The following is a 134,285-nucleotide window of genomic DNA, read 5'->3' on the forward strand; positions in this document are numbered from 1 at the left end:
CTGGCCTCACTCAGTGGGTTAGGGATCCAGCATTGCCGTGAGCTGTGGTGTAGGTCACAGACACAGCTCGGATCCCCAGTTGCTGTGGCTGTGGTGTAGGCCTAAAGCTCCGATGCGACCCCTAGCCCGAGAATCTCCATATGCCACAGGTGTGGCCCTAAAAGGCCAAACAGAACAAAAACAAAAGAACAGGGAGGCCCAGAGGGGGAAGTGAGGTTCCTGCATAGAGGACTTCTGACCACCCTGCAGACTGCCTTGTGACTCCAGAGGCCTGGCACGGCTACCCAGACACTAGCATGGAATATGGGTTTGAACCCAGTCCCTGACCCACCAGTTGTGTGCCTGTTGGCACCTGAGGGCTTCGCTGAGCCTCAGCGTCCTCATCTGCAGGTTTCAGGGCTTTAGAGAAAATGCTTGTGAAATGCCGGCACAGCAGCTGGCACCTGTTAGGTACTCAGTGAACTGTAGCTATTATTATCACTCTTGTTGGTTTCAAAGTTCAGTATGTTCGGCAACACTAAGTCTCTTAGGTGTCACTTTGATTCTATGGGTCTGGGGTCTGCTGGAATCATTCCTAGGACCAGAGAGGGAGCAATGCCCACAGTCATCTCTGAAGACTGGACTCCATTTCGGGGAGGGCTGGGGCCCAGCTCTGCACCTATTTGGGATTAGGGTCTGGAAGAATGACCATGGGCCGTCCCCGACGTGGCAGCTGTGAGGTCCCAACTCTTCCAGTGTGCCTGTGGTTTGAGACCCATGGCTCATTCTCTGTATCAGATTTCTCTGGGTCAAACGAGCATAGTAGGAGTTCCTGCTGTGGCACAGCGGAAACAAATCTGACTGGTATCCGTGAGGATGCGGGTTCAATCCCTGGCCTTGCTCAGTGGGTCAAGGATTCGGCGTTGCCATAAGTTCTGGTGTAAGTTGCAGACAAGGCTTAGATCTGGCGTGGCTGTGGCTGGCAGCTGTAGCTCTGTTCAGACCCCTAGCCTGGGAACCTCCGTATGCCATGACTGTGGCCCTAAAAAGCAAAAAAAGAAAAAGAAAAAGAAACCCATCAGTCTGATTTCCGTTTAGCAGGGTCCAGTTTCATCCCCCATGCCTAGGGGTGAGTTTGGAGCCTCTCACTAGGCGTTGATGTTATGCCTCTGGTACCACATCCTTTCACCTGGTTCTCTCAAGACCAAAAGCAACCAGACATGCAGACTGGGATGAGGGGAGCAGCCCATAGCAACCAAGGGTCATTCTCCAGGTCTTTCCACCTGGCTGAGCTGAGAGCTTGTCTGTAGGTGCGGATGCAAGGAGAGGGGTTCCCTTACATTTTCTCATTGTCTGCAGATACCTGTGGTGCCTGATTCCTAAGGACCAAGGTCTTTCTGGCTTTCCACAGAGGACAGAACCACTGGGTCTACTCCATGATTCCTGCAGAAACCAGGCAATGACTTGACCGCGGTTTTCTCCATCTATGGAAATGAACCCTGGCCCCTACTGCAGTCTGATTAAACTTCCCAAGCAAGGGAGACTGGGAGAGCAAGGCTGGCCAGCATCTCCGACTGTTCCTGATTGCCACACAGCTCATGCCTCAGAGTCCCAGCTCCTCTTGCAGACCTTTTTGTGAGTCTTTCTTCTGTGCCCCCTTCTTTCTAGGATCACATTCTTTTATTATTATTTTTTTAAATTTTATGGCCACACCCATGGTATGTGGAAGTTCCTGGGCTAGGGATTGAATCCAAGCCACATCTGCAGCAACCAGATCCTTTTAACCCACCATGCCCAGCTGAGACTCAAACCCCCACTTCTGCAGTGACCGTAGCCATTGCAGCCAGATTTTTTTTTTTTTTTTGCCTTTTCTGGGGCCGCTCCTGTGGCATATGGAGGTTCCCAGGCTAGGGGTCTAATTGGGGCTGTAGCTGCTGGCCTACGCCAGAGGCACAGCAACAAGGGATCAGAGCTGCATCTGCGACCTACACCACAGCTCACAGCAACATCGGATCCTTAACCCACTGAGCAAGGCCAGGGGTCAAACCCAAAACCTCATGGTTCCTAGTCAGATTCGTTAACCATTGAGCCACGATGGGAACTCCATTGCAGCCAGATTCTTAGCCCACTGCACCACAGCAGGGACTCCCAGGGTCACAGTCTTGGTGGGGTCATTTGGGGTGTCCTAGTGGTTAGTCTTCTGAGTAAGGAAAGGGTATTACAGTCACAACGATGACCTTTCTGCAGCAAAAAACCCATTAGGGTTTCCTTTCTTCATTTCACTTCCTTCTAACAGAAATGCATTGAGCATCTATTACATGCTTCAGTCCTGCGGGCTGGGGAACCAGGGAAATGAGTGATGCTGATGGGGCGGTCAGGGGAAAACATGAACTGTGATTTCACCATTTGCCTGATTCTCGAGGCAGCTTCATTTAGAGGCCAGGACCCACATGAACCAGTGTCCAGGGGCACCAGCAAGATGCAAACTCCCTGACAACCATGCTCCTCACCTTCAAAGTCCTCCTGAGTCCAGACTCGCCCAGACTGGCCAATCTCAATTCCCACCAAGAACTTCCCAGCACCCCAGGCCCCAGTAATGCCAGGTAGCTCTCTTCCTTGAAAACATCAAGTGCTTTCATCCTCTGGACCTTTGCTCAGGCTGTTCAGGCAGCTGACACCCTGCCCTGTCCTCGCCTTGCCAGCCTCTTAAGAATCTATTCAAAGGATTTATCCACCTTCTGTGAGAAGCCTTCCCCTAAGACACCCTTGCAATACATTATGTCTTCCTCTGTGACCCCTGCTTGGTTTATTTAACATCTGTTCACTGAGTATCTGCTCTGTGCCCGACCCTGTGCAGGTCTCCTGGAACAGGGGTAGTTCCGCCTGGGATGTCAGTAGTTAACATCAGATTCTCAATGCCACCAGGGATGGGACCGAATCTCAATGATTTCTGTGTTTGTGTCTCTCACTCCCGTGTTTTGCACTTTGTGGAAAGTGTCAGACAGAGAGGTGGCTTCTAGACTGGGCTCTGCCCACTAATTAGTCGTGTGATCTTGGGCGAATCTTCCGGCCCCTCTGGTCTCCCTTCTTCCTGATGATAAAACCCCAGCGTTGTTCAGGGGACAACGAGGCAGGGTACAGGGAGGCATCACGAAAGCTGGGAGCTCCCGGCCAGTGAAAGAGGTGGGGTGACGGTACCCTATTCTCCGTTCACTGGCTCTGAAGCAGCGCCGCTTCCCCTTCGCTCTCTTCGAATGTCAAGTGCACCAGCTTCCAATCCCTCCTCGGGGCGGGCCCTCTGGCAGCTCGGAATCCTAGGCTGCGGAGGATTCCAGTGCAAACTCTAGACTCTACTCCCGCCCAGCCGCCCCTTCCCAAGGACTCGCCGAACACACCTTAAACCTCGCTCCAGAGCGCAGTTCAGAGCGCAGTCCAGGACCGCGGCTCCGCGGCGCGGGCCCGGGCCGGGGTCGCGCATCTCCGGTCGGTGACTCAAGGCCGCTGGGTCCGGGGGTGGGTGAAGGTAGGCGGGACCGACCAGCGCCGCGCGGAGGCAGCCGCCGGGAGCTCGGCCGCCCAGCAGTGGAAGCCGAGACTGGCTCTGGCCCATCGCCATTCCGCCGCGGGCGTCTGCCTCGCCCGGCCTTCCTCCCGCGCGGCTTCGCACCCGCCGCACTCCTCTCCCTGGGCGCAGCAGCCCCGCGGCCGGCGGGGGCTGGAGTTCGGGGCGGGCTCTGCGCGCGAATGAATGGGCGCTCGGGGGACGCGCGCGCCTGGGGCTGAAGGGCATTAGGACCATGAGGATCGCTCCGCGCTCCTGTCTCTCCCTATCACCCCCCCACCCCCACCTCTCTCCTTTTTCTGCGCTGCAGGACTGAGCAGCCCGGCGCGAGCGAAAACAAACAGCTGGGGCTGCGAGTGCCCCCTTTCCGGCCCCAAGAGCACGCCGGCCCGGGCCCCTACTCGGGGCGCTCGCCCGCCCACCATGAGGAAGATCCGAGCCAATGCCATCGCCATCCTGACGGTAGCCTGGATCCTGGGCACTTTCTACTACTTATGGCAGGACAACCGAGCCCACGCAGCATCCTCCGGCGGCCGGGGCTTGCAGAGGGCCGGCAGGAGGCCGGAGCAGCTCCGCGAGGACCGCACCATCCCGCTCATTGTGAGTACGCGCTGTGCGCGGGGCGGCCGGCAACGGAGGCGCGCTTCCTAGCCCCGCGCGGCTGCAGAGGGCGCGGGGCCGGGCCAGGGGCTGCGTGCCCGCCGCGCCCCGCCAGCATTGTATATGTTGGAGCATTCCTGTCCGTTGTTATGGCAACCGCTCTCGGGCTAGCGGGGCCAGGGCGCAAGGATGGAGGGAGGGTGACAGCGAGTGGGGGCTGGGAGAAAGTGCTGCAAGTTTGGTGGGCCCGGCGTCCGCGCACGACTGGGAACGTGGCCGCTTTCTCAACACTGCGCCGCCTGGGCCGGGGGCTGCCGGTGCGTTCCCCCGCCCTGGAAGGCAGCTGAACCTTGAGCGCAGACAGCCGGCAGTGGAAACCGCTGGGTGCTGAGCGCGTAGGTGGCCACGCGCACCCCCTCTCTAGCCTCCTGGGGGCAAAAGATGTGTGGCGGGGACGCGGGGTGAGGCTGGGTCACTAGGGGCTGTGCTGGACTTTGAGCTCCCTTTTCAGCCCGGGTAAACTTGAGTTTGCTTCTTTGGCACGGAGGACTCCCCGCTATTGGGGATGTCAGGGTCGCGGAAAGCTGTTGTCCAGTACACGTCCCCCACCCCCACACCAGTCCATCACGACGAGTGAACCAGCAGCGTCTGCGCCCAGGTTCGGAGATAGCCTCTCACGAGATGGGCCCGCGACGTCAATGCGAGCCGGGAAACCAAGTCGGCAGGGCAAGCGGGGTGGGGGGCCTCCGCGGAGGGGCAAGGGCGGGAGCGCCCTCCAGGCGCTCTGGGGACCTGGGCCAGCGCGTACTTGTCTCGGCCTCCGCCCAGGTAGCAAGCAGCTCGTGTGGCTGGGGCACCTGTTGAGACGGGAGGCTCCGGGACCCGCAAGAGGCTCGCTCCAGGCGGGCCGCGTTCTTTCGCTGCAGGGCTGCAGGCGAGCGGTGGGCGAGACTCTTGGGCGACAGCCGGGACGAATTGCTGGGCGAGGGCAGTCTAGCCAGGAGGAAGGAGAGCAAAGGGGCTGAGAGTGGGAGAGTGGAGCCGGGTGGCCATTCTGGAAGATCTGGGCCTGGGGCGGGAGGGCGGTGGGAGCTCCTGGAGAGGCGCAGAGTCAGGAGGGCCGAAGGCTGGTGTGGAGCAGAATCTGAGCTATTTGTACCAAGGCAGCTGAGCTCCAGGAATATAGTGTGTCTGTCGGGGCGTTGTGTGTGTGGAAGTGCTCTCATATTCCCATCTTGCGGCAGCTTCCGTGTCTTGTTACCCACCCAGAAAGAAGTAAAAATCCTCTGCCAAAGAATCGTATTTCCAGGCTTTGCCTGAGGAGACCTTGGGGTTTGCAGGGGAGTTTTCCCCAGCTCGACACCCACCCCCACCCCCAGCTTCCCAGATCCCTGAGGTCTCTGGGGGCAGCCTTATTACGTGGAGTGTTTCCTTCTAGGCTGAGGGTTCCTGCCACTAGGGCACTGTTTCCAAAGCACTTGTGGATGTTTGGACAGAAAGGCTGATGAAGAAAAAGCCTCCTCTGTAAAGATCCTGGAGTGCTGGGTTAGAGACACATTAGACAGATTAGAGTCGGAACTGGGCACTAGGGCTGTGGCCTGGGACCCTAAGGGAGGGTCCACAGTGGGGACTCTTCCCAACTGAGCTGCCTGGTTCTTACTCTCTGAGAGGGGCAGCTCTGGGCCAGGGTAGGCGGGCTTGGAATGGCAGGGGAGAGGCAGGCTGGCCAGATGTTCTGTCCTTCTCTGTGGTGACGTGATGGAGGAGGGTCTGAGCTGGAAGAGGGGGAGGAGGGGAGGGAGGAGGGGGAATGGAAGGCAGGAGCACCGGGAAACTGCAGCTCAGGAGCCCGCGGCTGGTCTCCTCACAGGTGCTTCGGTTTCAGAATCCCGGAAGACCATTCAGACCTGCGAAATGATGAAAGCCTGGGATTGGGGGGGTGTGTGGGTGGTGGTGGGGGTGTTGGGGATACTGGTGGAGGCTGATGGCACTTGTTTTGAAGGGTAGAAAGTGGAGGTCATGGGGCCTCCAGTGAGCATCCTCTCACCCTCGCCTTTTTCCCATGGGGTTTCACTTGCTGCAGATTAGAGAGGGCTGTGAACTGGAAGCCAAGTTTGTTTGTTTGTTTGTTTTGTCTTTTTAGGGCCACACCTGCGGCATATGGAGGTTCCCAGGATAGGGGTCAAATCGGAGCTGTAGCCGCCAGCCTGCGCCACAGCCACAGCAATGCCAGATCCTTAACCCACCGAGCGAGGCCAGGGATCAAACCTGTGTCCTCACTAATGCTAGTAAGATGCGTTTCTGCTGAGCCATGGCGGCAACTCCTGGAAGCCCAGTTAAAAGTGTGAAGGGACGTTCCCGTTATGGTGCAGTGGGAACAAATCTGACTAGGAACCATGAGGTTTCGGGTTCGATCCCTGGCCTCGTTCAGTGGGTTAAGGATCCGGCGTTGCAGTGAGCTGTGGTGTAGGTTGCAGACATGGCTCAGATCCTGCATTACTGTGGCTCTGGTAAGGGCCGGGAGCCGTAGCCCTGATTTGACCCCTAGCCTGGGAACCTCCATGTGCCACGGGTGCGGCCCTTAAAAAAAAAAAAAAAAGTGTGAAGGACTCAGAGTTCCCATTGTGGCTCAGCATGTTAAGGACCTGATGTTGTCTCTGTGAGGATGAACGATTGATCCCTGGCCTTGCTCAGTGGGCTAAGGAGCCAGCATTGCCATGGCTATAGCATAGGGCCCAGCTGCAGCTCAGATTTGACCCCTGGCCAGGAAATTTCCATATGTCTTGGGTGTGGGGCCATAAAAAGAAAAAAGAAAAAAATAATAAAGTGGGAAGGACTATTGGGGAGCCAGGAATGGAGGTGTAGTAAGAGAAGGAGAGAGGCAGTTCCTGGGAGTGAGCCACAGAACCTTCTCTGGCCACTCAGGGACATAGCCAGCTCCCTTGCTGTTTTTAAGCTTTAGTCCGTCTGTTCTATAGGCATTGATCCCCAGTCACACCCCGCCTTTGACACAGCCTTGCATGTCTTCCGGGGTATTTCACTTCAGTGAGATTCTCTGTCATCAGCCTGCCTCCTCATTGAGTGGAAGCGATCACGCAGGGACTATGCAGGAAGCTTCTTGCGTGCCCACATTGATGAGCACAGCAAGACTTAATAAGCACTGTTAGATGAGTGAAGTAGGATTTCTGCCCATCTCTGGGAGCAGTCAATGGTCCAAGCTTCATATCCCGCTAATACTTTCTTCCAGCTCTAACTTGACTATAACTAGAGAGCCCGGGGAATGTCTATTCAGCGTTGCCAGGAGGTAAAGCCTTTGTTCAACTTAAAAGGGGCAGGTGCAGCTGAGGATTTGCCTTCTCCCTGAAATCCGTGGTTAACCTCTCCCTGGTCTTCTTGCCATCCCCAAACACATCTCTGTCCCCTTGGGCCAGGACACTGCATGTGGATTTTCAGATGCTTAGGGAATGATGTGGCCAGCCCTGCTGACAGAGGCTGAGAAAATTCAGACAAGCGTCATCATCACTCCCCTGGGGAATCAAGAGAGCTGAGCTGGAAAGGGAGGGTCTGCGTGACAGCCTGGGCCAGGAGGCAGCTCTGCCTTCACAATGTCTGGGTGATTCGAAGCCAGCCAAGTTGCTTCTGGACCTTGGAGGCACTTTGTTTGGCATTACAGGGTGTCGGCATGGCAACCGTATGGCCCAGATTTCTCGGGGAGGTCCTGATTTTTAATATTCTGTCCTGCTGTCAGCCCATGTGTCATAAATTTTGATGTGAAAAATTGGTTATGGAACCTGTAAAACGAAAGGGAGATACTGACTTCATCCCTAAATGGCTGCTCAGGATGTGGCAGGGTTTGTGATTTTTCCATGCTGGACTTTACGGGCAAGGCAGTGGATTTGGGGACAGCCAGTTGAATCTACCTTGATGCTCGCTGGCTCTGGACAGCAGCCAAAACAGGAGGGGGGACAGACACAGCTTGGTCTTGAGTCTTCAGGCCTCACAGTCGGGAAGAACATTTGCAATTGGTTTGGTTTTCCATATGCTAATTCTCTAATAGGCATGGGTGTGATGCGAAAGTGTTACACGGAATTTCACTTTACAGACATCGAAATTTTTTAATTTTATTGAAGGAGAGTTGATGTATAATGTTATGTTGATTTCTACTGTATAACAAAGTGATTCAGTTATACATATATACATTATTTGTCATATTCTTTTCCATTGTGGTTTAATCATAGGCTATTGGATATAGTTCCCTGTGCTGTACAGTAGGACCTTGTTTATCCATCCCACATATATCATAGTTTGGCATCTGCTAATCCCAAACTCTCACTCCATCCCTCCCCCTGCCCCCTTGGCAACCACAAGTCTGTTCTCTGTGACACTACCTTTTTTAGGCTACCCATTATGGGTATTTTCAGCCTAGATGTACTTATTTGCAATGTTTCCTATTTGAAACCATGAAAGTTTTAGGCAAGAGTTTTCCTAAATTGGAGATTTTTTTGGTTGTTGTTGTATTTCTTTCTTTCTTTCTTTCTTTTTTTTTTTTTTTGGCCGCATCTGCAGCATATGGAAATTCCCAGGTCAGGGAGTGAATCTGTGCCGCTGCTGTGACCTACACCACAGCCATGGCAATGCTGGATCCATAACCCATTGAACTGGGCTGGGGACTGAACCCACACCATCACAGAGGCAGTGCAGGATTCTTTACCTATTGCGCCACAGCAGGAGCTCCCACCCAACTAGAGTTTCTTATCCTGCGGTTGGGATACTGCTGAGTGACCATGGGCAAAAACTCACATCTCTGGACCTTGGTTATTTTATATTAAATTTGGATGAAATGATTTGTAAGGTTTGTTGATCCTTAGATAAGCTGGTGATAGAAGCTAATCGGTGGCTTTAAGGGAGCTCTTTTTGTTTGTTTGTTTTTTTAGGATGTCCCTGAGGCCTATGGCGGTTCCCAAGCTAGGGGTCCAATCCGAGCTGTAGCCGACGGCTTACACCACAGCCACAGCAACGTGGGATCCGAGCCACGTCTGCGATCTACACCACAGCTCACAGCAATGCTGGATCCTTAACCCACTGAGCAAGGCCAGGGATCGAACCCACGTCCTCATGGATGCTAGTTGGGTTCATTAACCACTGAGCCATGGTGGGAATGCCCAAGGGAGCTCTTTTGAAGAGTGTTTATTGCTGGAGGAGGAAACCCCTGTCCAGAGTAGGTCCTGTAGCAACCCCTGAGCCGCACAGGGCTCCCCACTTCTCTAGTGGAAGGGATCACAGATGATGGCTTCTCCAGCACTGTTTTCTGAGAGCAGAGGCTTCAATCTGATCTGGATGAGTTTATATTTTATTTATAATGTATGCGTTTCAGAGCTGTGGGAATATAATTTGCCTAAATGACAGAAAATGATTTGTATTTAACTTGCCTAGGTGCCACACACAAGAAAGGGGGGTGGGGAGTTCCCATCGTGGTGCGGTGGTTAAAGAATCTAACTAGGAACCATGAGGTTGTGGGTTCGATCCCTGGCCTTCCTCGGTGGGTTAAGGATCCGGCGTTGCCATGAGCTGTGGTGTAGGTCGCAGACACGGCTCAGATCACAAGTTGCTGTGGCTCTGGAGTAGGCCAGCGGCTGCAGCTCTGATTCGATCCCTAGCGTGGGAACCTCCATATGCTGTGGGTGCAGCCCTAGAAAAGGTAAAAAGACAAAAAATAAATAAAAAGAAAGAAAGGGGGTGGAGAGGGAGAAGCACAGACAATCCCAGACCCTTTGCCAAAATGTTCTGATCAGAAGGAGAAGGGCCTGACTTCCCAACACGGGGGTCCCTGGCCGGGTCCTGTTGAGACCTGCCCGTAGGACTTGGGGACAGCACAGAGGAAGAAGCCTGGTAAGGCCCCTGACAGCTCAAGAGTCCCCTCCCTGGGATACCCGAGGGGTAGTGGCACAGGCTCAGTTTTAGGGTTCTGCTCATTCTCCTGCTGGGCCCTCTCTTTCTGTGTTGTAACAGCAGTTCCCTCACCATGGCTGCTTCAAGGGTGTTGGGCCTGGCTTTCTTCTCTGGTGGCCCTGTTTGTCAGCTCCGTGGGCACAGGAAATCTGGAAGTGCCATTTAAGTAGATGGAGGGGCATAGATGGAAAGACTGGGCCCCAGGCCTGTCTTGCTGTGATGGAGGAGACTGCCCTGGGGTCCGAGGGGAGCCCGGGGCCCAGCAGTTCATCTCAGTTAGAAGATCTCAGGTGTATCCCCAGCTGCTTTTTGAGGAGACCTGAAATACCTTCCTAGGGCACAGGGTGCAGAGACACAAGAAGGCCAGACAGACAGGAGAAGGCTTTTGGAAGGGAGCGGGGAGTGGAGCTTTCAGACTCAAGTCCATGGTGATTACACCCGGGCAGCAATTCGGTTCACTCAATCAGACAGTGTGCTGGTACATGCCAGCCATAGACAGCGTACGGCCTGCTTCGGAAACAGTCTCAGGTGGTCAGGTGGCTGGGTCTCTCTCCCCTGAATGCTGTGGTCTTTGATATGTACCTGTTGAGCCTACATAATCACATATGTGTGTGTGTGTGTATTTTTTTTAAGGCCCACACCTGCGGCATATGGAGGTTCCCAGGCAAGGGGTCGAATCGGAGCTGCAGCTGCTGGCCTGTGCCAGAGCCATAGCAATGCCAGATCCGAGTCGTGTCTGCGACCTACACTACAGCTCACGGCCATGCCAGATCCTTAACCCACTGAGCAAGGCCAGGGATTGAACCTGCAACCTCATGGTTCCTAGTCGGATTTGTTTCCTCTGCGCCACCATGGGAACTCCCTATATATATGTATATATGTATTATTACAGCCACTGCACCGTGGCATATGGAGGTTCCCAGGCTAGGAGTCAAATCAGAGCTATCGCCACCAGCCTACACCACAGCCACAGCAACAGATCCAAGCTGCCTCTGTGACCTACATCACTGCTCATAGCAATGCTGGATCCTTAACCCACAGAGCAAATCCAGGGATTGAACCTGCGTCCTCATGGACACTTGTCAGCCTCATTTCCACTGAGCCACCACAGGAACTCCTGTGTTATATGTCTTATGGCTGCATTTTTTGCACATGTCAGTGCCGTGTGAGGTATTTTGCAGATTTTTACCTCTTTGAATTCCTTCAATATCCTAATGAGGTAGGTGCCACTATTGGGTCCAGTTAACAAATGAGTGAACTGAGGCTGAGAGGGCATCAGTCATTTACCCATGACCTTGAAACTAGTATTTCTGCCTCTGAAGCCCATTCTCTTGTCTTTTCCCTGAAGCATCTTCTGGGCAAGGTCCAACTCTGATGCATGAGTATGACTATCCTGGAGCACCTAGGTCAGCACCTTGCTTTGCCTTCATTCTGTAAACATTTCTTGGGGGTGGGGGAAGCAAAAACTATACAGAGGATTCGCATCATGGCTCAGCAGAAATGAATCTGACTAGCATCCATGAGGACCCAGGTTTGATCCCTGGCCTCACTCAGTGGATTAAGGATCTGGTATTGCCGTGAGCTGTGGTGTATGTAGGTCACAGACAAGATTGGATCCAGCATTGCTGTGACTGTGGCGTAGGCCAGTGGCTATAGCTGGATTCAACTGCTAGCCTGGGGGGAAGGAAAAAAAAAACTATACAGAACAAAATGTTAGCACTAGGAAAGTAGGATTATGGGTAATCCTTCCTTCCATCTCTTGGCTTTTTCCACATTTTCTATAAGAAATATCGATTGGGAGTTCCCATCGTGGCACAGTGGTTAACGAATCTGACTAGGAACCATGAGGTTGCGGGTTCGATCCCTAGTCTTGCTCAGTGGGTTAGGGATCCAGCATTGCCGTGAGTTGTGGTACAGGTTGCAGATGCGGCTTGGATCCCACGTGACTGTGGCTGTAGTGTAGGCCAGTGGCTACAGCTCCGATTCGACCCCTAGCCTGGGAACCTCCATATGTCACGGGAGTGGCCCTAGAAAAGGCAAAAAAAAAAAAAAAAAAAAGAAAAGGCAAAAAAAAAAAAGAAATATTGATTAATGTTATAAGGATAAAGCTAATCAAAATAATTACTTTAAAAATTTTAATGACTGAATAAAACCTCTCTTGACTGCTGGATTAAAGTGTAAACTTCCTAACCTTGCCTCACGCTTCTGAGTCCCCCATCAATGCTTAGCACTGAGCCAACAGAAGAGGCAAGAGACTTCTATGAATTATTCTATAGGGTTCCAAGGAATAGAACTGGCGCTAGTGGCTAAAAGTTCAGGGAGAGCGAGTTCTTTTCACTAGCAGGAGCCCTTTCTCACCGAGCCGTCCATCTATCATTGCAACAGCCCAGACCCTGCCCAGGGGTTTCTCTTCACACTCCCTGTCACCAAGGTCAGCACTTTCTTCCAACAGCAGTGGGAGGAGGAGAAAAAAGCTCAGAGTCTTGACTGTCTTGGATGATGTCAGGCCACTCTGTTACCGAGTTTGAAATGGGGTCCAATTATTAGACCGAAAGAAAACTGGTGCCCTGGGGAAGCAGGGATGGCTGAACACACCAAGGCCAGGAAGGAGGGTGATGAAATTAAACCCATAATGGCCACTGGGCTGTCGCTCCCTGTTCCTTTGGAGCTGCCAAGCAGGGCAGGAGAGGGGGCCAAGGCTGGTCAGAGGCAAAGCTTCCAAGTAGGAAGTGCTGTCTTCAGTATCTTTCCTGCTCCCCAGAGCAGGGCCCGCAGAGGTGGGCCTACCCACCTGGGTGCACGCTGACCTTCCCAGATGCCGCTCCGTTTCCCTCATCCAGCCTAGGGAGACTTTCTGGGTGACCTGTCCTGTCGCCCAGGGCCTTGCCCATTGCTTTCCAGGGCGGTACCAGCTGGCAGTGCCCCTGAGCTGTGTTTATAGAGGAGGCTAATGCCCAGGCCTGCTTGGCGCCCCACTGCTCTGAATTGCCACCACACCCCTTACCAGTATCTGGTTAGAGACAGTCAGGCCACCAGAAGACTTCTGGGAACATGACAGAGCAGGTAGAAGTGGCAGAGGGGGCCGTCATTATACCCTGTAGCCAAGAGAAGGCGCTTATCTGGAGACGCGGAGGCAGGTCTGCCCCAGGTATGGCCTTTCCACTTTTCTATACCCATTAGGAAGAGCTTCAGGTTTCGCTGAAGGCACCTGTGCTGCCCTCCTACCCATTCCATGAAGTGAGGAGCGGCTCCATGTCGCTCAGGGACCACACGGTCTCAGATCTCAGCGCTGCCTGACATCTCTTAACATGCTCAGAATTGTGAGCCCTGCTCTTGTGGGATTCCCTGGGCCCTAGCTGGGCCAGGGCCAGGGAGAATGGAGCAGCCCAGGATGGAAACTGATGTTGGCTGCCAGGGATGAGCAACCAAGTTGCCAGGAACGCAGGCCAAGTGACCCTCCCTTCTCTGCTCAGCCCTGCTCCCAGGGGGCTGTGTTTCCTTAGGTGAGTCACTTCCACTCTCTGAGCCTTAGTGACCCCATCAGGTAGATGAGGGTTGAACTCTGGGGTCTCCGAGGTCCCTCCCAGCTCAAACCATCCCTTGTTGACCCATTCCTGCAAGATGAGGTGGCCCGAAGCCACAGTTCATGGTCTGATGGTGACTGGGTTAGGGAGAATAAGGCCAGAGGGCGAGGTGTACAAAGACCAGACCACTTGAGTTCAGAAGAGCATGAAACCAGTTTTCATTAGGAATAAACTGGACCAAACCCACTCCATTCTCTTGTCTTGAAACATCGTCTGACAGAGGGACACAGCTTGCCTTCTACTGAGCGAGAAGCTGAGGGTCTTTGTGCGTGTCTGGTAGGCTCACAGACATATGCAGGAGTGTCTGCAGGTGGACTCCCGCTCTCAGTATTCTAGAAGACCAGAAGCAGACTCAGAAGGCCCTTGAGCCAAGAATGCAGTCTCCAAGCTCTTGGACTTTATTCAGAAGACAGGCATGGAATTCAGGCCACAGCCTAGAATGCCGCATTTTGTATAAAAATCAGTGTAAGGGGTCCAAAATGTTGTCGCTCCTCTGGTCACCTTCAGCTTTTTATAGGTTACATATACAGCAGATTAGAAGGAGCAAGATGAGGGAATTGCTAAGAGTTGCTGATACACTGAGGAGGGACCATTGATAGCAAAGGACCAATCAGGAGGGTCCCTGTGCGGGGGGGGGGGTCCCACAGCCACACCGTGGTCAGAATGCTGAAGACATTGTCTGTCCCTTCACTTGACAGTTATCTGCTGAGCACTACTGTGTGCCAGACTGTTACAGGTTCATGGGATCATCAAACAGGCAAAACCCCTGTTCTCAAGGAGCTCCCATCCTAGTGGGGGAGACAGACCATAAACAGATAAATATACAATGGGTTAGGTGGTGGCAAACACTATGAAAATAAAAAGCGGCAAAAGAGGACAGAAAGATGAGAGAAGGATGGCCAGGAAAGGCCTGCTGAATAAGATGGCGTTGGAGCTGCAGCACGAATGGAAAGAGTGAGCCGTGCAGGCATCTAGGGAGCAAATGTTCCAGACAGCCAAGGCCCAGGGCACCAGCCCTACAGCGAGTGTGTTCAGTGCATGAGGCTGGGGCAGCCTAAGCAAGGAGAAAAGTGGCCCAAGGTGGAAGTCCTAATAGACCACGGTAAAGACGGGCTCACAGACGTGTTCCTGAGTCACCAGGAAGTGATCAGTTACATTCAGGGTTCCAGCCTGGGATGTCAGGGAGCTTATGTCATTCAGTTCAGAAAAATTTCCAGCAATATGGTCAAGTGTATTAAGTGCTGGTTCTTTTTTTTTTTTTTTTTTTTTTTTTTTTTTGTCTTTTGTCTTTTCAGGGCCATACCAGCAGCATATGGAGAGTCCCAGGCTAGAGGTCTAATCAGAGCTGTTGCTGCCTGCTTATACCACAGCCACAGCAATGCCAGATCCGAGCCTTGCCTGTGACCGACACCACAGCTCATGGCAACGTCGGATCCTTAACCCACTGAGCAAGGCCGGGGATCGAACCCACAACCTCATAGTTCCCAGTCGAATTTGTTTCCGCTGCGCCACAACAGGGAACTCCCCAAGTACTGGTTCTTAAAGAGGTCAACCTAGGTTCCTTGAGAGATGTCCTATGGCTGCAACACTTCATTTCCCTACAATGAGAGATCAGTGAAGTACTTGTGTGTGTGTGTGTGTGTGTGTGTGTGTGTGTGTGTGTGTGGTGAGGCTGGTGAGGCAGAACAGAGGACACTAGTGCCTGAAGAGATGTAAAAGACAGAAGATAATGCAGCTCTTGTTGAAATATGGGAGTAGGGCAGGATGGGGAGGACTCTGTCCCGGGGGGAGAGTTTTGCGTGGGAAGGAGAATTCCTCCGGGTGGCGGTACCTGATCAAGCAGCCCTTTGTTTCTTCGGCTGGTTCCTTGTGTTCTCTTCAGATGCATTTGGGACTCTGGTGAGGATGATTTCTGGCAATGCAGGAACTTGGAATTCTTGCCCTTTCCTGCCCCCTTCTGTACAAACAGAAGCCTCCAGGTCTGCCCTCAGACACAGAGGTGGGCACCTGTGTCTGGTGGGCCCCCAAGGCCTGGCAGGATCAGTGACCCCACACAGCTTTTTTTTCAGACAGGAGGCGGATGCAGAGGGCTGCTCTCAGGCAGTCAGCTCTGCCTGGGCCTGTCTGAGGCTGTGTGCTTGGACCCTGAGTGGCTTCCCCAGTGCCCAGGCGACTGGTGGACTGGGGCTTCATGTGTCACCCACAAGCTGCGGGCATTCTGTTTTTGTGGTTCAAGTCCCACACACTCAGTCCCAGATCCCTGTCAGTTAGGCCCTTTTATTTTTTTTAATTAAAATTTTTTTTTATTTTTTGCCTTTTCTAGGGCGCTCCCATGGTATATGGAGGTTCCCAGGCTAGGGGTCTAATTGGAGTTGTGGCCACTGGCCTACACCAGAGACACAGCAACACAGGATCCGAGCTGCGTCTTCAACTCACACCACAGCTCACAGCAATGCCGGATGCTAACCCACTGAGCAAGGTCAGGGATCAAACCCGCAACCCCATGGTTCCTAGTCGGATTCGTTAACCACTGCGCCACGACAGGAACTCCTCTTTTTTTTTTTTTTTTTTGGTTCAGGCCTTTAGACACAGCTTTTCAGACTTCAGATTTCCTTCCCTTTATTTCCTCCCAGCAGTTCTGGCTTTTCGGTTCTTTAAGCCAATTGTTGGGGAGGGCTTCTGACATGTCAAGGGCTTTCATTTCCAAGGAGACTGGCCTTGGAAAGCCATGCTGCTTCCCAGTGTCGCCAAGTCAGTTCCACGGGGGGTTAGTTTCTGCCTCACAAGTCTGTACCCGGCTTCTTTGCTTGGAAGCTCTCTTTTCCCCTTCCTGTGAAATCCCTCACTGGCTGGTGGGGGGCAGCTGAGGGGAGTGTGGTGGGGGGCTGGGGCATCATCCCAGGGTTTGGGGTAGATCCTGGCCCGAGGCTCTGGAGAAAGAATCTGTGATCGATTAGTGATGTCTGCTGTGGTGTTGGACCCTTAAAGAGTGAACTGGTAGGACTGAGCAATAATCCCCAAACAGTTCACCAGCCCAAGGGGCCAGAGGAAGAAGGGGAACCAAGGGATAAAGCACACACACTGCAGGGAGCAGGGAAGGTGATGGCGGGCCTCCTGGAGCCACAAGCCAAAAGGTATTCCAGGTAGAGAGTGCAGAGCTGCCCATGGTAATATTTTAGTACAGCCTTTGTGCCACCTGGTGGGGCATGAAAACGGCAAGGGTCTTCTCCCCAAACACCAAAAGAAATGGCTTGCCCCTGGATGCACCCCCAAATCGCCCATCCCTGGCTTTTTGCAAAGCAGAGAATATAGCATCAGCTAGGCAGCCCTTCTCGTCGAGCAGTGTCCTAAACCGCACTTGGGCAGGGGCTCAGGGTCAGCCGGGGGTGGGCCAGCTGGAGAACCGCAGAGCATGAAGCCTGGGAGATCTGAAAGCCTGGGGCAAAGCTGAAGACAAGTCATGCAGAGAGAGTGAGAGAAGGCTTGATCAGAGAGTGAAAGCAGTTGTGAGCCCAAGTTGGAGCAAGAGTGTTGGGAAGAGTCAGGCCACAGGTTCCCGGAGGGTGGACACAGGGACCCTGATGGGAGAGGGCGTCTGCCCACAGGTAGGGAGAGTCCTGCACTGACCAATACAGTAGCCACCAACCACATGTGGCTATGGGGTGCTTGGAACGTGGCTGGTGCCACAGGAGGAACTGAATTTTTACTTTGATGTTAATTGATTTAAATGTAACAGCAAACACTTATTTCAGTTATTGGAAAACTTTTTGGAGTGTTTAAAAAAAATTCAGTGCAGAATTCCCACTGTGGTGCAGTGGGTTAAGGATCCAAGTGCAGCGGCTCGGGTCACAGCCATTGCTCAGATTCAGTCCCTGGCTTGGGACCTCTGTGTGTCGCGGGTATGGCCATTAAAAAAAAGAGAAAAGAAATTCAGTATGTGGAATCTACATTTTCAGCTGTAAATTTTAATGACATCTCAATACAGATCAAATATTTCTGGTAAAAATTTAGTATCTGAATTGAAATGTGCCGTAAGTGTAAAATATACACTGGATTTTAGAGGCAAAGTACGGAAAAAAGAATGAAAATTACTTACGAATAGTTTAAAATTATGTGCTGAAATAATACTTGGGTATTTGAGGCCAGATAAAATGTTATTTAAATGAATTTTACCTGTTTCTTTTTACTTTTTTTTTTTTTTTTGTCTTTTTGCTATTTCTTGGGCCGCACCAGCAGCATATGGAGGTTCCCAGGCTAGGGGTCCAATTGGAGCTGTAGCCACCGGCCTACACCAGAGCCACAGCAATGCGGGATCCCGAGCCACGTCTGCAACCTACACCACAGCTCACGGCAACGCCGGATTCTTAACCCACTGAGCAAGGGCAGGAACCGAACCTGCAACCTCATGGTTCCTAGTCAGATTCGTTAACCACTGCGCTATGACGGGAACTCCTCTTTTTACTTTTTTAATGTAGCCACCAGAAAGTTTCAAATTATATGTGTGGCTTATATTCTATTTCTTTGGATGGTTCTGGTCCCTCCACGTGTTCATGACCCCTTTCTAAAGTGCTAGAAAGTTGTCAACAGGTTATATGGAGTAAAGCATGTGGCTACTTTCCTAGTTTACCTTGACCTCAGGATGAGTCCTTTCTGGTCCAGTTGCTGCTGAGTCTTTGGTTGCTAATTCACCATCGTCTATGGGCACAAACACATCCCAACCTGGGCTCTCATCCTTATACCATCATTAAGACCAAGGTCAATGTTTTCTTGCAGTGTCCTCTCTTTTTAAAATCCCTTCTAAGCTTCACTGTGATGAAAATGGGTTTTGTAGGAGGGGTAAAAGCAGAGGAGGCAGGGAGCCTTTTACTCCCTGGGAAACTAGAGGGATTAGTTCCAGTCTGTTGCTTTTGGTGTTTCGTCTTTGTCCTGTTAGAGCCAGAATGACAGATAGGTCTCAGCTCTACTCCAAACTTCAAACCTGTGGAAGTGGCATCCTGGAGCACTGTGATGAGAAGGATTCTGAAGCTACATCAAAACTGAATGGGAAAGAGGTGATTGATTAGCCATGTCTGTAAAGGGCACAGAGCAGGGTGGGGGGGGTATAGACCATGTGTATTGTATTTACTGATCCTGCATTGATCAGTTGTCTTCTTTGAGCAACTTTTCTCCACTTGAAATACTTGATAAGTTTTAAGACAGTACTTTGAAGAAGCAGGGGCAAGGCTTGGATTGAGTCACATTTGCAGAGGAGAAACTGATCATCTCCGTGGATCAGAACCCTATCTAAGGAGATGTGACAAGAGCTGTAAAACATCGGGCAAAGTTTTAGTAACATTTTTCTTTCTTTTTTTTTTTTTTTTTTGTCTTTTTGCCATTTCTTGGGCCGCTCCCATGGCATATGGAGGTTCCCAGGCTAGGGGTCTAATCGGAGCCGTAGCCACCAGCGTGCGCCAGAGCCACAGCAACTCGGGATCCGAGCCGAGTCTGCAACCTACACCACAGCTCATGGCAACGCCGGATCCTTAACCCACTGAGCAAGGGCAGGGACCGAACCCGAAACCTCATGGTTCCTAGTCGGATTCGTTGATCACTGCGCCACGATGGGAACTCCCATTTTTCACTTTTTCAGTGGAGTTGAGTTGGCTCTGATCTCTGACCAGCGCACTGATAGCCTACGAGGGGGTTAGAGCTGAGACCCAAGGAGAAAGGTAAAACCTGGAAGGTCTAGGAGAAGAGAAGAAGGTTGACTCTTTTCCTTTTTCTCTCCTTCCTCTTCCCTCCCTTAAAAAAAGCAGGCTGTGTGAATTTGAGAACATGTCCCGCTTCTTGGTGCCGCATTTCTGGGTGTGGGTTTGTTCAAGATGCAGCATGAGGGAGTGGTTATAGGCACAGCTGCTGGAATCAGGGGCAGGGTGCTCTGGTGCAGGCTGGCAGCTACAGCTCTGATTAGACCCCTAGCCTGAGAACCTCCGTGAGCCGCGGGAAAAGCCCTAAAAAGACAAAAAAAAAGAAAGAAAGAAAAAATAATAATAATATGCAAGTTAACAAATAATGATAACCTGTTATTTTCAACTTGTATGCTAATGATACTATATCACTTCCTACGTGCTAGGCACTGTTCTAAACATTTTATGTCACTGAAATCCAGTGTATATTTTACACTTCTAGCACATTTCATAGCAACCATCGGAAATGGGAACTACTAGTAGCCCCATTTTACAAATAAGAAAACTAAGGCACAGCACATTTAAATAACTTGCTGGTAAACCGCAAGCTGGAACAGGCAGTGACAATGCCGGACCCTTAATCCACTGTGCCACAGGAGAACACCTAACTTGCGTATCATTTATTTAATGCTGCATGCTGCATAACAAATCACCCTAAAACATAATGGCTTAAAACAACCATAACCATCCATCATCTCTCATTGTTTCCGAAGTCAGGCATCTGAGAGTGGGTTGTCTGGGTGGCTGTGGCCCAGGTTTACCAGGTTGAGCTTAGATGTCAGCTGGGGTGCAGTCATTGAAAGGATGGAGAGTGGCGCTCTCATGTGGCTGGGGAGTTGGTGCTGGCTGTTGGTGGGAGGCCTTGGTTCTTCCCCACGTGGGCCTCTCCAGAGGCCTGCTCGAGTGAATGCATGGTGTGGAGGCTGGCTTCCCCCAGAGCAAGCAGTCTGGGAGCCCAAGATGCTTAATGCAAAGCCTCCTTGACCTAACCTGGGGATTGACATAAGCAGAGCACTAGTGAGGTCTGACTAACATTTTGAGAGACCCCTGTGGCTGCTGGTTGGAGAAGAGACAGAAGAAGGGCAAGGGCAGAAGCAGTTTTTGACTGTCTGCTCTGTGCCGGGAGCCTGCCAGTTGTTTCTTATATTTAGCCTTCATTAGCATAGCAGGCTTAGGAGCTGAGTGTTCCTCTCTCCACTTTTCAAATAAAGGGATAAGAACCTGACTCAGAGAGGGCAAGTTACCCGCCAGCTGAGCCAGGACTTGATCAGGTTAGCTTAGCACCAAAGACTGAGGAAACACCAACTTCTCAGGATGCCCGCTACCCTGATGGCATGGCTTACGGGAGGAAAGCAGACTTTGTGAACAATCTTCATTCCCCTATTTGTTGCAGTCAGGATGGGAAACCTAAGACGGCCAAGAGATACTCACAGGTCAGACAAAAGGGTGGGGTGGGGACCAGGTGATCTTAGCACCTGCCGCAGCCAGGGGAAAGATGAGGGCCAGTGTGGGATTTGGAAGGTTTTATGGACTAGAAGGATGAGGGCTGGGGAGAGTTCCTGCAATTGGCTAGGCGCTCCAAATTAGCAGAACCTCGGGAGTTCCTGTCATGGCTCAGTGGTTAACGAACCCGACTAGGAACCATGAGGTTGCGGGTTCCATCCCTGGCCTTGCTCAGTGGGTTGAGGATCCAGGGTTGCCGTGAGCTGTGGTGTAGGTGTAGGTTGCAGACGCAGCTTGGATCCTGCATTGCTGTGGCTCTGGCGTATCCTGGCGGCTACAGCTCTAATTAGACCCCTAGCCTGGGAACCTTCATATGCCGCGGGTACAGCCCTAGAAAAGGTAAAAAGACAAAAAAAAAAAAAAATTATCAGAACCTCTGAGGTCAGGGGAAGCCTTGGCATTACGTGTGTTCAGAGAGTACCCTGCCAAGCTTCAGGCCCGCCCACCTGGGATAGAATACTACTTGCCCTAGTAAAATAAATGAACTTACTTGACCAATACGATCAGTACGTATCAGCACGAATGGGGCTTAAAAACATGATGTTAGAGATGAAAAGAAAACCTGATTATAGATGATGTGGTACAATACATTTATGCAAATTAGAGTAATAATAAAACCATTGTGTCTCTTGTTCCTGTGTATGTATGCCTGTGTATCTCAAAGTGTAACAATGGACCAAAGAGGTGTGAGCATTGCGTTAAAGACAGTGAGTGTCCCTGGGGGAGATGGCGGAGGGGCCTGTACGGAGTTTTGACTGTAATGTGTTGTTTCGGTTGTTTTTTAATGAGAGAGAGAGAGGCTTGAGGCCAATCTGATAAAATGCTAAGGAGTTGTTACTTTGGAGGGCAATGCTGGTGATTCTTAGTCTTTGCACTTTTTGTAATTAAAGAAGAAAATCTTGGAGTTCCCGTTGTGGCTCAGTGGTAATGAATCCAACTAGTATCCATGAAGACGGGGGTTTGATCCCTGGCCTCGCTCAGTGGGTTAACGATCTGGCATTGCCGTGAGCTGTGGTATAGGTTGAAGACATGGCTTGGATCTGGCGTTGCTGTGGCTGTGGTGTCGGCTGGCAGCTGCAGCTCCGATTCGACCCCTAGTCTGGGAACCAGGCCATGGGTGCGGCCCTAAAAAAAAAAACAAAAAAAAAAAACAAAAAAAAAAACCACAAAGCAACTTAACTCTAAAAACATTTTATGGATACTAGTCATTTAGTATCTAAAACATTTTAGTTATGTTCTATCTAAAAACATTTTACGGAGTTCCTGTCATGGCGCAGTGGTTAACAAATCCGACTAGGAACCATGAGGTTGCGGGTTCGGTCCCTGCCCTTGCTCAGTGGGTTAATGATCCGGCGTTGCCGTGAGCTGTGGTGTAGGTTGCAGACACGGCTCGGATCCCTTGTTGCTGTGGCTCTGGCGTAGGCCAGTGGCTACAGCTCCGATTCAACCCCTAGCCTGGGAACCTCCATATGCCACGGGAGTGGCCCAAGAAATAGCTAAAAAGACAAAAATAAATAAATAAATAAATAAATAAAATAAAAACATTTTAAAAGGAAAAGAAAGAGCTGGTGCTCCAGGGGTTGCAGGGTCCCAAGTGCACCAAGATGGAGAAGGAGGTTAGTGGAAGACAGAAGGCAGGATTCCTGCTCCCCCAGGCCCCCTGCCCCTCGAAAAGCCTGTCACCCCATAGAACTGTGTTCATTTGCTTGGGAGACAGCAAAGCGATTCTGCATTCTCAGGGCGCCATGCTTAGGTGTGTGTTCCCTACTGAGGATCAAGCCCTGGGGCAGGGGTGGGGAGGTGGGGGAGGAAGGGGGGTCCTGGTGTTGGAGGCCATGGAGGTAGAGAAAGCACTTACTTCATCAGGCTCCAAGCGTTGCAGGGGACTGGAGGACAAGAGGGTCAGGCAAGCAGGAAGGGGTCAGGGGAAGAGGATTGAGAGCCAGCCCCACCTGCGAAAGGACATGAGTAATAAAAATGGGTGTCCCTGTACCCCTCTCAGGATGAGGATGTGACAGAGTCTTTGGATGAAAAGGTCTTCGATTAGTCAAGCAGGTTTTTATTTATTGCTCTTTTTTCTCCCTTTAGACATGGTGCATGTTTAATATACAAGACTCAGGAAATCAAAAAGGACATGAAAATCACCCCAAAACTCACCACTCAGGCTTACCACTGTTAACATTTTGGTGAACAATCAATTCAGATATTTTTGGTTGACACCATACATTTTTTTTTTTTTATCTTTTTGGCATTTCTTGGGCCGCTCCTACGGCATATGGAGGTTCCCAGGCTAGGGGTCTAATCGGAGCTGTAGCCGCCGGCCTACGCCAGAGCCATAGTAAGGCAGGATCCGAGCCTCGTCTACAACTTATACCACAGCTCACGGCAACGCTGGATCGTTAACCCACTGAGCAAGGGCAGGGATCGAACCCGCAACCTCAGGGTTCCTAGTTGGATTCGTTAACCACTGCGCCACGATGGGAACTCTGACACCATACATTTTATCCTGTTTGGTACCCGGTTCTTTTCATGTAACACTTTATCACGAACGCTTTCTATGTCTTTGTCATCTTTCAGATATTTTTTAATGCGTGCCTAGAATTTCAGTGGCTGCATGTTCTACAGATTATATATAATTGCAGTTCGTAAATGCTGGATATTTAGGAGAGATTGAACAACACCAAAATGTTCTTTTTAGGTCAACAATGGTCAAGTATCAGCAGTTTCATACAGGTCAAATGTTCTCCATTTTTCCTTTTCATAAACAACACAACAATGAACATCCTTGCGGGTAAATCTCTTTTTTTTTTTTTTTTTTGCGATGCAGCATTCCTTTATTTTTTTGTTTTGTTTTGTTTGTTTTGTTTTTCTAATTACTCAATGAATTTATTGCATTTCTAGTTGTACAATGATCATCACAATCCAGTTTTACAGGATTTCCATCCCACAACCCCAGCGCATCCCCCACCCCCCAAACTGTCCTCTTTGAAGACCATAAGTTTTTCAAAGTGTGTGAGTCAGTATCTGTCCTGCAAAGAAGTTCATTCTGTCCTCTTTTCAGATTCCACATGTCAGTGAAAGCATTTGATGTTGGTGTCTCATTGTATGGCTGACTTCACTTAGCATGATCGTTTCTAGGTCCATCCATGTTGCTAAAAATGCCGGTATTTCATTCCTTTTAATGGCTGAGTAATATTCCATTGTGTATATGTACCACTCCACTGTCAATGGACATTTAGGTCTTGCAGGTGAATCTTTACACAGAGCCTTGATTAATTCCTTAGAAAAATACCTGGAAATAAAGTTGTTGAACAAAATATCAAAAAATAAAGAAAGAATATGATAGGCCAGTGATTAGGGTGAGATGAGTGAGACGAATGGTATAAGTGCAGGGCTGGATCCTGTCTTTACCTAAAAGTTTAATATGTGATTAAAAAAAAATTTCATAGAAAATGAATTTATGGTTGCCCAAGGAGATGGGGATAGGGGGAGAGGGGTAAATTAGAGGTTTGGGATTAACATGTTCACACACTACTGTATATAAAATAGATAAGCAACAAGGACCTACTGTATAGCACAGGGAACGATATTCAATATCTTGTAATAACCTATAAGGGAAAATAATCTGAAAAAGTATATATAAATATGTATATGTAGCTATATATCTTATATAGCTGAATGGCTTTGCTGTATACCTGAAACTAGTACAATATTATAAATCAACGATACTTCAATTACATTTTTTTTAAATGATACAAAAATAATGAGACTCAGATACAGTTTTGGATTAGATAGACTGCTACTCTTCAGTTTGTTTTCTTTGTCTTTTGTCAGTTTTTTTTTTAGTGCCACACCCGCAGCATATGGGGTTCCCAAGCTAGGGGTGGAATTGGAGCTGTAGCTGCCAGCCTACACCACAGCCACAGCAACGCCAGATCTGAGCTGTGTCTTCGACCTACACCACAGCTCATGGCAACGCTGGACCCTTAACTCACTGAGCGAGGCCAGGGATCGGACCTGCATCCTTATGGATGCTAGTCGGGTTCGTTAATCACTGAGCCATGGCAGGAACTCCTATTTTTTTTTGTTTTTTGTTTTTTTTGTTCTGTTTTTGTTTTTCCAGTTCCTTATGGACTGCATTGCCTTTCAACCATCAGTTGTATTTATAAGGCTGAAATTTCACTATCTCTTAGTTCTGTTGCTCAATGTTACCTTTAACTGCCCCTTAATCCTGTGGCTCCTTTGAAGCTTTGCTGGACTTAATCTATCTCCTTTCCCCAAGGGTTGTTAGATTTTCATTCATTGTTGATGTTAATCAAATTACCTGGAGTTTAAATAATGACTGGATTCTTTTGATGCCCTACTGCGTATTAACTAAACATATATTCCTCATCATTGATCTGGTAAAAACTATTTTAAGACAGTTATGATTCACCCGTATGTGGTTGGCATTTGTTAGACACAGCATAAATCGCAGATAAATAGAAACATTCCTGGGGAAAAATATTTCATTAAAATATTATCAGAGTTCTCATCGTGGTAACGCTGACTAGTATCCATGGTAACGAACTGAGTAGTATCCATGAGGACTTGGGTTCAATCCCTGGCCTCCATCAGTGGGTTAAGGATCCAGCGTTGCCGTGAGCTGTGGTGTAGGTTGCAGACACGGCTGGGATCCCACGTTGCTACGGGTGTGATGTAGGCCAGCAGCTGTAGCTCGGATTTAACCCCTAGCCTGGAACCTCCATATGTTGAGGGTGCAGCCCTAAAAAGACAAAAGACAAAAAAAAAATTATCTATGTTGACGCCTGAGTTTTTTGGGTGCCCCTTTACATTTTGCACCTGTGCTGAGTGCCCCACTTCCCTGAGCCTAATCCCGCTCTGCGTAACAGTAGCGTGCACCTCTTTGACCTGTCATGATGAGTGACTGTACACTCCAACCTCTCAGAACAGCATCCACTTGAAGCGTGCTCAGTAAATGTTCGTGTCCGTTTCCACTCTGAAAGCATTTGTTTTCTAGTGTGTGACAAGCACTGAGCTCAAAGCTGGGGTTCAAGGGTGAACAAGTTGCTTGGACTTGGGAGGGAGCTGATGAGGGTGGGGAAGGCTGTGGGTGCATCACAGGGCAAACGCTGAGTAGAGCTAAATCTTTGCTGGCTTCCCTGGGGTGTGATGATGGAGCTGAGACTTTTTTTTTCTCTCTTTTTAGGGCCGCACTTATGGCCTATGGATGTTCCCAGGCTTAGGGCTGAATCGGAGCTGTAGCTGCTGGCCTATGTCACAGCCACAGGAATGCCAGACTGAGCCACATCTTCGACCTACATCACAGCTCACGGCAATGCCAGATCCTTAATCCACTAAGCGAGGCCAGGGATCGAACCTGCGTCCTCATGAATACTAGTCGGGTTCATTACCACTGAGCCATGTCTGGGGCTGAGACTTTAAAGATGAGCATGTGTTGGTTGGACAGGGAGAGAAAGGACCATCAGGCAGGAGGTGTGGCCTGAGCAAAGGCACAACCTGATATGCCCAATTGCAAGTCACTTTGTAAGGTTATAGCCTGGAATGGGGGGAGGACTAAGTCAAGAATGAGACTGGGTGGGTGGCGAGATCCTGGGATTCTGCCCTGAGCCCAGTAAGGATTCCGTTCTCAAACCACACTGACTGCAGGAGAGCCGCCTAGAACCATCCATCCATGCTCCCAGGGGTGCCATCTTCCCTATGTAACAGATAATGTTAATGCCTAATATTAACTTCTTCTTATTTCTTACTTTTAATTGTAATGAAATACATATAACACAGACTTGACCATATTAACCACTTCAAAATGTACAGAGTGGTTTCCATCGTGGCTCAGTGGTTAATGAACCCAACTAGTATCCATGAGAATGTGAGTTCAGTCCCTGACCTCGCCCAGTGGATTAAGGATCTGGCTTTGTCATGAGCTGTGGTGTAGGCTGGCAACGACAGCTCTGATTAGACCCCTAGCCTGGGAACCCCCCTAAGCCGTGGGTGTGGCCCAAAAAAGACAGAAAAAAAAAAGTATAGAGAAGCATTAAATACATTCACATAGTTGTGCAACTGTCACCACCATCCATCTCCAGACCCTTGTCATCAGCTTAAACTCAAACTCCATACCCATTAAACACTAACTGTCCATTCCTTCTTCCCCAGCCCTTGGAAACCACCGTTCTACTTTCTGTCTCAATGAATGTGCCTGCGCTGGGTACTTCTTCCAGTGGAATCATGCAGTATCTGTCTTTTTGTGACTGGCTTATTTCACTTAGCATAATGTCCTCAAGCTTCCTCCATTTTACAGCATATGTCAGAATTTCCTTCCTTTTTTGAGACTGAATATTTTCTGCTCCATGCATATTCCACCTTCTGCTTATCCATTCATTTGGTGGTGGGCACTTGGGCTGTTTCCAGCGTTGGCTCTTGTGAATGATGCAGCTATGAATGTGGGTGTACAAATATCTCTTCGAGGCGCTGCTTTCAGTTCTTTTGGGTACATACCCAGAAGTGGAATGGCTGGATCACATGGTAATTCTATGTTTAATATTTTGAGAAACGGCTGTACTGTTTTCCTCTTCTTCTTATTTTTTACCAGAGAGGAGAGCTGAGGCACCCCCCCAGCACAGTGCCTGCCCCTAGGAGGTGTGCAAGAACATTGGTTGATTGCATAAGGCTCATGAAAGTTGAATATCTTACCCAAGGCCCCACAGCTGGCGACAGGGGAGTGAGATCCGAACAAATTCAATCCCAGGGGCCAATCCCGGGGCCAAAGTCTCTTCATATTAAGGCTGATCCTGCTCCCTGGCTCTCTTCAGTCCTGGGAGGAGTCTCACGCTCCCTTTATGCTTCCCTCCCTTCGGGGCAGAAGCAGAGGCTATGGCCCTTAGAAAGCCCCCAACCCTTTGTAGCCATCAGTTGCAAAGTTGCCAATGATGGTTGTGACTCTTCGGGAAAGAAAGAGGCAGGCAGGTCCAGCTTCAACCACCCAAGTTCAGGAGAAAAACAGTAGCTTGGGCTGCTCAGGACCAACAAAAACTTGGAGCCTTCGCCACATGCCCGCAGCCCTCCCTGAGTGCCCGGGTACCTGCCACTGTGTCGCCACCCCAGCCATGCTAGACATTGCTCCTCCTTAGCTGTTCCTGCACACCCGGCAGATGGGTTAGCGTTTGCACCTGACCTCCACGGCGCCTGGTCCGTGGTGAGCATTCTGGCTCGGGCGTGATTGTGTTGGGCCCGGGGTGAAGAGCTCGACCTGTGATCTCTGACTTGACTCTGTCAGCTCAGCTCTGTTAGTGTCTCATTTGACAGATAACAAAACTGAGGCTCAGACAGCAAGAGACGCATTTGCTGTTCTAGCCAGTCATTGGAAGCGCTGGGGTGTGAAGCCTGTCTCTGGGCTCCTCACTGGAGACCCGTACAAGGAGGATCCATTTCAGCTCCAGACTCTTAGGTTTGGGAGGTCTCACCTGAAGCCCTGTCTGGAATCCCTGGAGGACGGGGGAGGAGGAGGGAGTGATTCCAGTGCTGGTGGACCCCAGTGCCCTGCTTGTCTGCCCTCCCCGCTCTGCAAAGCTCTGAGAACTCCCGGGTGGAAAGGGCTCTCCTTTGTTGTGCGCAGGGCTCTGTGATCATGATGCCAGCCCAGCCTCCACCCTTCTGGGCTCCACAGGCTCATGTGACCCCGGGAACCGGGGCTGCTCCAGACACTGACATAGCTCTTTTCTCAAGACATAGGCCTGTGGCATTTTGGCAACTCACTATTTCACAGGCCTGGAGAGCCCAGTTCAGTCCCCTGTCACTCCAGACACAGTCCTCTGCCCCAGAGGGGGGCTGTTGGTAGCAGCTGAACCTGTCCCCAGGGCCCGTCTAAACCCCAAGCCACCGTGATGGTCATTAGAGAACCAATTTTCCTTCTGAAATTGCTTCCTGCTGGTGAGTACTTGCATTCACAGAGCACTTCAAAGACCAAGTGTTAGGACTATTAATTTTCCGTAAGTTATGCGGTGGGTTCACCCCAAAAGACCTCTGAGTGATGTCAGAATTGACAAAGATTATGGCTGCACTCGCTCGTTTTTGGTTTTTGTTTTGCTTTAAGTGCAGACAATTCCAGCTGCTTGGCGAGGTCTGTACTCTTCAGAGGGGCTTGGAGCTTTATCCTTTAAAGGGAATTCCAGAGTTCCTGTTGTGGCTCAGTGGTTAATGAATCCGACTAGGAATCATGAGATTGCGGGTTCGATCCTGCCTTGCTCAGTGGGTTAAGGATCTGGCGTTGCCGTGAGCTGTGGTGTAGGTTGCAGATGCGGCTTGGATCCCGAGTTGCTGTGGCTCTGGCGTAGGCTGACAGCTACAGCTCCGATTAACCCCTAGCCTGGGAACCTCCATATGCCACGGGAGCGGCCCTAGAAATGGCAAAAAGACAAAAAAAAATAATAATAATAAAATAAAGAAATTCCTTGCACCCTGCCTGCCTGGACATGTTGTATATTGGAGCTCACAACCTGGAGTCAGCCAGGCCCAGGGTCAAATCTCCCAATTTCTTGGTCTTAATTGTTCCCTCTGTTCACTGCCCCAGCCATGCTACCCTCCTGTCTTTGTGAAAGCAGATCAAGTTGTCCTGCCCCAGGCCCTTTGCATAGGTGATACCATCTACCTAGAGCCTCACACCGACCCCAGAGCTGACCCCAACTGGCTCCTCTCTCCAGCCTTCTTGCTTTATTTTATTTGCTTTATTTTATTGCCTTCTCCATGCTGATCACTCCTGGAAAACTTGTTTTGCTTTTTAGGGGTTCCCTGGCTAGGGATTGAATCAGAACTACAGCTGCTGGCCTACACCACAGCCACAGCAATGCAAAATCTGAGCTGCGTCTGCGACCTACACCACAGCTCATGGCAACACCAGATCCTTCACCCACTGAACAAGGCCAGGGATCAAACCCGCAACCTCATGGTTCCTAGTTAGATTCGTTTCTGATGCACCACAACGAGAACTCCTGGAAATCTTGTTTATGTGTTCTTTTCAGCTCTTCGGTGCACCCCCTTCACTAGAATGGGCAGCTCCTGAGAGCCCACTCTGGACCACCAGAGCAGGGCCTGTCATGCAGGTACCTGTAAATACGTGTAGTTCCCATGGGGCAAGTGACCTGATCTCTCTAAGCCTCTGTTTCTTCATCTGTGCTGCGGACATAATTAGTCACGGGAATTACAAAGACAGAAAAAAATTCAAAGACAGACCATACACCTGGGGTGTGGCACAGAGCAGGCATGTCACACATGATGGATCGCTAATGTCACTCGCTCGGGTTTCTTGAGAGCAAAGACCATGTCTTGTTGTACCCGAGAGTGTCTGGAACCTACCAGTAAATGCTGACCCAATTGGCAGTTGGGTGTCTGTTACCGATAAGGCGGCTGTTTCTTTGCTCACAACTTCTTCATAGGCTGCATCACCCGTGTCTTGGTTGCCAGGATGTTGACATGTCTGCCAGATTCATGCTTGGCATCTTACAGGTCCGGGTTCTTCGGTTCAGGCAAGTAAGGAGCTTGGTGCAATATTCCAGGAAGCTTTTCTGGGGTAGGAAGGATGGGCCGATGATCATCACAGGCGTTAAGACCATGGACTCTGGAGCCTAACTGCCTTGGGTTCAAATCTAGCGTCCCTGCTTGCTACCTGTGCAATTCTGGGCAAGTTACTTAACCTGTCTGTGCCTTGGTACCTGTATCACAGGGTAGTTATGAGGATTTGACTGTTTACTGTAAGCAATGCGCTTAGACTGGTGCCTGGCGCTTAGTAAGTGCTATGTTAAGTCTGTCGTTATTGGAATTCCTGCTGTGGTGCAGTGGGGTAAGAATCTGACTGCAGCAGCTCAGGTTGCTGTAGAGGCATGGGTTCAACTTTCAGCCCTGCGTGGTGAGTAAAGAATCTGGCATTGCCACAGCTGTGGCATAGGTTGTGGTTGCAGCTGGGGCTTGGATTCGATCCATGGCCTGGGAACATCCATATGCCATGGGTGTGGCCATCATAAAAAAGCACATCATTGTTGCCGTTATCCCTCTGTTTTCTCAGCTTCCCTGTGTTGTACCTTCACTCACTTAAGATATAGTCATTAAGCGCCTATTATGCATCAAGGACTGTGCCAGGTGCCAGGGAATCAAAGATGAACCAACCAACATCCTGGTCCCTGTCCTTAAGGTGCTCAGTCAGGCAGGAGAATAGATGATGACAGAGGTGTGGGTAGAGGCCAGGGGAGGAGAGACTTAAGAATGATTCAGCTCAGGAGTTCCCATTGTGGCACAGTGGAAACGAATCCGACTAGGAACCATGAGGATGCAGGTTCGATCCCTGGCCTTGCTCAGTGGGCTAAGGATACGGCATTGCCGTGAGCTGTGGTGTAGGTCTCAGACTTGGCTTGGCTCTGGCATTGCCGTGGCTGTGGCTGTGGCTGGCAGTTACAGCTCTGATTCGACCCCTAGCCTGAGAACCTCCATTTGCTGCAGGTGTGGCCCTAAAAAGAAAAAAAAAGAAAAAAAAAAATGATTCAGCTCATGGAGTTCCTGTTGTGGCTCAGTGAGTTACAAACCCAACTAGTATCCATGAGGTTTGGGGTTCAATCCCTGGCCTTGCTCAGTGGGTTAAAGATCTGGCCTTACTGTGAGCTGTGGTGTAGGTCACAGATGTGGCTTGCATCTCGCATCCCTGTGGCTGTGGTGGTGAAGGTTGGCTCTGATGCAACCCCTAGCCTGGGAACTTCCATATGCCTCGGGTGCAGCCCTAAAAAGCAGAAAGAAAGAGAGAGAGAGAGAGAGAAAGAGAGGAAGGAAGGAAGGAAGGAAGGAAGGAAGGAAGAAAGAAAGAAAGAAAGAAAGAAAGAAAGAAAGAAAGAAAGAAAGAAAGAAAGAAAGAAAGAAAGATTGATTCAGCTCAGCCATACTCCTCTTGGTTTGGAAAAATAGATTATCCTGCTCAGGGTGCTCACACCTGCCCTACTGAACCTCTCTCTGACCCTCTCCGGGGACCAGAATCATCCTGACTTCTGAGAGCTGGCAGGGGCTGTAGAGACCTGCACCTCTTCCTTCTCTCCCACCCAACCCCCATTGCAGTTCCTCTGAGGAAGGGCTGCCAGCTCTTCAGCTACAGGGAACAGAGAGCACAGCCACCTCCTCCAGGCTGGCAGTAGGGCCATCCTGCTAACTGCCAGCCTCAAGGGTCCTGGGCTGTCCCTGTCAGCAAGGACAGAGGAACACAGCTGACTGCGGAGCGGGAGTGGAGCAGTGGTGGCACACAGATGGGTATAACTGAGGCACCTCCAGCCCCGAGGCATCTCCCAGGCTGCCACTTCAAGTAATTCTCCCTGCCTGGCATGTTCCAGGAAGTGACACCTGGGAGCCAGAGCTACTCACTTGTGACAAATGCTCTAGGGCAGAAAGCTCGTCCCGCTGCCCTGCATTGAGCGCACCTGCCCAGGCACTTGCGCAAATGCCGGGATCCAAGACTCCCTGCTCGGTACCACAGCTCTGGTTCCACGGCTTACCACAAACTTGGGCAGATTCTGTCTCTGTCCCGTGCCTGTTTCCTCAACGGCAGTGGGGACATGAGCGTCAAGTGCTTTCTCCAAACAGGAGAAGACAGTTGTGAGGATCGGGTGAGATTATACACCCAAACGTGCAGTGTCGGGCTTGGCTTTATTATCACTGATTATGATTATGCTGGTGTCATTTATTATTGTCATCATTTCCAAGGACATTTAGGACGCCGCCGCCAGCCCTCCCACACAGAAGCAGGATAGCTCTTGTGTAATAAAGATCCTTTCATTTCCTTAAAAAACTGTCCTATAGGCCATTGTCTGCATTTCCATTCTAGGGGAGCTATCATAGTTGCAGAAAGGAGAAGCCCCCAAGTTTCTGCAGATCCAGACACCTGGAATTGCAGCTACTGCTAAAGGAAGCTGAGCCTTCCCTCCTGTCTCGCCCTCAGGGACCACCCGGCCACACACCCCTGCTCCTCACTAGCCCTGGCTTCTCTGAACTTCTGCTGGCAGGTGGCCTGTGATCAAGGTGACCCAGCCCCAGATCTGCCTCCTGGCCCTGGCCTTCAGCTCGGTGTCTTTCCTCAACCAGTGCAGTCTGTCGTTGTTCTGTCACCTGAGACTCTGATTGGCCCAGCTCATGCTGCTGAGCCTGGCCACACTGGCTCAACATCAGTAGCCAATACCTAGGTGGGCTGCTGTTGGTCAGGGGCCCACCCTGGTCAAACAGCTGTGGCGAAGCCCCTAGAGTCATGGGCACAGATCACCCAGTTGAGGGCAGCAAGGGTATGAGGTAGGGAGTGGGTCCTTTAAAAGGAGGTGGACAAGGGAACTCTGTGGAATGATACTAATGTGCTATTTCTCAGTAAGGATGTGGTTGACACAGGTGTATCATGCATTTATCAAAGTTCATGTAAAAGTAACGCTTAAGATCCGTGCATTTTGCGTCTATATACACATACAGAACCTTAAACAAATTCTGAACTCTGGTTAATGATTTGCAGGCTGAAGTGTTTAGGGGTGAAGAATACTGAGCTCCACAGCTTTCTTAAAAACATACCAAAAAAATGAAGGTGAATTGATTGACAGATGAATAGAGGGATGGCAGGAGAGATAGATGATAAAGCAAATATGCAAAATGCCGTAGAATCAAAGTGATGGATACATGGGTGTTCATTATATAATTCCGTCAGCTTTTTAGTACACTTGAAAATGTTTACAATAAAATGTAAGTTTGGGAGTTCCTGTTGTGCGCAGTGGTTAACAAATCGGACTAGGAACCATGAGGTTACAGATTCGATCCCTGACCTTGCTCAGTGGGTTAAGGATCCGGCGTTGCTGTGAGCTGTGGTGTAGGTTGCAGACGTGGCTCTGATCCCGCATTGCTGTGGCTCTGGTGTAGACCGGTGGCTACAGCTCTGATTAGACCCCTAGCCTGGGAACTCCATATGCTGCAGGAGTGGCCTGAGAAAAGGTAAAAAGACAAAATAAAATAAAATAAAATTAAGTTTGGAGTACCCACTCTGGCACGACGGGATCAGCGGTGTCTCTGCAGCACCAAGACACAGGTTCTATCCCCAGCCCTGCAGCTACCAGATCCCCAGTGGGTTAAAGGATCTGGCAGTTACTGCAGCTGCGGGGTAGGTGACAACTGCAGCTTGGATCCCTGGCCCAGGAACTCCAGATGCCATGGGGTGGCCAAAAATAGAATAGAAGAGAAGAGAAGAGAAATAAAATAGATAAAATAAAGTAATAAAATTTTAATAAAAGAAAGGAAGCGTGAGCAGGCAGGTGCTGCCTGGCATTTCAGCAGGGTTTGCTCTTTCTCCAGTTAGGAACACAGGACACTAGCACCTGATCATTCTGGGCCTGATCCGGAATGCTGAGCATCTCTCAACCAGTCCTGACTCCTGTCAAAAGCTGAGATAAGTTGATAAATAATTGAGAGAGTCTCCAGGATATGTGAGTCGAGTCACTCACCACTCAGTTTTCCAGATCGAGTCTCCACATCAAGCCAGGTTGCTGGAAAGTGGCAACTGGTGGTAATTTGAGATTTTGTTCACTGTTAGGAAGTCTTTGTAGAATTACAGCTCTGCGTCACACCCTCACTTTTTTTTTTTTTTTTTGTCTTTTTACCATTTCTTGGGCCGCTCCCACGGCATATGGAGGTTCCCAGGCTAGGGGTTGAATCGGAGCTGTAGCCACCGGCCTACGCTAGAGCCACAGCAACGTGGGATCCGAGCTGCGTCTGCAACCTACACCACAGCTCACAGCAACGCCGGATCCTTAATCCACTGAGCAAGGCCAGAGATCAAACCCACAACCTCATGGTTCCTAGTCGGATTCGTTAACCACTGAGCCACGACGGGAAGGCCCACCCTCACTTTTATAGAGCGCCTCTCAGCATCTTTTGTACCATCACCACCAGCATCACTGTTCTATTTCCATCATGTGATCATCTGCAGGATTAAAATCCCCATTGCTGGAGCCTCAGGTCTGGTTGCTGTTGTAGGCCCAGCTCAGTGGGCCTCTCCTAGATGCTCCGTAAAGGTTTACAGACTAACCCTAACCCTAACCCTAACCCTAACCCTAACCCTAACCCTAACCCTAACCCTAACCCTAACCCTAACCCTAAGTGAATTGCAGAATTCCATGGAAGAAGAAAAGCATCCCTCTCCTGACTGATGGATAGGCTTTCTTTAAGCAAACAGTGAGAACTCAGCCACACACAGTGCTTTCCTTTAGGTGCTGCTTGAAATCCAACATAGCAATTGCCTCTGCTCTTGCAGCTTGGGGTCCCTCACTAGGAGTGGGAGGGCTACCCACTCTCTCCCTTTTATGACTCTGGACTTTTTTGTCTTCCTGTGTCTAATGCTATAGGGAATACCTAATAAATAAATGAAATCAAGTCCAATTCTTTCATGTTGCTATTGAGCAAAACAACTCAGAGAGGTTAAGTGACCTGCCTAAAGGTGAACAGCAATCTACTGGGCAGCAGAGCCCACGCAGATCCATCCTTTCTTATTTCCACAATTCTTTCTCCAGGACCACACTGCCTCTTGTATTCAGATCTGAGGTGAAGCTACAGCTTGAAAATGGTGCAACTGCCTCTATGGGAGAGACACCAACCAAAAATCCTAACTGTGGGGTCCAAATCCTGGGGAAAATCCTCCACTTAATCCCTTCTGGGTATTGAGGGACAAATTCTGAGGACTCACAGAAAGCCGTCCATAGCACCACAAGCTCTGAATTGCCCCTGAAGTCTCCTGATTCCTGAAAGACTGTGGTGCTAAGATGCCAAAATGCTTCTTGGAATCAGTGACCCTGCAAGTCTAGAGTACACTAGCAAAGGGATCTGCCACTGCCTCCCTTAGGTTCCGCATCCTGCTTTCCAGCAGTGCCTGGAAGGAGGGCCAGTCGGATCTGAGGAAATGACCTGAAAGGCCCCCTGGGAGCCTGACTTCCAGGGGAGGAAGGGAAAGACAGAGATAGCATCACTTGGTCAGAGTCATGCATGGCTTGTTTGTGCAGATGCGGGCTGGGATGCAGGCCTCCCAGCCTCCTGGCCTCAACTCTCCTGCCACACCATGCTGCCTCTTCAGAAAGCCACAGGACAGTTGTTTTGCCTTAGCGCAAACCAGAAGGCAGTCGGAACAGGCTGACAGTTGGCTGTGAGCCTCCGAGGCGATTGGTGGCAGATGAATTTAGTGGAGATGCTATGAAATCAGACCTGCACCAACACTTCAAGCCCCGGGCCACAGCGCTCCTGCCAGTAACCCCAGTACCAGTGCATCCCCAGGCCCAGCCTGGCCAGTGGCATTGCCTTTATTTCTTTACTGAGTGAGCACTAGCCTGGCCTAGTGCCTTGTGGCCCCAGCCCTCACTACTTTCCCACCTGGAATCACTTGGAGATAATGAGATTCGTGGGCCTTTCACAGGGAATGTCCTCAAGGACCAGAAGGTTCCAGAGTTTCCATCAGCCCAGAACTCTGTGGGTTGGAAAACAGTCTCCACAGCACTGGAAACTTAAAAACTTAACCCAGGGTCTGGAAAAGTCAGCACCTAGAGAAAGAAAGAGGGTAGGTGTGGTCTAGGCCCATGTTTGGATCTGACAATGATGTGGCTTTTTTCTTGGCCAATGGATAGAGGTCTTTAATTATTTTTCCTTTGGGGCCACTGAGGGCTGCTGAGGTGCTGGGAGCTCTTGGACAGACTGAGTGGCTAAGCCCATGTTTTCCCTTGGAGGGGATCGCCATTCTGGAGCCTCCGGTTGTAACTTAGCATGATGACTTTAATTCGTAAGCTCATGGACTGCTGGGATACCCGAGAAGCTAGGAACCAGCCACTGCAGGGGGGTCAAAACCTCTGCAGGCTTCACCTGGCTAGAAGGCTCACACTTCACACTCTCTGTTGCTGTTCTCGAGCCTAAGGGCTGTGTTGGCCCCCTTAAGTGCCATGGTTGCCCTTGGGTGGGAAGAAGTGGGATGTGTCCCAAGGGGGCTGAAAGAACCCCCCTGGCTTCCACGGTGATGCTGGGGGCGGGGGAGGACGAGACCCTTGGATTTACCTTCCCAGTGAGTGTGTCCTCAGAGACAAGGAGCAGTTCTCTGAAAAAGGAACCAGGGTGTTCCTCAGAAGGGGTAATGCATGCTGGGCTCCCCCAAACAAAAGCTGTCTCCCAACATAGAAATGATTAAATATTTTTGTTAATTGGTTTAATGTGAACACATGTTTTGTTGGTCATTGTCAGTGATCTCATGTGGAAGTCTTTTAAGTGAGAGACAGTGCCACAGCGCTAGCTACTGCTGCATCCCCATATGTTCCTCTTTGTCCTCAGAAATCATATTTGTAGTTTGCCCTTTGACCCAACACCGTCTCCCCTGATCTTTGTAAGGGTCTTGGGAGGCAGTTTTACCGGATTCAGTGCTCCCAGGAGAAGGAGCCTGTACTTCAGGAAACCAACATCTTGGATGGCCTTGCAGGCAAACAGGAAGACGGGGGAAGAGAAAATTGTCTCGAGACCTAAGAATTGATCCCAGGCCGCTCTCGCTGGGAAGAGCTCAGCAGGGGCAGACTCCCAGAATCACCTGTCCTTGGTGCCTCCCCAGAGGATCCGAGATAAGACATCCGTGTGGGCTTTTTAACCTTTGGTTTCACTGTTCATGATTTTAAACTGACAGGCACAAATGAAAAGGTTGCAAAAATAATAAGGCTCTCATTGACCCCCAGATGCTGCGGTGGAGCGTGATAGAAAGGTTCATGTTGAGAATGTGGGTCCTGGAGTTCCCGTCATGGCGCAGCAGAAACGAATCTGACTAGGAACCATGAGGTTGCGGGTTCGATCCCTGGCCTCACTCAGTGGATTAAGGATCTGGTGTTGTCGTGAGCTGTGGTGTAGGTCACAGATACAGCTTGGATCCTGTGTGGCTGTGGCTGTGGTTTAGGCCCACGGCTATAGCTCCAATTCCACCCCTAGCCTGGGAACCTCCATATGCTGCAGGTGCAGCCCTAAAAAGCAAAATAATAATGATAATAATAATAATAATAAGGGTCCTTAGGGCACTTTCCTTCATGCAAACCTGCTGAGGAAAATTCCCCATACGCTTCACCTCTGGGCTGGGCACAGAACCTCAGCCCCAGTGGTAATGGTCTCAGAAGTTCCCCACCCTTGGAAATGAAGGTGGAGAATGAAAATGCTTCAGGCCCTATCTGGAAAGAATGAATGCCCACCTCTCCATCCCACTTCCATTATGAATGACAGTTAAACTGTGTCGGAGGTGCAGATGGAAAGGCTCCATGCAGCTTCCAGGACACATGGAGCTCCAGACACCTGTGATTCTCCGAGGAGGACGGTCCTATGTCCACAGGGCAGAAAAGAGGGGGTAGAGGCTTACAAATCCATTGGGGCTCGGCGTTCCTCTGATCATATTTAAATTCTCAACTCTGTGATCTTTTACCTTAGGGTTAAAGGATAACGAGAGAGATTGTTTTTGGAAAGGCTCTTCTTTACTTTTTTTCCATGAGACTTAGTGAATTTAAAATTTACATTGGAGTTTCCATAGTGGCGCAGTGGAAACGAATCTGACGAGGAACCATGAGGTTGTGGGTTCGATCCCTGGCCTCGCTCAGTGGGTTAAGGATCTGGCGTTGCCATGAGCTGTGGTGTAGGTTGAAGATGCAGCTGGGATTGGGCCTTGCTGTGGCTGTGGTGAAGGCCGGCAGCTATAGCTGCGATTAGATGCCTGGCCTGGGAAAAAAGCAATAAATAAATAAATAAAAATAAAAATAATTTAAAAATTAAAAAATTTACGTAGATCAGGAGTTCTCTTTGTGGCTTGGCAGGTTAAGGTTAAGGACCCAGTGCTGTCTCTGTGAGGATGCGAGTTGGATCCCTGGCTTTGCTCGGTGAGTTAAGGATCTGGTATTGCCACAAGCTGCAATGTAGCTTGCAGATGCAGCTCAGATCCAGCGTGGCTGTGGCTGTGGTGGGGGCTGCACCTGCAGCTTCGTTTCGGCCCCTAGCACAGGAACCTCCATATGCTGCCATAGGTGCGGCCATAAAAAGGAAAAAAAATTTACATAGACCAGTACCTTGCAATAACCTGTATGTAAAATAATCTGAAAAAGAATATATATATGAACATATGTGTTTGATATATGCATATATACCAGAATCACTTTGCTATATACCAGAATCTAGCACAACACTGTAAATCAACTATACTTCAATAAAAGTTGTAGTCACTATAAATATTTTAAAGTATAGAAGGTATAAAAGAATAAAGAGCACCTAAAATTCTGTCAAAAGAAATTTTACGTAGAAATATTTGAGGTTTGTCCCCAAGATCTCCCAGGAGGACATAACTTCCCATGTCTCCATGCTGGGTGATCCCCTGTAGACCAGCTGTGCTGGCCGCTGGGTTGGTGAGGCTATAAGCAGTGAAACCAGGGCCTGTCCCCACCTCTTTTGCTCTTGGCCAGGGCATTTGGAGGGGGTGCTTCTTCTACAGACATACACCAAGCCCTGACCTTGTGTTCATTGCCCACTGGGCACAGAATCTCAGGCAAGAGAGCAAGTATGTGACAGCAGGACAAACTCTTACCTCTGCCAGGAAGACTCAGAATGACACAGAACAGAAGTCCAGTGCCTTGGGTGGTTTGTCTCCCTTCACTAGCTGTGGAACCCCCCTTGAATCTCTCCATTTTTCAATCTCTAGACCTGCAATCCTGGAGTTCCCTTGTGGCGCAGTAGGTTAAGGATCTGCCATTGTTACTGCAGCAGCTCGAGTTGCTGTTGTGGCTCAGGTTCAGTCTCTGGCCCAGAAACTCCCACATGCCTTGGGAACAGCCAAAAGAAAAAAATCTAGAGTTGCAGTCATAATATTCACGGGCTTATCAAATGAAATCACTTTACAAGCTGTCCGAAGCTGTTAAAGCATAACGCGCTATAGTTGTCTCTGTCGTGGGTATGGTGGATGGGACCCCCACAGGCACTGCTACTTGGCGGGGGGGATGCCCCTCCTGGGTATAGACCAGATAGCATCCTGCCAGGTTCCTCTTCGAGAGAGGCACCTGCGTGGGAAAAGGAACCTCTGGATGGCTTTGTCTCAGCCTCCAAACTAGCTTAATAGTAGCGCTATTTGTGGAGCAGTAACTCTGTGCCTAGCACCAGCCTAAGGGTTTTATGCACACCATCTCGTTTTCTTTTCCCAGCATCCCTGTGGGTAGGGACTGAGGCACAGAGAGGTTAAGTAACTTGCCCAAGGCTCCACAGCTAGTAAGCAGCAGAGCTGGGACTCCCACACAGCTTGTCTCATTCTTTTTCTTTTCTTTTTTTTTTTTTTTTGGCTCTGCCCTCGGCATCTGAAATCTCCCAGGCTAGGGATCAAACCCATGCCACAAAGGCAACCCAAGCCGCTGCAGTAACACAGATTGTCTCATTCTTAAATTATTGCTCTAGGCTTTTGGCCAGACCCCCTCTTTGTTTCCCATTATGGCCTGTGTCCTGGGACAGAAGGGCAAAGGTGGGCCAGCTACTTGATGGTGTTGCCCATGCTGGGTCCTGCTCCCCCTGAGAGAGGAGATATAAGCCAAGGTAGGTAGGGGAGGGAGTGGAAGACCATTTCAGAGCCCAGCGGAGCATATCCGACCACTCCTCAGCCATCCCCTGTCCCCTGAACACACCGTGGTGGGGTCTCCTCCACACCTTTTGCTGGTCTTAGGGCCACAGAAAGTCCTTTGTGCCTAACTTGGCCCTTCTCCCGGCCCAGCCGAGATCCAGCTGATCTTTCTTTGCTCTCTGGGGAGATGGAGAATTAGTCCATCCTGCCTATAATAACCTTGCTTCTACCCAACACAGATCCACGTAAAGCCTCTCCTCTTTTTGGTCTCCAATCTAGAGAGGTTGGCTTCTGCTCATCCATCTGGTTGCAGGGGCTCCGTGGAGAGGCTGGCCAATGTCTCTGGGGACAGTGGCTGCAGTTCCTGGCTCCCCTCCAGGATGAGGACAGGGTTGGCCCGCTGGGCAGCCTTTTCCTGATGTGGAGAGTCGATCACAGGGCTGGGAGCCCAAGACGTTTGGTTAATCTTCCTCTATAAGTGCAATGCTTCCTTAATGATCTGCAGTGAGAAATATATTCGTAGGTCACAAGAAAATTAAAGACAAACACCTCCATTTGTGAAGTCCTAAGTACATATTGTATACTGATCACGTTATATATTAAAAAAAAATGTAATCTTCACATTCCCCAAGTTGGGCCTTTGTTTTTTCAACCTATTTGACAGATGAGGAGCCTGAGACTTAATGGAAGTTAAGTATCTTTCCCCTGATTGATGACCAGATTGGTAGAAGAGCAGATATCAAACCCATTCTGTCTCCTCTCAAAGCCTAGGCTCCAAGGAGTTCCTGTCGTGGTTCAGTGGGTTAAGAACGCAACTAGTATAGATGCAAACTACTGCCTTTGGAGTGGACGAGCAATGAGATCCTGCTGTATAGCACTAGGAGGAACTATATCTAGTCACTTAGGATGGAGCCTGATGGAGGATAATGTGAGAAAAAGAATGTATATATGTATGTGTGACTGGGTCACTTTGCTATACAGTAGAAAATTGGCAGAACACTGTAAACAGGCTATAATGGAAAAAATAAAAATCATTTTAAAAATTAAAAAAATAAAAGCGAGAAAAGGAAGAGAAAAAATAAAAAATAAAATTTACCAAAAAAAAAGAACCCAACTAGTATCCATATGTTTGAGGGTTTGATCCCTGTCCTTGCTCAGTAGGTTAAAGATCTGGCATTACCATGAGCTGTGGTGTACGTTGCAGATGTGGCTCGGATCACGTGTTGCTGTGACTGTGGTGTAGGCCGACAGCTGCAGCTCCAGTCTGACCCCTGTCCTGGGAACGTCCATATGCTGTGAGTGCAGCCCTAAAAGGACGAAAAATGAGAGTATATATACAGACTTAAAGTTCTAAGCTATATTAAGTGAAAAATAAGTTTTAGAATCAATGATCGCATTTGCATAAAATGTGTGTATATTTATAGACAGATAGGCACACATATGTTGGGGGGAAAGGGCACATTTTACTTGATATATTTCTGTACAATATGAATGTTTTGCCAAGAAAAAAAGTTAATAAAAGATATCTTCATCCTAAAAAAAATAAATAAATAAAAAGACAAAAAAAAAAAAAAAAAGCCTGGACTCCGAACTCAGCACGGTGTCCCTCTGCCTTGCAAAGAAACCCAGGTGCTTAAACACACATTTGGAATAGCAGTAGCTTCTCTCTACTCTCTCCATCCTTCAATATCTAAACCAGATAGAAAAGATACTTCATTGTGGCTGCTCTGTAGGGTTTAGCACTTTCCTTTAAGATTATTTCTTAGACAGGCTTGGCTTTTTATTCCCTGAACATTTCAAAATACAGTTGGACAAACCCAAGCCGTTTGAATCAATTAGATGGTGGTTTCTTCTCGGACCCGCATTTACGGCGTACTTCGTGTAGGTCGAGCATGTTGTATAAATTGTTTTTATTTAGTTCTCATAATAACCACAGTGTCGTGAGGGAGCGCGTTGAGGTGGTTAAGCACTTGGCCCTTAAATCAGGCTACCTGCTCGTCTGCTTGCTAGCTGTGTGACCTGGAGTGACCATGGGCAAGTCACTTAACCTCTCTGTGCCCAGTTTCCTCATCTGTAAAATCAGGTAAGATCATCACCGCAGCAGTCGTGAGACCTATTGAATGGGTAACCATATGTGAAGCACTTGGAATGATGCTATTTCAAATCTGCTTTACAGATGCAGACGTTGAAAGGTAAGTGGCTTGCCCAGCTGAACTGGGAGAGCTGATATTTCTACCCAATGAGTCTAATGCCAGGACCCATGTTCTTAACCACTGCCCTTAATTGAGCCCCAATTCCTTCACTTTTTTTTCTTTTAGGGCCACACGCATGGCATATGGAAGTTCCCAGGCTAACGGTAGAATGGAGCTGCAGCTGCTGGCCTACACCCCAGCCACAGAAATGCTGGATCGGAGCCACGTCTTTGACTTATGCCACAGCTTGTGGCAAAGCCAGATCCTTCACCCACTGATCGAGGCCAGGGATGGAACCTGCGTCCTCGTGGATACTAGTTGAGTTCTTAACCCACTGAGCCACAAATGAGAACTCCCCTCACTTTTTTAAAAGCCACTTTATATAGAGGCATACTTTACACACCATAAAATCTATTCATTTGAAGTGTACCATTCAGTGACTCTCTACTACATTTTTAGAGTTGTCTAGCCATCACCATAACCAAGTTTAGAACCTTCCTATTATCCTAGAAAGACCCTTCCTGCCCATTTACAGCCCCTTCCTTCTTCCGGCCCCAGGCAACCACTTATTTACTCTCTGTCGCAATGGATTTGCCTTTTGGGGACATTTCATAGCAATGGAATCATACAATATGTGGTCGCGTGACTGCCTCTTTGACTCTGCAGGATTTTTTTTTTTTTTTTTTTGTCTTTTGTCTTTTTGTTGTTGTTGTTGTTGTTGTTGTTGTTGTTGCTATTTCTTGGGCCGCTCCCGCGGCATGTGGAGGTTCCCAGGCTAGGGGTTGAATCAGAGCTGTAGCCACCGGCCTACGCCAGAGCCACAGCAACGCGGGATCCGAGCCGCGTCTGCAACCTACACCACAGCTCACGGCAATGCCGGATCGTTAACCCACTGAGCAAGGGCAGGGATCGAACCCGCAACCTCATGGTTCCTAGTCGGATTCGTTAACCACTGCGCCACGACGGGAACTCCTACAGGATGTTTTTGAGGTTCATCCATGTTGCTGTTTGCTTATCAGTAGTTTGTTCCATCCTATTGATGATTACTATTCTCTCATGTGAATAGACCGCATTTTGTTCAGCCACATACCAGAGGATAGACATTTAGATTCTTTCCAACATTTGACTGTTAGGAATACCTTTAAAATTTTTGACAATTTATTATGAAAAATTCTCAAACCTGCAATGAACTCCCACAGACCCATCAACCACCTTCAGTGTTTAGCGAGAACAATTCACCATCATGGTCTCAGCTAGACCCCTCCCAGACATGATAACATTTCACTCTTTAATTTCTTCCTTGAAGCATGTGAATTTTTATTTACTTTTAGGAAGTCATACCTTCATAAGATTCTAAAACCAAAGAGTATAAAAGGAGATACCAGGCAAAGTTTTACTCCAGGAAGTTCTATTCTCCATCTGCTCACTTTTGACTCAGTGCCCTCCAACTTCTGTTATTTTCATGTATTCTTCCAAAATATGTACGTAAGAAAGTAGGAATATATAGTCTTTGCCCACACTTTACATAAAAGGTAGCATTTTTACTATAATGCCATTTTGTACCCAGATTTTTTTTTTTTTTTGGCCACACATGTGGCATGCAGAAGTTTCTGGACCAGGGCTCAAACTAGCACCACAGCAACGACCTGAACTGCAGTGGTAACAATGCTGGCTCCTTAACTCACTGAGCTACCAGGCAACCCCTGTGCCTTGATCTTTTAACTTAATAATATAGCTTAGAAATATTTCCATATTAGAACATAGTTTCTTTACTTTTTTATTTTTATTTTTACAGCTTCATATTATTCCATGATATGGATGTACCATAACTTAGTTAACCAGCCCCCTGCCAGTGGACATTTGGGCTATTTCCAGTTTTTGACTATTAACAGGCAATGCTGTGGTGCATAAACTTGTACGTATATCATTTCTCACAGAGCTATCTATAGGATAAATCTCCTAAAATGGAATTGCTGGGCTAGAGAGTATATGCATTCATAGCATTTGTAATTTTCATTACAATTTGCATAGCATTTGTAAATTTCATTACCATTTGCCCTGTTTGGCAGTTGTATCAATTTATACCCCACCAGCAGTCTATGTAGGTACTTAACTCCTAATATAACCAATAACATGAGTATTCTGACTTTTTTTAATGGCTGCACCTGCAGCATATGCAAGTTCCCAGCTCAGGGATTGAACCTTGCAGCTGCAGCAACACCAGATCCCTTAACCCACTGTGCTGAGCTGGGGATTGAAGCTGTGCCTCCTCAGTGACCTGAGCCTCCTCAGTGACCTGAGCCTCCTCAGTGACCTGAGCCACTGCAATCGGATTCTTAACCCCCTGCACCACAGTGGGAACTCGTTTATGTATTTTTATGTTAAGAATTTTTGCATGGGTTATTGCCTGCACACCTCGAGTCATTTTTAAGGCTTTTTTTTGGCAACAGCTCTTTGAGATATAATTCACACACCATACAATTCATCCATTTAAAAGTATACCCTTCATTGGTTTTTAGTCTGTAGCTCATTTTTAATGCTCATCTCTAACCTTTTAAAAAAGTGTTTTTTCTGATTACCGAAGTGATACCCGTTCAGGACAGAAAACTTGGAAAGACAAAAAGCAAAGAAAAAAAGAAAAATAATGTAGCACCATCACCTGAAGATATCCTTTGTTAACATTTAAAAAATTTTTATTGAAGTGTAGTTGATTTACAATGTTATGTTAATTTCTGTTGTATGGAAAAGTGTTTCAGTTATACACTTATATATATTCTTTTTCATATTCATTTCCATTATGGTTTATTGCTGGGTATTGAATATCATTGTTAACATTTTTTAAACAAAAATGGTACTTTATATTCTGTGCTGGGGTTTGCTTTTTTTTTTTTATTTCTTTGGGGGCTTACTTTTATCATTCTCAGTTCTTTTAAGTCCCTCACTTATTCACGTTCTAGGACTGCTAATTAACATAATTATTATTGATAACAAGAGCAATAATAATAGCAATAATAACTACAACATTATCCCCACCCCAACTTACTGTGAGACTGCTGTGTTCCAGGCACTGTGTGCTGTATAACTTTATGGGCTCGGTCTCAATTAATTCTGGAAATAATTTAGGGACATTGGTTCTATGCTCATCCCATTTTACAGCTAAAAAACTGAGGCTCAGGAAAGTTAATTTGCCTAATGTTTAACAGGTAGCAGGTGAAGGAGCTGAGGCTTGGACTCTTATCTGTGCGACTTCAAAACCCCTGGTTACTAAACTATATTTCAGATGAAAGATGTTCCAGGATTGGTTCAACAAATAGCTTCTCTCAGGATGAGTCAGGAGGATGCAGGGATTATAGCATCTCAAGAGCAACCTTGGGGCCCACCAACGCCAGCCTCTACTCTGTCTCGGGGCGAGGTTGTCTTAGGCCCAGTGCCCTTCACCTGCATTTGCAAGATTTTCTCCTAGCTGTGTGTGGTCCCCTCTCTGACCCTGGAGGATCTCGTTTTCCTTCAGCTTTCAGAAGGGCCATGGAAGGTGTAGGGGGGTATTGCTGGAGAAATGGCCTATATCAAAAACCAATCGGGGACCCCTCTGGTACAAATCATTTATAGCTCTCCAACCTGTTGGTGGAAAATTATGGAACAATTGCAAAACCACTGAGCTCTGCACCTCACAAACGCCCTCCTGGCCCCCCTTCTCACTTCCCACGTCCCCCCAGCATGTTCCAGCCTCTCAGATCCTTTGAGGGTATCTTCTCCTGGGTTCGTCAAGCCAAACAGCCAACGGGAGGCTTGTGGCTGTTAGCTAGAACAGCAGGCTGGCTGCTTGGTTGTCATGGCAACGGCTGTTGTGAGTAAGTGGTCTTTGTGGCAGAAGATTTAATTTAATAAACTAAATTCGGGAGCCCAGTGGGAAGATCTGGTACAGGCTTTATTGGGTATCTTCCATGGCACTGGGGCTGCCGGCAGGGAATGTGTTGGAGGAGGGCTGGAAGCTTTTGTCCTACAGAGGTTGGCCTGATGATGGGAGCTACATCCTGTGTCCTCAGAGATCCGGAGGCGTCACCCATGAACCACTGGCTGAGACCTTTACTGCTGCTTCCAGTCGTGAGGTATTGGAGCAGCCCTCCCACTGGGAACTACTGGGAAATCTGGACAAAGCATGCAGAACTTCTGCATGAGGTCAAGACCGGTGGGTGGACAAGGCAGATGTCCACCCCTAGGGACCCATTTCAGTGTGAGCAGTGGCCCCAAGGAAGCAGCGTACTATTTCTGTGTCTCTGTGCTGCCGTTAAAATAGTGAAACTGGAAGGAGTTGTCTGTGCTTCCGTTCTTTCTTGATCCACTTCAACCAGGCTTTTGTCCCTACTATTCCTCTGAAATGTTTTTGTCAAGGTCACGAATGGCCTCCGTGGGACTTGGTCCCATCGTTAACTCCTGGTCATTGTCCAGGAGTAAACTCCTGCTTTTCTGTGAGCTGTTTTTGATACTGTCGGTCACTCCCTCTTTTCCTTGTCACTCTTGGCTTCTGAGAGACCACACTTGGCCAGCCATTCCCTCCCCTCTCTGTGCTGGATCTTCCTCCTCCCTGACCCTTAAACTTTGAAGGGCCCAGGGCTCAAGGCTTAGTCCTCTTGTTTGTTCTGTCTCCACTGGCTCCCTAAGAAACCTCCCCTAGACTCTTAGATTCTAAGGAAACAGGCTCTGAGCCAGAGCTTTGCATGCAGCGTGTTCACTGGGAGTCCCTGGGGATGAACACCTGTGAGGGTGTGAGGGATGCTGGGGCTCAGAGGGTGATATTGAACAGTGATGCTGATGCAGCAAAGGCTTCGGCCAACAGCACTGGGATCCTGGCAGTGCCAGACACTGTGCTTTGCAGGAATTTTCTCAGTGAATTCTCCTAAAGCCCTCGTGGAGGAGATTCTGCCATTGTCCCCGTTCTGCAGGTACGGAGGTTGAGTCTGGGTGAAGTTATCCAGTGTTCCCGACACGAGGAGCTGGGACTCAGACCCAGTCTGGCTGCCTCCCGGAACCCTTAAAAAGCATATTGCATAGGAGTTCCCATTGTGGCACGATGGTTAACGAATCCAACTAGGAACCCTGAGGTTGCGGGTTCGATCCCTGGACTTGCTTAGTGGGTTAAGGATCTGGCATTGCTGTGAGCTGTGGTGTAGGTTGCAGATGAGGTTCAGATCCCACGTTGCTGTGGCTCTGGCAGAGGCCGGCGGCTACAGCTCTGATTCGACCCCTAGCCTGGGAACCTCCATATGCCGTGCATGTGGCCCTAGAAAAGGCAAAAAGACAAAAGACCAAAAAAAAAAAAAAAAAAAAAAAGCATATTGCAGAAACTCTTAGGCCGGGTCCTTGGATGTCTGGAGCTCTGCCACTTACTCCCTTCAGCACTGGCATTCTAGAATCACCCCTGCAAGTCTCCGGGGTTGGGGGGAAGCTGTCCCCAGAGCCCAGCACTTTTCTGAGGAGGGGACACATCCCTCCGGGGGTCTGGGGCACAACCTGTGGCCCCACAAAGCTGTAAGAGTCTCCTGCCCCCTTTAAAGATGAGGGACTTTGTACCTGCTTCTTGTGTAACAGAAAAATAATGTTCGGAGTTCCTGCTGTGGCGCAATGGGATCAGCAGTGACTTGGGCGCACTGGGACACAAGTTTGATTCCCTGGCCCGACACAGTGGGTTAAGGATGCAGCGTTGCCACAGCTGCAGCTCAGGTCGTGACTGTGGCTGGGATCTGATCCCTGGCCTGGGAACTCCATATGCTGAGGAGAGGCCAAAAAAGGAAAAAGAGAAAGAAGAGTAATGTCCTAGCTCCCAAATCTTGGAACAAAAGGAAGATGCTTCTGATCGTCTCCTGGCTGTGTATTCCTGGCTGGATTACTTTATATTCCTGAGCTTCATGGGCCTTCCTTTGATGAGCACAGACCCCCCCCCCCTTTACTTAAAAGACGGGTCTCCCAGAATGAAGGCAGGCGGACAGATTTGCCCTGCCCCCAACCTGGTCCTGGCGCATGCCCCCATTCTTCTTTTCTTTTTTTTTTTTTTTTTGTCTTTTTGCCATTTCTTGGGCCGCTCCCGCGGCATGTGGACGTTCCCAGGCTAGGGGTCGAATCGAGCTGTAGCCACTGCCTACGCCAAAGCCACAGCAACGCGGATCCGAGCCGCGTCTGCACCTACACCACAGCTCACAGCAACGCTGGATCGTCAACCCACTGAGCAAGGGCAGGGGTTGAACCCACAACCTCATGGTTCTTAGTCGGATTTGTTAACCACTGTGCCACGATGGGAACTCCCCATTCTTCTTTTCTTTCCCTTATCTTCAGGCACTGTGACTCACACTGCCCGGGCTGGCTGCCAAGGGAACCTCCGCTTCTTTGTGGGGCTATCAGGCTGGGGTTGGGTGGTAGGGGTGGTGCCAGAGGGGCCTCCCCTGGCAGTCCTTCAGGGTCTGATGGAGCTGTTCTCAGCTGAGGAAAGAATTCAAGGAGCCCAGAGCAAAATGAAGGGATGAAGATTCAGGTGGTGGCTTTCAGCAAGATGGGTGCAAACTTCAGGGAGGGACCTTTCTGAGGGTGTGGCCATAGGTCACAAACAGTTCAGAAATTTGCACACACAAAAAGGCAATGCCACAATAAGCAACTCTCAGAGTTCCCTTGTGGCTTACGAACCCGACTAGTATCCATGAGATACAGGTTCGATCCCTGACCTCACTTAGTGGATTAAGGATCTGGCGTTGCTGCGGGGTAGGTCGCAGATATGGCTTGGCTCTGGCGTGGCTGTGGCTGTGGTGGAGGCCAGTGGCTACAGCTCAGATTCCACCCCTAGCCTGGGAACTTCCATATGCCACAGGTTTGGCCCTAAAAAGAAAAAGTTGAAAAATCAATAAAGTAGATGTGCGTGTGCCACGCATACACAAGCACACCCGCACAGGCGCTCATGTATGCCTCGATGCCCATGAACATGCTGACGTCCTCACAAAAGCTTGTGCCCATGTCTGTACATCAGCACACCTGTGCCACCCAGCAGCACGCTGGTGTATGCACACAGGTGCACCCATGGACTCTCACAGACCTACAAACCCAGAATGATGCCCTGACCAGAGTCAGTACTGGAGTGAAGCCATTCTCGCTCTTGCTGTCCCTAGGGTCGCCAGGAGTCGAAATGGCATTCTTTGATCTCAGAAAACTATTCTTACCTCTGTCTCCTCAGAGCCCAGTGTGATGTTTGAAGCCTGCAGGAGAAATGGAATGTAGATTTGGGGGAGGCGCCTGCAGAAGGTTCAGAGCATCTGTTGTGGAGCTGGAGGGGGAGTGGAGTGGGCTGGCTTTCTTTTATGTTTTTATTTTTTTTGTTTTTTGGGGGTTTTGGGGGTTTTTTGTTTGTGTTTTTTAGTCTCACACCTGTGGCACATGGAGGTTCCCAGGCTAGGGGTCAAATTGGAGCTGTAGCTGCCAGCCTGCGCCACAGCCACAGCAATGCCAGATTCTTAACCCACTGAGTGAGGCCAGGGATAGAACCTACGTCCTCAAGGATGCTAGTCAGATTCATTTCCGCTGAGCCATGACAGGAACTCCATGGGCCGGCTTTCGATGCTATCTCCTGACTTTTGAGATGCTGGGCATCTGTGTGGGGCCTGTGGGAGGAGGGCTGAGGACTGGGCTCTTGGTGGGCGGTGGGAGGTGAGGTGGAGGAAGGGCTGGTCCAGTGTGGAGCCTCTGGGGTGGTGTCATTCCCAGAGAGGGGAGGGAAGGAGTGACTGCCCAGGGGCCGAGGCCAAGGGCATTGGGGGGCCCATCCCTGGAAGGCCAGCAGCAGTGCTCAGTTTTAGGGCTGTGGGCTGTGCCACTAACCTTGATCCCACTGGAGGATACAGGAAGGACTGGAGCTTGGCACATCCCTCCAATGGAACAAGAGCTGCACAAGGACCCGGGGAGAGGCACACACCTGAGGACAGGGGACTCTGGCAGCTCCTAGTTCACTCCCTTATTCACAGCCTCGCATGAAGCATCTCTGTCCACTGGGCTTCATTTTCCGGGGCTGGTGTCTGGGGCAGCTCTTTGCTCAGGGACTTCATTTAATCCTCCAGGGAGCCTGAGGCAGAGTCAGGGATTGTTTCCACTGTAGAGCAAGAATGTCAGGTCAGACAGCACAAGAGGGGCAGAATCAAGAATTAAAGGCCGTATTCTTTCTTCTTTAAAAAGGATTATTTGATATTTACAAGTCACAAAAGCAACATACACCTGTTTTAACAAGTGCAATAATATATAGGACTATCTAAAGAAAAAGTTGAGGGGTTCCTGTCGTGGCTCAGCGGTGACAAACCTGACTAGTATCCCTGAGGATGTGGGTTCAATCCCTGGCCTCACTCAGTGTGTTAAGGATTGGGAGTTGCCTTGAGCTGTGGTGTAGGTCACAGACGCGGCTCGGATCCTGCATCGCTGTGGCTGTGGTGTAGGCCTGCCACTGCAGCTCTGATTCGACCCCTAGTCTGGGAACCTCCATATGCCGAGGGTGCAGTCCCCCCAGAAAAACCTCTCTACCCCTTCTCCTCTACCCACTCCAATCCCAGCTCCCTGAGCTAAACATTAGCAGCCCTGTAGAATTTCCTATCCTTTTCTCTACATCGTAGAAATGCATATACACATACCTAACTCTCTCTCCCCTGTTCTCTCTTTATGCAGAAAATGGAATCTTACCTCATAAATGATTCCTCAACTTTACTTTTCCCTTAAAATTTTGGGGCCATTTCTTTGGAACAGTGTACTTAGATCTGCCTCTTCTGGGGATTACCGCAGTTATTCACCGATTTCCCACTAATCCACATTCAGATATCGCATATCAGTTTCTGATATTTGCCAGTATACACGAGGCTGTAAGAAACACTTTTTTTTTTTTTTTTTATCTTTTTGCTATTTCTTTGGGCCGCTCCTGCGGCATATGGAGGTTCCCAGGCTAGGGGTCCAATCGGAGCTGTAGCCCCTGGCCTACGCCAGAGCCACAGCAACGCCAGACCCGAGCCTCGTCTACAACCTACACAACAGCTCGCGGCAATGCCGGATCGTTAACCCACTGAGCAAGGGCAGGGATCGAACCCGCAACCTCATAGTTCCTAGTCGGATTCGTTAACCACTGCGCCACGATGGGAACTCCAAGAAACACTCTTATACACAGGACTTTACACACCATGCTTTTATTTCTGTTGTATAAAGTTCCCAAACAGCTTATTGGTCAAAGCTCTGCGAATTTGAAATTTAAACAGACCTCGCCAAATTATTTTCTCCGAGGAGGTGGAAATGAATTCTTCTGCTAGCTGTTCTGCAGCTTTATCAGCACTGGATGCTAATATTTTTTTTTTTTCGTTTTTCCCCCTCTGATAATGAGAATGGTATCATATTTTGATTTTCTACCAATCAGTTGTTTCATGTGTTCACTGGCAATTTGTTGTCCATGTCCTTTTCCCAGTTATTGTGTGGGCCTTTTTCATATTTCAGAGAATAACTTTTATCTGTCAAATGTAGCCTAAATATCGAGTTATTAAATCATGGGATAGGAATTCCCATTGTGGCTCAGCAGTTACGAACCTGACTAGCATCCATGAGGATGGGGGTTCGATCCCTGGCCTCACTGAGTGGGTTAAGGATCCGGGGTTGCCATGAGCTGTGATGTAAGCCAGCAACCTGGGAACTTCCATGTGTCAAAGGTCTTCTTTTGGGGGGTGTGGGGGTAGAGGGTGTATAGAAGTCAGAGCATTTTTCAGATGTTTGTTCTTCCAAAAACTTTAAGATCTTTGTCAAGACGAAAGCAAAGAGAGAAAACACCTGGTGTTCCCACTAGAAGGACGTCTGTGTTAATCTTACATGAGTTTCTGGGAGTTCCCACTGTGGCTTAGCAGGTTAGGAACCCAACTGGTATCCCTGAGGATGTGGATTCCATCCCTGGCCTGGCTCAGTGGCTTAAGGATTTGGCATTGCCGTGAGCCGTGGTGGAGATTGCCGATGTGTCTCAGATCCAGCGTTGCTGCAGCTGTGACTCAACCCCTAGCCTAGGGACTTCCATATGCCGCAGGTGCAGCCCTAAAAAGCAAAAGTAATAATAGTAATAATAATCTTACATGAGTTTGCAAGCCAGTGCTTCTGCCACTGTGCAGGGCTGTCGTAGGCACTGACTGGTCTGTGATTCTGCCAGCACATAGGAAAGAGGTGAAAAAGACAAAGGCAGCTTTAGCCTGAGCTTGGAATGTTCCCAATGCAGAATATTGGTATGTTTCTCCTTTGGAAAAGAAACGCAGATTCATATTGTGTTCATAGGACTTGGTAATTATGTTTTGGTTTTAAATGTATAGTGGACCAGAGATAACTTTATGTTGGACTTTATGTTAGTTAATAGATTCCAAAAAAATTAAAAATAAAAATAAAAATCTCTGTACCTGTCTCCTTGGATTTGTAGGTAAGTTTTTTGTTTTTGTTTTAAAGGGATCCCAAGAGATAGAATTGCTATATGGGAGGGTGTGCTTTTTTTTTTTTTTTTTTTTTTTTTGCTATTTTAGGGCCACACCTGCGGCATATGGAGGTTCCCAGGCTAGGGGTCAAATTGGAATTGTAGCCGCCGGCTGATACCAGAGCCACAGCAATGGGGGATCCTAGCCACATCTGCAACCTACACCACAGCACATGGCAACGCCAGATCCTTAACCCACTGAGTGAGGCCAGGATCGAACCCTCATCGTCATGGATCCTTGCCAGGTTTGTTAACTGCTGAGCCATGAAGGGAACTCTGGGTGTGCACTTTTAACAGTCTAACAGTCACTGCCAAATTACCCTGTCCTCTACGGGGCTGTCCTCCCAGGCTCCCAGCTCTCCCACACCTTGTCAAATTGCTGCCCCCCCATTCTTGCCTCCCCCACCCCCATCCCCCTCGCTTGGTTTTCAAGGCCATAAGAGAGGCTGGTTCACGTAACAACTGCTTAAGAGCTATTCAAAGGAGTGGGCAGCCCTCTTGGAGTTGACACAATGCTCTCTTGCACTCCCACCCCCTCTCCCTGCCCAGTCAGCCATCCCACAGGCACAGGTCATACTAAGCAAGTACCACCAGCTCTGGCTCTCCCTCCTGGTTCTTCTTCTTGTCCGTGGAATTCTCTCAACTCTAACGCTTTTCAGCAGCACTCAGTGTGCAAGGAATTCTCCCTCTGTATCATGCTCTCTCTCTCAATCTCAATCTCTCTCTCTCTCTCTCTCTCTCTCTCTCACACACACACACACACACACACACACACACACACACACTGCTGTAGACATGCTTGCTGTGTGACAGGGCCCTGGGAATGCTGAGCTAGATTCTATCCCTGGCTCTGTCCCTTTTTTCAAAATCTATATTTATCCAGTTTGGCCCTAAAGGAAATTAGCTAAGCCGGGGCTCCAGTGAGTGCCAGAGGCTTGCAGTTACACCAGAAGTTCTGACCTGGAGTCTGAGAATGGACCTCGGGAGTCTGAGAGCCTCAGAAATGGCCTCTGCAGCATTTGGGTTCATGTGTGCTTTTTGCCCGAAGTGAGTCCTTAGCTTTCAACAGGATCTTAGAGCAGCGTGAGACCCCCACCCCCACCCCACCAAAAGAGTTAAGAACAACTGCCACAGGGACGGAGCTTTATGAGCAAGCAAAGGAACGGCGTTCTAGAATCTCAGGAGGAGTTTTAACAAGAAGGGATGGGAGGGGAACTGTATGTAGACTTTTCTGTGAATATACCTTTTGAGACTAGGACAGACATTTCGTTAGGTCCCCAAAGGGTTCATAACTCCCAAATTGAAGAATCACAGAGAAAGAGGCTTAAGGAATTTAAAGTACGAATACCATCTGAGAAGATAGATATTACTAATAGTGATTTTTCAAAATGTAAATGCACTTAGTTCATTATAGAAAATCCAAAACGATCTTCTAGGAATCTTCTAAAAATCACCTATAATCCTGATACCCAGAGGTAATAACTTAAAAAAAAAAAAATTCTTGGAGTTCCCACTGTGGCACAGTGGGTTGAGAGCCCAACTGCAGTGACTCTAGTTGCCAATGAGGCACAGATTCCACCCCTGGCCCAGGAACTTCCATAGGCCATCGATGTGGCCATTACAAAAAAAAAAAAAAAGAATTCTTGGAGTTCCCATTGTGGCACAATGGAAATGAACCCAACTAGTATCCATGAGGATACAGGTTTAACCCCTGGCCTCGATCAATGGATCCAGCTCTGAGCTATGGTATAGGTCGTAGATGCGGCTCAGATCTCACGTTGCTGTGGCTGTGGTGTAGCTATAGCTCCGATTTGACCCTAGCCTGGGAACCTCCGTATGCTGCTGGGGTGGCCCTAAAAACCAAAAAAAAAAAAATTATTGGAGGAGTTCCCACTGTGGTGCACTGGGTTAATGATCCAGCTTGTCTCTTTGGAGGCACAGGTTTGATCCCTGGCCCAATGCAGTGGGCTAAGGATCTGGCATTGCTGCAGTTGTGGTGTAGGTCAAAGCTCCAGCTCAGATTCAGTCCCTGGCCCAGGAACTTTAGATGTAGTTAAAGTGCTGCAGGTGCGACTAAAAAAGAAAAAAATTCTCAGAGTTCCCTGGTGGCCTAGCAGGTTAAGGGTCTGGTATTGTCACTGCTGTGGCGCGAGTTCTATCCCTGGCCCAGGATCATCTACGTGGCATGGGCACAGCCAAAAATAGAATTCTTCCAGAGAGTCTCTATCTTTCTCTCTTGCTGTCTCATTCTCTTGGTCTCCACATATGTGTATGTGTATGTGTATGTGTAAACCTAGAATCATACTGATTTTTCCCCCCTTTCCCCCCTTTTCTTTTTTTTTTTTTTTTTTTTGGCTGTTAGTTGGAGTTCCCAGGCCAGAGATCAGATCTGAGCCAGGGTTTCAACCTATGCTGGAGCTGTAGCAATGCTGGATCCTTAACCCACTGTGCCAGACAGGGCATTGAACCTGCATCCCAGTGCTCCAGAGATGCCCTGATCCCATTTTGCTACAGTGAGAACTCCTCATACAATTTTTAACATGAATTTCTCTTATTATTTTAAAGCGCTATCTCCTGTTGTTAAGTAGTCTTCTAAAACACTGTTTTTCAACCTTCAATGGAACCCTTATTTTCAAACTAAATCTTATGTGAAAGGCTAAAATATAAAATAAATAAAAGATACGGCATTCTAACTAAAGCATGGGGGGAGAAGCAACACAATTTGAAAGCCGCTGCTCTAAAAATAGGAGGTTTTTTGTTACTTTTTAAATATTAAAGTGATTTACAGTGTTGTGCATAAAAATATGAGTTTTAATGGCTACGTAGTATTCTATTATATGAACGTGTGGGGTGGCCAGATTTAGCAAATAAAAATATAAGACGTCCAGGTAAATTAGAATTTCAGATAAACAGTACGTTTTTAATATAACTATGTTCCAGTTTGAATTTCAGATAAATAATAAATACTTTTTTTGGAATAAGTAGATCCCATTCAGTATTTGGGATATACTCATACAAAAAAAAATTGTTGTTTATCTGAAATTCTTTTTTTTTTTTTGGTCTTTTATTAGGGTCGCATCTGCGGTATATGGAGGTTCCCAAGCTAGGGGTCGAATCAGAGCCACAGCCACAGCCACACCAGAGCTGAGCTGAGTCTGCAACCTACACCACAGCTCACAGCAACGCTGGATCCTTAACCCACTGAGTGAGGCCAGGGATTGAACCTGCGACCTCATGGATGCCAGTCAGATTCATTTCCATAGAGCCATGACGGGAACTCCTATCTGAAATTCTTATTTAGCTGGGCATCCTGTATTTTACGTGGCAACCTTATCATGTGTCATAGTTTATCTAACCAAGCTCCCATTATCAGACATTTAGATTATTTCCAGTGTTTTACTGGTAAGAAAAATACCCAGCAGTATGTCTTTGTACTCCTATCTCCCTATGCTTATTTTATAACAGCCTAGGATCAGAATTGCTAGACCAAAGGTGGGAAACATTTTAAAGGCTTTCGATACTTTTGCCAAGTTGTTTTCCCCAAAGGAATGTCCTCTCGAGAGAGCGGTGTATGCAAGCACCTGACCCAGGAGGGTTTAAACACGTGTTGATCCATTATTAAAGGTATGTGTTAGGTATGGTGGTTCTGCCCTGGCAAGACCCTAAGTCCTTCAGGTTCGAAGGTGGTGAGTGTGATCCATGGGGTCCAAAAGAGCCCAAAGGGGGCTGGTCAGCCTAGTAGCATCCGGGTGCTTGGGTCAGGGTTCAGAGCTGATAAGCAATAGGGTAGAGTTGGCTAGGCCGTAAAAGGAGAAGGGGTCACCAAGATAGATTTCACCCAGCAGAAGAAGTAAAGGAAGCTGCAAAGAGCTAGGCCCCTTGTAAGGCATTATTTTTAGTAAGCAGCCTTGTATTCCCTAAAGACAACCATTCCAAGCAGAGGAGAGGCTACAGAGGAAAAAGTCTCAAAGGAGTTTTTTTTTTCACTTAAAAAAACAAAAATTACATAAACATAGTAATAACCAAAAGGATGGAAAATCACCCATAATCTCCCCATCTTAACAAATCTGTTTTTATTTTTCAATATGCCTTTCTTGTCAAGCGCCATAATTTTTACAGAGCTGCAATCACAGAGTATATACAGTTTTTATCCTTCTCTTTCCTCCCATTATCGTGCAAGTAATTTTCGGTGCTGCTACACAGCTTTCATAGCTAATATTGCTAGTGTTATTTTTTCTTGATTTCGCAGGTAATAATTATTCATTAAGACAAATTAGAACATCTAGATAAACACAAATGGAATCGCAGTGCACATATTAATTTGTAGCCTGCTTTTTTTTTCACTTAACTGTGGATGGTGAACATCTTCCTATGGTAAAAAAAAAAATGCATTTCTACATCTTTTAAAATAATTGCAATGTATTCTATTGAAGCACTGTGTTTAAACTTACTAAACCAATCCCCTGTTACTGGAAATCTTGGAGGTTCTCCTTCACAATATTTTTTTTTCCGGTCATGCCTGCAGGATGTGGAAGTTCCTAAGCCAGGGACTGAACCTGAGCTATAGCAGTAACCCGAGCCACAGCAGTGATGACGCCGAGTCCTTAACTGCTAGGCCATCAAGAACTCCTCCTCCACCAATCCTTTGCTATTATAGGAGTTGCCGTCGTGGCACAGTGGATTTGAAGCTGACTAGGAACCGTGAGGTTGCAGGTTCGATCCCTGGCCTTGCTTAGTGGGTTAAGGATCTGGGGTTGCTGTGAGCTGGGGTATAGGTCGCACACACAGCTCGGACCCTGTGTTGCTGTGGCTGTGGTGTAGGCCGGCAGCTGTAGCTCTGATTAGACCCCTAGCCTGGAAACCTACATGTGCCTCGATTGTGACCCTAAAAGCAAAAAACAAACAACCCCCCCAAACCCCAATCTTTTGCTATGATAAATGGAACCCGTGTTTAATCATTTCCTTAGGACAGATTGCTAAAATTGAATCATATGTATACATCCTTCTCAGGCTCTTGATAAGTACTGGTAAATCTACCTCTAGAAGATTTGTACCAGTTTACACTCCAATAACACTTACGAGTGTACTTATTTCCTCACAGCCTATGACAGTTATTGTAAATTGTTGCCAGATATTCTTTTTAGTCGATGGAACATAATTTACATAATCTTTTTCTCCCCCTGCTGTTGACATTTGGATTGTTTTCAAATGTTCATTCTTAATTTTAAATAAGACTGTTAAGAACAGGGAGTTCCCGTCGTGGCGCAGTGGTTAACATATCCGACTAGGAACCATGAGGTTGCGGGTTCAATCCCTGGCCTTGCTTAGTGGGTTAAGGATCTGGCATTGCTGTGAGCTGTGGTGTAGGTTGCAGACGTGGCTCGGATCCCATGTTGCTGTGGCTGTGGTGTAGGCCGGTGGCTACACTTCCGATTGGACCCCTAGCCTGGGAACCTCCATATGCCACGGGAGCGGCCCTAGAAAAGGCAAAAAGACAAAAAAAAAAAAAAAGACTCTTATGAACATCTTTATGCCAGTATTTGTCTATAACTAATTATATGATTAAAATAGGACTCCTGAGGCGTTCCCATCATGGCACAGCGGAAATGAATCCAGCGCGTATCCATGAGGATGCGGGTTTGATCCCTGGCTTCGCTCAGTGGGCTGGGGATCCGGTGTTGCCATGAGCTGTGGTGTAGGTTGCAGTTGTGGCTTGGATCCCGAGTTGCTGTGGCTCTGGTGTAGGCCAGCAGCTGTAGCTCCAATTCCACCCCCAGCCTGGGAACCTCCATATGCCGTGGATGAGAAAGTATGTTTACATGCCTCTCCCTATTCCAGAGGTTAAATATAAATCTTCTGGGTATGTGGGAGATTTGGGGCCCTATTGGCACCCTGCCATGACGAGGGGAAGGTAATGGACAGACCGAGACATAAAAGGCCATGTGCCAAAGGATATAGCACTAGAAATGTACGGCCAGACTGTTTTCCGAAAGCGTACTAATTTAATAACCATTCTGGTGACTTAAAAACAATTTAATATAATACTCAAAGACATTAGTCAAGGGAGAAAAGCACTCTCTGCCATTAACCCACCCTAATGTCATTTCCCACAAATGACTCTCAGACCACAATAAAATACACGTTTCTGTCCCTCCCAGACCCAGAGCTGGCATGCCCATCTGCCGAGCTCATGTTCCTGGCAGAAGCTGCCATTGGGGGCCTCCGGTTAACTCGCTCCCCACATACCCCCCCTGCATTCTAGAGATCCTTTGTAGTCTTAGCTCCTGTCCAAACACGGGGCCCCAGAGAGAGCAAGTACCATTTTGGTGACACTTAATCAGAGATGCCAACCATTCCTGCAGCTCCCATGGAACCGGAGTCTCAGGGACACCATGCACATACCTTTCTAACATGACAAACTGTGAGCACCTACTGTGTGCCAAGAACAGTGATAAGTCACATAACAAGAAGTTTTGGCCCTTTAGAGATTCTCCATGATCTGCAATAAGTATGTGTTGAAGAATGATGACGTCAGTGGATGTAGTTAGAGATCACTTAATGCTAGGAGTTCCCGTCGTGGCTCAGTGGTTAACGAATCCGACTAGGAACTATGAGGTTGCGGGTTCGATCCCTGGCCTTGCTTAGTGGGTTAAGGATCCGGTGTTGCCGTGAGCTATGGTGTAGGTTGCAGACACAGCTCAGATCCCAAGTTGCTGTGGCTCTGGTGTGGGCCAGCGGCTAGAGCTCCAGTTATATCTCTAGCCTGGGAACCTCCATATGCCGTGGGGAGTGGCCCAAGAAATGGCAAAAAGACAAAAAAAAAAAAAAGAGAGAGAGAGAGAGATCATTTAATGCTAGAGATGGAAGAGGGCTTGGAAACTGTCTTGCTCAACCCCCTCCTTCTATACACTCATGTAGTGAGGGCCTCCCATAGCCTGGCTGCGATGATCTTATCTCATACGCTTGACACCTCCTTTCTGCAGCTGTGCAAACGGCTGTGCTCAGAGGTTAACTCAGGCTGTGCAGCATGGCCTGCAGGCTCGCCTGAGGGACTTGACCATCAGCCCTTCCCAGCGCTCCTTGGTCTGCCCGTCCCTTTCAACCAAGTTACTAAGTTAAGCATTTGACACCAGGCACCTTAGAAAAGGTTAAAAGGCGGTGGGGGGCGGGGGGGGCAGCTTAAAATGGACAAACTGAAAAGGAAATGACACCAGTTGTCCCGAGAGTCTGAGTACCAGCCTCGTCAGTGTATTTCCAGGGTCCATACCTGTAGAAGAGGTGAGGTGAAAGGCCCTTGTCTAGGGTTTGGCTTCTTAGCATCCTCCCTGCATCCCATTTTCAGGTGTTAGACTCATGCTGTGGGGAGAAGTCAGGAGGAGTCAAGCTGGGTCTTGAGCATACCCTGAAGGTTGAATTCACCTGCGACAGTCCCCCCACCTCTGCCACCTCCTTCCCATCCTCACTACACCCTCACTGCATGTACTGTTTCTTCCTCTGGCTGTTGATTTGTATCTTTCAATATCCTTTGTAATTAACTTGTAATTGCTCTAGCAAATTAATCGAACCTAGTGAGGGGTTGTGGGAAACTCTGCTTTTTATTTTTTTAGTTTTATTTTATTTTTTTATTTTTTTGTCTTTTTTGCTTTTTTCTAGGGCCGCTCCCGCGGCATATGGAGATTCCCAGGCTAGGGGTCTGATCAGAGCCATAGCCACCGGCCTACGCCAGAGCCACAGCAATGCGGGATCCAAGTCGCTTCTGCAACCTACACCTACACCGCAGCTCACGGCAACGCTGGATCCTCAACTCACTGAGCAAGGCCAGGGATCAAACCCGCAACCTCATGGTTCCTAGTCGGATTCGTTAACCACTGCGCCATGACCGGAACTCCGGAACCTCTGCTTTTTAGCTAGTCAGTCAGAAGCACAGGTAACCATCTGGGCTTGCAGTTGGCATCTGAGGTGGAAGGCAGTCTCGTCGTACTGAGCCCTCGGCCTGTGGACTCTGTTACTGCCTCTAGGCAGAGAAGGTCAAGAACTGAGTTGAACTGCAGGACCCCCAGTTGGTATCTGAGAATTGCTCTTTGGGGCTTGGGAAAAACCCCGCCACACCTTGGCATTAGGTCCCAGAACCCTTTATCTGTCCTTTATTACAGGGGTCTCTGCGAAGAGCTCAGAAGGGTAGAGGACAAATTATTTTTCCTCCACCTAGCTTCCTGTCCCCTCCTCTCCAATGGTCCTTCTCTTCCTGGTTGGTACTTCTGCCCCCAAATGTTACAGCTGAGGAATTCATCAATGTATTTATATCTGAGATTCACACAGAAAGTATTAATGTTGATGATGATAATAATTAGCTCAATGCCTTTAGGTAGAAAAGAATTAAGGTTCATCTGGTTGTTGTCGTTGTTGTTTTGCTTTTTAGGGCTGTGCTGGCAGCACATGGAGGTTCCCAGGCTAGGAGTCGAATCAGAGCTACAGCTGCCAGCCTACGCCACAGCCACAGCAACATGGGATTCGAGCCGCATCTGTGACCTACACCATAGCTCATGGCAACGCCAGATCCTTAACCCACTGAGCAAGGACTGGGATCGAACCCGCAACCTCACGGTTCCTAGTCGGATTCGTTTCCACTGTGCCATAATTGAACTCCAAGATCCATCTCTTTTCTAAAAATAATTTTATTGTAAGGGAAGTTTCTAACAGGGCTTTGGGATTGAGTTCTTCATTACTAAGAAAGGAATTGGGAACACAAAGGGTGTGGGGCCAGGGAGTTTGGGGGAACTGGTTAGAGGGAAGGTGAAGTTCAGTGATGCTCTTGATTTTAATCCCCACATCACTTACTACTTTGTTCTTAAATAAAGGAGATTGGGACACACACCCCCAATAATAAATAAGTAAATACTTATTTACAAAACACCCCAGATTTGTATAAAGGAAAAGGGAAAGTTCTGTGGTCTCCCAGCCCATTCCTGTGCCATCTCTGGAGGGGACTACTGTTTGGCAACTTGCCATATATTTTTGCAGATAAATCTGTGCATTTAGATATGCACGTGTTTATAAACTCTTTATATGAAATGAATGACAGTATTCATGCATAACTTATTCCTTCTAACATTTATTTAGAATTCTACCGTAAGGAGAAACTAATTTATTCAGTCAGTCCTCTACTGATGGGCATTTAAATTAAATTATTTTAGCACTTTTAATAAATGCTGCTGTAATTAACATACTTGTACATTTCAAATACTCATGCCAGTTTAATTGTAGAGTAAATATCTAGAAATGTAGGGTGATCATATCCATCACCTAAGCTGAGACAAATTCTGATTCAGATCCTAAGAGCACAGGTATATATCGGGGCTGTCTCTGGAAAACCAGGTATATGTTTAAATAAAATTGGAACTTCTATTGTATCAAAAAGTCGTATCTAAAATGCTGATGTTCATTACCATTGTGGCTCAGTGGTAACAAACCTGACTAGTATCCATGAGGATACGGGTTCGATCCTTGGACTCGCTCAGTGGATTAATGATTAGGAGTTGCTGTGAGCTGTGGTGTAGGTCACAGACCTGGCTCAGTCAGATCTGGCGTTGCTGTGGCTGTGGTGTAGGCCGGCAGCTGCAGCTCCAATCTCACCCCTAGTCAGCAGTGTGGCCCTAAAACGAAAAAAAAAAAAGGGCTGCCTAGAATTAATTTCGATTTAAGAAATGAATTCAGCTTTATTTGTTACCACATTGTCTAGTAACTGAAGGGCACATTTGAAATGCAACTGTACTTTATGCCAGCCCTCTATTGGGTCTATTTCTGACCTCACTTTCTTTTATTGATCTGTTTGGTGTTATGCCAATAGTATCTTGCTATATAAAATCTGCAGTCTTTGATATACCTTAATCTCTGGTAAGTCTATTTCTCCGTCTTTCCTTTTTTTCAGATATTCCCTGATCGTTCACTCCCATTTAAACTCTTCCAGCTGAATCCTTACCCCACCACCCACCTCCCAGCACAGTTGTTATTTAATCAGGATTGCACTGAGTTCATAGATTAAGTCAGAGAGGATTTATATCTTCATAGCACTGACGCTTTTTCAAGAACGGAGCTATGTCTTCCCTTTAAGATTCTGTTTAGCTACAGGGTGGCCATCAAGGAAAACATGGATGGACATATACAGTAAGTGATTTATTTAGATTACATGATAACACATGACACAGTGGTCATCTTGTTGCTCATTAACAATGTATGTTTCTGTGTACTGTGCAAAACTGCAATGAATATGTACATGAGCCCAGATTTCCATGGATCTCAGCACACGCATATGTGATACGCTGTGATCAGATGATTTGTGTCTCTGATTTCTCACTGAATAAAACTGCATCTCTTTTTTAATTAAAAAAATTTTTTTTTCTGCCGCACCTGCAGCACATGGAAATTTCCCGGCTAGGAGTCGAATCAGAGCCACAGCTGCGGCAATGCCAGATCCTTAACCCACTGAGCAAACTCAGGGATCAAACGTGAATCCTCACAGACACTATGTCGGGTTCTTAGCCCACTGAGCCACAATAGGAACTCCAAAACTCTGTCTTTAGCATATCTCAGAAGAAGTCATCCAAAGGGCTCTATCCATTAAGAAATATTAGTATTGGCGTTCCCATTGTGGCTCAAGCAGTAATGAACCCAGCTAGTACCCACGAGGACACAGTTTCAATCCTTGGCCTCACTTAGTAGATTAAGGATCCAGCGTTGCTCTGAGCTGTGGCATAGGTTGCAGACATGGCTCAGATCTGGTGTTGCTGTGGCTGTGGGGTAGGTTGGCAGCTACAGCTCTGATTTGACATCTAGCCCGGGAACTTCCATATGCTGTGGGTGCATCCCTAAAAAGACCCCCCCCAAAAAAAATGCTATTATCCATGTTTGCAAATTTTATAGCCACTTTGTTGTTGTTGTTGTTTTTCTTTTTATGACCACATTTGGAAGTTCCCAGGCTAGGGGTTGAATAGGAGCTGCAACTGCCAGCCTACACCACAGCCACAGCAACTCAGGATCTGAGCCGTGTCCATGACCTACACCACCCCTCATGGCGATGCTGGAACCTTAACCCACTGAGCAAGGCCAGAGATGGAACGCACATCCTCATGGATACTAGTCGGGTTTGTAACCCTCTGAGACACAATGGGACCTCCCTCTAGCCTCTTTGTATATTGTACCTACATAAAATGCTGGGGTGCGGGGGACGTGCCAGTCCTCGGGCGTAGTCCTGTTGAGGGGACAAGTTGTACCTGCCCCAGCAGTGGGCCTTGCAAAAAGCCACCCATGAGGCAGGCTGCTTTTCCCAGTTCTCCTTCTCCTTCTCTTTTTTCTTTTTGTTTAATCTGATTTTATTTATTTATTTATTTATTTATTTATTTTTTGTCTTTTTGCTATTTCTTGGGCCGCTCCTGCGGCATATGGAGGTTCCCAGGCTAGGGGTCTAATCGGAGCTGTAGCCACTGACCTATGCCAGGGCCACAGCAACGCGGGATCCGAGCCGCATCTGCAACCTACACCATAGCTCACGGCAACGCCGGATCATTAACCCACTGAGCAAGGACAGGGATCGAACCCGCAACCTCATGATTCCTAGTCGGATTCGTTAACCACTGCGCCACGACGGGAACTCCTGTTTAATCTGATTTTAAAAGTCAGCCTCTGTCAGGCTTTCTTTTCTTGATGGGTATAACCTAATTGCTTAATTATGCTAGTTGTGAACCACAGGTAATGTACTTCTGAACTTGACCCATCATGCCGTAATGTGCTGCATCAGCCACTGCTCTAATATGGCTCTCTCTTCTGGAAAGTGTTAAATACTGAGGTGCTCTGTCCTTGGTCAGGGCCTTGCTGAGTGCTAATGGGTTGAATGCGATCCTGACCCAGCTGGTTCCGATCTCAGTGATGAGACAGGAGGCTGTTGCCACCCTCAATATTGTCATGGTCTATGTACTCTATGTGTTACATGGCCCCCTTTTTTGGTCTTTTTAGGGCTGCACCCATGGCACATGGAGATTCCCAGGCCAGGGGTCAAATCGGAGCTGTAGCCGCTGGCCTACACCACAGCCACAGCAGCACCAGATCCAGGCCATGTCGGTGACCTACACCACAGCTCACAGCAACGCCGGATCCTTAACCCACTGATCGAGGCCAGGGATGGAAACTGCATCCTCATGGATGCTAGTCAGATTCGTTTCCGCTGAGCCACGACAGGAACTCCGCATGGCCCATTATTGCGTTATCTTTCCAGTTAATATCTGACAGGTTCAAGTTCAATAGATTCTGAGTATTGAACATCTGAAATGCAATGGTAACTTAGAAACGTTGACATATTGCACTTGTGTGACTAGAGCAGAACAGGGTGTGACCTGCATGTTGGGTTGGCCGGCAGGATATGTGTTGAGCCCGGAGAGCCTGAGGTTGCCCTGTCATTGCAGTGCTTCTGCTGGCTTCCTTTTTCTCATCCACACAACGTGGCAGTGTTGTTTGAGGGACTGATAGGATCAAGCAGACGAGAACCGGAACAGGAGTTGGCTTTGTCCCCTTTGGCTGTAACTACAGCTGAAGGTCACTAGGACCCTGAGGTTGTCCCTGGCTGGGAAGACCAAGGAGCACCTGGGCTGACCCCAGGAAATCTGGTTATGTGCTGTTTTGGTCTGAGTAATACAAACTCTTATACTTTTCATTTGTTCCATGTTCCTTCTAGCCGTAAACAGAAAAGTGTTTCCATGCCTGTGTCAGGCCAAGAGATGACAGCACTGGGCAGGTCCCCATCAGAGCCATGAACTGATGCTCTGAACCCTGAGCCCAGGAGGGAGGTGGCCTCCAGCCTGCACTTGTCAGGGCCTGGTTGTGTTCTAGGTGCCAGAGGCTAGCTTGCTTTAGAGCTGATACACTCAGAGATGGGGGGGACAGGGTGGTGCCAAGCACATCTGGCCCAGGAGTGGTTTGAAGGCACACAGAGGAAGCATTGTGCTTAGGCTTTGCAGCCAGACTCTCTCAATTCCAGTCCTAGCCCAGCCACTCAGCAGCTGTGTGACCTTGGGTGGGTTATTTTACCTCTCTGGGCCTCAGTTTCCTCCTCCATAAAATAAGGATAAGAAGAGGCTTGGCAGGACTACTTGAAGATAGAAATAAGCACCTCATATAGCATCCAGCTCATTGCAGGCCCTCAGTGAGCAGATACTCTTGGCTCAGATTAAAAGAGGCCTAATCTTTCCTCTTACTCTGTAGCAGCTGTGGTTGGGAGGGTAAGACAGAATTCTGGTGCCTTTCACAGACTCAAGAGCACTCTGTTCACACTGGGTAAACTGAGAAGCAGGTAAAAACTAAGCTATCACCCCAAATTATTTCTAGCATGGACCACTCTCAGAATCCCTCCATCCCTAGATCGCCTCTGGGCTGGGCAGAGAATGTGAAATGAGACTGGAGAGTTTGATTGGGCCGGGAATCTTCCTGGATCTGAGCAGAGATGGTTTGGAACAGTGGGCTTGGTGCCTTGTCCCAGTCTGGAATAGAGGACTCTAGTTGGCTCAGATCCCTAAGGGAATGGGGAAAGGGACCCCTTTCTTTCTTGGTGAGATCACCAGAACCACTAGAACTCTTTCTTGGTGAGACCACTGGTGTCATAAAGCTGGGCAGTTTTCAGCACCCTAGAGAAGTTAGGTCATGGTGGGAAATCTAACTGATAGCCCAAAATTGGCTTCCCAGGGAGCCCCTACCTTGTGCTCCTTGGTATGTAATTGAACTTGAACCTCCCAGCCTGTGAGCATGAGCGTTGCAAGGTGCAGTTTCTATAGTAACCTTGCAGCCCTGGCTGAGTTGCAGATGCCTCTGCTGATGGTGAAGCTCTGGATCAGTACAAATAGAAGCCAAAAACCCAGACTCACCGTGAGGCTCCTGGGAAGGGGTCAAGGGAGGTGGCCTAGGTCCCTCGAGTTCTTGGTCCCGTGATTTCAGCAGCCCAAGACTGGCAGTCGCCCACCATCCTGCATCCATACGAAGTGACAGCTCAGCCTTGGTAGAGCATTGAGAACCCCTGATCCCACTTCCAGAAATTCTGACTTAAGTGGTCTTGAGTAGGACCTGGGCATTAGGAAATCGAAAATCTTCCCAGATGATTCCAGTGTGCAGCCAGAGTTGAGAGCCACTGATAAAAAGGCACGCAAGCTAATCATAGTTAATAACTCTAAGTTATGTGCCAGTTACTGTGCTAAGCACGTTGTCTACATCATCTCCTTTAATCCTCACCATGATCCAGATGAAGAAACCTGCTCAGAAAGGGTAGAAGTAAGCCCTGGCCTTCCATCCCAGGGCCATCAGATTTCAAAGCCCAGGCTAGTAATCCCCAAAATAACTACCCTTTTTTTTTTTTTTAACCCCAGCACATGGAAGTTCCCGGGCCAGGGATCGAACTCGCACCACTGTTGCGAACTACACCGCAGCTGCGGCAATGCCAGATCCTTAACCTGCTGCACCACAAGGGAACTTCCTATAATAACTACTTTTGGGGCGATGTGTAAAGGAAGATGCAGACACATCTGGGACAGGTCCCTCAGAGACCCTTGGTTGCCCAGACAAGTTTCCCCTGTGTCCGTAAGGTCTCAGCCTGGTGCTGCCTCCAGCATCTTGTCTGATTGGGCAGGGACACTGGCTGTTTCCCCAGAACCCAGCAGCTTATGGGGAGACCCAGGGGACACGCCTTCTCATTTGGGAAAGGCGGAACCTGAGCCTGTGCTCTCAGAGATGGTGACTCATGCGCTGTTTCTCAGTTCGACTAATGAATGGCAGTCTTTCAACCTGGGACACAGCATCAGATGAGATTTTGTTCCCAGGGGAGTCAAGAGTGGTTGGGAAGCACATTTTGCTCACCAGGTGTTTTGAGTTTAAAGCAGACTCAGAAGAAAAAGTCAGGAGCCATCCATAAAATAGGACCAGAGCCTTTTTACTTGCAGTTTCACTGAATTTCGTGAAAGGCAAACCCAGCAGGTATCTATTTTACTGGCAGTAAAAGGAAATTGGGCAGTAGTTATTTCAAAGGAGTTCGAATTGTTTAAATCTAAAACTTTGGGGTCCGTGTATATTTTAAAAGAAGGTTTACAAGGCTTGGAGATTTGAGTTGAACTGTTTTTGATGACAATGACATGGAAAATATTTTCCTTTCTTATTTTAAACCTTCCCCTTGGCTGTTTGTTTCCTAAATTTAGCAGTCAAGAAGAAATAAGCAAATCTAGCTGGAAAAAAACTGATGCAAGTCAGGCAGGTTTCAAAAGTTTAATCGAAATGACGGACTGAAAATAAAAGTCTCCAAAACTAAAAATAATTCTTTTCATTTAATAAAGCAGAGTCATTGTTTCGGCTTAAACAAGTTCTGATGTGATTGACCTTATTGGACACAAAAGTGCTTGGATTTGGCATTTCCGGTAAAGCCAGACTAGGGAGGAGGCGGCCACCTATACATCCCTGAGAATTCTCAGCAGGAGGCTGGAGGGCTGTGGGAGGTGCGTTGGACTGTCACTCACCATCTCCCCAACCTTTGTTCCTCACCATGGCAACCCAAGAGCCTCTTAAACCGTGGTCCAGATGGAAGCCACCCCACTTCCTGAAGCCTCTGGGGAAGGTGGGAATGCCTCACCCAGCTCTGGGCTCAAGTCACTGGGCCAGATGCCAGGGACCAACCTGATATCTTGGAATGGGTGGCTTCCACCCACATCGTGTCATTGCCATTGGTGGCTCATTTGTTTGTTTTCAGTTTCGATTTCTGTTTCTTACTTTTGGAGAATGATTTTTCTTTCATTGAAAGGACCAAAGGACTGATATCTCTGAACTTTTGGTTGTGAGAGAAAAATAGGCAACTCAAACTAGTTCAAGGGAAAAACAAAAACAAAAGACAGGTAGGTAGTAACTAGATAGATACAGAGAGGCAGAAGAAACAGCCAACACGAACTAGTTCGAGAGAGAGAGAGAGAGAGAGAGTGAGAGAGAGAAAAAAAGACAGGTAGGTAGTAAGTAGATAGATACAGAGAGATAGAAAAAAACCCAAGTGAATTTGGATCAGATATAACTGGCTCCAGGGATCCCAAACAGTATCATTAGAGCTCTTTCTTTCCATCTCTTGGCTCTGATTTTTTTCTTCTTGGGTTCTCTTTCCATGTGACAGGCAGGAAGGCTCCCACCTCCCAATTTTAGCAGTGCAGATAAAAAGAGCTCATCTCATAGAAAAATCTCAGAGTAGACGCTGATTGGCCCAGATCGAGTCAGATGACTGTTCCTGAACCCGTCCCCTCCATCTGGGAGTGCAGTGATAAGATCAAGCTTAGCCTAGGTCTTGTGCCCATCCCATGATGTGATGGAGGTGTTGGTGGGATTGGAAGGCAGTAATTAACAGCCCTGCCAGGAGCACGTGAGTGAGAAGGAGTCCCTAAAACAGGGGCCTCCCCTTCCACCTCTCGGTCCCCCTCAATTCTAAGTGTTGTGTTAGCCAAGTGGAGCTTATCATCATGACAGCTCATCCCTTGCTTACCCATTAGCCATTGTTTTTTTTTTTTCTTTCAGGTGCCTTTCATATGAATATCATTTATTCATTATTACATATGTGCTCTACTGTGCTTGTGTCTTATGTCTAGCATAACACCAAAAGAAGACAAAATTATTATATAAAAATAAATATAAATAGCAGTTCTCTTTTCTTCTTACATCCTAATGGAATCTCTTGTACTCCCCAACTCCCACATCCACTCCTCTAGGCATCTGCCACAGACTCAGCTGGCACACAGGGCATATTGTAGGCATCAGGCAGACAGCCATTGCTTTTGAGTCCCATTGAGCGCTGTTCTGGGCTTTTGGATCCAGCATTCAACGAAACAGACAATCCCTGCCCTGGTGAAGCTTATATTCCTGTGGGAATTAGCAGTCAAATACATAACACAAAGAAGCAAAATACCCATAGAACATCCCATGGTGGGAGTTCCCATCGTGGCTCAGTGGAAATGAATCTGACTAGTGTCCATGAGGATGCAGGTTCCATCCTTGGCTTCGCTCAGTGGGTTAAGGATCCAGCATTGCTGTGAGCTGTGGTGTGGGTCACAGATGAGGCTCGGATCTGATGTTGCTGTGGCTGTGGTGTAGGCCAGTGGCTACGGCTCCGATTTGACTCCTAGCCTGGGAACCTCCATATGCCAAGGGTGCGGCCCTAAAAAGACAAAAAAAAAAAAAAAAAATCCAATGGTGCTAGGCGCTATCCAAAAACACATCAGGCAGGAGGAGAGGGAAGATGAGGGCAGTGCTGGGCCCACAGTTTTACAGATGGTGGGTGGGGCAGACTCACAAAGAGGCGAGGTTTGAGCAGAGCTGTGTGGGGCAAGGTGGCTGGGGTGGAGGGAGCCATGCAGACATCTGGGAGAAGAGCCTTCCAGAAGGAAAGCAGAAGGAACAAAGGAGCTAAGGGGAAGAGTGCTGGCAGGCTCAAGGAACATCAGGAGGCCAGTGTGACTGGAGCAGAGCCAGGGGTGGGGCAACAGTAGCCTCTGAGTCCAGAGAGATGACGAAGCGTTAGCTCATAAAAAGCCTCCTGGGCCACTGTGAGTACTGGGCTTGTACCCTGAAGGAGAGCGAAAGCCACCAAAGGTCATGTGTTGTGTCAGAGGATCCCATTTGTTCACCGTGGTTTTTCTCCCAGTTGATTATAAGTAGGTGAGAGCAGGGACTCTGTCTAGGGATCTATTCCTTCATTCACTCACTCACTCATTCATTCCTTTGTCCAATAAACATCTGTTCACTACCTACCATGTGCCAGGTGCTGGGAGCTCACGATCCCATGGAAAAGAAAGCCCAATCAAGCACAGGTGTCAGTGCCATGTGGCCTAAGAATCCCACAGACGGCCTCCAGTGCCCTCGTCCGCTCCAGAAAGGGCAGCAGTGTGAGTCCCGTCCAGCAGCTCTGACTGGCTCCAAGCCCAGGACCTCAGGTCTCTCGGGCGGATCCAGATATAGCTCCTTATGGGCCCGCAGCCCGGAGCCAAAGGATGCGTTTTCCCCTTGCCGATATGCTTCGTAAGCAGTGTGGCTGGGAGGACAGGACAGGACAGCACAGCACGCTTCCCGTTTAGAGGAGGGGAGAAGGGAAGCAGCATTCATGGGTCACCAGCGTGTGGTGCCTGCGCCAAGGCTGGACTCCTGCCCGAGCTGGGGTTGCAGTGGGTGAGGTTCCACGGCCAGTTCTCCGGTTACCTGTGATCTAAGTTTGAGGGTGGGAGTTTCTTCATGATCCTCCAAGGCCACACCTGGCATGGGATGGAGGACAAAAGGAGGTGATCTAGTGTCCTAGATTTTTCTTCTGGGGCCGTACTTTTTATTTATTTCCATCCTCCCAGATTCATGGTATCTGCACAAAGTAGACTTTCAGTAAATAGCTTTTTTTTTCTTTTTGTCTTTTTAGGGCCACACCCACGGCATATGGAGGTTCCCAGGCTAGGGGTCGAATGAGAGCTGTAGCCACTAGCCTACACCACAGTCACAGCAATGAGGGATCTGAGCCAAGTCTGCAACCTACACCGCAGTTCATGGCAATGCCAGATCCCTAACCCACTGAGCAAGGCCAGGGTTGAACCCTTGTCCTCATGGATACTAGTTGGGTTTGTTACAGCTGAGGCATGATGGCAGAACTACCTTTTGTTCTTTTCTTTTTCTTTTTTTGTCTTTTTAGGGCCAGTAATCTGTTAACACTAGTGGTCTGTGCCTAAGATGCTGCCTGGATGTGCAGGGCAGGGGTCTGCAGCGGGCTGCGGAGCATGGGGGAGGGCACTGGGGATGACCCATCGATTTGTTACCTGGGGGACCAGGCTGGTAGGACTTCCCATCATTGCCACAGGCAGTACAGACATGGCTGCTTTGGCGGGGGTTGATGAAGAATTCATTCTGAGGAGTTCCCGTTGTGGCGCAGCGGTTAATGAATCCGACTAGGAACCATGAGGTTGCGGGTTCGGTCCCTGCCCTTGCTCAGTGGGTTAACGATCCAGCATTGCCGTGAGCTGTGGTGCAGGTTGCAGATGCGGCTCGGATCCCAAGTTGCTGTGGCTCTGGCGTAGGCTGGCAGCTACAGCTCGGATTAGACCCCTAGCCTGGGAACCTCCATATGCCGCGGGAGCAGCCCAAGAAATGGCAGAAAGACAAAAAATAAAATAAAATAAAATAAAATAAAATAAATTAAAAAAAAAAAGAATTCATTCTGAGGCGTTGAGTTAGAGATACCCCTGGGACACTCAAAGGCCTGGAAGTCTCAAGGTCAAAGACCAAGGGCTACGGGAAAGGAGAGTTCAAGAGCTGGAGGGAAATGCGCTGTGGTGTGGGCATGAGAACTGGTTAGATACCAGGTGGAAGAGCTCAGGGTGGTGATGGGGCGAGGCTAGGGAGGGGCCAGATAGAAAGGTCACATCCTACCCGTCCTCAGCATCCCCTCCCCTTGGCTGTCGCAGGGCCAACGGACACTTCCTACAGCATCTTTGATGAGGTCTAGTTCAGTTTTGAGGCCTAGAGGAACTGCTTTCGAGATGCTCTTCCAGGACATTCTCTGTGGCCCCGAGACAGCTTTGGATGAAGGGCAGGAAGCAGAAGGCTGGGGATGCAGACGGTACCAGAAGCATTCCTTCCACTTTGGGGCATGTAGGTAGTGCTCAGTGGAGCTTTGCTGAATAGGTGGATGGATGAAGGAGTGAGTGGATTTAAGCATCCATAAACAAATGGATAATCAGGCGATCCTTGGAACTTACAGAGGGATGTTTAAGTGCCTGGTAGACGGGTGGCTTTTTTCTTTTTTTTTTTTTTTGCTTTTTTAAGGGCTGCACCCACCTTCTTCAAGGGCCTCCACCTGCCTATGGAGATTCCCAGGCTAGGGGTCCAATCAGAGTTACAGCCACTAGCCACAGCCACAGCCACATCAGATCTGAGCCTCTTCTGCAACCTACACCACAGCTCATGGCAACACCAGATCCTCAACCCACTGAGAGATGCCAGGAATTGAACCCTCAACCTCATGGTTCTTAGCCAGATTTTTTTCCACTGCGTCACGATGGGAACTCCATCTTCTTTTTCTTTTTTTTTTTTTTTTTTTTTTTTTTAATGGCCTCACCCAGCATATGAAAGCTCCTGGGCCAGGGATTGAATCCAAGCCAGAGCTGCGACCTACTGGATCCTTAACCCATTGTGCCAAATGTCAAACCCACACCTTTGAGGCATCCCACACCACTGCAAGCAGATTCTTAACCCACTGAGCCGCAGTGGGAACTCCAGATGTTTGATGTTTGCTCTTGATCAGTGTTTATTGTGCAGTGGAGGAGTGTGGGTTGAGGGCTCAGAGGTTTCTTGAGCCCACGGAGTGACCACAAGCCCTAAATAAATGAATATGGGTATTTCCCTCTGTTCACTTGCGGGATATTCAGTGGCATGCACTCCCTTTGGCAGCTTCTGCAGATTTTCTCTTATTTCAGCTCCTCTGTGATCAGCTGGAGGCCGCTTTCCATTTCCCTGATCTGGGCTGGGTGGAAATGGGGGAGAGAGGAAACCCCCCCACTTTTCCTGAGTGGGAAGGACATGAAGGCGTTCTCATCCTCACTCTAGCAGGTGACAGCTCGGGTCCTTCCAGCAAACCAGGGTTCCAGCCAGAACCTTCTCTCTCTCTCTCTCCTTCCTGCTCCCTCCTTCCTCCTTCCCTCCTTCTCTCCTTCCTGAGGTGCATTTCGGGTCCTTGGGGGCTCTGCCCCATCTGTCCAGCCCTTGGCGTGGCACCAGCCGCTGCCATTGTCACCGTCCTGAGCATGCGTGTGGCACGGGGCTGGGCTCAGTGGTCAGGGGAAATCCCTCACTGGCTCTGACTCTGGGAGCTCAGGGACTGGTGGGTTGGAAGCAGAAACACCACAGAGAGGCAGCCCTTAAGGAGCTAACATGCCCTGAAGCCTTCACATCCCTGGCCCCTGAGGCTGGGACCTAGGCTCTCAGGGGACTGTGGAGGCCCCGGGCTGCTGGATATTCCTCAGCATCACCCAACACATCAGTCTCCTCTCCAGGAGTCAAGCTGCCTCCCTGGGACCATCCCTCTGGAGACCAGGCCACGATGGAGGGGTTCTGTTTCTGGACAATTCTCACCTGCCTTCCTGCTGCCCCTGGGGGCCCACAGCTCCAGCCCGGGCTGCTGGTCACGTGGACGGGGTGGAGTGGGGATGTACTCACAGTTGATGATATTTCCAAGCACTCTGGGGAACATCCGGCTGGTGGTGTGGTTCGGATAATGAGATGTCGGGATCCATCTATCTGTCCATTCATCTCAGATGTGTCCTTCTCCAGTGTCTTTCACGGCGGGACTTTGGGAGCACAGAGCAGGTTGCAGCTAAGAGGAGGGACGCTGAGCCACGACATCTGTCATCTGTCACTCCCCAGCACTTAGCACTGGAAGGCCCTGGAGGTCTGACATAGGCTATTTCAGCAGTAAGCACATGTCTCGGAGAAGATGCATTACTGTCTGTGTGTTTTCAGCCTAATGGCCTTGGCATTACACTGTGAGGGCCTGTCTATCCTCACAGGCGGCTGTCTGGGCAGCAGCTTGTCCAAGACCTGGGGGTTTCACTGATCAGGTACCTCCTATGTGCTTAGCCCAGTGTCGGGCCCAAGTTCATCCCTAGGAAACTGTCAATCAGCAAGTCACATGGTGACCTCCTGGCGTGTTGGCGGTCCCCTTAGGACACTTCATCTTGGGAAGTCTCGTGCCCTCTAGGTGTCACCATCTCTGTATCCAGCAAAGAGGGGTATGGTCAACAGTATGGACTTCAGGAGTTCCCATCGTGGCTCAGGGGTAACAAACTAGACTACTATCCATGAGGTTGTGGGTTCGATCCCTGACCTTACTCAGTGGGTGAAGGATCCAGCGTTGCCATGAGCTGTGGTATAGGTCACAGATGAGGCTTGGAACCATTGTCGCTGTGGCTGTGGTGTAGGGTGGCAGCTGCAGCTTCTATTCGACCCCTAATCTGGGAACTCCCATATGCCATGGGCGCTGCCCTAAAAACCAAAAGCAAACAAACACAAAGGAGTATGGACTTCAGAGTCAGTTTGGCTCCAGAAATCTTCAACTTACTAGCTCTGACCTTGAGCTTTTTTATTAACAGGCATTATTGTGTGTGTGTGTGTGTGTGTGTGTGTATCTTTTTAGGCCCACACCCGTGGCATATAGAGGTTCCCAGGCTAGGAGTCAAATCAGAGCGTGGCCACCAGCCTATACCACAGCCACAGCAATACCAGATCCAAGCTGCATCTGTGACCTATGCCACAGCTCACAGCAATGCTGGATCCTTAACCCACTGAGAAAGGCCAGGGATTGAACCTATGTCCTCATGGATGCTAGTCAGATTCGTTTCCACTGAGCCATGATGGGAACTCCAACAGGCATTATGTTTTAAGAGGAGTTTTAGGTACATGAAATTGAGCGGAAAGTACTGAGAATTCCCATACACTCCCTGCTCCCAAACACACAGGTGCCGTCTCACCTCAGTTTCCTCATCTGTACAATGGGGGTAATATCTGCTCACAGGTGCAAGTGAGGCAATGCAGGTGGCTCCCGCCTGGCAATAAGTGCTTGCCACATCATGGCTCCTTTAACCTCTTGCCCATGGCCCCTCTGATGCTGACTTTTGTCTCAGGTGACAGGAACACCCTCGAGAGGCTTCGATGAGAAGGCCTACCTGGCAGCCAAGCAGCTGAAGCCTGGAGAGGACCCCTACAGGCAACATGCCTTCAACCAGCTGGAGAGCGACAAGCTGAGCCCTGACCGGCCCATCCGGGACACCCGCCATTACAGGTGTGGCCTCACTGTGCCCGTGGAGGAAGGAGGGTGGAGGGTGGGGCCCACACCGCTTGGCTTTGAGAAATAACGGAGATTTTCTCAGACTCTTGAACATCTGCTTGACACAGTCAAACCCTTACACCTGTTGTTTTCCTGATTCTTCTATTTCATTGACCTCCTGAAGGCCTGAGCGGTCCAAGGAGACCTCCCCATGGGGCCAGAGAGGCCCCTCGGTACCTCAGTCTGGAGGCCCATCAAGAGGGACCTGCCAGGGGACCACAGGCAGGATGGGCAAGCCTGGCGTTCTTGGTGCCCCGCGCTGGTGGTGCCGGAGGTGAAGAGGATGCAAACAGTGGAGGGCTGTGCACCGCCCTCTTAGCGTCTCTTTCCTCCCTCTCTTCCGGCCCCACGGCCCCCGCTTCCTCGGCAGCTCCCGGAAAGTCCTCCCAGTCTTGCTCTCTGCTCTCCCAGCAGGGTGGGTGGGAGAGGCTCTAGACCAGGATCAAGGATGCCTTCCGCGCCCGATCCCAGCTCAAGTGAGTGGCCTTGGGCAAGACATCAGCCCGCTCCCCGGTTCAAGCCCTCGTAGAGTCCCATCCAGATGATATGAGTCTCCACCTTCCATTGCGCCTCTGTCTGCCCCCCATGGGAACGCCTAAGCTCCTTTCCCTGGAGCGCAGCCCGGTCCCGTTCTGCGCCTTGCTCCTTTGCACCTAGCACTTCGTGCTCCCACAATCCCCGACGCCTCCTGCCTCCCTCCTTTTCCCTCTGCCTGAGTGCACCCTGACACACCCTTACGACTCCCCAAGGGTCCTCTCCTCCGAGGAAAGTTTGTTGCCAACCCAGGCTGGTTTGAGGGTCTCCTTGGCGCTCTGTGCGGACAGCGAGGGGTTGTTGGAGCTGATGCACCCGTGTGCCTGCAGCTCTGAACAGCCAGCTCTGAATGGTCAGCTGTGTGCCCAGGACCGGGGGGCGTCCTGGTTTGAGGGTAGGCGACCATGACTCAAGTCAGGATTTCTTTTCCTTCTGAAATAGCTACTCTGCAGCACCAAAGATGTATGTGAGATGAAAGTGCAGAAGAGGGCCTGCTTCTAGCACCTTCCTTGTCACTCCTGGAAACCCAAAGGCCAGTGGTCTTGGCAGCTTGTTGCAAAGTGAGAGGGGGTTACAGGTTTGGGGGAGCCGGGACTGTCACCCCTGTCCTATAACCCCAGCACTGTCAGCCTTCAGAAACCATCAGGCTACCAAACAGGGCAATAATCCTGCTACCCGAAAAGGCCCCGTCCAGGTCTAACAGCCAGGTCAGCCTTGGAAATTCTTTCTCAGTCATGCCAGGGCGGTGTTCCCTGTCTGTTGCTTCGGGGCCTGCAAGGTTATGTCCACACAGCTCCACCTGGAGGCCTTTCCTAGACCCCAGGGCCTAGAGGTTCCACTGGCCCAAATCTGTGCATCAAGGGGCTGGCCTGGATCACCTCTCCCTTCCCACCACCTTCCCCCAACTGAACATTCTCACATGTTCCCTGAGGGGATCAGGAAATTTTTTTTTTTTTTAAGGTCTGCACCTGCAGCATATGGAAGTTCCCCAACCAGGGTTGAATTGGAGCTGCAGCTGCCAGCCTACTCCACAGCCACAGCAACACCAGATCTGAGCTGCATCTGCAACTTACACCACAGCTTGTGGCAACACTGGATCCTTAACCCAATGATCGAGGCCAGGGATTGAACCCACATCCTCATGGATACTAATCAGGTTCTTAGCCCACTGAGCCACAATGAGAACTCTTCACTGACGAATTTAAAGAGGGAATTCCTCTTGGGGCCACACACATTGTAAAATGAGACTCTCCAAATCCAGAGAAGTGGTGGGTTGGTGAGATGCTTCTGCCCAGCCCTCAGAACCCAAGGTGGATCAAGGGGTGCTTATGTGTGCACGTGTGTGTGTGTGTGTGTGTGTGTGTGTGTGTGTGGTGGGGCAGCAGAGGAGGTGCTGGGTGTGGTGGGCAGGGTCTCCCCTGGGAAGCCAGGTATGTGGCCTGAGCCCATGCTTCTCCCCTTGGCGCTCCAGGTGGCAGCTTCTGCTGGACTCCAAACTGCCGAGCCCTCGATCTAGGGAGCCCCCTGGAGGCAGGGCTCCCGAGATGCCTAAATCATGCAAGTCAGACCTACTGGCATCATAGAGAAAATCCCATCAGCCCCAAACTCAAAACACGGGCATGAGACAAACCTCTTCAGAGGCCCTCGGCTCCTGGGAGCTGGATAAATTCCTATTGTCATGGATATAAATCCCCGGGAAATGCAGGTGGAAAGGGTTGGAGGGGGCAGGTGGGAGGAGGTCAGGTCCACCGTCCAGAGAGGCTGTGGTCGGTTGGCTGCTTTCAGGTGGAAGATGGGCATTGCTTTCCGGATTCCCTCCTTCCTGGGCACTAGCTGGTGGGGTTCGAAGATGGGGCCCTAGAGGCCAGTGCAGGGGGGGTTGGGCGCCCGGGGGTGACTGCTTTTCCCAGCCCTCCCATCTCAGCGGACCAAGCCCTCCCACCCCCAAATCCACATGCTTCTGGGAGGGCAGGCACTTGGGATTCCTGGCTTCCCCGGGAGGCAGAGGAGAATTTCCTACCCCTCCTACGCCCCCATTTTCCCTCTCAAGGAGATTTATTTTAAGGGCTCTCAGGATCTCTCCTGCAGGGGCCCCAGCCTAGTGGAAATCCTGCCTCTCTGACCCGGGCCACTCTGCAGGGCAGGAAATGGGCCTGGGAATTCGGCTATAAGCCGCTGTCAGTGGAATGAATGCCGTAATGAAAAAATAGTCACTGCTGGCATAGTCAGAGAGCAGTTGTAATAAAGAAGATTGCCATGAAACCAGCTCTGCGGCTGCCTTCCCGCCGGCCCCAGGCATTCGAATAAATGCATTCACAGAAGCAGTCACCAAAATGACGGGAGGAAGGCCAGCAAGGATGGATTGTTCTAATTCCTTTTCCTGAGGATGGGGAGAGACAATGGCCCCAAAATGTGGCGTCTGGAGAAAGCAGAGCACAGAGCTGCTGGGGGGGAGGAGGGGGCGGCGGCGTCAGAAATGACTTGGTGTCTCCTCAGAGACTCAGTCCCCTCTGAGGTGTCCTAGTGCCCGCGGAGGAGGGAGGCTGCTCCTCTGCCTGGTGTCACCAGCTCCGCCGTTAGCCCTGGGCAGCGAGAGGGAGCAGTTCACAGGAGGGCAGCCTGCTCACCATTCCTCTCCAGATCCTACCCAATGTCAGGAGCCAGGAGGTGGGGTGGAAGAGGCTGTGGCAACTCTGACTCCTTTAACCCACCCCTCAGGGCCAGGGATCGAACCTGCACCTCTGCAGCAACCGGGGCTGCTGGAGTCAGATTCTTAACCCACTGTGCCCTAACAAGAACTCCCTGGAGATTTAATATGAATTGTGACAAGGGGAGTTCTTGTCGTGGCTCAGCGGTTCATAAATCTGACTGGCATCCATGAGGACGCAGGCTCGATCCCTGGCCTTGCTCAGTGGGTTAAGGATCCAGCGTTGCCGTGAGCTGTGGTGTAGGTTGCAGACGCTGCTCAGATCTGACATTGCTGTGGCTGTAGTGTAGGGCTGAGGCTCCGATTCGACCCCTAGCCTGGGAACTTCCATATGCTGTGGATGTGGCCCTAAGCAACAAAAAAAGAAAAAAAAGAAAAAAAAATTGTTATAAGGAACAAAAATTTTGGATTCATGTAGTGCTTCGCTCTTCTATTTTTTGTCTGTTTACATACAAATCCAATATTAATGTGTGAATAAAAGCATACAGAAAAGAAAGGCCAGCCATGTTTCAAGATTTTTGTGCTTAACCAAATATGCCTATGAAATAAAGGCGAATTTTCATCAGGATTTTAAAAGTAGCGACAAAGACTGAACAGAAGACATCTTCTTTTACTAAGATTAGGATTGAAAATATAAAATCTAATAGCAGGGATTCAGAATTTATTCTGCATCAATTTAAGTATCCGGTACTACAGCAATCACCTAAATTATTGACTATATTTAGGAGTCAGTTCAGTGACTCTGGGGCTCTGAGTGTTCTAGGGCTTTGGTAAAGAGCTCCTGGCCCCAGGAAGTTCCCCCAATCTGTACTTCCCTCCAAGGACTCCAGGCGGGGTGGCCTGAGCGGGGTGGGTGTGTAGGGGCAGGGCCTGCGTCCAGCTTCAGGAGGCAGCAAGCTGGACAAAGAGAAGCCTGAACCTGCCCTGAGGATGCTCCCACAGCTGCCCTCTGACCTTCTGCTCTCTTCTCAGTTGCCCATCTGTGTCCTACTCCTCGGACCTGCCGGCCACCAGCGTCATCATCACCTTCCACAACGAAGCCCGCTCTACCCTCCTGCGCACAGTGAAGAGGTAAGCCCTGCCCTGGAGCGATCATCTCATCATCTCAGCGGTGCTGCTGCCCCAGGCCTCGGGGATCTGCTGGGTCCCGGCAGAGGGGGACACCGAGACTCGGGTGCGGGGGCCAGATGTTGTGAAGACCAGTGGGCCCTGGAAGGGGGCGTCCTGCCCTTTCTGAGAAGCTGGAGCTGGTAAATCAGGGTCAGGGAGACCCAAGAAATCCAACTATTAGCAAGATGCACAAACATAAGGTCAGGTCCCCAGGATGAGGGCAGAAATGCAGGGGTCAGGAGCAGAGGAAGGCGAGAATGGGTGGCTGGGGTGAGGCCTCAGATGGATGATGTCAGCCCAGTAGGCACCTGTCAGCCGTTCAGAGAGAGGGGCCCCATCTGTCCTCCTGAGCATGGCCCTGTGGTCAAGTTTGACTTCTGCTAGCTCCATTTCTTTCTTTCTTTCTTTCTTTTTTTTTTTTTTTTGCTATTTCTTTGGGCCGCTCCCATGGCATATGGAGGTTCCCAGGTTAGGGGTTAAATCGGAGCTGTAGCCACCGGCCTACGCCAGAGCCACAGCAACGCGGGATCCGAGCCCCATCTGCAACCTACACCACAGCTCACGGCAACACGGGATCCTTAACCCACTGAGCAAGGGCAGGGACCAAACCTGCAACCTCATGGTTCCTAGTTGGATTCGTTAACCACTGCGCCACGATGGGAACTCCTAGCTCCATTTCTTTAATGAACTTAGGTTAGAATAGGATTCGGAATGGAGTACCCAGTGGGATTCCAGGGATTAAAGTAGCTTAGGGGGAGTTTCCATTGTGGCTCAGCGTGGCAAGAATCCAACTAGTACCCATGAGGATGTGGGTTCAATCCCTGGCCTCTCTCAGTGGGTTAAAGATCCAGCGTTCCTGTGACCTGTGGTGTAGTTTGCAGATTCATCTCGGATCTGGAGTGGCTGTGGCTGTGGTGTAGGCTGGCAGCTGCAGCTCCAATTTGATCCCTAGTCTGGGAACTCCACGTGCCTCAGGTGCGGCCATAAAAAGCAAAAAAATATATATATATATAGAATTCCGAACGGAGTACCCAGTGGGATTCTAAGGATTACAGAAGCTTAGGGGGAGTTCCTATTGTGGCTCACTCAGCAGGTTATGAACCCAACTAGTATCCATGAGGATGTAGGTTCTATCCCTGGCCTCGCTCAGTGGGTTAAAGATCTGGCGTTACCACAAGTTGTGGCATAGGTTGAAGACACGGCTCAGATCTAGCATTGCTATGGCTGTGGTGTAGGCTGGCAGCCACAGCTCCAATTCAGCCGCTAGCTGGGAACTTCCATATGCCACAGGTGCAGCCCTTAAAAAAAAAAAAAAAAGCAAGAAGCTTAGCTTTCCTTCAGCAGGGAGTGAGGGAAGAGGGGTGGGGGTGGGGGTGGGGGTGCTTTCTGAAAACACGTCTCCTGACCCATCAGGCCAGAAGGAGCCTCACTAGCTTTCCAGGCAGGGCAGCTCCAGGACCAGCGGGGGTTGCCTCAGGCAGGCTTGTTAAGCCTAGGCAGCCAGAGCACCCACAGACCCTGCCTGGACAGCTCAACTAGGACAGCCCCCACCTTCCATCTGGGGAGGGTCCCAAGTGCCTGAGGGTCCAGGTGGCAGGGTCAGCAGATTCTTGGAGGAGCCTGAGGATCAGACTGCCCCTCGACCACTGACCAGGGCCTGGAAGGTTTGCAGGCAGCTGCCTGTGGCCAGGGTGCTGGCCCCCGAGCTGGGCGGTGGGTGGGGAAGCAAGTGGAAGGTGGCCCCTAAGTCTGGGCTTCTCTGTCCCTGTCCCTGCTCCAGCGTCCTGAACCGAACTCCTGCCAGCCTGATCCAGGAGATCATTCTAGTAGATGACTTCAGTTCAGATCGTAAGTATCCACCTTTTTTTGCACCTCTTCACACTGTGTTTCTTCCAGAATGCTTGAAGGAAGCAATCTTGAGGTTGTCCTGGCTGACCTCTGCCCTCCACAGGGATCTTTTCTAAGAGTCCACCCCGGCTCTGCTCCCTGGTGCCAAAGAAGTGGTGTTGCTCTGATGGGACACCAGCAAGATGACATTTAAAAAATTAAACAGCATCACCAGCATCCTTCATCATCACAACTTCTATGTGCAGCGTATTGTCCCTGGGGAGTTCCCCGATGGTCTAGTGGTTAGGATATGGCACTTTCACCACTTCTGCCTGGGTTCCGTACCTGGTCTGGGAACTGAGATCCCACATCAAGCCACTGTATGCTGTGGCCCAAAAAAACCAACCCAGAATATTGCTGGACTGGTGACGGCGCTGGTGCTCTCTGGCGCCCCCTGGAGTTAATGCCACAAATACAGGCATTCCTCAGTCTCGCCTGGCAGTGGGGCCCCCCGGCAGTCCTTTGGCCAGTAGAGATGACCTCTCCTCCATGCCTCCCCTTCCCAGGCCCTCTCCCTGGGCCTGGTCTGGGACAGTGCCTGGGCCATTCTGGTAGTGGTCGAACGGCATGTGGTCTGATGAATGAGCTTGCTTCCTTTCTCTACCCCCAGCTGAAGACTGTCTGCTCCTAACCAGGATCCCCAAGGTCAAGTGCCTGCGCAATGACCGACGGGAAGGTAAGTTCTTGGACCCTGGGTGCTGCCCCAGACCTATTTTGGTCTGGATTTCTGCACCTCCCCGTTCCCTTTTGGTGCCACATTATACCAAGCCAGCATGGTCCGGCTGGGTTCCTGGTGGCCGGGACCAAGGTCTAGGGAAAGACCCTCCCGCTCCCTCAGGACAGCCCCTATCACAACACGACTGTAGGCAAGTAGCTCGGCTCCTGGCTGCTTTAGTTGTCTCTTTTGAGAAATGGGAATAATAATATCCTTTCTGCCCTGCATGGTTATTTTAAGGATTAAATGCTTGGGAAAAGCACAGAGCGGTATAAAGCAGATGTGACCTCACTTCCACTTAAGAGGAGTTTTGGACTGTGGACCATGGCATGGGGGTGTGCCTGGCACTCTAGGGGACACAGAAGGAGTATAAAACATGATCCCTGCCCGCAGAGAGCTTATTATGGAGCTAAGGCTGGTTATACGGGGGTAGAATGGAGATGGAGGAGAGGGGCCAGAGGAGCGGGGCGTGATCAGGGAGGGGCCTGGATTGGGTGAGGGGGTTGGGAGACAGGTGAATGGGGTGGTCATTCCAAGCAGGGGGGCGGGGGGCAGGGCTGGGGGGGCACTCTGCAAACAGAGGCATCAGTCAGGCCTGAGAACAGGTAATACTAACCGCCTCTTCCCGCCTTTCCCACTGCACATCTTGTGGCATTCTCTCTGCTCACGTTCTCACGTTCAGTCAGTCCTCATAACAGCCTGTCCTTCCTTAACCAGGGGCTGAAGAAGATTCCATAGTTTAACTAGAGACTCTCGTACTAAGTGAGAAAGAGAAAGACAAATACCATATGATATCACTTATATCTGGAATCTAATATGTGGCACAAATGAACCTTTCCACAGAGAAGAAACTCATGGACATGGAGAACAGACTTGTGGTTGCCAAGGGGAGGGGGAAAGAGCGGGATGGACTGGGAATCTGGAGTTAATAGATGCAAACTATTGCCTTGGAATGCATGAGCAGTGGGATCCTGCTGTATAGAACTGGGAACTATGTCTGGTCACTTATTTATTTGTCTTTTTTTGCCATTTCTTGGGCCACTCTTGCAGCATATGGAGGTTCCCAGGCTAGGGGTCGAATCGGAGCCATAGCCGCCAGCCTACACCAGAGTCACAGCAACGCGGGATCCAAGCCACGTCTGCAACCTACACCACAGCTCACGGCAACGCCTGATCCTTAACCCACAGAGCAAGGCCAGGGATCAAACCCGCAACCTCATGGTTCCTAGTTGGATTCGTTAACCACTGCGCCACAACGGGAACTCCCTATATCTGGTCACTTATGATGGCACACGATAATGTGAGAAAAAAGAATGTATATATGTATGTGTGACTGGGTCATCTTGCTGTGCAGTAGAAAATTGACAGAACACTGTAAACCAGGTATAATGGAAAAAAAAAAAAAGTAGATTCCATAGTTTGCCCTGGGTGATGAATAGATGAGCCAGGATTCACTCAAGGGTAGGGACACCCACCCGGAGCCAAGTCTCTTAGCCTCCCTCTACTTAGTGTCCCTGCCTGGGAGAATCAGGCCTGGTCGGCATAAGGACTGAATTGGGTGAGGATAGGTAACAGAGGGCCGTGTAAGCCAGAGAAAGGCGTTTACACTTGATAAAGCCGAGAATAGGGAGCCACAGACAGATGTGATGAGCGTATTTAAGAAAGATCAAGAGGGAGTTCCCGTCCTGGCTTAGCGGTTATGAACCCAATTAGGATCCATGAGGATGTGGGTTCGATCCCTGGCCTCGCTCAGTGGGTTAAGGCTCCAGGGTTGCCATGAGCTGTGGTATAGGTCAAAGACAGGGCTTGGATCTGGCATTGCTGTGGCTGTGGTGTAGGCCGGCAGCTTTAGCTCTGATTTGACCCCTAACCTGGGAACCTCCATATGCCAGATGAACAGTGCTAAAAAGCAAAAAACAAAAGTAAGAACAGGGGACCTTCAAACTGGAATAAAATAAACCACTGCAGCTAAGACTGCAGCAATGCTGAATCTTTTAACCCACCGCACCAAGCCGGGGATGAAACCCACTCCTCCACAGGGACCTGAGCTGCTGCATTCAGATTCTTAACCCAGCGTGACACAGCGGGAGCTCTTTTTTTAAAAATAGACGTAAATTTATGATTAGGCGTCTTATAGCTCCCTATGGTGTGGAGGGATGGGGCAGATGGCCTTTTGCATAGATGGATGGATCGTCAGGTGGATAGAGGCAGAGTGCTGGGCAGAGGTGTGGCCAGGGCAATCTCTCCAAGAAGCGACTCATTTTCCTAGCTCTTAGGGTGAGGTTGTTCCCAGAGCAACCAATGGCTCCTCTCTCCTGACCAGGCAAGTCCCTGGCCCTGACCAGGGAGCTGCCCAAAGTGAGGCCATTTTCCCACAGTTGGTGAGCCATCAGTGAGACTCGGGGATGGGGTGGAAGCAGACAAGGATCTAGCACACGTAGGCCCCCTGGGCACCACGCACCGTCCCCCACAAACAGGGATTATGCTCTCTGAATCTTGCAGATAAGAAAACCAAGGCTCAGAGAAGTTAAATAATATGCTAAGGTGAGTGAAGGGGCTGGCCTACCAGCTCCAGCCTACCTTAGTCTAGAAGATTCTCTCCATGTCATACAGGATGGTGCAGCTGGAGGGGACTGCCCTGAGGTTTCTGAGTGGTGGCAGGGAGAGGGTTTTGGTTTCTGATTCTTTTTTGTTACCAAACCATACTTTATTACCACTCTTGTTCCCTAAACTCTTGACTGTTTATCACTGTGTCCCCAGAGCCCAGTGTGGCACATGGAGGGCACACAGAGAATAACCTCAGAGTGTTGATGGTGGATGGATGGATGAGAGAAAGAAAAAGAGACAGGGAAGAAACCAACAAAGTGAAGTGGGAGTTCTTGTGGTGGCTCAATGGGTTAAGAACCTGACTAGTATCCATGAAGATATGGGTTTTTTTTGTTTTGTTTTGTTTTGTTTTGTCTTTTTGCTATTTCTTGGGCCGCTCCCGCGGCATATGGAGATTCCCAGGCTAGGGGTCCAGTCGGAGCTGTAGCCATAGGCCTACACCAGAGCCACAGCAACGCGGGATCCGAGCCGCGTCTGCAACCTACACCACAGCTCACGGCAACGCCGGATCCTTAACCCACTGAGCAAGGGCAGGGACCGAACCCGCAACCTCATGGTTCCAAGTCGGATTCATTAACCACTGCGCCACGATGGGAACTCCAGATGTGGGTTTGATCCCTGGCCTCGCTCAGTGTGTTAAAGATCCGGCATGGCTGCAAGCTGTGGTGTAGGTCACAAATGTGTTTTGGATCTGGCGTTGCTATGCTGCTCCAATTCCACACCTAGCCTGGGAACTTTCATATGCTGCGGGTGCAGCCCTAAAAAGACAAAAACCAAAACAAACCAGGCGCAGCGGAAACGAATCTGACTAGGAACCATGGGGTTGTATGTTCGATCCCTGGCCTCGCTCAGTGGGTTGGAGATCCAGCGTTGCCGTGAGCTGTGGTGTAGGTTGCAGACGCGGCTTGGATCCCGAGTTGCTGTGGCTGTGGTGTAGGCCAGCAGCTGTAGCTCCGATTAGACCCCTAGTTTGGGAACCTCCATGTGCCTTGGGTGCAGCCTGCAAAAGATTAAAAAAAAAAAAAAAGAATGGAGAGAATATCTGTCTTATAGTTGCTGTAGAAACTAAATGAAGTCATGTACGCAAAGTGCTTGGCACAGTGTTGACATATGACAGGTGCTCAATAAATATTAAAAAAAAAAAAAACCAAACAAACAGCAAAACAAAGTAAAGTTAAATCCCAATAACTCTGAGGAAAGCTCAGCCCTAAGGGGTAGGGATCCCTGAGTTTGGGGGACGGCTGAGCCAACTGGCTCTGCCCCAGCACAATGCCTGTCCACTGCCGTTGCAGGGCTGATCCGATCCCGAGTTCGAGGGGCAGATGTGGCTGCAGCTGGGGTCCTCACCTTTTTGGACAGCCACTGCGAAGTGAACACGGAGTGGCTGCAGCCCATGCTGCAGCGGGTGAAGGAGGTGAGTGTGTCTTCCCTGGGGGAGCTCTGTCCTTCCGGACGTGCCCACTGTGTTCTCAGCATGAGGGCATATGAAGGGTCTCTGGAGTTGGGCAGGCAGAATAGGAAGCCCAAATGGTTTGTTCCCTCCTGAGTGACGTCACCTCATTGTGCTTTCTCATCTGAAAACGGGGTAAGTGTAACATTTGTCCTACTAGGTTGTCATGAGAATTGGCTGAAAGCCTGGGTGAGCCATGAAGCTCCTACTGCAAATGGATGTTTTCTTCTTCTTCTTCTTTTTTTTTTTTTTTGTCTTTTTGCCTTTTCTAGGGCCGCTTCCTGCAGCATATGGAGGTTCCCAGGCTAGGGGTCTAATTGGAGCCATAGCCGCCAGCCTACGCCAGAACCACAACAACGAGGGATCTGAGCTCTGTCTGCAACCTACACCACAGCTCATGGCAACGCTGGATCCTTAACCCACTGAGCAAGGCCGGGGACCGAACCCGCAACCTCATGGTTCCTAGTCGGATTCGTTAACCACTGCACCACGATGGGAACTCCTATTGTTTCCTTCTTGAGGGGAGGCAGGGTCCTGGGATGGGGCTGGAAGGTGGGTCAGCCTGAGAAGGAGGGAGGAGAGGATGGTGTTCTCAAGGAACGAGGGCAGATGGGCCTCCTATGTGCCTGCTGTTCTCTAGAATGGGGAGAATTTGGACACATGGAGCAAGGGATGAGGGGATTGCAATGCAACCACAAAAAGACAAAGAACCCACTTTAAAAATGGGCAAAGGACTTGAATGGGCATTTCTTCAAGGAAGATAGACAGATGGTCAACAAGCATATGAAACGATGTTCAACATTCATTCCTTAGGGAAAAATGCAAGTCTGAACCCAATGAGGTACCACTTGATACCTACTAGGATGGGTCTAAGCAAAAGGATGAACAGTACAAGTGCTGGTGAGGATGCAGATAAATAGGAGTCTACGTGTTTCTGGAGGGAATGTCAAATGGTACAGCCACTTTGGAAAACAGTCCCTTAAGGAGTTCCCGTCATGGCGAAGTGGTTAACGAATCCGACTAGGAACCATGAGGTTGTGGGTTCGGTCCCTGGCCTCGCTCAGTGGGTTAAAAGGATCCAGCATTGCCGTGAGCTGTGGTGTAGGTCGCAGACGGGGCTCAGATCTCATGTTGCTGTGGCTCTGGCGCAGACTGGCAGCTACAGCTCTGATTCGACCCCTAGCCTGGGAACCTCCATATGCCATGGAAAGCAGCCCTAGAAAAGGCAAAAAGACAAAAAAAAAAAAAAAAGAAAAAGAAAAGGAAAAACAGTCCCTTAAAAGTTTAAATGTAGAGGTTCCATATGACCCAGCAATTCCAGTGCTAGGTATCTATATATACCTAAGAGAAATGAAAACAGAGCCCCTCACAAAGACTTGAACATGAGTGTTCATAGCAGTATAATTCAGAATAGCCAAAACACAGAAACAACCAACTATCTATCAACTGATGAATGGGTAATGAAATGTGATATATCCATACGATGGACTATTCTTCAGCCATCCAAAGGAAGGACGTACTGATACATGCCTTGGTGTGGATAAGCTTCAAAAACCTTATGCTAAGTGAAAGAAGCCAGTCACAGAAGACTGCATATTATGTGATTCCATTTATATGAGATTTCCAGAATAAACAAATCTATAGCAATAAAAAGTAGATTGGTGATTGTCAGGGGCTGGCGGGATGGATGACTGGGGAGTGACTGCTAGTAGGTACAGGATTTCTTGTTGGGATGATGAACAGTTCTGGAATTAGGTAGTGGTGATGCTGGCACAACTTTGTGAATATATTACAAACCACTGAATTTTACCCTTTAAAGTGGTAAATTTTACGGTATAGCCATTATATCTAATAAAATTGTTATAAAATGTGAATTATATCTCAATACAAAAAAAAAAAAAAAGTCAAGGGTGAGTTCCTGTCATGGCTCAGTGGAAATGAATCTGACTAGCATCCAGGAGGACACAAGTTTGATCCCTGGCCTCGCTCAGTGGGTTAAGGATCTGGCATTGCTGTGAGCTGTGGTGTAGGTCGCAGACGCGGCTCAGATCTCATGTTGCTGTGGCTGTGGTGTAGGTCTGCAGCTATAGCTCTGATTGGACCCTTTGCCTGGGAACCTCCATATGCCATGGGTGTGGCCCTAAAAAAAAAAAAAGCTCAGTGGATTAAGAACCCAACATAGTGTCCATGAGGATTCAGGTTTGATCCCTGGCCTCACTCAGTGGGTCAGGGATCCGGCATTGCTGTGAGCTGTGGTGTAGGTTGGCAGCTGCAGCTATGATTCAACCTCTGGCCTGGGAACTTCCATATGCTGCAGGTGCAGCTTTAAAAAAGAAAAATCTAAAAAAGGATAAGGTGAGGTGCCAGTACAACACTGTGAGAGACCATGGATGGTCTTCCCTGATCTGTCACGTCCCACATTTTTGTCATCCTGAGATGGAGTGTGAGCTAAGGGGCAAAGCTGGATTCCGAGTTGCAGACAAGAGGATTTTGCGGGTCAGGAGAGTGCTCGGAGAGAGAAGAAAAAAGAGGCTTTGTTGCATGTCCCTCTATGGAGGGAGAAAAGAGAGCAGCCACTCTGCTGATGGAGGGCGATTAAGTTTTGCATGTGGTATATGTTTTATATAATTCACCACCACTACCACCACCTCCGCTACCCCCCCAAAAAAAAACCATTAATAAACTTGGCATTACCCACCAAGCTTTTGGAGATGGGTTTGCATCTGGGAGGTGATGAAGGAAGGGAGTACGAGTCTGACCTTGAAGTGGATGTGGCGTGAGAGGAGTGTCACCCAAGTTACACAGGGACTGCAGGGTCCCTGCCCTCAAGTTTTTGTGGTGCATGCAGCTGGGAAGATGTGGCCCCAGCTTGTACGAAGGTAGATGACCATTAGTAGAACAGCAACAGAAGAGCCACCTCAGGCAGCCTTTCATTCATTGTCTCAGGACTTGTCTGGACTATAATAGTGAGAGCAGCTTGAAAGAGGAAGAACTCGTCAGCCTGTAGCCATCAGGGAGGGCTTCATGGAGGAGGTGAGAGCCCGGTAGTGCTCAACATGATGCGAGGGGAAAAGGCTTGGCAGAGCATCATGCCCATGGGACTCAAGTGGCATCTTCCTGGGGCCTGGATGTGGATGCAGGACGGCTCCTGGGAGCCTGACCTGTCCTGTGGGAGAAGCTGTTGGGCCTTTTTTCACAGAGTCCCTGACCTCACACCATCTTGTGTGTCCCCTCTTAGGACCACACCCGTGTGGTGAGCCCCATCATTGATGTCATCAGTCTGGATAATTTCGCCTACCTTGCTGCATCTGCTGACCTTCGAGGAGGTGGGTCCGGCTCCCCGGGGAGGGGCTCTGGACCTGAAAGGAGGCAGGTGACAATAGACAAAATCCCTGGCTTGGTGCCCTTCTTCCCAGCTGTGCCAGTGTTTCCCACCGCTCTTACTTCCAGAAAACAGAAAGGGATTGTGTAGAATCCTGGGGTTGGAGATGAAGGGCCAGAGCTGGCAGGTTCAGGCTCTTGGCCAATCAAGGACAGAGCCAGGCTAGTCTCTGGTTCTTTCCTTAGCTGCAGACATTGACACATCCTTCTCAAATGTGGTCAGCCCAGGGACAGCGGCCACAAGTCCTGGCAGAAAAACATGATATGACAACTGTCGTGGGGTGGGAGAAGGGGAGCCCTCAGCTTTGCATGGATTCCTAATAGGCACACCTGAAAATGGTCCAGACCGGGCTTAATACAGCAGTTATTTGCCACATTGGGCTGCTGAGCTCTTGAAATGTGACCAGTCTGAATAGAGATGTGCTGTAAGTTAAAATACATGCCAGGTTTTGAAGACAGTAGGAAAGAATAAAATACCTCATTAGTAATTTTTTGTATTGATTACATGTTGAAATGATATTTTGGATATATTGCATTAAAATACATTATTCATTGAAGTTCCTGTTGTGACCCAGCAGAAACGAACCTGACTAGTATCTATGAGGATGTGGGTTTGATCGCTGGCCTTGCTCAGTGGGTTAAGGGTCCGGTGTTGCCATGAGCTGTGGTGTAGGTTGCAGACATGGCTTGGATCTGGTGTGGCTGTGGCTGTGGCGTAGGCTGGCAGCTGCAGCTCTGATTCTGCCCCTAGCCTGGGAACTTCCATATGCTGCACCTGTGCCCATCCCTGCCAAATATATTGTTCAAGGTAATTTCATATGTTCTTCTTACTTTTTGATAGGGCTACTAGAAAAATTTAAATTATATATGAGGCTTACATTGCTGGCTTGCATGGTATTTCTTTAGGACAGCGGTAATCCAGGCTTAAGAGCTGTCCAGTATGGTAGGCAATAGCCACATTTGGCTATTTACATGTAAATTAATTAAAATTAAATAAAATCCAAAATCAGTTCCTAAGTTACACTAGCCGCATTTCAGGTGCTCCGTAACCACATGTGGCTCGTGTCTACCATGAGGGACCAAGCAGATACAGAACATCTCCAACTTGGCAGGAAGTTCTAGTGGGCAAGGCTGCTCTGGGGACTCTGTTGCTGGGAGCTCATGGGCAAAGTGAGTTTCCTATGTGGTGGCCAGACTTCCAATAAATAGACAGAGTCAGTAGTTAGAGCTTGAGGTTGAGTGGGATTCTGAAGGGAGCCAGGCATTTCTTCTTTGGGAAAGCACCTCAGGGCCTTTGCACTTGCTGTTCCCCTAACTGGAATTCCTTTGCCCGAGACAACTGCATGGATCAGTCCTTCGTTCAGGTCTCTCCTCAAATGTCACCTCATCAGAGAGCCTTTCCTGGTTACTCTTACTAGAATAGCATGGGCATCCCCTCTTTTCTTTTCCTTTCTTTTCTTTTCTTTTCTTTTCTTTTCTTTTCTTTTCTTTTTTCAGCACTTTTCATGCCCACTGACATATTATCCATTATCAATTTATCTTTGTGGTCTGTTTTACCCAGTAGATTGAAACTCTCTAAGATAGGGACCTGTCTCATTCTGAATGAAGGAATAACTGCACAAATTGCCCAGGGCCCTGTGCAAGCTGGGCTCTGATCACGGGAGATTCTGAGGGATGGCAGAGCGAAGGGACAGCAGCCCCCGAGCCCTGTCCTCACCCCGCTCTGTCCCTTAGGATTCGACTGGAGCCTGCATTTCAAGTGGGAACAGATCCCTCTTGAGCAGAAGATTGCCCGGACAGACCCCACCAAGCCCATAAGGTCAGGGCTGCTGTGGGCTCCGGGAAGACCCCTTCCTTCCCTGAGTCAGGGGCTTGGGAGGCTGCCGGGGGTCTAAGTCGCTGGGGTTCCTGGGGGTGCATGACCTAAGGGCTGACTCTGTTCTGGGCCCTAGAAACAGAGAAGCCAAAGGGCAGGGAACGAGCCAGACATCCAATCCCAGGGACTCTGCAAGCAGGCCATCCCTGGGCAAATGGCCTGGGTTCTGGGGCCATTTAGAGGGGCCCAGCTTCTCCAGCTTGCGTATTACCTCTCTCCTCTCCTTGCTCCCAGGACGCCTGTCATAGCTGGAGGAATCTTCGTGATTGACAAGTCCTGGTTTAACCACTTGGGAAAGTATGATGCCCAGATGGACATCTGGGGGGGAGAGAATTTTGGTAAGTTGGGAAATAACCACAATAATAATAATAATAATAATAATAATAATAGGAAAGCCAGATTGAGTACTTTCCATGTGTGAGGCCCTAAGGACTTCACACAATTAACTCCTTAAATCCTCACAACGAATCTCTGAAGTAAGTACTATTCTATCTCCATGCTACTGATAAGGAAATTGAGGCACAGAGAGGTTAAGTAATTTGTCCAGAGCCACGCAGCTAGTCAACAAAGAGATTGGGTGGTCAGGGGAATCTGTGGCCACATGGCTAGACGCATGTGTGGAGGAACATTCGAAGTGGACTGCAGCTTCTCCACGTGGCTGCTTCCCAACCAGAAAGGCTAGTGGGGGCGGGGGCTCGGGTGCAGGAGCGGGTAGTGTTTAAAGGTAAGCAATGGGTGCAAATCCTGGTCCTTCCACCTACAAGCTGTTTGATCCTGGGCAAGTGAAAGCCTCTCTGAGCCTGAGTTTCCCCACGAAGCGGTTTTAAGTACTAAGTGAGATGAGGGGTGAAGATGCTGGCGGCCATTATCATTACTTGTGAGGCCATTGGAACCGTCTAGTCCCAGAAGGAAAGGGAAGAGCCAGTGAACCCGCCCCCACCTCCCCCATCCCCCACCCCCTGACCCCGCTGGGTCCCTGATGAGGCTCAGGTGAGATAAAAGTCAGATAAAGGTGGAACATCTGCTGTGGGTTAAAGGCAGTTTGTGAAAGGGCCTATTTACACAGTGTGGGCAAGTTATAGGGACCCACGAGGGCCAGGGTAGGGCTGGGCTGGGCTGGGAGTGCATGAGCTGAGAGCTGCCTCTGTTCTGGGCCCTGGGAGGGGTGGCCACCCCTCCGTCTGAAAGATGGGAAGGGAGCACGGAAGTTGTCAGGGGATAAACACCCACCCTCCCTCTCCCCCTCAGGTGAGCCTGTCCTCACGTAGGAAGGAAGCTCAGTGGTGTAGCCCACGTGGGCAGCCCCCCAGTTGAGGAGTGGGGTCCCAGAGGTCTCGGGGAGTGGGGGGCAGGTCCCTGGAGGCTTGTAAAACACAAAGGCTTGTCCTTGCTCCAGCAGTGGCCCCAGTCCATCCTTGGCAGAGCCCTTTCCCATGGCTTCCTTTTGGGCATCCTGACCAGGTTTTTTTGCCAAGCAAATAGCACTGGTGGCATCTCACCCATCCGACAGGTGGGCAAACTGAGGTGGGCGCCGCCTTCCAGATCTCCGTCAGGAAACTCCACATCCGACAGGTGTCACTTGCGCCTTTATGGGAGCCACTGGAGTGTTGTGCCGTGTGAGCCGGGTCGGAGTGTGTGTTTGTGGCGTGGGAGGACCAGGTCTTTCTCCCCTCCCTGATGGGGACAGCGGGACAGCAAGAAGCGCAGCTCCAACTCAGAACCAACCCGAGCGGAAACAGACACGGGATTTTCTCCCTTTTGTGGCTTCCTCTTGGAAACCGTTTCCAGGCAGGCACTTGGAGGAGTAAATTCTGGGAACTGAGGTGCAGTGACCCTTCCATTTTGACCTCCTTTCATGCATTTTGGGCCCAAATGCCCTCTTTTGTGTCCTCAGTCTCAGCCTGAAAGGAGCTTTGGCAAAACTGGTTTCCTGGAAAGACTGAGAGGGCTGGGAAACTAATGGTCTCTCCAGCATCCAGTGGGCTTTTGCTTTCTTTTTCTTTTTTCTTTTCTTTTCTTTTTCTTTTTTTTTTTAGGCTGAGGCCTGATGGAGAAACAAGTGAATGATCAAATAGCTCACTTCAAACTCTGCCTGAGGCCAGGGCTCAGGGGTTGGGGAACTTGAAAGGTGAACCGTGCAGTGGTTCCAGAGAGGGTTTTATTTCTTCGAAGAAATTCGAAGAAATTCCTAGGCTAGCCGTGGTGCTCAGATGTTCAGCTGCTGAGAGGGATTTTGAGCCAGGAGATCCCTGCTGCTGGTGGTTTGGGCCTTTTGTTTTATTCTTTTGTTGAAGGAGGGGAAATGCCCAAGTTGAGACTCATTCCTGTGCCTCCTGAGGGAGCCAATCACAGGAGCCCAGAGGCCACCTTGAGCCCAGAGTGGCGGGGGTGGGGGTGGGGGTGTGCGTGTGCGAACATGAAAACCTTGTGGCTCATATCAGGGATCCTTTTATTTTTTTTTTTTTTTTTTTTTTTTTTTTTTTTTTTTTTTTTTTTTTTTGTCTTTTTGCTATTTCTTTGGGCCGCTTCCGCGGCATATGGAGGTTCCCAGGCTAGGGGTCTAATCGGAGCTGTAGCCACCGGCCTACGCCAGAGCCACAGCAATGCAGGATCCGAGCCGTGTCTGCAACCTACACCACAGCTCACGGCAACGCCGGATCTGTTAACCCACTGAGCAAGGCAGGACCGAACCCGCAACCTCATGGTTCCTAGTCGGATTCGTTAACCACTGCGCCACGACGGGAACTCCATATCAGGGATCCTTTTAAAATGTAGTCGGGGAGTTCCCATTGTGGCTCAGTGGTTAACAAATCCGACTGGGAACCATGAGGTTGCAGGTTCGATCCCTGGCCTTGCTCAGTGGGTTAAAAGGATCCAGGGTTGCTGTGAGCTGTGGTGTAGGTCGCAGATGGGGCTCGGATCCCACGTTGCTGTGGCTCTGGTGTAGGCTGGTGGCTACAGCTCTGATTTGACCCCTAGCCTGGGAACCTCCCTATGCCACGGGAGCGGCCCAAGAAATGGCAAAAAGACAACAACGACAACAAAATGTAGTCAGATCATGTCATTCCACTGCTCAAGACCATGAAGGGGCTCCCGAATTACTCACAACAAAACCCAAAGCCCTTATGCCATCTGCCCACAAGCCCACACCAGCAGCTCTGCCCTCAGTGCCTACTGCCCTCCCCCCACCTCATTCCACTGCTGCCAACTCTGTTCTTATACCCTCTAGATCTGTGCCCTTGCTGATCCCTCTGCCCAGAATGCTCTTCCCTAAGAGCCACCTGACCCTTCCTCATCCCCTTCAGACTTCAGCTCAAATGTCCCCTTTCACTGAGAACATCCCTAATCAGCCTCATCAAAATTGCAGCCCCACCTCAGTTCCACTAACCAGATCCAATCTGCCACCTGCTTCATCATGCTTATTACCATCAGCAGACGAGGCATCCTCCTCTTTTTCTCATCTAATTGTATTTTCGTTTCTTCTTTTCCTGAGTTTCTCTCTTCTCCTACTAACATAAGGGATTCTACAGCAGTGTTGTCAGTCTATCATAAATAGGTCCTCAGGGAGTTCCTGTTGTGGCTCAGTGGTTAACGACTCTGACTAGGAACCATTAGGTCGAGGGTTCAGTCTCTGGCCTTGCTCAGTGGGTTAAGGATCTGGCATTGCCATGAGCTGTGGTGTAGGTCACAGACACGGCTCGGATCTGGCATTGCTGTAGCTCTGGTGCAGGCCAGCAGCTACAGCTCTGATTCGACCCCTAGCCTGGGAAACTCCATATGCCGAGGGTGTGGCCCTAGAAACCAAAAAAAAAAAAAAAAAAAAAAAGATCCTCGGTAAAAATCTGTTAAATCAGCTGAAGAATCTGGTTCACAATGTTGCTTGCCAGACAATGTGTGAACTTGACATTGCAATTCTGCAACTGAATAAGCAGATGACCTTGGAGAGGTTATTTAACATCTTTGCGTGTCCATCTTTATTCAAATTGTGGGGATAATGGCACCAACATCGCATGGTTGCCGTGAGAATTAGACATCAATCGTAAAGAACAGAGATATGTGCTCAGTGAATGCGTGATGGTCACTGCTTTGACTGTCGCTGTCATTGATCGACCATGACAATAAGTAATAGCAGCATGGAGAGTGTGAGCCGAATGGCATGAAGTGACCTAACTAGCATGACAAAGTTAGTCTAGCAGAACTGGAACTAGAAGACAGATCTTCTGTCCCCACTTCTAAATATCAGTGGCTGAACCAACTGCAGAGCTCTGGCCAGGAGAAGGGACAGAGGCCTGGCAGTTTGCAGGCAGACCTAGGGCAGCGCATACCATAGCCAGCCCTGGGTGTGGGTCCACATATGCCAAATATCCAGTCCTGGTCTCTGGACCACATGGGGAAGTCACTTGGTGCACAAAGGCTGGCCAGGAGGTGGGCCCTGTGGAGCTGTGCCAGGTGAGCGCCCCCAGGCCAGGCAAGGGACTACAAGTGGTCCTTACAGACAACTGAGGAGGGGGAAGAAGGACCAAGGCTGAAATTCATTTAAAAAATTGTTTTTTTTTTTAATTATTTTTATTTTTTCCATTATAGTTGGTTTACAGTGTTCTGTCAATTTCTACTCTACAACAAAGTGACCCAGTCACACACACATATATACATATACATTCTTTTTCTCAAATTATCCTCCATCATGTTCCATCACAAGTGATTGGATATAGATAGTTCCCTGTGCTTTACAACAGGATCTCATTGCTTATCCACTCCAAATGCAATAGTTTGCATCTATTAACCCCAGATTCCCAGTCCATCCCACTCCCTCCCCCCCCCCTTGGCAACCACAGGTCTCTTCTCCAAGGCCAAGAGTTTCTTTTCTGTGGAAAGGTTCATTTATGCCGTATATTAGATTCCAGATATAAGTGATACCATACAGTATTTGTCTTTCTCTTTCTGACTTACTTCACTCAGAATGAGAGTCTCTAGTTCCATCCCCCCCCCCTTTTTAATGAAAAACAAACAAACATAAAAAAAAACAAGGGCTATGGACTTTCTGGGACAGAGGGAGATGTTTTGATGTCACCAGGTGTCCAGCTGTAGGTTAATAGGAAAGAAAGTAGAAACTCAGAAGACTGTGAGGGTCAGCTAGCTGCTAAGGTGGGTCCTTGCCAGAAGTGACATTTGTTGAGTGTAGAAGAGAGTGGGTGACCCGTGAGCCCCCTCCTGGGAGGCAGAGTGACCACTGCTCACATCTCCTGATACTCCCCACATCTGAGCCCTGAGAGAGCAGTGGGGAAAGCTTTTTTTTTTAGGGGCCACGGTCATCTGTGAAAGCTCATTCAGGGTCACCACCATCACCAAAAGAAGTGTGTCTCAAGAGGGCCAGCGGTAGCCTGTAAATGGAGACTCCAGGGGCCATGAGGGAGGTCCCGGCAGCAGAAAGGTGCCAGCTGGAGCAGCCTTTTGCTTGGTTGGTATTGGTTTTCCAGCTTTTCCATTGTCCAAATCTGACTGACAAGCAGATGTGTTTTTCTTTTTTTTTTTTTTTTTTTTTGTCTTTTCTAAGGCCACTTCCCGTGGCACATGGAGGTCCCAGGCTAGGGGTCTAATTGGAGCTGTAGCCACCAGCCTACGCCACAGCAACGCAGGATCTGAGCCACGTCTGCGACCTACACCACAGCTCACGGCAACCCTGGATCCTTAACCCATTGAGCAAGGCCAGGGACCGAACCTGCAACCTCATGGTTCCTAGTCAGATTCGTTAACTACTGTGCCACGATGGGAACTCCGCAGATGTGTTTTTCTTTAGTGTGTTTAGGACTTTGCAGACAGAGGTGGAAATAACTGATACTGCCATTCGATTCCGTTTTCCTTCTACTCATGGTTTCGGTGTTTCTGCAAAGCTTTCCCCACTGCTCTCTCAGGGCTCAGATGTGGGGAGTGTGTGCGGGGTGTGGTATGTGGTGTGCAGGCAGCGGATGTGTGTGTGGTGTCTCTGTGGAGGGGATGTGTGTGTGATGTGTGTTTGGAGGGGGTGTGTGTGGAGGGGGATGTGAGATGTGTGTGTGTTTTGTGTGTGTGTGTGGAGAGTATGTATGTGTGGAGTGTGTAAGTGTGTCGGATGTGGGTACACGCATGGAGGGAGCAGCCAGGAACACGTTGAGGAGTGGGTGCACCCCATGGCAACAGACCCGGGAGCTCTGCCCGCAGCATGAGCCTCCAAGGAGACCCCAAAGGCAAAGGAAGCCAGCACCTTCCCACCCCCACTCACGGGGGACTTGCCGAGGGGCCCTTCCCACCCCGACTGCTGCCGTCTCTGCAGAGCTCTCCTTCCGGGTGTGGATGTGCGGCGGGAGCTTGGAGATCGTGCCCTGCAGCCGCGTGGGCCACGTCTTCAGGAAGCGGCACCCCTACAACTTCCCTGAGGGCAACGCCCTCACCTACATCAGGTAAGTCTCAGTGCAGAGAGCACTGTACCAAGAGCCAGGACATAGATCCCGGCCCTGTCAGTTACTCATGTGACTTGCAGAGCAGCGACGCCACCTCTCCGGACCTCATTTTGCCCCTTTCCATCCACCCCCATTCTGGGATTCTGGTACTTTGAGGGCCAGAAGAGTGAAGTTGGGAGTGTCCCTACCAGACCCCTCTTGCCTTAACTGTCTTTGTCCATGAGGGTCTTGGAAAACCGGCCAAATGACCAACCTGGAGTCTCCCTGCACTCACTGGATCCCAAGTACTGCTCAGGGATGCTATGTCCCACCCGTGACTCCATCAGTGTCTGCCTATCCTTGTCCCCAGCCACAGCGGGCACTTCATCTTGATGGGGATTGGGCAGGGCCCTGATGCCACCCCCATGGTCCCACTCCCCTGATGGTGGTGGCAAGGGGCGGATAGGAGGAGGCTCCATGAGCTTCCCTCCCAAGGATGAGCTTCATCTTGCCAGGATCTCTTGTTGGCAGTAGCACCTTTCCTTGTCTAGTTCATCAAATGGCCTGGTTTTTTTGCTTTGTTTCTCCCATCCCATTTTTATTGTTTTTATAATTATAAAAGTAACACATGTTCACTGTAAAGATTCTTATATATTATCTACATACATATATGTACATATATTGTACATTCTCATTTGTACCTTTTTTTGTTTGTTTTTTAGGGCCGCACCTACAGCATGTGGAGGTTCACATGTGGACAGCTCACTGCCACACTGGATCCTTAACCCGCTGAGCAAGGCCAGGGATGAACCCACATCCTCATGGATACTAGTTGGGTTTTAACCTGCTGAACCACAAGGGGAACTCCTCATATTTACTCTTTATATCATACAGAGGAAAAAGTGAAAGACCCTTTTATCCTGTCTCACTCTTATCCACTTGTGTCTCCAAAAGTAGCTATGCTGGAGTTCCTGTCGTGGCTCAGGGGTTAACGAATCCGACTAGGAACCATGAGGTTTCGGGTTTGATCCCTGGCCTCCCTCAGTGGGTTAAGGATCCAGCGTTGCCGTGAGCTGTGGTGTAGGTCGCAGGCTCAGCTTGGATCCTGCGTTGCTGTGGCTCTGGCGTAGGCCAGCAGCTATAGCTCCAATTACACCCCTAGCCTGGGAACCTCCATGTGCCACAGGAGCAGCCCTAGAAAAGGCAAAAAGACAAAAAAAAAAAAAAAAGTAACTATGTTAATACATTTCTAGTCTATCATTTCAGGCCTTTTTTGGGGCCACACCCATAGCACGTGGAAGTTCCTGGACCAGGGATTGAACCCAAGACACAGCAGTGACAATGCTGCATCCTTAACCACTAGGCCACCAGGGAACTCCCATTTCAGACCTTTTAATTTATTTTCAAATATATAGAGAGAGTCTCCGTGTAGAGACACATGCATTTGTGTTTGTTTGTCTGTAAATGAGGCCGTGCTGTGTGTTTTTTCTGCAGCCTGCTTCTCTGCCACTCAACACCAAATGATGGCCATCCTTCCATGTCAGTACGTGCTAACCATGGCATTCTTTTTCGAGGCTATCTAGTACTCCATCATGTGAACATAGTTCATTATTGTCCTATTGATGGGCATTTAGATTATGGCCAACATTTTCTTACACAAAGATTCTTGGACATGCTGCCCGCATGCTGGTATTTCAGTAGAATAGATTCCTTGCGGCCAGAGGGTCAGAGAGCATCCATACCCATAGAGTTGGTGGATATGGACAACTGCCCCCCAGAAAGACTACTTATAACACAGCATTGTAAATCAACTATACTCCACAAAAAATTAAAATGGAAAAATCCCCCAAAGCCTGCTCATGGATAAGCACCCCCATCAGTATTGTTTTGCCTATTCTCCTGACCGTGTCCTTACTCTGTACTGTACAGAGCTGATCTTGATCCCAGCCCTAACCCTGTCACCGCCCCGGTGACATTATGCCTCTCCTGCTCCTTCCTCTCCTTTTAGGAATACCAAGCGCACTGCAGAGGTGTGGATGGATGAATACAAGCAGTATTACTACGAGGCCCGGCCCTCAGCCATCGGGAAGGCCTTCGGCAGGTGGGTCCCTCCCCCAGTCCCCCTTTGCCTTCTGCCACAACCTTAGCAAAACACGAAATCGTGTGTAAGCCAGGGAAGCGTTCAGCATCTGCTTAGTAACTGGGCTCCATGCCGCTGGGCTCTTGGGGCCCTGAAGGGATAGACAGACAAGGTTCTGGTTCTTGGGGTGGATGTAGCCTTGTGGGGGGACGCAACCAGACAGGGCTCACTTAGGAAGTGCGGCCCAGCTGCTGGCTGCCTGCAGGACAGACATCTGTGCGAGTACTTAAGACTGACTCGCTGCAGAAAAAACTGGGGGTTTTGGCTCTACCACTTGCTGTTCAAAACCTGATGGTGCTCTGTTAGCCAGTTTTTCTGCCCTGGACTGTTACGACTACAGACTAGTTAAGTAGTTTCAAGATGCAGATTGGGGAGTTCCCGTCATGGCACAGTGGTTAACAAATCTGACTAGGAACCATGAGGTTGCGGGTTCGATCCCTGGCCTTGCTCAGCGGGTAAAGGATCCGGTGTTGCTGTGGCTCTGGCGTAGGCTGGTGGCTACAGCTCTAATTCGACCACTAGCCTGGGAACCTCCATATGCTGCAAGAGCAGCCCAAGAAATGGCAAAAAGACAAAAAAAAAAAAAAAAAAAAAAAAAAAAGGGATCCTGAGTTGCTGTGAGCTGTGGTGTAGGTTGCAGACGTGGCTGGGATCCCGCATTGCTGTGGCTGTGGCGTAGGCTGGCAGCAACAGCTCCAATTAGCCCCCTAGCCTGGGAACCTCCATATGCCACAGGAGCGGCCCTATAAAAGACAAAAAAAAAAAAATGCAGATTGGTTGTGAAACCAATTTAGTGGGTTGGAGCTAGTATTTTTTTCTTAAGTGATCGAAAACTAGAACATTACAGATTAGTACAGAACAGAAAGTAGCAGTTGACTGCAGTTAAGGATAGGTATTGTTTTTTCTTTATAATTCAATGAATTTTATTACATTTATAGTTGTACAGCCATCATCAAAGGATAGGTATTTTTTTAATGGAACTTTTTCTTCTTTTTACGGCCACACCTGTGGCACGTGGAATTTCCCTGGCTAGGAGTTGAATCAGAGCCTAAACCCCAGCCACAGCAACACTATATCTGAGCCATGTCTGTGACCTACACCACAGCTTATGGCAATGCTGGATCCTTAACCCACTGAGCAAGGCCAGGGATCGAACCCGCAACCTCATGGTTCCTAGTCGGATTCATTAACCACTGAGCCACGACGGGAACTCCTGTTTTGTGAAACTCCTGTTTCACTTGCGTGTGTATGTAGACATATATGCACATAGGTATACTGGATCACAATATAAGATGTCTTTCTTTCTTTCTCTTTTCTTTTTTTGTTGTCCTTTTAGGTCCGCACCCTTGGCATATGGAGGTTCCCAGGCTGGAGATCAAATCGGAGTTGTAGCCGCCAGCCTACACCACAGCCACAGCAACACCAGATCTGAGCTGCATCTGCAACCTAGACCACAGCTCATGGCAATGCTGGATCCTTAACCCATTGAGCGAGGCCAGGGATCGAACCTGCGTCCTCATGGATACTAGTCAGATTCGTTTCCACTGAGCCACGGCAGGAACTCCTATTTCTTAATGTTGTGGTCTGAAATGTTTGAAAACATTATTAGTGATCCTCAATGGATCTCCTTCTATTTACTTATGTCTCTCCCTTAAAAAAAAAAAAGAAGCCATGTCAGTTTTTCTTTGAGTGGGGAAGGAACATTTGCTGAGGACCCACCCTGGGCTAGACACTTACATCCCCCTAATTCATCTGATTCAATTCTCCCCACTTTACAGAGAACAAACAGGCTCAGAGAAGCAATGAATTCATCTATCTGTCAGTGGCCCTCATGGTCTGTGTCACTGAGGAAGGTGTCCATGGACACATCAGATGGTTCTTATTTGCCAAATTTTGGAAAGATGCTTAAAGCATGGTTTTCTTGTTGGTCGTCTCTGCTCAGCTGGAATACAGGAAAGGAAATCTTCTAGTTCTCTGTGAAAATAAAGATCAGGAGTTCCCGCTATGGCTCAGCAGATTAAGGACCCAACATAGTGTCAGTGAGGATGCAGGTTTGATCCCTGACCTCGCTCAGTGGGTTAAGGATCCAGCACTGCTGCGAGCTGTGGTGTAGGTTGCAGATGCAGCTTGGATCCAATGTTGCTGTGGCCGTGGTATAGGCCGGCGTCTGTGGCTCTGATTCAGTTCCTAGCCTGGGAATATCCATCGGTCACAGGTGCAGCCCTAAAAGGGAAAAAAAGGAAAGAAAGCCCAGGTAGGGGTTTACTACCTGAGGTCTCAAGGACTGAGAAGCTGAGATTAAAGCGTGGCCTCCATGGACTGGGCTGATCCTGAAAGGTGAGCAGGAATTGGAGGAGAGCGATGAAGCCTGGCCAGGAGCCCTGGGGTGTGCTTGCAGGTCAGAGAATGACTTAAGGCTAGTGGCTAAGGCTGCAGGGCAGGCTCAGACAGCCCCTGACCCTGGTGGCCTGGGGTAGGTGGAAAGAGGGGGCTGGCCTCCTGGGGTTTCTTCCCACCCCCTCTGAGCCTTGCCGCCTCCTCCAGCGTGGCCACGCGGATCGAGCAGAGGAAGAAGATGAACTGCAAGACCTTCCGCTGGTACCTGGAAAATGTCTACCCGGAGCTCACGTGAGTGCAGCCCTCAGCCTGTGTGTCCAGCCTGGGTAAGGGTTGGCGGCCTGGGGGCCTTTCAGCCTGCTGTCTCCCCAGCCTGGGCAGCCTGTCTCTTCCTAGCTGCTGGTGTTTGTCTTCGTGTGAAGGGTCGGGAGGAACCAGGAGGATGTTACCAGAAATTAAAAGTGAGGTGTGACGGGGGCCGAAGTTTAACACACTGGGCTTTCGAGCTAGAAATGGGCACTGTCCCCTTAAGAAACCAACCACGCCCTGTGGAGCCAAGGCTGCAGAAAGAGTCGTTTACTCCGACTCTCTCCTCTCCCTTCCGGGAGTTTATCCTAAGGAAATAAAGCAACCAAAGCAGAAAAAATAAAATAAAATAAAAAGCTATTAACAAATGCATGTCCACTGTAGGCTTCTCTGCTGCTGCGAAAAAATTGAACAACTAACAATAGGGGCTGAGTTTAGTGAATCACAATGCATTGATCTAAATAAATATTTTGCATCCATTAGTATTAGAATTAAAAAGACTGTGAAAAAAATATGGGAAAATATTTGCTTTGGCAAATGAGAAAGCAACAGGCAGATGGTGCCCATGTGCAGGCTATAGAACAGTGGACACAAGCTGTAATGACCAGGAGCAGCAGAGTCAATTCTTTTCTTCTTATGTCAGCATCCTTCTCCGCAGCCTGGAGACATCATTCCTTACCTCCTCCAGGTCTTGACTCAACTGTCCCCTTTGGTGGGAGACTCCGCTGATCTCTGCATTCCTTGCTTATTTTCCTCTGTCACCCTTTCCGTCATCTGGCATATATGTGGCCAATTAATTTTCTTGCCGTCTCCCCCCACTTGGTAGTCATGTCTGTGAGGGTCGAGGTGTTTCTCTGTTTCATTCACTGCTTTATCTCAGCCCCTAGAACAAGGCCTGTCCCCCAGTGGGAACTCAATAAATAGTTTTCATTGAATCAATTACAGAGGCAATAAGCCTCAGTAACAACTTCGACATTAACATCAGACCTTCCAGGAGTTCCCATCGTGGCTCAGTGGTTAACGAATCCAACTAGGAACCATGAGGTTGTGGGTTCGATCCCTGGCTTTGCCCAGTGGGTTAAGGATCTGGCGTTGCCTTGAGCTGTGGTGTTGGTTGCAGAAGAGCTCAGATCCAGCGTTGCTGTGGCTCTGGTGTAGGCTGGTGGCTACAGCTCAGATTTGACCCCTAGCCTGGGAACCTCTATATGCTGCGGGAGCGGCCCTAGAAATGGCAAAAAAGACAAAAAAAAAAAAAAAAAAATTATTCCTTCCAGACTGGAGCTGTCTTGTCACCTTGGGGAATGGCTTATTCCACTGCTTTTCCCCAAAGATGCGGTGTTGGCTTTCCAGAACATTCCAGTCCTCAGAGCCTGCATATCCTCAAAGGAGGCCACTCTTGGTGCTCTGAGGGCAGATTTGATTTTTTTTGGAAAACTGCCCCAGTTAGGTTGCAGCCAAGTCCAGTGAATAAGCTAGTTGATGAACCTGGATAATACAATCCTGGGTCCCAAATACAGGGTGACAAGACTGAAATAACAGAACACACTGACTCTGGGTGCAACATTCAAGGGATTCCAACACTATTTGAGCAACAGCAGCATCCTTGAAAAAAGTTGGCAGCCTGGATTTCTGCAGCTCCCCAGACAGTTGCTGTGAAGGAAAGAGCATTAATTTATAAAAGTGTAATAAATAAACAGCTCCCTCGAGCGGCCACTTTGAAGGGGACAGTTTCTTTCTGCCGTTTGTGGCACAGCAGAAACGAATCTGATTAGTATCCATGAGGAGGCGGATTTGATCCCTGGCCTTGCTCAGTGGGTCGGGGATCCAGGTTGCCGTGAGCTGTGGTGTAGGTCACCGATGCAGCTCAGATCCCCAGTTGCTGTGGCTGTGGCATAGCTGTAGCTCTGATTCAACCCCTAGTCTGGGAACTTCCATATGCCTCGGGTGTGGCCCCTAAAAAGCAAAGGAAAAAAAAATGTGTCTTTTCTGAGGGAAAAAGGCATAGTCGTTTCTTTACTTTCTGTCAGAGTGCATGAAACATCTGGTTAGAGCCATGGACTCTAGGCCTCCGGGGAGACCAGGGCTGTGCCCCTCCTCTCCATACCCCTGTCCCCACACCGTGTCCCACATCATCCCCTGAGGTCCAAGAAGAAGGAGTTTATAACTCATGAGCCTCAATCGATCACAAGACAGGAGAGTGGATGAAGCCAGCCGTGTTAAAGGAGGAGCATAAGTCATCTTCCGTTGGTTTTGTTGCCGTGTGGAAGTTTAAAAGTGATTTTTTGTTGTTAAGGTAGAAATTGCATACTTCGTTTCTGTCCTCTTTGGTTACTCATCCTCAGTCTGTTCATTTACGTTCCGCCTCAGTTCTCAGGGTGAAGGATCAGGAGCTGATCAGGCTGTTAGTTAGAAAGGAGATCTGTGGGCCCCAAAGATACCAACTTTCCTCCAAACAGGGGATCCTAATAGGTGGGCCACACTTGCAAATGGTCAGTGGGGATACTGAGGGGGCTGAAGGGCGAGGCTTTTGCTCTCCTAGGTCTGTCTGCAATTCTGCTATAGCTCTGCTGCTTTTTCAGATCAGAGTTCTGCAGCTGGCCTCAGCCATTGCTAATGTATTACTTTAATTAGGATGGTCAGGAACAGTTGTGCAGGCTGTGCACTGCACAAGCACACCACATTAGTAGATATGATACGTTTATTTAAACAATTCCTGGCAGATGGCAGTAAAGTCCTTCTTCTAACAAAACCCATGTATTATGATAATTTTAGAAAGGAATACCTATTTCTATTTCTACAAAGGCATCCTAAGAGCTAATGTAAGCCCAGCTTGGAGGTGGTCCATAGAGAAGAAAGCAGAGGCAGACTTAAGAAGGCTACTGACATGGAGTTCCATCGTGGCTCAGTGGTCAACGAATCCAACTAGGAACCATGAGGTTGAGGGTTTGATCCCTGGCCTCACTCAGCGGGTTAAGGATCTGGCATTGCCGTGAGCTGTGGTGTAGGTTGCAGAAGTGTCTTGGATCCTGCATTGCTGTGGCTCTGGCGTAGGCCGGCAGCTACAGCTCCGATTGGACCCCTAGCCTGGGAAACTCCATATGCTGCAGAAGAAATGGCAAAAAGACAAAACAAACAAAAAAAGAAGGCTACTGACAAGCAGGACAGCTTAGCCTGGCTCTGCCAGGGAGCAGAGGAGGGGTGGTGATGGTTATCCCAGCCGCTCCAGGGATGCTACTGCATAGATGCCACAGGAGCTGCATCTGGTCTTGATGGGGAGCCTTGGTTTCTGGATTGAGCCCTGTCTCCACCAGGTCCTCTCAGGCTTGGTCTCCAGGGCAGTCCCTGGGTCTCCCAGAGCTGCTCAGATCTCAGTGGAGCGGGGCCCAATCTCCCCAGAGGCACCCTTGCTCCCTCCCCATCCCCTGCTCCCCTCCCTCTGCTGCTAGGCCTCCCCCCAGTGCCCCTCCCCACGGAGAGCTGGGTGCTGCCCTCTGGGTGAGTGTGGGTAAGCCCGGGGAGGGCAGAGGACAAGCCTGATTGCTGCCTTTTCTCGCAGTGTCCCCGTGAAGGAAGTGCTCCCCAGCATTATCAAGCAGGGGGCTAATTGCTTAGAAACTCAGGGCCAGGACACGGCTGGTAACTTCCTGCTTGGCATGGGGATCTGCAGAGGGTCTGCCAAGAACCCCCCAGCGGCCCAGGTAAGCTGTGTAGGACTTCCGGGTCAGGACTGGGAGTGGGATGAGGGGCTTTCCTCTGCCCAGCTTCATCTCCTCTCTGTCTACACCCTCTACAGACCCATTTCCCAAGGACTCTGCAAGCTGCCCCCTCATACACTGCTCCTTGGGTCTGTTCCTGCCACATCTGTCCCCTTTGGAGCCTGTCACACAGTTGCCCTCTGTGCATCACCTGCTTCCTCCTTGCAGAGGGAGAAATGCTGCCCAAACAGCGCCCTGGGTTATAGACCGGCAGCGGGAAGGCCAGGACTCCTGTGTGTACGCACATGTGTATGAGTGTCAATGCACTGGCGTTAAACTAGAGCAGGTCGTGGAGACCCCATGGACTGGGGTCCCTGGCTGCCCTGCTCCATGTCCCGTCTTTCTCCCCAGCCCCCAGCATCCCTCCTCCATCCCCGATTGCCCTCTGCCCAGCTCCAGCTAAGCTCCCCCACCCCAAGATTGTACTATGAAAAATTTCAAACATGAAGAAGCGTTGAAATAATTGTGCAGTGAGAACCCACGAAACCCACCCCTACTATGTGTAGGACCTTCTTCCAAAATACACAGCATATGTATTTGCTTTATCACCTGTCTACCCGTCTGTCCATTCATCGCTGAACTTTTTGCTCCCTGTCTTGCAGGCGTGGCTGTTCAGTGACCACCTCATCCAGCAGCAGGGCAAGTGCCTGGCTGCCACCTCCACCTCCATCTCCCCCGGGTCCCTGGTCGTACTGCAGGGGTGCAACCCGAGGGAAGGCAGGCAGGTAAGGCTCCTCGCTCCTGGGCACAGGATGGCCAGCAGCCCTGGGGAACACACAGTGGGGGTGTGACATACAGACTCAGGCCCTCCAGGGTGAGGATTTGTGGGGGCCTAAGCCAGTATCAAGCTCAAGGCCATCGTTTTCCTCATGAGGAAGTACTTCGGGTGAATAGTTGTTACATGTCCATCCTGCATCCTGTGAAGTTCCGTGAGGGCAGGGACTGTGTATCCTGTCAACGCTGTATCCCTGGCCCCGACAACCAGCACAGCCACACTGAAATGTTACCCTTACTGAGAACCTTGCTGGGGGCGCCCATAGATCGTCTCATCTAATCCTCCCAGTAACCCAGCAGCGTGGGTGCTAGTGCTAACTCCATTGTACAGGTGAGAAAACTGAGGCTTGCTGAACTTAAGAAATGTAGCAAGGGCATTCCCTTGCTACATTTTTTTTTTTTTGTCTTTTTGCCATTTCTTGGGCTGTTCCTGTGGCATATGGAGGTTCCCAGGCTAGGGGTCTAATTGGAGCTGTAGCCACTGGCCTACACCAGAGCCACAGCAATGCGGGATCCAAGCCGAGTCTGTGACCTACGCCACAGCTCGTGGCAATGCCAGAGTGTTAACCCACTGAGCAAGTCCAGGAATTGAACCCATAACCTCACGGTTCCTAGTCGGATTCGTTAACCACTGAGCCACGACAGGAACTCCTACATTTCTTGAAAAAAGAAAAAAAAGAAAGAAATTGTGGCATAGTGGAAACAAATCTGACTGGTATCCATGAGGATGCAGGTTCGATCCCTGGCCTTGCTCAGTGGGTTAACAATCCGGCATTGCTGTGAGCTGTGGTGCAGGCCAGCAGCTGTAGCTCCGATTTGACCCCTAGCCTAGGAACTTCCATATGCTGCTGGTGCGGCCCTAAAAAGCAAAAAAAGAAAGAAAGAAAGGAAGAAAAAGGAAAAAGAAAAAAAAGAACTGTGGCCAGGAGTTCCCACTGTGGCAAAACTGGATCAGCAGCGTCTTCGCAGCGCTGGGACACAGGTTTGATCCCTGGCCTGACACAGTGGGTTAAGGATCCAGTGTTGCTGCAGCTGCGGCTCAGATCTGACCCCTGGCCAGGAAACTGCATATGCTGCGGGGTGGCCAACGAGGAAAAAAAAAAATGAAATGCATCAGATCACATAGCTGGGAAGGGGTAGAGCTGAGGTTCAAATCCAGGTCGGTGGCTAGCTTCTATGGACCTCATTACGAGTTAGAGTGTGACTCGTAAGCCCACAGCCTTACCCCAGCACAGAGGAGGTGCTCAGGAAGATTTCCTGACGCTGCCTGGCTGGGGAAACTGCGATGCAGACACAGAGCTTTCCAAGCTGCCGTGTCAGGCTCACAGGAGCACTGCCTTTTCCATTTGTCAAACACTCTCACCTGCCCTATTTTCATTAATCCTGGGAGATGGGTGGGGCCCACCTGTTGAGGAAGAAACAGATGCTCTAAGCGTTGAAGTCACTTGCTCAGGGGACACAGCAGCCTGTGACAGGGTCAGCCCCACCTTGGGAGGGCCTCCCCCTGCTTGGAATAGACACAAAGGCCAGAGTTCTTCTCCAGCCCTTCTCTGCCCACCGCCCTCTTTTTTTTGTCTTTTTAGAGCCGCACCTGAGGCGTATGGAGGTTCCCAGGCTGGGGGGTCCAATCGGAGCTACAGCTGCTGGCCTACACCACAGCCACAGCAAGGCAGGAACCTTAATCCACTGAGCAAGACCAGGGCGAACCCGCAATCTCATGGTTACTAGTCGGGTTCGTTAACCACTGAGCCCCGACGGGAACTCCTGTCCTCCCCTTCTGTGGGCAGGTAACCCCCACTGTCCCTGACCCTGGCCAGCCCCGGGGCCAGCCTTCAGGGAAGCACTAGGGGCAGGGGGCTCTCCGATGCGGCCTTCAGGGCTTTCCTCCCACCCTTGTCTGGAGCCTGGGTCACTGGGTCAGCTCTTTCTTTGGGGATGACTCGCGGTTTGCTGTTTTTTTCTGGAAAATCAGCCCAGACCCTTCCTTTCCCTCCAGCATGGGGCGGGGGTGGGGGTGGGGTATGGGGAGCAATTTGTGTCCCACAGCCTGCTTGCTAGGCCTGCGGACACATCTGAAGCACTTCCTGGTCAGGACCGGCGACTGCTCCTGCCCGTCTCCGCTGCCTGCCCTCTGCCCCTGTGCTGCAGAGAGGCAGGTCCTCAGGCTGCCCTTCACCTGGAACGCTGACCTCCCTAAGGGTCAAGCCTTGAGCCCCCTCCCACCCCTCCTTGATGAGGCCAAAGTCAGAGGAGTAGCTCCCAGGGCAGCGCCACTCAAATACATCCCTGGTGACTTCGCCTTCATGCCGACCCAGCCTCAGGCAATCCTAGGATCTCCCTCAGCTCATTCCTCTGTTCCTGCAAGTCCTGCCAGCCCCCCAGCAGCCGTACCCTCTCTTCCAGGAGGACAAGATGAGCAGCTCTCCCAGGGCAGAGGCCTTCTTGGATCTTGGCCTCCATTCCTGGTCTCCCTTTGCCCCTGTTTCTGAAACCACTGTGGTGTCAGACCTGTGCACAGAGCCGCTCTGATGGGGTCAGCAAGTCCCAGCTTGGTCACCCTCGCACCTCTGAGCCTCAGTCTTCTCACTTAAAAAATGACGGACTCGGAAGTTCCTGTTGTGGCTCAGGCGGGTTAAGAACCTGACTAGTATCCACGAGGGTACTGGTTTAATCCCTGGCCTCGCCCAGTGGGTTAAGGATCCAGTGTTACTGTGAGCTGTGGTGTAGGTTGCAGATGTGGCTCTGATGTCATGTGGCTGTGACTGTGGTGGAGGCCAGCAGCTGTAGCTCCGATTCAACCCCTAGCCTGGAACCGCATATGCTGTGGGTTCAGACCTAAAAAGACAAAAAGAAAAGAAAAAAGTCTGCCTTATAAGGAATCTGCAAGAACCAAGACCCTGGCGATGGGGGAATGCTGTGAGGTGGTATGGTTTCTCTGGCCAGGCCAGAACAGAGGCTGGGAGCGTTGGGGAGACCCCAAGCTGTGCCTGATGGCACTGGTAGGCAGTAAGGAGCCTGTGACTTGGAGGGCACATCCTGATACCTGGGTGATTCATTCATTCACGCATGCATTCATTCTTCATAATCAGAGCTGCATTGGCTGCCCACCTGGTGTCAGGGAAAGGGCAGGTCACGTTGGTCACAAAGATTAAAGAAGGGCATGGTCCCAGCAATGCCCAGCTGGGAGAGTGTGGCCAGCCCCTCCCAGGAGGTCTGAGACTGGAAGAACATACGGCCATAGGATGCTAAGAGTGCCGGACTTCCCGTTGTGGCTCAGTGGTTAACGAATCCGACTAGGAACCGTGAGGTTGCAGGTTGATCCTGGCCTTGCTCAGCGGGTTAAGGATCCGGCGTTGCCCTGAGCTGTGGTGTGGGTCGCAGAGGCGGCTCGGATCCCACGTTGCTGTGGCTGTGGCATAGGCCGGTGGCTACAGCTCCGATTAGACCCTAGCCTGGGACCTCCATATGCCATGGGAGTGGCCCTAGAAAAGGCAAAAAGACAAAAAAATAAAAAAAATAGGTTGCTAAGAGTGCCAGAGGGACCAAAGCCCTGTCCCACCCCTCCCCCACCCACATTGCCCAGGACCTTTTAAGCCAGAGATCCCTCTCTGCTGGAACCACATGGACCAGAGAGACGGGTTCCCAGCCCCACATCTGAAGCCCGGCATTCCTAAGGAGAGTCCAGACTCTGCATCCTCCACCTTCCACCCTGTGTGCGCATTGCAGTTCCTTCCTCTCTCTGCCCACCCCGCCTCCCCCCTGCAGCCCCAACCCTGGCCCTTCCAGTCTCTCTGCCGCTCCAGTGAGAACGTAGCCCCGCCCCTTCAGAGCCCTGTGGGCTGCAGCCACGTGGCCCTGAGCAGTCCCCACTTCTTAGGGAGGACAGAGGACAGGATGGATCTAGGAAGAGGGGAGATGGATGTGAGGGAGGAAGTGAGGAGAAAAACCAAAAATGGACCTGTCTCTCTGTTTACTCTTCCCTGAGCCTTGAACCTGGGTCTCAGCCTCCCGTCCCTTCCAAACCACACTCCATCTGGCCACATGCAAAATGTTCTACAGGAACCATTCTTGTCCCCCTTATCAAGCCTGGGACAGTGAGGTGCAGGCAGGGAAGGCACTGACCTGGGTGCTCTGTTATGACTCTAATAGGGGACTCAAGTGCCCCTGCCATCCCACTGGCCTCACTCTTCATCTCTGCAGGGATGGCAGCCAGTTCCCATGAAAGGGTGTAGGTAACTGGCCACACAGCTACCGGCCAGGGCAGAAACTTGGGGCTGCAGGAAAAAGAAATCTTGTTTGAAGGAGTAGAAGATTCACCTAAAGCGTTCTCATTGTGGCTCAGTGGGTTAAGAGCCCGACTAATATCCATGAGGATGCAGATTCTATCCCTGGCCTCGCTCAGTGGGTGCCAGCATAGGCCGGCAGATGCAGCTCAGAAATGCGGTTCTGATCCCTCGTTGCTGTGACTATGGTGTAGGCCAGCGGCTGCAGTTCTGATTTGACCCCCTAGCCTGGGAACTTCCACATGCGGCAGGTGCAGCCTTAAAAAGACCAAAAATAAATAAATAAATACTTTTTTTTTTTTAGGAGTTCCTGTGGTGGCACAGCAGAAATGAATCCGACTAGGAACCATGAGGTTTTGGGTTCGATCCTGGTCTTGCTCAGTGGGTTAAGGATCTGGTGTTGCTGTGAGCTGTGGTGTAGGTCACAGACTCGGCTGGGATCCTGCGTTTCTGTGGCTGTGGCATAGGCTGGCAGCTGTAGCTCTGATTGGATCTCTAGCCTGGGAACCTCTGTATGCTGCAGGTGCAGCCCCCCCCCAAAAAAAAATTTATTTTAAAGATTCACCTAGGTCTCAAACTCAAGTGCCTACAGGGCATATGTGGGGAGACTCTGGAGGAGAAAATTTGGGCCCAGGTAAAACTCTGGAAAGTGGACACCTGAGCCCTACATGCAGCAGAGAGCAGATCTTCAGCTGGAACCAACTGATGCCACCAAAGACACTGGGCCCATGTCTAAAGGGAAGCTGGAAATGCAGGTTGTTTTGCTTTGTTTTGTTTTTTTAGCTGCATCTTCGGCATATGGAAGTTCCTGGGCCAGGGGTCGAATTGGAGCTGCAGCTGCCAGCCTATGCCCCAGCCACAGTAACACCAGATCTGAGCTGCATCTGTGTCCTGCATCATAGCTTGAGGCAATGCCGGATTCTTAACCCACTGAGCGAGGCCAGGGATTGAACCCACAACTTCACAGACACTATATAGAAGTTCTTAACCTGTTGAGCCACAACGGGAACTCCTGGAAATGCACATGTTTATGTGACAACTAAGTCAAATTTTAAATAAGTAGGATTCAGGCCAAAACAAAAAACTATCTGAGTTAGATTTCAGTTCATGAGCCTCTGATCTAGACAGTAACTTCATGCCAGCCTACAAAAGCAAGAACAGATCAGAACAGACAGGCTTCAAGCTTGGGGGTGGGGTGGGGGTGGCTCTTCTGTAAGGGACACAGACGATTTAAACAGATGTGTCCTAGGGCCACTTGCATACGTGTGTAACGAAGATACCAACATCATTGTTATTAATCATTTTTCTCTCTTTCCCCTCCTTTCTTGCCTCTGTCCGCAGAGATGGAGGAGAAAAGCCTCTTTCATCCAGCATTCAGTCAGCGGCCTCTGTCTGGAGGCCAAGCCCGCCCAGCTGGTGACCAGCAAGTGCCAGGCCGACCTCGCAGCCCAGCAGTGGCAGCTGTTGCCGCACACATGACCGTAGCCCCGGGCCTCCTGTACCTTTTGCATGAGACTTTGGGACCGGAAGGGGGTTAGGGTGGGGGAGTGTAAAGCGGGCCGTTTCCATCTCCTCACATTTCTGCAAACAGAAGTCATCGGCAAACACCGCTGCCACGATACACGATTCTCCAAAGCTTGTACCGGGAGGACGCAGGCGAGCTGCCCCGCGGCCCTGGCCGCCATCCCAGCCTTGCCCGGGGAGAGGATCAAGTCGGGGTGCCGGACTGCTATTGGGCAGAGATGGGGCAGGTGCCCTGGCCCCTGTTACCTCCCTCCACCCTCCTGGCTGTGTCAGCTGGGGAGGGCAAAGGCAGCCGTCCACACAGGTCCCGCTGGGTCAGGGGGCCTGTCTGGGGAATCGGGCATGAGAGGAGAAAGGGGGCAGCGTGAATGGGAGGCAGGCTGAAGATGGAGGAAGGAGCAGCCTGTAGGGCACGTGGAGAAGGGGAAGAAGTGAGCAACTCAGGGGCCTGTTCCAGACAAGTGCAGGGCTGGAGGGAGGAGGGATGGGATCCCGGGCAAAGGATGGCTGATCTGCAGAAGGACGTGGACGGAAGAGCAGCAAAGCACGGAACCAGTGGTCTCTCCCCAGGGACCTAGTTCCTCCCCGCAAGCCAGGCCCGGGGTCCAGTGTCTCCAGCCCTGCACTCTGGTCCCCACGTTCTCAGCAAGGGGCGGTAGGGGGATCTCCAGGGGCAGCCTCAGGACAGTTTATTAAACAGATCCCACTCCTGTTTGGATGTGTGTGAGGACAAGACCTCTCCTTTGGGCTTTAGTGACCAGCGGATGCCCTGGCCCCCTGCCTGGGCGCACCATGGGGACTCTAAGGACGGGCAGCAGAGAGCCACCCCACTCTCCATCCTAGTTTTTGACTCCTGCCTTCTCATAAGCCCCTGTCTCTGTAAATACAGCAGAGGGTCCAGTGGCCAGTAAGAATGGGACCTCCATTCTGGAGCCTCCCTTAAGCCTCCAGGCTGGGACTGTTCCTCACGCTTCCCCACTGCAGGAGGGAGGCCCTCGGGGCTCAGCTGCTGCAGTGGCCGGGAGGCCGCCGTGGCCCCTGTTTGTGCTGAGCTCCTAGTTCCTTCTCACAACCACTGGGCCTCTCTCCCCCTCCCCCAGGGCCCAGGCTTGGAACCACTTCTATTCCCCATGCTCATCTTTCCCCGCCTCACTGGCTCAGGCACTGTGATCTTAGGCAAAAGATTGGTGGTACCAGGACCCTCAGGGGGTCTCCCACCCAAAGCAAATCAGCCCGGGACCCCTAGGGAACTTATGGATTCCAGAGGGCCTAGGAGTCTCCTGAAATGGTCCCCCAAATAGCGTGTGTGTTTGCATATACGAATTTTCCTGGGGAGAGGGTCCGTGGATTCCCCCAGCTTCATTCAGAGGCCCCTGATTCCCTAAGGGTCTGAACTTCTGCTCTGGATTGGAGCTGTCATACCCCTCCCCCTCCCAAGTGTGCCTAAACTGCTGTGGGCCTGCTCCCTCCACCCAAGGGCTGTGGTCTGCAGCACCCACCCTGGAGGGCTCTCCGTGGTTTCCCCTCACCTCTAGCTCCCACTGGTGCCCTCTCAGAGTGCTCCTGTGCCCCAGCGTTCACCCCCTGGGCTCACCAGCAGGGAGTCCTTGCCCCCCACCTCCCGGGGCCAAGCTTCTCCTGTCCCACGTGATGTTTCATCTGCCGCCATCTCCGCTGTGCGTATCCACCCCAGCGGGCAGCATGGATATTTAGGGACAGGGAGCTTGGGCACCTGTCATCGAATGCAAGAGGACGCCTGCTCTGAGAGTCTTCGAAGGGCCCCTCCTTGTGACCAGCCCAGGCTTGGCGCTCATCAGCCATCCTTTGGGACTCAGCCCTGTTCTATTTTCGCTTTTCCTCTTCTTGACCAAAGCATGTGCCACTCGCTGTCCCTGAGGACTTCGTCTTTATGAAAAACATCTGGAATAAAACCACTTCTCACATGCAGACGTGCACCAGAGCCTTCCTTTCCGACTCCAGAGCCACGGCCTCCAGCGCCGCCTTCCCTCCATTCTGGAAAAATGAAGGTGAGCCTGCTCAGTTCTCACATCCCCTCCTGCGTCCGGTACCTCGCTCCTTGGCCTACGTGCCCCCAGGGGACCCCAAGGACTCTAGATGACAGGTGGCTGTGCTGGGAGGAGCCAGCAGGTAGGGCAGGCTGGGACCAGAGCCCAGGCTCCGTGGCCTCATCAAAGGATCCTACGTGGGGCTTCGACACAGAAACCAAGGGTTTCTCTGAATACTTGCCTAGTGCCAACCCTCTTTCCTTCCCTGGGTGCCAGCCCGGCCCCTTGGAACTACGTTTCCCTTTTTCTGCCACACAAAAAGTAGTGGCAAGAATGCAGGTGAGACAGTTTTCCGAGGTAGAAACAGCAAAGACATTCCAGAAAGAGTCCTCCCAGCCTAGCCTTGTTTGATCGCGTAGCAGACGCTCAGCGTAATGTTTCCATGGAAACCAGTGGAAAGCCCCCACCGTTTCTGTGATCAGAAGCTGAATCTTCCCAGGAGTTCTCCTTGTGGCTCAGCAGAAGCGAACCCAACTGGTATCCATGAAGATGTAGGTTTGATCCCTGGCCTCGCTCCATGGGTCAGGGATCTGGTGTTGCCGTGAGCGAGCTGTGGTGTAGGTCACAGACTCAATTCGGATCCCCTGTTGCTGTGGTGCAGGCTGGCAGCTGCAGCTCCAATATTGACGTAATTAGATTGATTACAGTTGTAATTGATCCAATTAGATCCCTAGCCTGGGAACTTCCTTATGCCTCAAAGTTTACACTGCCCTAAAAAGACAAGAAAAGCAAGCAAACAAGCAAGATGAATCTTCCCAGGTGAAAATAAGCACTGCCTCAGTGCACACAGGAACTGTAGACAGCAGGCCAGTGTCTGACCAAACCTCCCCCAGCACAGCCACTTCTGCCTCCGTCCCCGCCTGGCCTCAGGGCCATTCATCCAGGACCTACCACCAGGCCTCAGAGGCCCAGAGCAGAGCCCTAGCTGGCGACAGTTCTGAGCACACAGCCTGGCTGCACAGTCCATCTGTCCATCTGTCCTCCCAAGGAGCACGGCCCATTGCCCACTGCCCACTGCTTCTCGGGCCTCCCTCCCAGCCAGGCTGAGCCGACTTTCCACGCTCATCTTGTTTTACTCCCTGCCTTGAAGGGCTCACCGCCTTTATTCCCTGGGAACTAAGGCTGTTTGAACTTGGCCAGCCCCGGGGAGGAATCAGCACAAGTCCTGAGGCTGATCATTAACCATGGCCTTGGGCCAGTGTAACCTGAACCCAGCAGAAAAGAGCCTTCAGACCAGGTGGGGGAGGGGGGCATGCAGGGCCAGCCTCCCCATGTCCAGCAGGGCGGAGGGGGGTGGGGCCCTGTCGCTCAGCCTCTGTGACTTGGCTTCAGCTTTCACCACCGTTCCTCCTGGGCCCCTCGGTATGTGGGTCTCCCCAGTCATAGTTGGGAGAAGTAACCCAGGCAGCAGCTCTGTCTTCCCAGGGGTCTGGCACCCCCAGGCCTGCGGAGGAGGAGGAGTGGGGTGTGGTCCTCTCCCACCAGGGGAGCGAGGAGGAAAGCTGGAGAGGAAGGGCCGGCGTTCATAATATCCACCACTTCATTCCCGACAATGCTCCCAGTGTCTGTGCTGTTTGTGTGCATGTCCCCTGTGATGGTGTGAGTCAGTTTCCTACAGAACGAGGGAGGGGGACCCTCATCTTAAAAGGTCTTCACTGCCAGGCACTTAGCATTGACCTGGAGAGGGAGTGGGGGCTCCGGCTCTCTCCTGACCCGGCAGCCAGGCCATGGGCAGCCAAGCTGGACTGAGGTTCCATAACCATCCAAGGACAGCCCCCTGCTGTGGAATTCAACCCCATGGAGTGTGAGGAAGAGGGTAGCAGGAGCAGGGATCCAGAGACCCCCATCAGCCGTGTTCATCCCGCTCTGCCTCATACGAGCCACGTGGTCTTAAGTGATTTCATCTCTCAGCCTTGGTTTCCTCCCCTGGAAAGGGGTACCCATCGCTCTCCAGGGTCTTCATGGGGCCTGGTTTATTTAACAGCTCTGAAGCACCTGGCCCTTCCTAAATGCTTAGTCATTGTGTGTTCTTTTTTGTTTGTTTTGTGTCATTTTAGGGCCGCACCCGCAACATATGGAGGTTCCCAGGCTAGGGGTTGAAATGGAGCTGCAGCTGCCAGCCTACACCACAGCCACAGCAGCGCCAGACCTGAGCCACGTCTGTGACCTACTCCACAGCTCACGGCAACGCCGGATCCCTAACCCGCTGAGTGAGGCCAGGGACCAAACCTACGTCCTCAGGGATACTAGTCAGATTCGTTTCTGCTGAGCCACAACAGGAACTCCTCAATGTGCGTTCTTATTAACAAACATTTTATGGTGCCTGCTGCAGGCAAGGCACTTTGCTAGGGGTGAGGACACAAATGTAAACAAGATAGCAATATTCTAGAATGAAGGTTCTTGCAGGGGAGATGCACAAACAAATAGGCAGCTGTAATATCACATGATAAAAACTACAGGGAAGGTGGGAGCTAGGGGAGTGACCCAGAGGGGCCTCTCACTGGGCCTGGGGGCCAGGGGGTCACGAAGCTTCCAGAACAGCTGGCAATGACATTCTGGACAATGCCTGTCTCTGGCTGGGTGAAGGAGGGGCTGGGAGTGAGGCCTGATGAGGTCAACTGGCCGTATTAGCTTAGCTTAGCATGTTAGGCAACTGCCAAATTTCTTTTTTCTTTTTTCTTTTTTGATCGCACCCACGTGGAAGTTCCAGGGCCAGGGATCGAACCCATGGTGCAGTTGCGACCTACACCACAGCTGTGGCAATGCTGGGAACTTCCTTGCCAAATTGCCTGGGCTTTTTACCCCAGCGCACACAGCACCATGGTGATGCTGAGCAGTCTGTAAGCATAGAAGAATTCTAGATAGAAACTATGGGAGCCATTTAAACCCAAACAGATGCACCTATTGCTTCTTGAGCCAGTGACCACTCACCCAGGGCTCAGTTAGCTTCGCTTGGGGAGGGTAAAAGAAAGGGTGGGACTAGATGGCATGGAAAATTCGGTGCTTATTATCTGGAAAGAATGACTACAAATGACCCAGCGGTGTTCAGAAAGACTGGTTTTCTCTTTGCTCCCTGGCTCAGGTTATCTCCGACCCCTCAAGCCATCTCAAGACCAGTCAGGTCAGTCTTTCAACAATTCTTGTTTCAAATAGGTTGTCTCCCAAGCTGCATCCAGATAATCTTCTGGAATCACTTGAGGTGCTTGTAAACATGTTTGTCCATGGCAGGGGACGGGCGGCTGCTGACTCCCAGTTTCTGTATGTGTGATAATGGGCCACACGGTGCAGGTTGAGTCTGCGATGCTCTGAAGTAGGAAGGAGGGAGAGGAAGCCGTGCAGGGTGATTCAGGGCAGCCCCTGCTCTGGACTGAATACACGGACCTCATAGCGAGAAGGAGAAGCCAAGAGATGGCAGGCCACCCCTGGGTTCCCTGGAAGCCCTTGGCATGTGCGGGCCAGATCTGGGAGCCAGAACTGGAGCCACTTAAGGAGAAATGCCCCCAGCTGGGAAACCCTCATTTGAAGGGAAAACCAGGGCTAGCAGGAGAGGCTGGGGCTCCAGGTCCACAACCAGAGGTTAGAGTCTCCAGAGGTGGTTGCTTACAGCTTCGTCAGGGCCTCTGCCACCATCTGGATGAGAGGCAGCTGCTGGCGTGGCAGGAGGCTCGCTGAAGCATGGTGGCCTGCAGGCCCCCGGCCCTCTCTGTAGCTGCAGATCTCTGGTCTCCTCTGCTCTCCAGAGCCTGCTCACCGCCAGGGTGGGAGTGGAGAGGGTTGTCACGGTTAAATCAGGTCACAGCTAAGCAGTGGAGGACAGCGCAGCGGGTGAAGCAGCGGAGGTGCTGGGGGCCCTCTCTGGGATGTGTTGGGGACCTTAGCCCTGGACTCGCAACCTGTGGCTGCAGGGGTGGGGGGAGGGCAGGGGACTGATGTTTTTGCTCTGACGGATGTTGAGAAGGTGAGCAGGCTCTGGGCAGTGGTTGAAGGCTCCTGGAGGGTCATGCAGGCTCTCGCCCCTGTGGTCTCTTCGCCGTGAACATCACCAAGCCCGTGACGGGCTGAGCACCTGCTCCACCGAGGACATGGAACAGGCTCAAGGGAGCCCTGTCAACCACTGATGGGCAAGGCCATCCCTCACCGGCCACTGGGCAGCCCGGCTACCCTCAGCCCCACCCTCTGTTCTTCACTCTGCAATCCAGCCAAATGGGCCTGCATCCTGTTTCTGGAAGTTATGAAGTTATGATCTGCCTCCGCTTGTTTGCCTTTTTTTTTTTTTTTTTTTTTTTTTGTCTTTCTGTCTTTTGAGGGCTGCACCAGCGGCATATGGAGGTCCCCAGGCTAGGGGTCAATCGGAGCTGTAGCTGCTGGCCTACGCCACAGCCACAGCAATGTCAGATCCTAGCCGCATCTGCGACCTACACCACAGCTCACAGCCATGCTGGATCCTTAATCCACTGAATGAGGCCAGGGATCCAACCCACAATCTCACGGTTCCTAGTCAGATTTGTTTGCGCTGCGCCACAGCGGGAACTCCTTGTCTGCTTTTACTGTTGCTTCCACCCTTGTCATTTCCATGGGTGGAATGCTACCCTTTTCCAGACAAAAGCTGCTTCCAGGAAACCTGCCCTGAAAGTACCTCTCGGGCTGTTTCTTCCACATCTGGGTTGTTCCTCCCCAGCTGCCCTTGCCCCCTAGGCTGAGAGCAGACTTGTCTTTCCTATTGGTCTGTAGCTCCTTAGTTACAGGACCTATGTTTGCTCCAGCTTCAGGCTTCCCACAGCCACAGCACAGAGCCAGTAAATATTGGTTTGCCCAGTGAACGAGATGAAAGAACCTAGCTAGGGCTTGTCTGTCTTTGTTTCGTCTGGGTTTTAGTGATGAGGCATTTTTGCATTAGGAATCAGTACCTTGCGTTCAGAAAGCGTCCAGTCTCTATTTGTTCATTTTCCCCTCGCTCCTCTGGGATCCCACAACTCCAGCCTGCCCTTTTATTTGCTGTCTCTGAGCCCTCACCAAGTAAGCACTGGTGATGTGGGGGCTCACACGGATTGAGCTTTCCTGAGCTGAAGAGGGCCACCATGCACCGTTTCTCATTTGGTGCCCACACCCCTGACGTAGGTTCTGGGGCCCACTTCAGGGATGAAGGAGTGGGAGCTCAGTCAGGAGATGAAAGTTGCCCAAAGACAGATAGCAAAGCGTATGCTCTGTCCCACAGAGGTGCACGTGGGTAGTTCTCAAAGTCTGGACCCATGGACCAGCAGCATCAGCAGCACCTAGGAACATACTAGAAATGCAGATTCTTGGACTCCACCCAGACTTATTGAATCAGAAACACTGGGGGTGGGGTTCAGCCACATGAGTTTTACCAGCCCCCCAGGGATTCTGACCCACACTCAACAATGAGAGCCACTGGAGTTTCCATCGTGGCTCAGTGGAAATGAATCTGACTAGCATCATGTTGACGCAGGTTCGATCCCTGGCCTCGCTCAGTGGGTTAAGAATCCGGCATTGCTGTGAGCTGTGGTGCAGGATGCAGACTCGACTCGGATCCCTCATTGCTGTGGCTATGATGTAGGCCAGCAGCTGTAGCTCCAATTCAACCCCTAGCCTGGGAACTTCCACATGCCATGGGTGTGGTCCTAAAAAAAGACCAAAAAAAAAAAAAAAAAAAAAAAGAAAGAAAGAAAAAATAATGAGAGCCACTGGTTTGTTGATTGAGAAGGGTCCTGGTCTCCTGCTGGAAGGCTTGGGTCACCACCTGGCACAAAGAGGCTCAGAGAGCTGGCGCCACGTGCAGCAGCCCTTGCCTCCGCTCAGCAGGCTGCCTCCCGCCGAGCTCGGGCTGTGATGGATATCTCCCGGGCAGAGGGTGGGTGGGTGCGAGGCGGGGCCAAGGTTTGCCGCTGAGCCAGATGCCACATGCCAACCTTGCTTGTGTGATTTATGAGTTTCTTCCCCAATACCAGCCACAGATGGCTGACTTGGGTATAGGAGAGTTTCCACTCCAGAAGATTCATTAATCAACAAATCAGTGCTGCACCTCCCGGCCCACAGGATGGACATGTATTTTCCCGTGAATTACCTGCTGAGTCCTTTCTATGGATCATCAGCTGATGACTTTCACAGCCAACACTGCCACTTATCCACCAGTCATTGAGTCACATATTTGAACCTCTTTAATCCTATAACAACTCTATCAGGTAGATTTTTTGTTTTGTTTTGTTTTTTGTTTTTTTCTTTTTCGGTTTTTAGTGCTGCACCCATGGCATGTGGAGTTTCCCAGATTAGGGGTCGAATCCGAGCCACAGCTGCCAGCCTGTGCCACAGCCACAGCAACGCAGGGTCGGAGCCTTGTCTGCAACCTACACCACAGCTCATGGCAATGCCGGATCCTTAACCCACTGAGCAAGGCCAGGGATTGAACCTGCAGCCTCATGGTTACTAGTCGGATTCCTTTCCGCTGCTCCACAACAGGAACTCCAGGTAGGATTTTTGTTGTTGCTGTTGTTTTTAATTTAAGGCTGCTCTGGCAGCATATGGAAGTTCCCTAGCCAGGGACTGAATCCGAGCCACAGCTGTGACCTGTGCTGCAGCTGCAGCAATGCTGGATCCTTAAGCCACTGCGCCAGGCCAGGGATTGAACCCACACCTCTGCAGCGACCTGAGCCTGAGCTGCTGCAGTCGGATTCTTAACCCACTGCACCACAGCAGGAAATCCAGGTAGGTATTTTCTTATCACCCTGTTTACGAACTTGGAAACTGAAGCCCAGAGAAGCTAACACACCTGTCCGAGATTACTCAGCTAAGACAGAGATAGAGCCAGGATTTGAACCTGGGGTCCAAGCTCCTTACTGTCCTTCATTGCCTTTCACATATTAGTTTGTCTCCTTGTATCAACCTGACACATCTGTATTGTTATTTCCCCATTTTGCACTTAGGGAAACTGAGACCCCATGCACAGCTCTCAGTCTTACTGCAGAGCCCAGGGTTTGTCCTCTTACCCTGTGCATCCTTTCTTGGCTGATTCTTAGACGCCCGAGAGGTAGGGTGGGTCAGAGGTGACTCTACTATCATCTACAGATGTAGAAACAGGCTGAGAGGCCGAGATGCCCACGTAACAGAGCAGGAAATTGGGAGCCTTAAGACCCAAGAACGTGACGTTCCACCCCCCAGTGACAGAGTCCATCGCTGAAGGCTCTGCCTAGTACCAGGTGTCAGGAGGCTGAGACCCCCTGAATGATCAGGCCCCTAGGCCAGGGCTCTTCACTACATTGTCTGCTTTCTTCGCTACATTGTCTGCTTTCTCCCTGCATCCAGGCCAGGATGTTTTCTTGTTTTGCACATACCTTCCTGGCATGAAAGTACTCTGTTCTGCATTATTTCTCCTCAGACACTAGTTTTGTACTGGTGGTGGGATTGTTCAGGGGGAATCTCCTTTTGCACCTTGGCCCCTGTGGCTTTGTGCATCCAAGGTAGGGACCTGAGGGTGCTTTGTGGACCCTGGTGGGTTTATCTAGTTTTCACCAGATGCCTGGGCTATTGTGTGCTCATCAAGCATCTGGGCTTATTTTATCTTTTCGTCTTTTTTTTTTGTTGTTGTTGTTGTTATTGTTGCTATTTCTTGGGCCGCTCCCGCGGCATATGGAGGTTCCCAGGCTAGGGGTCCAATCGGAGCTGTAGCCACCGGCCTACGCCAGAGCCACCGCAACGCGGGATCCGAGCCGTGTCTGCAACCTACACCACAGCTCACGGCAACGCCGGATCGTTAACCCACTGAGCAAGGGCAGGGACCGAACCCCAACCTCATGGTTCTTAGTCGGATTCGTTAACCACTGCGCCACGACAGGAACTCCCCTGGGCTTATTTTAAATTCATTACAACCGAACGCATCCGTCCTAGTTGCTGGCTGCTTTACCGTGTGCCAGCAGGAGTGGAGAGGAGAGCGCTGGCCTGGCTGTGAGAGAATGATTGCTCCAGCTCTGGTTCAGCCCCTTATGAGCCAGGTAACCTCCAGCAAGTGACTTGGGCTTCCTGGGCCTCAGGGTCCTCAATTGAAAAATGGAGGTGATGTGGGGGAAGGTCCAGGGAGAAAAAGCCTGGCCGTGGAGCCTGGAAAGCCGATGCAGCGAGTGGTCCAGGAACTCTTGGGCAGTGCTTCTCTGGCCCTGTGATGGGCCAGGCTCAGGGCAAGGCCTCACGGCTCAGATATGGGGGCCCAAGGGAGAGGGAAGCGAACCAGAAAAGGAGAGGTAGGCGTCCAGGCGTCACTTTGTCCCTGAGCTGGAGATTGCTGATCTGGCTCTGAAACCTTTTGTGGTGGCACTTCCTTTGACCTTGAGGAGCAGAGAAAGTCGATTCAGCAGGGTACCTGATGTTCCAACAAAGCTAGGAAAAGCTTCAGGCTGGAGTTCCCATCATGGCTCAGCAGTGATGAACCTGACTAGCATCCATGAGGACGCAGGTTCGATCCCTGGCCTCACTCAGTGGGTTAAGGATCTGGCATTGCCGTGAGTTGTGGTGTAGGTTGCAGAGGCAGCTCGGATCCTGTATTGCTGTGGCTATGGTGTAGGCTGGCAGCTGCAGTTCCAATCTGACCCTCTTAAAAAAAAAAGCTTCAGGCCAGTGGGGAGGGTGGGGATGGGAGCTGGGAGAGGGGGTTATGAGGCAGAGGGTGCTTCCATCTGGGGTCCTGGGGCAGAGCTGCCCCTTTCTCATCTGCCTCCCCTGCCTGACATGGGTCAGGGCTCGCTGGGCCTGCCCCACGGAGCAGAGGAAATGGAGGCTGTGGTGACAGTCCTAGGCCAGTGGCCTCTGTCTGTGGAGGCCACACAGGGCATGGCCTTGCCACTCTCAGCAGGCCCGAGGGAGGGTGACAAAGCCACACTGTTGAGAAGATATTTATCAGCGACACAGAGAAAGGTCCGGTTGGGAGGCTCCTTCCCAGCCCAGGGGTCACTGCCTTGTGGGGCAGGAAGAGCAGAGGCCAGGGGCCCACACCTAGAGCTGAAGCCTGGCTGTTTCTCTGACTAGCTGGGCGACCTGCGGCAAGTCGCCTCAGCTTTCTGAACCTCAGTCCCCTTCCTGGTAAAACAGGGATAATACCACCTGCTCTTAGGGATGCTGTGAGATCTGAATGAGGTGACATTGGTGAATGGACCAGAACAAAGAAAAGGGGGCATAGTGCCTAACATGGTGCCCAAGCTCTGTGGGGGGTAGTATTAGTCTTGTTCGCAGGTGGACCCCCAGAGCTTGAGCCAGAGGATGTGGTCAGTAAGCGCCCATGAAGAAATGAATGAGCGTAGCTCCGGGTGGGGCAGACGAGTGTCCCTGGGAAGGTCTTGACTCCACCCTCAGCCCTCGTCCTGGTCCAGGGTCCCCAGGATGCCAAAAGCGGGCATGTGTTCGAGAGAGGTACGTGTCGCCTTGTTGATTTTGCAGACAGAGGAGTCCTGCAGGCACGGGGCTGAGAGATGGACAAATGGATGTAATTCACGGGCAAGAATGCAGGGAACCCTGAGAGGTTCCACCTCCACCCCTAGACACTGGGGGAGGGCCTTCCTAAAGGTTCCCTTTTACCTTGAATCAGGGTTGTATTAAAATCGCCTGGGGCATTCCTGTTGTGGCTCAGTGGGTATTCAAGAGAATGCAGGTTCCATCCCTGGCCTCACGCTTCAGGTTAAAGGATCTGGCATTGGCCCAAGCTGGGGTGTGGGTGCAGATGCGGGGTAAAACTGGGGTGGCTGGCAGCTGCAGCTCTGATTCAACCCCTAGCTGGGAGTTTCCATATGCTGTAGGTGCGGCCCTAAAAAGACCACAAACAAAGCCTGATTTTTCTGCATTCCATTAAATTGCAAACTGCATGAAGATAAAGACACGCCCACAGCAGCTAGTAGAGCGCCCAGCATGTAATGATGTTCAATAAATGTTTGTTGCATGAATGAATGAGGGCAATAAAGCTGCGGTTCTCAGTTCCAAAATTCTCTGGTCTTGGAACACATGTGTTTGGGATGCGTGTCAGTTTGTTTTCAGCCTTCTCTTCTAACCTGGCTGTTGATTTGGGTTTTCAGGGAATCAGGTGACGTTTGACCACTGAAGATACTTTTTCATCAGGCACAGGAGACCCAGCATTTGCAAGTTAATGCCAAATCAGTGCCTGATTAAACCGACAGGGATAACACAGCAGAGATGAGGCAGCAAATACAGATGTGGATAAACCTACCTTGTTAGAAAACTGCCTCACATACTAATGAATTCATTAAAGGCTATGGCAGTGAAAACTGCAGCTTTGGGATTATCTAAGGTTTTAGTTGAAACTGGCAGCAGAGAGCACGGATGAAGGCTTCTCTGAGGTCCAAGCCTGGTCTTCTTGAAGCTTTTTTGCCCAGGGCCATGTCTCCACTCTGGGTGTTGGAGTCTTTAGTTTATTTGCATACAAATTGCAAACGTCTACAAAGTCTTTGCTCATGCAATTTTTAAGTAAAATATTTGCTTCCCTGAAGGCTCTACTTTCTGAGTTTTTCTCCTCAATATTCTTCTCACTTAGCAATCACTCACTTCGACCCAGATTTTCCACCCTGGGGAGTGCACAGGAACATGGCAGGAGCCAAAGGAAGGGGTGGGGGAGAAGTGAGTCGGGGGCTGGGCCATGGAACCCACTCCTCAGACATGCAGAGCTGGACCTAGTATTTTAAGAATTATTTTATTTAATTCTCAAGCCAGCTCTGCGGGGGTTGATGTTATCATTATTATCTCCATTCGTAATGAGATGTCATATAGTTTGCTCAAGGTCACACAATTAGGAACTGGGAGGGCCAGGACTCCAAGAATATAATTATGTTCAGAATTATATTCTTTTTTTGGGGGGGGGGTCTTTTGTCTTTTTAGGACCGCACCTACAGCATATTGGAAGTTCCCAAGCTAGGGGTCCAATCGAAGCTACAGCTGCCGGCTTACATCACAGCCACGCCAGATCCAAGCCGCGTCTGCCACCCACACCACAGCTCACGGCAACACTGGATCCTTAACCCACTAAGCAAGGCCAGGGATCGAACCCGAAACCTCATGGTTCCTAGTCGGATTCGTTAACCACTGTGCCACGATGGGAACTCCGGCAAGGACTAACTTTGGATGGGGCAGGAGTTGGCATCTGATTCAAGACCAGAGTGCAGGGAGCCAGCCAGAGGATTGTCTGGGGAAGAGCATTCAGGCCGAGGGAGCAGTGAGTGAGAGGCCTCACGGGACGCATTTGGCCAGAATGAAAGAGCAGGCATAGGTGGATGTGCCCATCCTGGGGGTTTCCTGTGTGGTAAGCTAGAGTCCTGAGCTGAGCCCGCTGCCAACCTGTCCCTCCTCACTTTGTGCTGCTCCTCCTCTGTCACTGTCAGTCTTCAAATTCCTCCAATGCACCAACCCCTTCCTTACTAAGGGCCTTTGCACAGCAGAGCCCCTGCCTGTAACACACGACTCCACTCTGGCTGGCAAGCTCCTTCTTATGCTTCAGATCTCAACTTCATGTCAAGCCTTGGAGGGCCCTCTGCCTCTCCAAGCTCCAATGACTTGAAATGCTGTTCTCCTTCATAAAACTAACTATTTCCTTCACAATAGTAACCACATTCATTTTTAGTTTTGACTATAAACACCACGAAGGTATCATGGATTGGGGTCGTGTCCATTTTATTTGCAAACCTTAGCTGAGGTAATAAAATGAGTTAACCCCTGCAGTCCCCACCCCTTTATAATGGAGCCAGATGAATAGGCAAGTGCAAATAAGAGTAACTCCTTGATACCATAACTCAATGAAATAGCTAATTGATTAATTAACAAACATTGAGAACTTATTTGGAAGGCACAGGGGATTCCAATACGAAAGATTTTGTTCCTCCTTCAAAGAGCAGAGGGTTGTTTGGGGTTTTTTTTTTTGTTCTTTGTTTTTTGTTTTTGGTCTTCTTAGGGCTGCCCCCATGGCATATGGAGGTTCCCAGGCTAGGGGTCGAATTGGAGATATAGCTGGTGGCCTACGCCACAGCCACAGTGATGCCAGATCCAAGCCACATCTTCAACCTATACCACAGCTCACAGCAATGCCAGATCCCCAACCCACTGAGTGAGGCCAGGGATGGAACCTGCATCCTCATGGATGCTAGTCAGATTCGTTTCTGCTGAGCCACGATGGGAACTCCAAAGAGCAGAGATTATTGAGGGAGGTGGACAGTTACACCAACAATTCCACACAGTGTGATTAAGAGCCATGACAGAGGATGATGCAGTAGAACTCAAAAGACAAGAGTGGAGGGATCAGGTGATCAGGGAGGGCTTCCTGGAGGAGGTGATACTGCGTCAAGCCTTAACCTATGCTTAGGGCTTAGTGTGTATGGGCCTTGTGGAACTAGACCTGCCCGTAAAAAGGAGGGCCTGAGGCAAGGCAAGCAAGAGGTCACGTGGTATACCCAAGGGGCTGATGAGAAGTGTGGTGGGAGTAGAAGGGGGACTGGTGGGAACTGACTTTGATGGGTGGGCAGGTGCTAATCATAAAGAGCCTTGGGAAGTTCCCGTTGTGGCATAACGGAAACAAATCCAGCTAGGAACCACGAGGTTTTGGGTTCCATCCCTGACCTCGCTCCGTGGGTTAAGGATCCGGGGTTGCTGTGAGCTGTGGTGTAAGTTATAGACATGGCTTGGATCTGGTGTTGCTGTGGCTGTGGTGTAAGCTGGCAGCTGTAGCTCCAATTCAACCCCTAGCCTGGGAACCTCCATATGCCACGTGCATGGCCCTAAAAAGACAAAAAAGACTTAAAAAACAAACAACAACAACAACAAAAAAAAAATGAAAAAAAAAAAAACTTGGGCATCAAGGTGAAAAATCTGGATTTGATTTTAAGATAGAGAGCTTCAAGAATTTTAAGCAGGAAAGGAAGGTAATCAGACTTTGCATATAGAAAAATCTCAAGAAAAAGGGCAGACTAGATTAAGAGAGAGCAGTGGTGGAATCTGTTCTCTTGTTAACAGAACCACCGCCTCATTTTCCTGGGAAGTGCTCCTTCTGGTAGTTTGAATAGAAGCTTCCATTTTGTCAGACTGGGTCATCTACAGCCGTGTAACAAACTTTCTCATGACTTAGTGACCAAAACAACTCTTAATTATTATCTCACAGTTTCTGTGGGTCTGGGATCCAGGAATGGCTTAGCTCAGGGATGGCAGGAGGTGGCAATCAGGGTGATAGCCAGGGCAGCAGTCATCTCAAAGCTCAACCAGGGTTAGAGGATTCCCTTCCAGGCTCACTCGTGTGGCTTGAGGCAGGCCTCTGAGGATCTGCTTTCCAGCCCACTCACAAAGGCCTCTCCACGGGGCAGCCTCACAACAGAGCAACCGCTGCCCCCCAAGTGAACAACTGGATAGAGAGCCAGAGTGTGTGCTGAAGATGGCAGCTACAATGTTTTTATAACTTAAGATGGCAAGTGAGTGTCCATCAGTTCAGCCTTATTCGTTTTTGTTTGTTTGTTTTTGCATTTGAGGGCTGCACATGTGGCATATGGAGATTCCCAGGCTAGGGGTCCAATCGGAGTTACAACTGCCAGCCTACACCACAGCCACAGCCATGCGGGATGCGAGCCACGTCTACAACCTATACTACAGCTCACAGCAACGCCGGATCCTTAACCCACTGAGCGGAAGCCAGGGATAGAACCCACAACCTTATGGTTCCTAGTTGGGCTCGTTAACCGCTGAGCCAGGAAGGGAACACTCAGCCGTATTCTATTTAGTAGAGGTGCATCCTCCCATCAGAGTAAGGGTTAGTCAAGAGAATGACTAGCAGGAGGTGGAGATCACTGGGGACCATCTTGGTGGCCGCCTTCCACACAGATCCGCCTCCTCCTCAGGTCAGGTGACCCAAGCCGGGCCAGCCAGAGCATTTCCTTGGGATCTGTGCATTCAGTCAGAAAGAAGGCATCTTTCTTACATGCTGAAGCTGGAAGACTCTGTGGACAGCCGTGTTCCCCACCAAGTAGAAGGAGCTGGTCTATGGGAAGACTGAAGGTGGCACTGAAAGGAGAGCAGAGACCGGATTGCCCGTGTTTTTGGTTGCATTTGACCCTGATATTTACCTGTCTATACGAGTCAACACGCTACATCACCTCTAGTGTTGCCTGAGGTAATTCAAGGTGGGTTTTTATTTTTATTAGAGTGTAGTTGATTTACAGTGTTGTGCCAATTTCTGCTACACAGCAAAGTGACCCAGTCATACATATATACATTCTTTGGGGTTTCTGTCATTTGTAACCAGAGAAAGACCACTGACTGATGCCGAGTCGCACTGAGGCAGACAGATCAATTAGGAAACTTGGAGTAAATCAGGTAAAACCTGACAGGGGCCTGAACTAGGGCACTGGGAGTGGTGATTAGGGACCAAACAGGAGAATGTACAAGAACGGAAGGCACGGATCTTACAGGACTATCTCAAGGTTAACATAGAGGCGCAAGGTGTTTGGCACATGGTGGAAGTGGATGATTAAATGAATGAATGAAGGCAGGGAGACAAGGGAAAAAAGCAAGACTTGCTGACTGATAGGATATGGAGAATGAGAAGGAGGGAGAAATAAATCAGGTCTCAGGCTTGAATGGCTGGCTGGCTGGCAGCCCTATTTAAGACAGGAAATGCTGCTTTGGATGGGGTTGGGGGAAAGGTGTTGAGTTTGGTTTTGAATTACTGGCCTGTGTTTTTTTGTTTGTTTTTTCTGGTCTTTTTGTCTTTTAGTGGCATAAGGAAGTTCCCAGGCTAGGGGTCCAATTGGAACTGTAGCCGCCGGCCTACGCCAGAGCCACAGCAACTCGGGGTCCGAGCCTCATCTGTGACCTACACCACAGCTCATGGCAATGCCGGGGATCCTTAACCCACTGAGTGAGGCCAGGGATAGAACTCGAGTCTTCATGGATGCTAATCCGGTTCGCTAACCGCTGAGCCACGACGGGAATTCCTACTGGCATGTGTTTTCAAGATGAGTGGCTGGTTTTAGGGAACCAAGATGTTACCCTGTCTACATGAGGAACATCTGTCGTTGGCCTCCTCAACTCTGACCACCTGAGGGATGCAGCTATACACACTCAAAGACCACTTACTTGCTAGGGAAAGACCTAATTTGGCAAATAGGCAATGATCACAACTGCCTGGGAACTAGTGGTTCTGGATCAGGTAATGGTTTAAAATGAGCATGACAGGGGAGTTCCCATCGTGGCGCAGTGGTTAACGAATCCGACTAGGAACCATGAGGTTGAGGGTTTGATCCCTGGCCTCGCTCAGTGGGTTAAGGATCCGGCGTTGCCGTGAACTGTGGTGTAGGTTGCAGTACGCGGCTCAGATCCTGCATTGCTGTGGCTCTGGCGTAGGCTGGTGGCTACAGCTCCGATTAGACCCCTAGCCTGGGAACCTCCATATGCCACAGGAGTGGCCCTAGAAAAGGCAGAAAAAACAAACAAATAATAAATGAGCATGACAAGATCAGCTGTCAAGTATCAGCCCAATGACTCCTGATTCCCAGCACAGTTCTCCCGGTGCCCTGTTTGACAGCTTACTCCCAACCAGAATGGGGGAAGATTATGGAAACAGTTGAGAAGCTTGAAACTGGGTATTCAGGAAACACATTTGCTTTCCTCTAACAGGAACAATGTGTCAAATGCAAATACCCACACTCAAGCTGGGTGTAGTTGGCAGCTTTTTAAAAACTGGCAGTGGAAAGCTGTCAGAGGTGGGAAAGGCCCCCCCCTTTAGAATGACACTGTGTCCAGCCAGAAGCAGTCTGGAGAGATAGCTAAGCAAAGGTTGTTAAATTTCACCAGAATTCAGTTGGAAGTGCTGCCTCTGTTTACATCCCTGAGCGAAGCTCATTAGCATGTGTCAGAAATGCAGCTTCAGTGGCTCCAAACATCCCAAGCTGTTCCTGGGCTTGCAGGAATGCCAGTCCCATGCAGCACAACTAGCTAGGCTTCCTTGTCTGTGCCTTCTACCCCAGTGACTAAACTGTACAGAGCAAAGGCTTCTTTTGTGATCCAGATATGTCCTGCTTTAAGAATGAGGCATGCTCTCTTCTGAGCTCAGGTTGCAAGGAGAGAGCTGGGCAGGTTGAGTGGAGCAGTGAACACGAGGTGCTGTAAATGGCAAAGCACTCCAGAGGCATAAGGCACGAGGGCTTCTTGCCAGCCTCATCAACGATCTGCATTATACCCATAGCACCCTGGCACAGTAGTCAGGACAGGGTTGTAAGTGCGTTGTCAATTTTTTTTTAAGGCTTTTCATTATGGGAAATTTCAGGCATACAAAAAAGCAGAGATTAATGCTTACCAGTTTCAAGTTATTAAATTATGACTACTCTTATTCTACATTATTCCACTGGATCATTTTGAAACAAATCACAGGTATTATGTCATTTACCTGTATTTCAGTACACACTCTAAAAGATAACAACTTCAAAAAAAACCCAAAAAACCACAATACCATTATCAAACTTAAGGAACTTCACAACAATTCCTTAATACTGATGGAATCGTATATGGGTGAGCAAAGAAGGCTCCTGCACGTCCATTTCTTTTACCTTTCATCTCTCACAGGACTTGTGTTAAATGCAAAGGAACAAAAAAAGGCAAAAGATCAAAGCAAGGCAGGACTGTGTCCACACTAGGATTGTGACTGATGTTTTAGCAACTCGAGTAGGTTTAAAACATTTCTTGAAGTAGACTAAAAAAGAAGTTAAAGAAAACAGCAATCCTCACATTTTTATCAGACATTTTAGCATTTCCCAAGGCTACAAGGACAGCCCTTGAGCCCATCTGGGAACCAAGACTGTTGGAAGGCGAACGAGATTCTTTGATCAGCTGGTGGTTGGACTGCTATAGAGTCCTAGGCTTCTACTAAGGTACAGGGATAACTTCACGGTAACATGAAATTTTTAGACCTCTTTCTGGGAGTATTGTTTTAATAACAATATTAAATACTACCAGGGGATACATTTTATTCAAGTATAACATATGTATATATAGAAAATTGCACAAAATTCTAGGATTTTGGTTTTGTAATAAGTTATCACTTACTAAGCTCTACATTTGTCCTGAGGATTACGTTCAACATTAAAAATGGGATGTAAAAAAAAAAAAAAAAAAAAAAGAAGAAGAAGGAGTTCCCATTGTGGCGCAGTGGTTAATGAATCCGACTAGGAACCATGAGGTTGTGAGTTCGGTCCCTGCCCTTGCTCAGTGGGTTAACGATCCGGCGTTGCCGTGAGCTGTGGTGTAGGTTGCAGATGCGGCTCGGGTCCCGCGTTGCTGTGGCTGTGGTGTAGGCCAGTGGCTACAGCTCCGATTCGACCCCTAGCCTGGGAACCTCCATATGCCGTAGGAGCGGCCCAAAGAAATAGCAAAAGGACGAGGAAAAAAAAAAAAAAAAAAAAAAAGGATGTAAACAGCACAGCAACTCTTAGGGTAGTCAGTCCTATAAGTGTTTACCATGTGAAATCACCTTTGTGGATGAGCAGGATGAGAAGGGGGTGGGAGTCGGAGCTAAGCAGAGGGAGATGTGTTTGCAGAGGGGAGGCAGGTGGGGGTTGTCAGAGCCCAGCTGAGGGGAGGAATCCGTCCCTGTGGGGAAGCCTGAATGATCCTCCTAGCCACGGACTCCCAAAATGCTCCATGTTGATGCCAACACTGGACTCGCTGCTGGGCAGTCCCTAGAAGTACTGATACAGGATCTTTCACACAACGTGCAAAATCTCAATGTCTAGGCTGGTCAGTTGCAGGAATTACTGGGCAATATTACAGAGATGGTCATTGTTCACAGAGGTCACACAGGCCTCAAATGCTCTGTCGTGTAAGTAGTGATCATCAGCCTTTTACAGGAAGGAAAGATGTACTTTTTCAATCCAAAGGACTTGAATAGATCTAGAGGGCCTGGCTCAGGAGCCACCAAATACTGGGGTATCAAGGCTTTCTATCTTAAATCCCTTAGAGCTGCATCACAACCTCCCTCTACGAACATTTGCTCTTTCGTGTACCAGTACCTTCAAACCCTTCTGTAACACTCCTCTGAAGGGAGTACAAGGCTGAGTCCTCTTCTGTCACAACTGCCACTTCGCACTGGTATTTGCTTAATAACTGGGAAGGGCATTATGGTAATCCTTTCTGGCATTGCTTTGTAAGTGGAAGGAAGTGGGTAACCATGCTTCTAAGGGGCTCATGGGCGGTATCAAGGACAAAGCAATCTCTGGACTGGCCAGG

The 134,285-nt window shown here is 49.9% G+C and overlaps 1 protein-coding gene across 2 annotated transcripts; it reads left to right on the top strand.

Moving 5' to 3' along the window:
* On the top strand, positions 3,296–115,908 carry GALNT16 (polypeptide N-acetylgalactosaminyltransferase 16). 2 transcript variants are annotated; one of them, XM_005666324.3, is made up of 16 exons: positions 3,296–3,462; positions 3,852–4,141; positions 75,957–76,114; positions 80,373–80,471; positions 82,291–82,358; positions 83,008–83,073; positions 87,012–87,133; positions 90,408–90,495; positions 92,285–92,369; positions 92,661–92,764; positions 98,737–98,863; positions 100,851–100,943; positions 103,527–103,610; positions 107,182–107,323; positions 107,983–108,105; positions 113,779–115,908. In XM_005666324.3, exons 2-16 carry the CDS (start codon positions 3,965–3,967, stop codon positions 113,914–113,916), a joined length of 1,674 nt encoding a protein of 557 aa, XP_005666381.1. In that variant the 5' UTR covers positions 3,296–3,462; positions 3,852–3,964; the 3' UTR covers positions 113,917–115,908.

The sequence above is a fragment of the Sus scrofa genome, chromosome 7 (genome assembly GCF_000003025.6).
Source record: "Sus scrofa isolate TJ Tabasco breed Duroc chromosome 7, Sscrofa11.1, whole genome shotgun sequence".
Lineage (NCBI taxonomy): Eukaryota > Metazoa > Chordata > Mammalia > Artiodactyla > Suidae > Sus > Sus scrofa.

Excerpts from the sequence above, each read along its gene's own strand:
- GALNT16 (XM_005666324.3), top strand. The coding sequence starts at position 3,965 with ATGAGGAAGATCCGAGCCAATGCCATCGCCATCCTGACGGTAGCCTGG. Across the intron at positions 76,115-80,372 it reads CGGGACACCCGCCATTACAG|TTGCCCATCTGTGTCCTACT; the intron begins GTGTGGCCTCAC and ends CTCTCTTCTCAG. Across the intron at positions 90,496-92,284 it reads ATCTGCTGACCTTCGAGGAG|GATTCGACTGGAGCCTGCAT; the intron begins GTGGGTCCGGCT and ends TCTGTCCCTTAG.